This window comes from Micropterus salmoides, unplaced genomic scaffold (assembly GCF_014851395.1).
Source record: "Micropterus salmoides isolate LMB-PRFRI ecotype aquatic unplaced genomic scaffold, ASM1485139v1 Ms_hic_scaffold_19, whole genome shotgun sequence".
NCBI classification, from domain to species: domain Eukaryota; kingdom Metazoa; phylum Chordata; class Actinopteri; order Centrarchiformes; family Centrarchidae; genus Micropterus; species Micropterus salmoides.
Window position 1 is genome coordinate 16,367,468 of NW_024041039.1, and position 144,179 is coordinate 16,511,646.

General features: G+C 39.9%; 5 protein-coding genes across 17 annotated transcripts in view; 4 read left to right on the forward strand and 1 right to left on the reverse strand.

Moving 5' to 3' along the window:
• The window catches only part of htr1b (5-hydroxytryptamine (serotonin) receptor 1B), a 2,527-nt gene extending 2,333 nt beyond the window's left edge, over nucleotides 1–194 (forward strand). The window contains exon 1 of the mRNA XM_038729939.1: nucleotides 1–194. This exon is cut by the window's left edge and continues 2,333 nt beyond it. The gene's annotated coding sequence lies outside the window, so the exon portion shown is untranslated.
• A 19,748-nt stretch (nucleotides 195–19,942) lies between these two features.
• impg1b (interphotoreceptor matrix proteoglycan 1b) lies at nucleotides 19,943–43,620 on the forward strand. The gene is made up of 18 exons (XM_038729623.1): nucleotides 19,943–20,907; nucleotides 25,110–25,325; nucleotides 26,488–26,654; nucleotides 26,771–26,799; nucleotides 27,128–27,162; nucleotides 27,271–27,317; nucleotides 27,401–27,410; nucleotides 27,443–27,582; nucleotides 29,858–29,916; nucleotides 30,213–30,412; nucleotides 30,515–30,925; nucleotides 32,750–33,405; nucleotides 33,837–33,926; nucleotides 40,497–40,716; nucleotides 41,269–41,479; nucleotides 42,448–42,633; nucleotides 42,758–42,941; nucleotides 43,519–43,620. Exons 1-18 carry the CDS (start codon nucleotides 20,841–20,843, stop codon nucleotides 43,618–43,620), a joined length of 3,030 nt encoding a protein of 1,009 aa, XP_038585551.1. The 5' UTR covers nucleotides 19,943–20,840.
• A 1,489-nt stretch (nucleotides 43,621–45,109) lies between these two features.
• On the reverse strand, nucleotides 45,110–99,878 carry myo6b (myosin VIb). Of its 4 annotated transcripts, none has more exons than XM_038728835.1 (33): nucleotides 99,816–99,878; nucleotides 84,650–84,797; nucleotides 82,946–83,015; nucleotides 82,742–82,815; nucleotides 82,159–82,288; nucleotides 81,516–81,621; nucleotides 80,832–80,887; nucleotides 80,621–80,718; nucleotides 80,347–80,511; nucleotides 79,673–79,753; nucleotides 78,756–78,764; nucleotides 77,472–77,652; nucleotides 76,178–76,322; nucleotides 74,567–74,724; nucleotides 74,083–74,174; nucleotides 73,580–73,652; nucleotides 72,112–72,239; nucleotides 71,096–71,191; nucleotides 70,561–70,731; nucleotides 65,953–65,991; nucleotides 65,646–65,739; nucleotides 64,951–65,081; nucleotides 64,658–64,735; nucleotides 64,402–64,531; nucleotides 63,081–63,171; nucleotides 61,844–61,994; nucleotides 60,305–60,513; nucleotides 60,112–60,190; nucleotides 55,949–56,109; nucleotides 51,484–51,587; nucleotides 48,948–49,082; nucleotides 47,746–47,964; nucleotides 46,757–46,956 (listed from the first exon to the last, which is right to left on the reverse strand). In XM_038728835.1, exons 2-33 carry the CDS (start codon nucleotides 84,764–84,766, stop codon nucleotides 46,757–46,759), a joined length of 3,771 nt encoding a protein of 1,256 aa, XP_038584763.1. In that variant the 5' UTR covers nucleotides 84,767–84,797; nucleotides 99,816–99,878. The 4 variants fall into 4 exon arrangements, with proteins under 4 accessions (XP_038584764.1, XP_038584763.1, XP_038584762.1 ...); XM_038728834.1 differs by lacking the exon at nucleotides 99,816–99,878 and adding an exon at nucleotides 88,603–89,878; XM_038728836.1 differs by lacking the exon at nucleotides 99,816–99,878 and having other exon boundaries at nucleotides 45,110–46,956; nucleotides 84,650–84,766.
• colec11 (collectin sub-family member 11) lies at nucleotides 90,473–93,484 on the forward strand. Of its 2 annotated transcripts, none has more exons than XM_038728842.1 (7): nucleotides 90,473–90,632; nucleotides 91,146–91,307; nucleotides 91,398–91,469; nucleotides 91,942–92,013; nucleotides 92,123–92,176; nucleotides 92,306–92,401; nucleotides 92,535–93,484. In XM_038728842.1, exons 2-7 carry the CDS (start codon nucleotides 91,175–91,177, stop codon nucleotides 92,942–92,944), a joined length of 837 nt encoding a protein of 278 aa, XP_038584770.1. In that variant the 5' UTR covers nucleotides 90,473–90,632; nucleotides 91,146–91,174; the 3' UTR covers nucleotides 92,945–93,484. The 2 variants fall into 2 exon arrangements, with proteins under 2 accessions (XP_038584770.1, XP_038584771.1); XM_038728843.1 differs by having other exon boundaries at nucleotides 90,476–90,632; nucleotides 92,553–93,484.
• Nucleotides 99,879–99,956: 78 nt separating the features above from the next.
• LOC119910314 (doublecortin domain-containing protein 2) lies at nucleotides 99,957–115,112 on the forward strand. 9 transcript variants are annotated; one of them, XR_005445611.1, is made up of 13 exons: nucleotides 99,957–100,250; nucleotides 100,467–100,515; nucleotides 101,157–101,233; nucleotides 101,390–101,521; nucleotides 102,014–102,169; nucleotides 102,293–102,341; nucleotides 105,891–106,023; nucleotides 107,765–107,865; nucleotides 108,822–108,950; nucleotides 109,052–109,082; nucleotides 109,211–109,306; nucleotides 113,879–113,922; nucleotides 114,966–115,112. XR_005445611.1 is itself a non-coding variant. In XM_038728838.1 (12 exons), the coding sequence occupies exons 1-11, from the start codon at nucleotides 99,967–99,969 to the stop codon at nucleotides 113,887–113,889; spliced, it is 1,191 nt and encodes a 396-aa protein (XP_038584766.1). In that variant the 5' UTR covers nucleotides 99,957–99,966; the 3' UTR covers nucleotides 113,890–113,922; nucleotides 114,966–115,112. The 9 variants fall into 9 exon arrangements, 3 of the variants coding, with proteins under 3 accessions (XP_038584766.1, XP_038584767.1, XP_038584769.1); XR_005445612.1 differs by having other exon boundaries at nucleotides 109,214–109,306; XR_005445608.1 differs by lacking the exon at nucleotides 109,052–109,082.
• Nucleotides 115,113–144,179: the final 29,067 nt, after the last annotated feature.

Consider the following 144,179-nt stretch of genomic DNA (forward strand, 5'->3'; position numbering starts at 1 on the left):
AAATTCAATTTTGCAGAACAGGCACCACCTTGTTTTACTCTGTGTGTATGTGTGGAGGGGGTCTGTTTGCTGTTTGCGTCTGGCCTGTGGATATATAAAAATAAGGCTGAGGATTTGTCAGCATTATGTGAAGTGAAGGTATGTTGTTCTAGGAATGTATCTGTTCACATTCAGAGACGCTGTGCAATAAAGGCTTTAAAGTATTTGTTTGTCACAAATTGTTTTGCAAGTGAGAGTTTTAATGCACTTCAAAACCTCTTACAAATCAACAGTAAATCCTTTTACACGTTGAAAGCAGCACATATATTCTCACAGACGACACGTCCTTTTATCACTGTTGTAAATTGTTACCTTGGAATGTAATGAGAGATCAGCGTAATGGCTCCAGCGTATTACGACGCTGTCAAAATGAAATCCAACAATCTCTTGAGGCAATCACAAATTTTGCAGAGCATCAAACAATATGGATCAATTTAGACGAATGTGCGTCATTCTGCATCAGTTCCTCCTGACGTTTCTCTCTTGTGACATCAGGGTGAGATTCTGTTGTGGCTGAGATTCCCACCAAGGTATGAACTCTCCACTATCTTCCTGCCCCTTTCTGTCTCTCTGCCACCTTCCTGCAGGCAGAGGAGGGCAAGATCTGTGTAGTGAACGGCTGTCACAGTTCACTAGGTCGTGGGGGGTGGTGGTGGGGGTGTCAGTGGGTGATTCTAGTATAGGCCTACTTCATGCACGCACACACAGACACACAGCAAGGACCACTAATGTTATCAACACACATGCAAAAACACACAAACGCCCTTTGGCTTTCCATATATACATTTTCAAATGGCTTCCACATGGCATCATGCATGAAAGATGACTGCACCTGAGCAGTCAGACATCCAAAACACAGCATTTCCAGGATTTTCCGTGGCAGCTACAGTGTCTTGAAACACACTGAGACACGTTAATTATCAGCCCAAAGAAAGGTTTATTTTTGAAAAAGTCTTGGTATAGACTCATAAGAAACATTTTTCCTCAATCACACCACACAATAAGAAAACAATATAAAAGTATTAAAACACTTAAAATTACAGTCAACTGTCAAAGGCTCACAAGACAAAACTAAATCAACAAATTCAAGGTTTGTACCCGATTTATAGCTGTGGTTGACCCTCATAAGAAGTAACTTTTTTTTTCTCCACTCAAACAAGGTAGAGAGGGTGCACATCCAGGTGCAAGACAAAAGGAACCTGAGAGGTGTTCTGCACACTGAAAGTTTCACACTCCCAAAATTTTAATGTAATGTTTTGACCTACAAACGTCACAAACATCCATGTGAAAATAAACCAGACTCAAAGGCTTGTAATACATAATGTACTAGAGAATAGACATTTTAAAATGTACAATTGTGGGAGCTTGAATATTTTATTCCATGTATTTACACATACAGAATAGCACAGGGGATCATGGTGTAGATGTCACACAGTCTCCCTGAATGCATGCAGAGGATGATAGAGAGCAGAGTTCATCCATGATGGACCAGATAAATATTTCATGCTGAGAGATTGTTGATGTTTAACAAACAGGGTTTATGATTTTGTGTATCTGAAGTAGAATTGCATGGGTCATGTAGGTAACACTGCTGTACCTCTAGATGCAGAGCAGTACACATTATCATTTTGTTGACACAGGATAATTGCATCGTGCAAACAAATATAAATAAATATACAACCTATTTTTTTCCCTATTAACTTAATTTGTGGCTTTGCTGGTTTGCCACAGGTCTGCTGTGGAGTGAAGGACGTTGCTGATGTAACAGCTAGTGAGGCTGAACACATGGATAATGAACCTACAAAATATTCTTCTGATGAATGTAGTTTGGGTTAACAGTTTTATTGTTTCATCTTTTCTGGTCAAAGACGGTTCACCCAATTCATCGCCTGAATAATGGAGGCACAAGGGACCATCTGCTATTAATAAATTATCTTACCAAGGTGATAACAATTGACCTCGACAGGAAGGAAAACAAGTCATCTATAAGGCAACACGGGAAGGCAAGGAGTTTGAGGGTGAGTAACAATTAGAGGATTCTGATATCAGCGATCCTCATTCTGATGATTTTGTAAGAAATCCTGTTACATACAGCACATGGGCTGGTGTGACAAGGTGTAGCTTTTTATCATTTACATCTACCCGTAAAATGTTTTTGGCATAATAAATAGGCCAGTATGGTTCACTGGCAAAATTGTACCCTTTGTGATTTATCTCCTTATAGATAGTTTTACATATTACATATGCTTCTTACATGCTGATCACTGAATTACTATTGTTGTTATTAGGTCTCTCAGGAATGGCCATGTGTGGTTAAACCCCTTCACTTACACTGTAGACATGTTAAGGTATAATAACACATCTGCATTAAAGTGTTTAAAAATGACTAAACCTATGCTACATATTGTGTTGAGTTGTGTGTACCTCCATTATCCCAATTGTTTCCAACAATGTTCAAACCCAGAGAAATCCGTGTTCATTCAAGGTAAGGGTGAGTTTCATTTGGTCGCCTGTTCCTATGATGAGAAAAGATGAGTAAATACAGGGAAACACCCTGGAATAAGGGATCAATAACCAAACGTGACAACAGTCTAAAAAAGTGGTTTGCCCACCTATAAATGCTCAAGTTACCCAGGATTTAGACTTTTAAGTGGAGATTGTGATTTAAGTAATGGACTTTCTTTGAGCCAACAATGTTTTCCTAAACTTAACCAATAGTTTTGTTGCCTAAACCTAACTAAACTGTGATCGTTTCACAGCATTAAACACGTGTTTAATACCATGTGATTAAGCTCTGATATGCCTGTCGCTGGACTGGTACGGGAAACACTCATATGTGTCATTTTGGGAGGATTGGACAACCTATTTTGTCTTTTCAGTATGAGAACAGTTGTGGGTTCGAGATGTAACAATAGTCAACTCTTTTTTTGGGCGATTTTGCATTTATTAAGAATAGTACAGCTGAAGATAGACAGAAATGCAGGAGAGAGAGAGGGGAAGACATGCAGCAAATGAGCTGCAGGTCAGGTTCAAACCCACCTTGCACGGTAAGTACATGGTGCGTATGCTCTCCTAAGTGAGCTAACTGATGCCCCAGGTGGATTCCAGATGTGTATGTGTGTGGATGTGCATAAAGCGTGTGTGTGTGGAGGTTAATATAGGGAAAAATGAGAAGAGAAAAGGCACACAAAACAAGGTCTACAAGATCCTGGTTTCCGCGGCTAGATCCAATATAAACAGCACTCCATCACACAGCACCCTGCAGTGAATTTGCATTCAGTTAGCAGGTACCGGAAATAGTCTTGATAGAGTGTCACTATTGTCTCTGCATGCAGTAGCAGGAGCTAGCACAAGCAAAATTGTAACTACTGACGTAAAGCATAATAACTGCCAACACTTATCACACAGGAACTGACAGCGAACTTTCATTCGACAGTTGAGTTAGTACAGTTGAGTTGAGTTATGGAGTGGACTTGTTACAGTGCCGTTATTGGCTTCACACAGGAACAAAGCAAGTAACGGCGCAGCAGCATGGCACTGATAGAAACACACAGCAATAAGCAGGACCCAGCTGTCCATATATCCCACAGAAAATTCAACCATAATGAAGCTTGTAAGGTTACAATAACACAGTTACAAACTTCTGCGTAGTGGTTATGGAGCGTCAGTCTGTTTAGAAAATCTGATAGTCTTCTCGGGTCAGATTCTGACAATCGCCGGGAAGCTGCACTGTTGGGAGTTTCAATACCACAGCTGATCCTTTGGGTGGCAGGTATCCTCCTCACAACAAGAACAGTGTGGTCTGTATCTTATTCTTCTTCTTCCTCGGGGTATGGGACCGTTATGTTGTGCATAATGGCTTCCTTCTGATCCAAAAATGTGTTTGGTTTCAACTTAACATTCACACATAAGTGAGGTTTTGGCGCATTTTCTCTTGTTTGCAGGCTTTTTGTGTTACCTGCAGGCCGCATCGTTAGGCTTTTGGCTTGCATATAGGTCACTTCTTTGTCTCCATCAAGTGAGGCTCAAAAACTGTTTTGATGTAAGGGACCCCTAGCGGCAGAAATTCCATACCGTTTGTTTAATGGCACAGACACAAAATTTTATATGGTGTGGAATTCATCATATAATAATAATTTTAATCAATACCTATTGGCAGAACCATACATCTATGTTCTACCTTCATCAATACAACAAGATGATATGGAGCTAAAATTGGACAGTGGAGTCAAAGGTGAGGCAATTCACTACTTTATTTATATATATAACACTAAACAAGCACCTTAGCTCATGTGCGGACAAAGAAGTGCAAATTATTATGTTATTGTTAAATCACAGCCTTCAGTCATGCGTGTTCTTTCCATGCTTCACAGCAGATGCAGATTCAGATTCTTATTTTAGGCTCACAGCACTTTGTGTTGACTACAGCTCACATTATGTGGAATGTGGTTCTCTGCCATTCTTTGCCTTAAGTCGAAATTAGAAGACACACTGTATTTGGCTGCCGTTAAAATCATAATAATTGAATATAACTATCTCACCATACTGGTGATCCGACTGACATCACTATGGACCATCAGGATCTTGGTAAATCTATCACCCACTCTGGCCTGAGAAGCAATACAAGGTATCACTAAATTAGGCGGTTACTGTACATGTAGTGGTGATAGAGGAAGTGTGCATAGTGCTGATCCATCCATCTATACTGTATGTGCACCACTGGTAATTGTCGCTCAATTACCAGTGTTTGGAGGATGTCTTCTGCTTACCTGCATATTTGTCATGGATCAGGGGTGTCGTATTTTGATGTTTAATGATCCACCGATAGATTAAATGGGGCTGAGAAAATTGGATCACTTGGATTTGTTAAACCCCATTAAAGTTTCTTACAGTATTTCCTACCCAGCTGACATTTTTCACCACACCGAGATGAAGTGTTGTTTAATTATAGCATGAAGTATCGCAAATCCTTTGCCAGCTGCAGGAATTATTCATTTTTTAATGGAGGATTTGCTGAGACATTATACTATATACTGTGGTAAAATACATAGACATACTGTATTTCTGGAATTCTATATGCAACATGTGTATCCTTAAGGTGAAGATTAATTTAAATGTTTGATATCAAAATGCATACATTGAGGAGGAAACAACTAGCCTGGCTCTCTTCAAAGTTCAAAAATACATTTATCAATGCCTCTAAATTTTCTTAGTAATACCATATATTAGTGAACTTTAGAGGTGCTGGTAGGTGGATTTTGTGACTTTTGGACAGAGCTTGCGTTTTCCTCTTGTTTCCTGTCTTTTTGCTAAGCTAAGCTAACCCGCTGCTAGTTTCAGTTTAACATTTAATAGGAAGATGTAATAATAATAATAATAATAATAATAGCTTCATTTATATAGCAAATTTCAATACAGGTAAGTGCTTCACAGCAATCAATATAAAACATAGACAAGACAAATAAAATCCCACACAGTGGGTGCAATGAATAAAACATAGCAGTTTGAACTCAATTAAATAAATAGAAAGATATGAGAGTGGTATCAATCTTTTAGTGTAACCATCAGCAAGAAAGCAAATAAGCATGTTTCCATAAATGTGAAACTAATCCCTTGAAGGTAAATTCCAGTATTTGTTAACCTGGGTCTTATCTTCATAATTGTGTCCATACAGACTACAGGTAACGTTAATTTTGCTCTCACCAAACAGATTCAGGAAATGTGACTCAAAAATTTATAGAGGGGCAAGCCTTCAAAATCTTTCCAAAATAATCTTCAGTTTTGCGTAAATAATTTAAAACGCTTGTCATTAAGTCTGACCAGTAGAAAACACAGACATTAGCCCAAATAAAGTCCTGATAAAGTCCAAACTAACCAAAATTAAGGCTTGATGTGCGCACTATAATCTGCACATCTGTTTTCTGAGCTTAATATGCTTAATCTGTCTCCTGTTGAACCTTCTCATTACAGAGACTTTCAAGGCACACAAAGTTAAAAGCAAGAGAGAAAACAAAACTGTTGTCTAATAAAAGAGCTGGTGGGAGTTGGATGTCTTGGCTGACACTTGTGCTGAACTTGAGATGCCCCTGCTCAGAGGTCACGCTCACTAAACTTTATTCCGTCCTCGTTAAAAAGCAGTGCAGAGACCACTACAACATAGGAAATGGCAGTTCAAAACAGAGGTCATTTTATTTCACTGTATATCTCTCCCTCCCCTTCTCCAGCACTAAGTCTCAAATATTTTTGCATCTGGTGATGTTGTTGCAAACATTTAAAATTCTGGCTATTCTTCTATTTTTTTTATAACTATTTGGCTGCACAAATGGGCCATTTAGTCAGAGGTACAATTCCTGCAATTGTAAAGCAATATATTACTGAATAGAAAACATCACACATAGATGGATTTATGTTTCATCAAGAGCCTTGAAGAATATAAATGAGGGTTTTCCCTCACCTCGGGGATAATTTACATATTGTCTATTAACCTTTTCACATTAAGCATGAGAGGGTGCACTGAGATGGAAACTTGACTAGCATGTTTGTAATTTTCCATTTTCACAAGCAACAACACAAAATGTCACTGAAGCTATTAGCATGAAATTTGCCTGACACAACCTAATTCGGCCTTTTTCCCCCACTCGTCCACACACCCCCAAGCTTCTTGTCACTCTAATAAGCAACTTTCTTTTCACATACTCCCTTCCACTACACTGACCTCGCTTTAAAACATGCTTTCTTGCTTATGACACACAGTTTAACACAAGTTTGGTATTTGAGTTCAGGATCAAGAGTCATTTACCTTGAATAATAGGCTAATCTTAACATTAAACATCCACCACCAACCTTTTAGTTTCTTTCTCGGCTTTCCTAATAGGACAAAGTGGGACACAGAGATCTTGTGCTCTAAAGCAGTCACACAATTTTTGGGATGAAAGGGGAAGAGTGAGATCACATACATACATACATACATACATACACACACACAGCCCCACAAACCAAGAATGCACATATTTCATCAACATTGAGTTATGGACAGAATCTGACTGGTTGACATTTGGTTTACCATAGGCCTATACATTTTTTCCCCATGCCATAGATTTGTGCAATTTCAAAGAACTGCAAGCTAAATGTGCAGGTGCAAAAAAACACAAAATACAAACTAAACATTCAGCTACATACAGTAGTTAAAGCAACATAGACAACCTTAAAGCTAGCTAGAGAAAGCCACAGCTAACCTTGACTAAAGCTAAATCTAGTCACTTTTCCCCGAAATAGAAATATAAAGGTGCATCTCAGAAAATTAGAAAATCGTGAAAAAGTTTGATGAATTACTGCCTCAATGCGGCGTGGTATGGATGCTATCAGCCTATGGGACTGCTGAGGTGTTATGGAAGATCAGGATGCTTCAATAGCGGCCTTCAGCTCTTCTGCATTGTTCAGTCTCATGTCTTTCATCTTTATGTCCCATAGAGAATCTCAGGTCAGGCGAGTTTGCTGGCCAATCAAGCACAGTAATCCCATGGTCACTGAACCAGGTTTTGGTACTTTTGGCAGTGTGGGCAGGTGCCAAGTCCTGCTGGAAAATGAAGTCAGCATCTCCATAAAGCTCGTCTGCTGAAGGAAGCATAAAGTGCTCTAAAATGTCCTGGTAGACGGCTGCGCTGACTCTGGACTTAAAGCACAGTGGACCAACACCAGCAGATGACATGGCTCCTCAAACCAACACAGACTGTGGAAACTTCACACTGGACTTCAAGCATCTTGGATTTTGTGATCTTCCTCCAGACTCTGAGACCTTGGTTTCCAAATTTGCTCTCATCAGAAAAGAGGACTTTGGACCACTGAGAAACAGACCAGTTAAGACGCTTCTGACGTTGTTTGTTGTTCAGGAGCGGCTTGACAAGAGGAATACGACATTTGAAGCCCATGTCCAGGACCCGTCTGTGTGCGGTGGCTCTTGATGCAGTAACTCCAGCCTCAGTCCACTCCTTGTGAAGCTCCCCCACACATTTGAATGGCCTTTTCCTGACAATCCTCTCCAGGCTACGGTCATCCCTGCTGCTTGTGCACCTTTTTCTTCCACACTTTTCCTATTAATGTGTCTTGATACAGCACTTTGAGAAGGAGGGTGTCAGTGATGGTTTTCTGCACAACTGTTAGTTCAGCAGTCTTCCCCATGATTGTGAATTCCACTGAACCAGACTGAGAGACCAATTAAAGGCTCAGGAACCCTTTGCAGGTGTTTTGGATTAATTAGCTGATTAGAGTGTGACACTTTGAGCCTACAATACTGAACCTTTTCACAATATTATAATTTTCTGAGATTTTCAATTTGGGGTTTTCATAAGCTGTAAGCCATAATCATTGAAATTATATCAAATAAAGGCTTGAAATATCTCACTTTGCATGTAGTCTATATAATATATTAGTTTCACCTTTTAAGTTGAATTACTTAAATAAATGAACTTTTTCACGATATTCTAATTTTCTGAGATGCACCTGTATACATTTTGCTGAACTAACATCTTGGTAATTTATTTTTTCCCTCCAACATATCCACTACAAGGCAGCAGGAAAATAAGAACAGCTTAATTAGTTCTGCTAAAAATGCAAGTATACATTTGTTACAGTTTACCTAGTTGGCCTGAAAGCTTTTAACTTCTTTTTCCTCAACGTCAGCTTACTGCTGTCTCCCTATTAACTATTTGATCAACCAGTGAAGTTGCAAGAGGGTTTGGCTAACACACATTGTCTTTGTATAATAACTTTGGAATGGCTTGCTTGCAAGCAATGCCATAAAAACAGAAGGGAAATTTAAATGAAGCATGAATTATATCTGTCAGCGTGAGATCATAAGTAAAACTGCATCTATTGAGGCAAGTGCAGCTGCATGGACTCACAGCTCCAATAAATATGCAGTTCATGCAGTGGTGACTGTGGAGACTTCACCATCCACCATCACCACACACCAAGCAACCACACCAACATGTCCGACTTTCGTGATCAACTTTTTCGTCATTGTAATAGCAAGAAATCTCAGCATCTTTGGAGTGGATAAAACACAGTTTGGTTTATGTACCAAATGCCCACTCATCTATCTGCTCCTTATCCAGGTCATTGTCCTCTCATTACAGAGGTCCACAAGTTCATCCTTACCAGATGCCAAGCCATCTTAAATTGCTTGTCTCAGTTTGGAGGTGCAGGTCATCCCTGATTACAGTGAGGCCATCTCACCCTGCAGAGAAAACTCATTCCAGCCCAATTTACCTGCAGTGGTGGTGTCCTGGGGGGTCGGAGGTGTTACTGGCCTCACTGCAATCAGGCCAACCCAGATCCTCCTCCATAACACATTTTCTTACTGGGACGTAGGTAACTGATTTGCCATTACTAGAGAAGAAAGCGGGAACATGCAGACCAATAAGAAATGAGGAAAGTTTGAGATCAACATGTCACTCCTTCTGATGCCTGATTGAGTGGTTCTAGTCGTTATCCAAACCTCATGACTGCCAGGTCAGGGTTGTACATTGCTCGACCGCTACAGCCAATAGCTTTGACAACTGCAAATGCACATGACTTGATCCAAAGGTCAACTTAGCCCAAAAATTATTTTAAAAAGATCTTTTTTTGTTACAATGCTCAAGTCTCTCGGGGGATAATCAGCATGCTGTGATTTAATGTAAATGTTCAGTGAGAGGTTAAGATATCGGGCACCCTTATTTATGTATTCTGATGGGTAACTGTCTTACTTACGTGAAAATATCCATAAATAAATAATAGGAATGCTGTGTTGGCCATTTCACCATTCAGAATTCAAATGCAATGAGAAAGCTGATCATCTTCAGACAAAGCGAGAGCTCTCTACTCCCAGCGAAGCCACGCTGACATGATTAAAAATGTCTGATCCACTTAATCTCAAAGTAAACACACAGACACACAAACAGGCAAATGCACACATGAAAAGATAACCTTCATGGCATCCTTAGATTAGGTATAGTATGCTTCTAAATTGTCTAATTTGACTGGCGTAGAAATATGATGGCATCACATCAGTCTCTAAATTTGTTTTATGTTTTCATTACTTTTCATGGTTGCTGTAATCAAGCTTGTCAAAAACCACAACAGCCCTGCAGTAATACACATGTTGGTCTGTAGCTGATGCCGTTTTGACAGGTTTATATTCTGCGCTGGATTTAGTCGTGGTTTCGGCTCTGCCTCTGTCATGCTGCCGTGGGCTGTAAGCAGGTGTGGATTAATATGCCAGGGCAGAAATGCATCCCTGATGGGCTGTCAACTGACCTGACCTCCTTCTCTGCTTCTCACTCTTTCCCCCTCTTTGTTCCCCTGCCACACAGCACTGTTTCTCCAGGTTCATCCATATACATTTTTCCATCTCTTTCCTCCCTCCATGTCTACCTCTCACTCTGGCTCCCTTGCATCATCATGCCTTACTTTTTTCCTCCTCATCCTCTTTCTCTCTTGTGTCTTCCTCTCCTTCATTCCCCATTCTTCCCACAATTGCTTTATGTCACCTGCCTCCCTATGCCTCCTTCCCACCACGCCCTATATCACTGTCTTCCCTGCTGCTTTACTCCCTTCCTGCTATTTAAAATGAAGCTTGCCCATGGGGAACATGATAAACAGGCTTCATTTCACTGGATTCCAGGAGTCGTGGTTCCATCTTACGTCTACCAGCATGGGAACGCAGCCTTTTAACTCCCCTTCAGCTGGGACAGCCAGAGGAAACCCTCCTGGGCATCTACACTGGCGTCGCTTACGGAGAACAAAGACACGAGCGATTAATCTCTAGACTTCCACCTGTCAACTATAGAGAGCTTTGGATGTAATTCCTCACAAAGCCATGAGCCTTTTAAGCTCTCATTGCATGTGACATATTTAATAGGTCATTTAAAACTGATCTTCAAGCTACCTCAATCTGATACTCCGTCACGTCTCATGCAGATGTCTCAAGCATTTCTCTCTGTAAGAGAGAGGCACCTTTCTTTTCAGAACTGCAGCATGATTGCTATTCTCTACCTGCAGGATTGAAGTGTCTTTGTATATGAATCTTCCTTCTGTAACATTACCATACACGCGCTTATCTCAACATCCTGGGTGTTTTGAAATTTGGTCTGTAAGGCTGATACAGTATGTCTCTTGAAAAGTTTTATGTGATTTTGAGGTCTATGTGTGATTTTAGGGTCAACCTGTCATATGCACGTGGATCTTTCTACAGTTTAGTGAGACAAATTCAAATTGACTTGAAAATTGGGATAAAATTACATTACTGTTTTCTGTTTTTCTGTGTGGAGTTTGCATATTCTCCCTGTGTCTGTGTGGGTTCTCTCTAGGTGCTCTGGCTTCCTCCCACTGTCCAAAGATATTCAGCCTAGGTTGATTGGTGACCCTAAATTGTCCTTAGGCGTGAGGTTGTTTGTCTATGTGTGGCCCTGCAATGGACAGGTGACCTGTCCAGGGTGTACCCTGCCTTTTGCCCGATGTCAGCTGGGGTTGGCTCCAGCCCCACGCAACTCTGTACACAGGTTAAGCGGTTGACAATAGATGGATTAATGAGTGAAAAAGTATATATCCAACTAAAATTGAGAAAAAAATATAGAAAAACAATTATTATTTATTGAAACATGCTATGTGAATGTTAAGTGCAAGTTTTTGCTATGAAAATGCTTTACTGTGATTTGTATTTCGCTATGTATCAGTGACTTTAATGGAAAACCATGGTTCATTACAACTTTGGTTTTATTTTTGTAGCTTGGTCCATTGGTTCTATTCGTTATGAGTCTCTAATACTCATTCCCATGTTAATTTTTACAGTTAAATAAAGTTTAGGCAATCAATTTACCATTTGGCTTTGTTTTCTCTACTAAATACATTTGACTATCCTGTTGGCTTATTTACAACATGTATGATCGTTTGGCTGTTTCCCTGTTTCTAGTGATGACACTGCTGTCAAACAACCTCTGTATTTACATGAGCACAGTGTTATCATTACAGATAGAACCTATGGCCTGAGCCACAAAAATAAAACCCAAGTTGTAATGAACCACAGTACTCCTTTAAGAATGAACATTTCTAAACAAATCAGAAAAACCTTATTCAACTGCATTTACTTCACTTGTGAGTTGTAATGACAACAAAACAACAAAAAGTTTATTGTTTTCCAATTTGCAATACAGTGGATGATGATTTCAAGTTGGTAAGTTTGAAAAGGTAGATGGTGGTGATGTCATGATAGTGGAACTTTATTCTATTCTCTTGTTGTAAAAACACTAACGTGAATATGTTATGTTTTTACATATATATATATTGGTGGCTCACAGGGATAGCCTTTTCTTTTCTGTTCTATTCTGTTCCTTTCTTGTGTAAAATAACTCTAAATAACTATGTGGAGCTGTGAACAAAATGTGGAAGACAAATGATTGAGAGGATGTGTTGTAAATGGCAGTACTCTCACAGTTTGAGGTTGTTAGCTCCCCACCGGACAGAATATATTGCACTCATAATTCACACTGTGACTACCACAACCCAGAGTCATTTTCAGCTACTTTCCATTTAAGTCTGAGCATTTAGAGTGCATTTTAGGAGGGAATTATTAACTACTATTACCATTAACTGAGTCGTTTAAAGGGCAGGTAAATACTCTTATGTTATTGTTGATAATTTTTCAAATCAAAGCATGGTGTATCGTAGATATGCCAGAGAGCATTTGGTTTCCATTAATTTATGTTTGGTATGAAAATCAGCTATTAGACTTTAAAGTTGCACATTTGGTAATCCATCACAATCACCATTGTGTCAGCATTTTTCTCAAATGTGTTGCCATGGTAGCTGTAGGTGCAGAATGACTTGAAGTCCATTCTGCATTACCTCCTGACAAAAATTTAACACTGACAAAATATTTACTTGAAACTCAAACATGTTGGTTGGTTGGTCCGTTGGTTTCTTCTCAAAGAAATAAACGGAAGAAGCTCAGAGGCTAGGGAAAAATATATTTTGAATTTGAAATGCTGCAGTTTGCCTTGGTCCATTGAGTTTGAATCAGACTGAATCAAACACATGTGACCACCAGAAGTGATGCATATTTAGGCGTCCTACTCAGCAGCGTAACATCATTTTGACTGGCCTTGGTGCAAATATTTTTCTTGTGCCGCTCCCCCCAAAAAGCACCAAAGGTACAGACGCACAATGACTCCACGCAATTGCAAACCTGCAGCTTTTGATCAGCACCACGGACAGCAGCCAAAGTGCCAGTCTGTCTCTGACTATCAAACAATCAAAATAGCTTTAGCCAGCCTATAGTAACAAATCCACACAAAGTAGCTGACACAGTATGTCAATAACCACAGAACAAACAGCAATCAAGAAAAGCACAGTGACTCATTATGCAAAGACAGTATGAATAAATAGATGATACCATCTGATCACAATCCACATGGCCATTGTCACAGTCCCTCATGGGCTCTTGTAATCAGCTGGGCTGGTTGCACTGTCGGTACTTAGGCCACTGGTCATGGCCACTGGGTTTAAAGCACTGAAAATTTTAAGGGTAAATGGATTGTATTTATATGGTGCTTTACAATACATGTCACATTCACTCTCATCCACTGATGACAGTGGCTGACATGCAAGGTGCCAACTGCACATCAGATTAGAGAGGTCAGCACAGTCTTCTCAAGCAATTTCAGGTTCAGTATCTTGCCCAAGGACACTTCGACAGGTTGAGCTGGGGATCAATCCACCAACCTTCCGATTAGTGGGTGACCATTCCTACCTCCTGAGCCACAGCTGAACCACGATCGCCAGTTGAAACATGGACCTTAGTTGGATGTTGTTCACTTTCTGTCTCCTCATTTTCTGTCAGCTCTCCTTTACCAACTCTAAGGAAGGCAAAAATGCAGGGAATAAAAGGACTGATGCTTTTCATATTGCACACACACTCATATGTGCATCATTAACCACCAAATTTCTATAAGTAATCTACTGTAGAGAGAGAAGGAAGTACTGAAATGCATTTCTGTAGGTTCTTGACAACTTCATCCTTTCAGCATGTACTTTCAGATTTTCACTTCCCATAATCTAAATGAAATGTCTAAATTAATTTATTCATCAGAAATAATTGATTTCCTCATTTTCCTAAAACATGTCCTTTATCGAGTGTTTATGAAAGAGAGTAGGTCATGAGTTTTAGGCAAAACTAGGGAAATAAGTAGTTACGAGTTATTTGTGTGTCTACAGAGCCTCAACATACTTTTGCTTCTCAAAGTTCAACATGGTGCCCTCTGTTGGTGTTTTTGCAAACTGGGACACACTGGTGCACAACATGAATGGGAAGCACAAACCCTCTTTGATACACTGTAGAGTAGGCTACTACTGACTTGACAGGCTTATGGTCACAGCAACAATCTCTCAGCATGAGTGGGGCTGCAGGCAGGACTTTAAAAGTACTGAGGTCGTGAATCCTAATCACTCAAATTCACCCTCATTCCTGTAATTATTTTAATGTATTTTATTTGCTCAGATAAATCAAATGTATTCTCTTTTAATTTCATTTTTTTTGCCCAAAGTATATAAATACCCTGCCTGGTCCTTTATGTATATTTTTTTGGCCACCATGTTTGCCCACCCCAACGACAACACATGCCGATGGTTATCCATGAATACATTTAGCCCGAGTTGACCTTTAGCATTCACATGTCGACACAGCAATTAATAGGTGTCTACATGAGTGTTAACAGTTCAAGGGTGTCACAAGTTCAGTGGCATTAATCTCAAGGCTACTACACTTATGAACAGATCTTCATCACAGATTATGGAAGAATAAGATCATTCTCACGTATGAACTCTAGTACCAGGTCACAGAGTTGATGCTGGCACAAGCATTTAGACCTCACACTGGCAACGTTCACCGCTGGAGGTCTAGTAGAGTGGATCACACTGATAATCAGCCCAGAGTGGATTTTCCTGTAGAGGAACGTTACGATAAACATGCCTCTAATATTAGACATATAGCCTTGAGGCACTCTCAGCTCTCCAAAGGAAGGTTAAAAGCTGGAACTTCACCGGAAATGAATCACACATGTTCTTATATGTTGTATTCAAATCTGTTAAGGTTATATTGTGCCTCACTGCTCTCCAAAGGCAAAGAGCATTCACAAACAGTAAAACTGAGAAGAAATATTTGAACTTTAGGTTTAGGAACCTAAATAAGATCTAAAATATGCAGATACTGTACTCTTTTGGACAATCTTCCGAGGAAAACAGTAGAATATAAATTCACTAGCAAGGACCACACAATCAACAGATACGATTAAGTGATTTATTAATGATCAAAACAGAAAGATGTACAAGGCCTGCAGTTGCTGAATAGACATTCAAAAGCGTTGTGGGGAAGCTGCGATAGGGACTCGATGTTTGATTTTAAAGTAGTAATCACCAACATTCAAAGAATCATGCTTTTTTATATTTATTTACACCTTTATTAGCAAGATGTCTATGAAGATTCTCAGTCATCCAGGTCATAGTTATCCAACGAATCTGTCAGATGCTACTGTCCTGACAGTAGCATCTGGACAGTAGCATCTGATGTTACTGTCCTGTGGACAGTAACATCAGGTTCACACGAGAAGATGTTCACAACAACAGTTTGGCCTTCCTGGACTGCGCTGTTCACATTGAAGAGGACAGGAGCCTGCAGATTGGTGTTTACAGAAAACCCACACACACAGACCAATACCTACTCTTCGATTCACACCACCCACTGGAGCACAAGCTAGGGGTCATGAGAACACTGCACCACAGAGCGGAAAACATACCAACAAGCGCCCAAGCCAGAGAGAAGGAACAGAACCACCTGAAGGGGGCACTTACAGCCTGTGGATACCCTAAATGGACCTTTGTGAAGACAGCCACAAAATCCAAGAAGAACAAAACTACAGGGGAGGAGGAAAAGAAGGTCAAACGCAACAACATTGTGATTCCATACGTGTCTGGAGTATCAGAGAAACTCAGGAGGATTTTTAACAAACATAACATCCCTGTGTTTTTTTAAACCCAAGAACACACTAAGACAGATGCTGGTACACCCCAAAGACCGCACACCCAAACACAAGAAAAGCAATCTAGTGTATGCGGTCCAATGCAGTGAGGAATGCACAGACCTGTATATTGGGGAGACTAAACAACCACTACACAAACGCATGGCTCAACACAGAAGGGCCAACTCCTCAGGTCAAGACTCTGCTGTCTACTTACATCTGAAGGACAGAGGACACTCGTTTGAGGACCACCAGGTGCACATTTAAGACAGAGAAGATGGATGGTTTGAAAGAGGTGTCAAGGAAGCCATCTACACCAGGGTTGAGAAGCCGTCATTGAACAGGGGAGGGGGTCTACACCACCACTTATCCCCCACTTACAATGCTGTCCTTTCATCACTTCCCGGGAAACTCAACAAACGTAACCTATTGACCTCAGGTGAAGATACCAACAATGGTTGTTCAGTCTTGGCCACAGGTAGTCTCAACGACTGTAACGACTGTCGTCACAGCAACAAGGAACACTAACGAACCAGCGGTATCGATGACCCGAGATAACGACCCCACTGAGGTTAAATAGCTGAGTTTCCCTGCCAGTCAGTCAGAACTGAAGAAGTCCTTTGGATAAGGGACGAAACGTCTTCCAGTAGCTTCAACCAAGTCCAGTTGCCCTTCATTTTAACCTTCGTTGGATACCTTTATTAGCAGTGGCAGTGGTAACGGTGGTAGTTTTCCAAAGACTTTTCTACTCACCAGTTCACAATCAAGTATTGCAGGTAGTAATCCAATGGATTTGCTGTTGCTAGAGTGCTTTTTTGTCTGTTCAGTCAAATAGGCCATCACTGTTTGAAAAAGCAAATGTTATGAAGTGTGTTGCATTATATCACTAATATCAAAATGGACAATTATCTGTATAGAGGTAGATTAAAACATTACACAAAACAATGACAGTGTAATGGGGCAACACATCACGCACACTTAGATACTGTAATAGCTATAGATGATGGATGTAATGGCAAATGTGTCTTTTGCTGTGCCAGACTCTGCCAGCCATAGACACCCTGGCTCTCTCCCTAATGAAATAACCCCTTCTGACAGATGGCAAGTACCACTTTCCCTCTGTTGCATAATTTAAACTGACCTCTCTAATTGGACAATGATTCAAGTCCTCAGTGAGAGAAGGTCAAGCTTGTCTGAATAAAATCCTGGTTGAGATTGGGAAGGATTTGTTTGTCTTGGGAAAAAGTGAATACACAGTAAAGCTAAAAATACATTATTAATCTACAAGACTCAGCTACAAGGTAGCTTTCATGCATAAATTATGTTTAAATTCAACAATGATGTTGCATTAATGTCCTCATCTTAATTTAGGCTTAAACTTGATAATAATACTAAGGGATGAATGTCACATTTGTTCTTGATCCTCACCCTGAACCAAAAGTATTTGACTTAACCTTGACCGAGACCTGATCTGTCACCCTAATCCTGAAGGTTTGAGGTCAGGGTCACATACTGAAAAGATCAGGGTTGATTATAGAACACATGCAAAGTGGATTCAGCATTCTAAATGTGGTTGAAACATGTATAGTTAAATATAACTTTTTAGTTAAATTTAAAAAATGTAAATTAAAGCAAAATGTATCCCTCAGTAATCAACACAGCATCACAAAAACATATGAAACATATGATATGATTAAGTGAAATATAACTATAGAATTTTAAACTCAATGCAATTACAGCCTGTCTCATTGAAAAATTAATTGTAATAATCTTAACTGTAATAATAAAATCAGCAGGTCAGCTTGAACACTTATCAGAAAAGAAGGAAGTTGCTTCGCAGGGGCGTTGCCTGGATCTTGAAACACTGGGGGCTTAGCCCCCCCCCCAACACACAGCAGCACAGCCCAAGATAGCCTGCTTAACCAAAGTTAAGTCTGTAAATCAACAGTTAACGACCTCTACATTTATCTACCCACAAAAAAACTCACAACAACTCTATCAACTGTCTCATTTGCTATTGCTAACTGGTTATGCCATGTTTAATTGAATCATCACCTTGTCTTTTACACCTTCCCTTTCAATCTTTTTTTCCTCCTATAAGCCATTGAGCTACACTTTATTTATTAAATAAGACTTGCTCCACCACCGCAATCCCTCCCGCAACCTCCGCTTCTCTGACACTAATCTTCTCTCACCACAAATCAGGACCAAACACCCTACCTAGGGCGACAGAGCTTTCACCATCGCAGCCCCCTCCCTCTGAAACTCCTTACCCATACACATCTGAGATTGAGTGACATGGAATCTTTCAAATCACTTATCAAAACACGCCTTTTTAGACTAGCTTTTAACATCAAATAATGTTATATTACACCTGCTGGGGTTTGTTATTTTGTTATTTATATGGTTGCCGCTTTGCTCTTATGTATTTCCGCACCACATGTTTTTATCTACTGTTCATATATATTATATTATGCTATTTATATTTTATGTTTTTAATCTGTTTTAAATGTACATTACTTCTGCTTTTACTGTAAAGTGTCTATGAGTGTCCTGAAAAGCACTATAGAAATAAATGTATTATTATTATTATTAAATGTGATATATAAATGTCTATAAATAAATGTATCATCATCATCATTATTATACTACTCATAATAATAACATATTAATAACATAATAATAACAATAATAATTAATTGGGGTATCCCCCATCTCACTACAGAGGGTTTTAGCATGTCTCAGCATTTTTAGTATTTTCTTTCACTCTCACAGCTCCAGCGGCGTGCAACCTCTGACAAATATAGCATATTTAGCAGTCAAAAAGCCAGATATTTTCCTGAAGAGTTAGTAAAGACTTATTAGAGCTAAAAGGCAGACAGTCCTCACCAGAACAAGGGTCGTATTGGTTGATTATGCAGCAGCTTATTATGACCCATATTTAAATTTTTTGTTAGGCTGTGAACTCTAGTAGTGGAAGAAGTCAGGTGATGTAGTATAAAGAGCAACAAAGTCTGCATAAGGAGATGGTGGGTTTGATAGAAATACATATTCAAAGTTGTAAGTTGAATAACATTTTGTCACGTGACTACGTAACCCAAACCATGATCTTTTCCTAAACTTAACCAAGTAGTTTGGTTGCCTAAATCTAACCAAACTATGATCGTTTCACAACGTTTACCACATGTTAAACGTCACATGACATACGTAATGTACTAAAGGTCAGGTAAGCCTGTCGATGGACTGGTACTTGCCAGTGCTTTACATGTAGTTTTTGGCAAAGGTCATATATGTCGTAATTTCCAGCGGACATAGGCTATGTATGTTTTTTTCGAAAATGGTCATATTTGTTGTTTTGGGACACTTGACAATCAACCTATTTTGTCGTTTAGGTATGGGGATGTGTTGCTAAAGGGATGTTCAGGTTGTTGTTATGTTTTGTCTCCAAATGGACAAAGAACTGCTGTTTTATAATGTGTCACTTAAGGGAGCTACAATCATTTGTTCAAATCATTACTTCAAAGTTCATATTACTGTGTCAGAAAACTGCCTAGGAAGATTAATTTGCTCTTGGAGAGGCTTATTTACTGCAGGAAATTGTTAACACCTTACAAGGGTGGCTAATCCTCTTCACAGAAAGAGGTGAGGGTGGAGACTAACAACATGGAACCTTCCCACACTGACACACCATAACAGGAGAGGCAACACATGCTTCCCATGCTTGTCTCTGCCCACTTCTTTCAGCACAGCCACCATCACCCTCTGTACCCAAACCTGCGGAGAGAAGAAAGGACAGGTCCTGCTTTTTTTCTGTGAAGCCCATGTCAAAATATCTTTGGTCGGGACAAGAGAGCTGTGAATAAGGGATAAGTTATTGGGAAAAAGACACCTTAGGGAGTGGAGTTGGGCTCATTTGTCCTCCATATCATGGGCAGCAGTGCAGATAACTGAGGAGGATCAAACAGCTGCATCGCCAAAACACAGCAGAAGAAAAGGAGAAGGTTTGATGTAGACACAGCACTGACTACAGTCAGAAAAGAGGCCTGAACTTGGCTGTGAGGCACGAAGCACATTGGTTGACTGGAAGCTGGGTGTACTTGACTGAACAAATTTGCAATCCTGACCTCACTTGGCACCAAATATTGCTGGCCTGACAGGCTGGGTGTCAGTGATCAACTTGGGGGTGACTGTGGGGAGTAGTTATCTAGTCTAGGCTGGTTGGCAGATCCCCAAGTTTGTTCAGCTGACAGATGAGGGTCCAGAAGGTGGCTAACAGGATGAGGCTGGGTGGCCACGTGGCCCCGCAGGGATTACAAGCAGCAAAGAAGAAGGTAAAGAGATTAGACTCAAAACGGAGCCTGCTTTTTTAACCTCGTCACTATTGTCACACTGACAGAGTAGAAGGAAATTCCTGAGCCAAAAATCCAGCCGTTCACCGTCTCTCCTTCCTCTATCTCTCCTTGCTCCCTTGCTCCCTTGCTCCCTCTGCTCATCCATCCATGCAGCCACCTCTGTTGTCTACGGGGATTCAACTGCATCCAAGAACTAACTGCTGCTGAAGAACTGAGCTGGAGCACACATATGAGTGGACTGGACTAACGAGCTGAAGACCTTGTCAGCACCGATGAGGAGACTTTTGCGTACTATGTTAATGGACTGCAAATAAAGAGATTCTGGATTTTAACTGTTGTTTGCAACAGTCTCTTTACAAATGACAACTTCAGGCTCGAAAACTACATAAATTAGCTCATCATGCTTTTGAAGTCAGGACTATTCTTCACTTTGTGTCTGTTTACCCTCCAAGCAAGTCGAATCAAAGGTAAGAGTCCTGTGTCGAGGCTTCCCGTTAACATATTTGAGATTTTTCTTTTATATTATGATTGGAGAAAGACATAGTTTTCACACAGCAGGTTTTAGTAGTTGCATGCATGGTTTCTGGAAAACTCTCTTTCTGAACAAAGTTACAGCAATCTAACTCTTTAAGACTGCTTTAGCAAGTACAGATGTAAGTCTGTCAATTAAATAGTAAGCCAATGATGTATCTCTACACACCTGTTTTACACACCTGGCACAAGACAGATTGTAAAGGTCGCTGTCCACATTGCTTTAAGTTTAGTTGATGACAGATCACCGTGTGGTGTAAATACCCTCCTGTAGGTTTTCTGTCAGTGGTGATCTACTTTTTCCAGCTACAAGTGTGTTTCTGTGTGTGTGTGTGTGAGATTCTGCTATTTCAAGAACTCTCTCTGCAAACTACAAAATGCTGGCTCATCCTCAAACAGACCTTTGATTTTCCGAAAAATGTCAAGCAGCCAGCGAGCCACTTGGTCATGAATATTCACTATAAATTAAATGGGCAGAGACCTATAATACATGCAGACTGAGAAAGATAGCATCATTTCACCAGTGATAACATTTGTGTCCGCTCCCTGGTTGTCTTGTTCGGTGTGATGTGCCCGGGTGAGCTCATTATCCCGAAGGAAACAAAAGCCATTCTGTTCCCAGTGTCGCAGGACGCTAATCTTTTCTGGCTTGTAATTCTGCTGTGAGGCCTTTTTGCGGCTGCACTGGGCATTAAGGCCCACTCAAACACTCCCTCCTCTCGCCCAGGCCCTCGTGTCTCTGCATGTGCAAATCAGGCTTCAAGCTTACCAATTCCCCAAATCCCATTCAAATGGTGTCTTGGTGGCGTGACTATGAATGAAAACACTCATGATTTGGCTAAATTTCAGGCCTGCTTCTGACCTGCTGAAATATTTGGAAGTGGAAGGTTTGTCGGGTAAATGGGTCTGACAGACTGGGAGATATCTGCCTGCAAAGCTACAGACTACACTGTCAGAGCGCACACATTCTTTGCATGTTCTTGGTGTTGGGCCAAATTTGGGTTAGAGGAAAACAATAGTGTTTATTGTAGAGGTTATTATTTATGTGTAATACTGTGATTGACATTTTTTTTTCTTTTCTTGCCCTGTCAAGCAAACCATCAGTGCGTTTCAAACCTTTTTTGTGCTCAAACTTTAATTGCTGAAATGCAGATTCTAAACAATGACTAGTAGCACAGCTACACTTTACTACTTCAGCTACATCTATACTATGACAGTATGTAGAAGGTGTACACAATATCAACGACACATACCTATATAATGCAATGCAACAGCGACCATAAACAATGATTTATAAAGCGGCTGTCGGGTTGAACACACATCTCTGACAGTCTCAACAAAACGTCACATTATGAACTTCCCAAAAGGTAGTTTGTTTATTACCAACTCATTATTATGGTCACAGCTAATGATTACTTAAATCATTTGTGAATCTCTCATTATTTTATGTTTGAAGGAGTCCATCACAAAGTGATGACTTTTGGACCAACAGTTCAAAATCCTGATGGTATTAACAGCACTTTACAATGATGTATAACAGAAAGAAGAAAACAATCCTCCTCCAAATTCAGCATGTTTGCGAAATTTGTACCAATCAACTTATCCATGAATCAACTAAGATTATTTTCAGTGTACGATCAGTGTAAACAGAATAACAATTCAGTACTACTCTTTCACTGTTGTTTTACACTATTACACTATGGTGTAATGCTGTAAGTATTAGTTGACGTTGCAGGTCTCATGTGTTGCATTGCATTAGCTTGTACACCTGTGTATGACATTGCGTCCACTCAAGCAAATGCAAAAGCACACACTTGCAACATGCTCTTGCTCAACACTCTCTGGATTCTTCCTGTATTGTTCTTCCTCTGCTTGTGGTCCAGTGTTGGTCCACCATACTGGACCACGTTCAGTTAGCACAACTTAATGTCTGTTGTAGAGATGCAGAATTAATGTACGAAGATTTCCCTCTTGTCTTGTTTATCTTCACAAAAAATTGCAGCATCTCTACAAACATCTCTTACATACAGTGATTGTATTATTTACGCTGACTTGATCTTTTTATTTTTCTGTAACTTCCGTAATTTAGAGGAGGCACAGTTTGTTATTTGGGTCCAATGACTTTGAGTCTGGGGCTCATAAATCCTGGCTTATTGTATTAAAAAGTCCTCAGAGGTTTGCCACCTGGCACCACAATGAATGTCTTTCTTCTAAAATAGCTTTATTCAATGGGGTGACTGTGTTAGAGAGTGTTGACTGGCACGCTGGATTGTGTAATGGTGTGGAATTACCTTCCTGTAATGCCTCACCAGGGCAACTTAGCTTGTTTTCTTTACTAAGGTGATCAAAAAACTGGGGCATTTCTCCTCATCATGTGTGCAGCATCTCAGTGATATCATTTATGGAAATATACCTGTCTGTGTCTGCATCTGAGCAGCTTCAGTGATGCACTGTGGGTCAAGTCACCCAAAGGCATCTCCTTAGTGAGAGCAGTGTGTTACTCACTCGCTCTCTCCACACATCTTTGCACTTTCCATCCATCCATCGTCAACCGCTTATCCTGCGTACAGGGTCGCAGGTGGCTGGAGCCAATTCCAGCTGACATTGGGCGAAAAGCAGGCCACACACAGACAACCACTCACACTCACATCCACACCCAAGGACAATCTGGGAGACACCAATTAACCTAGCCTGCATGTCTTTGGATGGTGGGAGGAAGCTGGAGCACCCGGAGAGAACCCATGCAGACACGGGAAGAACATACAAACTCCACCTTTCTGTGTGGAGTTTGCATGTTCTTCCCGTGTTCCCATGTTCATGCAGGGTTTGATCCCATGACCTTCTTGCTGTGAGGCAACAGTGCTAACCACTGCACCACCGTGCCGCCTCTTTGCACTTTCCCAGTATTCAAATTGATATTCCTCCAGTCACAAACCTGCACCTCAAAGCTTCAGGACCACAACAGCTCAAAACACTCAATGCACCTTTAAGAGATCACACAAAGAAAGAGTTTTGTTTCTGCTAAATTGTCTCAAAATAGTCTCTCAGGAACCCTCCACGTACAGTATACTTTCACTGCCAGGTGCTATTTTGAGGCAATGGCAGTGCAAACAACAGTGAGATGGTTGGACAGATGCCATTAGGTCATTTGTTGGATTAAATATCTGTCAAATGAAATACTCCTTAGTGGTAGTTGGTGCTGACTGCCTGATTCCTGGATATACACTACAAGGCTAAAAATGGTAGATATTTAAAGGCGAGTCCAGTGATTTAGTATTGCGCTTCTTGCACAATATGGGGGACTAGCAAGACAAGGGTGTAAAAAAATATGTATCAAAATGTATGCAGCAGAGGCCACATCAATTGTACAATGATGCACTGTAGCAATGGGTGCTAAACACATTGGATCCTACACTTCCTACAATGCAACATGATAGCGTGTTTCATCTGACCCACCTTGCCTGGTCTTTCAAACTCCACAAACCCAGTTCATAAAACAGGTTTTCTGTTAATAGTCCAGTCTGAGATAATCCTGATGACATCACTATGACATCATCAGGGTTGTTGCTATTTTCACAGGATGAATGGTAGCCTATTCTTGTGATAATTAAACAAACTTTTGTGTGTAAAATTGGTGGAGTGCCCCTCAAAGACGACTTTCCTGTGATAAAGCAAACCTAAAGAATGTTTTGTTGCCAGTAAATACCATTTGCAATTTTGGTTTTGCTTTTATTCACGAGGGCAAAGGCAACATGTTATTTTTTAAATGTATTTACGCGTATGTGAGATGAGCAAGATTTTTTCAAGACTTTTGCCAAAGAAACAAATCTCAAATGAATACAAACAATTCAACTCACTTTAAGTTTAATATCTCACAAATTACAGTGCAGTTACTACAATCAGTGCTTTGACTTTGTGTTGTCACCCCTCCGTTGTTAATTGTAACAAATCATCCACAGAAACACTACACCACTGAGTGAGAAATATCACACTTTCATGATAGTCAACAAAATTTCATCTACTTCTCAGTGCTCAAATGTATTATGTTTACTAAACTTTCATGTGCTGAATTCTGTAAAAAAAAAAAAAATTAGGCCACATTATCCTAAACTTATAACTCCACTGACTGCTCTTACAGACATTCATGACCACGGCTTTTCTGGACTCAGGGATGTGAAGTACCGACACTTTCTTGAAGCCTCCAGACCGATCAGACACACCACAAATGTCAGAGCAGAGCAGGACGCACATCGGATAAAGAGGTCAGCAGTCTTCAGCACAGGGGTCAAAGTGTGTCCCCAGGAGACGATGAAAGCAGTCATCGGCAGCCATCGGACCTATTACAAACTCCGAGGTAAAATGATATGTCCACTGTTAGACTTTGATGTGCGCTTACACTTCACATGAACTTTTTGAACTTTGACTTTATGCATAATTATGATTGAACATCTTACAGTGGAATGAATGAGCCTTTCCTAAAACATTGACTCTGTATCAAAAGAGAGGAAAGCGCTTCATCACACATAGATGTCTTAGCAGGTGGATAAATAGCTAGTCTGCTTTGATGTTTTGTTTTGTAGTTGGAGCTTTTTGGGAAGAGGATTAAAAAGATATTTTGATCCTCTCAGATGTGTATGATTCTATCAATTCAAGTACATACATATAGTATAGATGTTTGTTATTTGTTAATTGTTTACAGCCTGGTGATGTTGACATGATATCACTAAAGCTATTTTACTGACTTTAGGGATACACATAGTGAAGCACCTGATAATGAAGTTATATGCAAATATCCCTCGTCTGAGAGAGATGGATTGTGGATGACTTCAGAGGCAAAGATTGCTTACCAAATTGTTCCACGACAGCTGCAGTGGCGTGTGATTTTAAAATGAAGCATATTAATTTGGTGTATTGGAGGTAATCGCATCGCTCCAGAAATGAGTTTGTCTGAGGATAAATTTCCCACAGGCATCAAGATATTAGACAATGTGAAGCTTGTTTCTCCCACAGAGACAGAAAAAACCCACTGTAGCGTCTTTGTGCTCACAATTTTAATATTCACAAAATGTCACAGACATGTAACAACTTAATTATACAGTTTGACATTTTCTTAAACAGGCATTACTACCTTTTTGTGCTGTCCCAATCATGTCACATTTTGTGATTTATTGTAGCATTGTGGCATTGTAGACTGTTATGTGCTGTGTATTCACATGTAAAACTGCTCTGAAATGAAAGGAAAACTAAGCTAATCTTATAAATAAATCGTTAATTCACAGCAAGTTCTTCACATGCAGAGATGCCAAAATCAATACCAACAATCCTCTTTATCCTCAAATTTGATTCCACCATGCTGTCATTTCTATCCCATGTGCCCTTGTTGCAAATATATGAAATGCCATGTCTGATGTGTTTTGTTTAAAAACATAAATGTCACATATGAGTGTGTGAGTTTGATGTATTTTCTTAGAAAGGTCAGAAGAAAACTTCCACAAAATTATGTCATATCTCTTCAGTTTGTCAGGAAGCGATTTGGGAAGCCTTTCGGATCTTCTTGGACAGAGTCCCGAGCTCAGAGGAGTACAGAGCCTGGGTTTATATCTGCCAGCATGAAAACCTCTGCATGGACGACCTGGCCCAGAACTTTAGCAGCTCTCAGGAGCATCGGGACATGGTGGCCAGAGTGAGTCCAACACAACCAAATACCTTCATTGACCACTTTTTTTGACAATATGTTTCATACTGCAAGGCTGTTTTCATGTCAGTCTTCAGTGTAAGCATGTTGTTTCTTATTTCCAGAGAGTAGCTGAGCAAACTGAACTCGAAGGGTATGTGCAAACTCCCATCTTAAATTTTGTGTTGAATGTGAGTTTCTTTTGTGTGTCTGCAGTCATTTCATCTAGAATACACATTTAAACCAATATATGTCCATTTTAGTCTGTTTTAACAGTGCAAAGTGGTAAATATTATATTCTATTACATCCAACCAACTAAATATTTGCCACCCTAGCCACAAAAAGGAACATTGGCGATATTAAGCAAAATTAAATATTGATTTTTAAGCTTAAGAATTCCAGACTAATTTGCATATTTAGAGCAGTAAACGTTCACTGTCGTCTAACTAGATTCCTAACAATTATGTTCTTTTATTTCCAGAGTTGTCACTGGAACCCCCGAGCCAGGAAGGGAATGTGAGTTGGACACTAATGCATCAACACTGTTCAATGGAAGCATCTGAATTATTGTATGATTGTAACAGCTATCAATAAATGAACTGGTAAGTTGCTGTTTTGTCTCAGGTAACTGGACACCCCCACTGATTTTGCTACCAACTGAGGCTGACGTGGTATGTTAACCCACAAGGTTTAAGAATCATATTTGACTGTTGTGACTTAATCTAAGCACACACCGAATCTAGCGGCACTGTAGTCTAATAACAGTGTCATTTGGCTTTTCTTTGTCAGGTCCAAGACCCTAACGTGATAAAAGAGAACTATGAGGAGTACATTGTTGAGTTCAGCATCACAATCATGGACCCGGCATACAGCAAGCTGCTCAGTGACCCAGAGTCTCCACAGTACAATGACATCACACAAGAGCTCACAGACACGGTGAGAGCCAAGTGTGAGTTTACAGACCCACAGCAAATATTAGCAGGCCTCTGAGCTGTCTGCTTTAAATTTCTACAAACACAGAAAGCCCCTTGATAGCAGAGCTGTGCAAAAAAATCTTACTGAGGGATACAAAACCTTGAAATTCTATAGGCAAAGAAGCATCAATTGTGGTTGAAGTGTATTATTACACCTCTTTGTCGAGAAAATATCCTCCTCTGTCTTGGCTTATATTCTTCATACAATGGGATTAATGTGATAACCATCTTCTAAAGCATTGTATTGTTACGAGTAAAACTCACCCTGATTGATTTAACAGCTTTAAGCAACCGATGGACTTTAGATAAGACTCCTAAATGACCACAAGCCTAAAATAGTTAAGATCTAATCATATAGATTATCTTCGACTAAGAAGGCATTGACTGAAAGTCTAAACAAAGCTCTTAAGAATCACTTCTACTGGTGAAAAGTTGTTATGATATATATATTTTTAAAGAACTAATGTTAATCAGGTTCATTCTTCAAACTGAATCTCAAGTGTATGAACATAGTAGATATTATTGCCCTTTTTAACAACAATCGTTTTGTTGTTATTGTTTATCCACTGAGAAACCAGGCTAATGGCTACTGCCACTTCTTGATATTATTATTATACCTCATTTCAGGGCCTGCTTGCTCCCCCCGCCCTGTAGTAGTCCTCATTGTCTCCACCTTCCTTCCACACACCTGCTCCCAATCCCCTAATCCTGATCCCTGGCATATACTGTATACAGGCTTCTCTTCACTTTCTTTCTGTTCCTTGCTATAGTTTAACTGATCAGCAATATTGTTACCTATTTGCCTGCTTGTTATGACCATGTATCTACCTTTCCCCTTTTGCTTAGTTTTACTGTTTGGATTAACCACCTATTGGCGAACCCTTTTGTGTATTTCGGACACAGTAATCCTTTTAATATAAACTGTGCTCCTCTAAGTCATGCGTTTAGGTCCATTACCTGCAACACAGGTACAGTAGCACGTGTACAGCAATGAATCATTTAATCATTTTGTCTATAAACTATAAAATAATGAAAAATACCCGTTACAATTCTCCACAGTCTAAGGTGATGTCTTTTATTCTCCAAATCTGAAATATATTTACTTTACTATGGTTTGTGACAAAAAGAAGCATCAAAATCTCTCTTTGAAACATCAGTGGAACAAGGGAAAGTTTCATTTCATTTTTGCTTAAAATAGTTACCTATTAATTTTATGATGATCGACTAATTAGTCAACCAATCACTGCAGCTCTAGTGTACAGTAAATAATGCAGCAAATGTATTATATTGTTTTTATTGGCTTGTTACTGTCTAATGAAAACACATCTCCAAGTTGTCAACTTCTTGTGAAATAAGTTGGACGGTCTGTGAAAATGCATTTTTTAAAGAGGTGGCATTATGCTTTTTGGCTTTGCACCTTTTTGTGCATGTAATAGGTTTGCGTTCATCCCTGTGACATCACAGGAATAAAAGCTAAATGCACCTCATATAACGCTGGCCAAGCGGCTACTGCGACACGCCCTCAAAAACACCGATGGAAAAACACTGAGCTGCAGCACACACCTCCTCTCCCTTCCAAACACTAGCTACGCGACATAAAGTTGTTACTGTGATGTGGAGACAGGGCTCAGGTAAAACTTTATGGATGAAAGATACTTTGATACAGATTAATGACTCACCACTCTGAAAGTCTTGCTTCAGTACATGTTGCCAAGCTGGTCGGCAACATGTAGCCTACAGCTGAATCGAAGCTGTTTACGGGCTTTCTGCTGACCCGCACTTCTCTTCTTCGGATTGGCTAGAAGTCCTTAACCAGGAACTGCGCATGTGCAACTCCCAACAAAGATCATTTTGAAACAAGATGTATCACTCCATTGCTAAAAACAAAGACTTCAACACAGGGTGAAAAGAGGAGCTGCAGCAATGTGCAGTATGAAAAGTATGGTGGTTTTTTTTTTAAATTAAACCATGCAAACCTGTTCTGGTACAACCCCTAAATAAGATTTTGAACCTGAAAATGACCATAATACCACCTCTTTAAATAATTCAATGACTTTTATAAGTCTACAATGTAGGAATGATGTAGCAGTTTCTAAAACCATAAAGTGGCATCAATCCTTCAGTTATAAAATCACTAAATGTTGACATATATGTCTGCAAAACAGAATGATTGGAGAGACGATGCCTTTTTCTTTCATATCTATTTCATTCTGACTCTCTTGTTTTTCTTTGTATAGATGCTTCATGTGTTTGAAAAAGTTGCAGGATTCAAAGAGATTCGTGTTCTGGGATTTCGGTGGGTTGAATCAAGTTTTATTAGAGGTTTGGCACTATAATTGTGCTTTGTAATAATGACTGATTTTGACAAAACAACACAGTAAATAAGATAAGAGACTCAAAACATAAATTTCTTATACTTTTCCCCTGAAGTGACTTTTATTGAAGCATTTTATTGCTCAAGTCTCAAGAGAAACTATTACATTCCCCGAAATATCCTCTTTTGGGATATGACTCAGAAATTTCTGCCTTAGCAGACATCCATTACCAGCGAGGTCTGTCTGGGTTTCTGACATGATTTGTTGTGTTGATCAGCTCAGAGGACGTGTCTGTGCGTTACGCTGTGGTCTTTAATGGAGAAACAGAGCTCAGCAATGAACCTGAGAGTCTGGAGGATCTTGGCACAGAGACACACAAGGACGTAAACTCGCCTAAACTGAAGCACATCATCGTAAAGGCCTTAAAACAGGAGCCGTCACTACTACTGGACATACAGACACTAAGCTTTGAGGCTGGTAAGAATAATATTATACTCATATTTCACTGATTAAAATATTAGTTTAGAGGTCAGAATAGGATTTTAAAGCTGTATAAATGTTTTAACTCTTCCTTTTCAGTAACCACAGTTTATCCAGTTGCGGAACTCGGCGTTAACCCCATTGAAAGCGTTGCATCTGAGTATGACACCACACAGGCGGGCCCAGAGGGCAATACCCCCACAGTGCCAGTGATTGAAAACTCTTTGGAAGTTTCTACAATCAAAGCAGAAAGACACACTTTTGTGCCTTTCATCCCAAACATCTTCCCAGAAGCCACTTTTGCTGTCACAGATGAGACTCCTTTAATGGCAGCAGCAGAGGAGGACTCCACAGAAGATACTGCTGAGGAGCCTGGTGACATTATAACACCCGATACAAAACTCGAAACTATCACAGAGCAGGAAGAGGAACCAGAGCCCGAGGTGGAGGAGATACCACCGACTGAACATGATGACGGAGGTGAGGTGGAACCTGTAGAACATGTGACAGGCTACATCAGGCTGAATCTTGTTTTTAAAGCAGGATGTTGAAATTCAGACAGGAGATGAAAGTTTAACAATTTGAAGCTTTATTGATTAACCAACCATTAGATTGTGGTGTAAACTCCATTTAGAGCTACTGAGAGAAAACAGGAAGAACCTCGGGACAAACCCCATCTTAACCCACACTTCTCCATCAAGTCTCTGTTCCACTGATGGTGGGAAAGTGGTGGGAGGATGAGCTCATTGTTGTTATGGTCAGGATACACAAAATGCAGGAACAGCTGATGGGGTATATAAAAACACATCCCAAACATTACAAAACATCTCAAAGTAATTAGATTAAAGCAGGAAAACATAAAAGAGCCAGAGAGTAACCTATTTAAAGCGGAAATGGAGAATGAGATAGTAGATGGAAAACATGCTTTTCCTGTTTTGTGTATATCTACACATTATGCACCAACACTAATCCCAATTTTAATATTAACCTCAACCCTAAGAGTAACTTTAACTGGGTAATGCATGTTTGTCAGCTTCATTTTACACATGAAACTCCACTAGACTCAATAGTGACAATCAGCAGTGGACTGTCAAAAAAAAGAGTGACCTATTTCTTTTTGTCTTTTACCCACGCATAACTGCACAGAACACTCACCTCTCATAGGAAATGGAAATGGCAGTGCAATTAGACTTGGTGGTTTGGTTTTGCACATGGAGATGCTCCCTGCTGAAGCAATACATCATATTAGAACCCATTAACAAGCAGAGGCCTGCTGGTGGCTGAGTCATTACAAACTCATGCTGCGTAGCCTAATTTTGTTCAAACCTGGAAAACTTAATTTTAAAGTTTCCAAATACACCAGATGTGTCAGGCTGGTCAAGTTGAATTTTGGTGTAACATGTATAAAATGATGCTCAAGACATCTACTGTATTTTAAATAAATACTATATTTTTTATATATAAAAACAAGGAGTCTTAATATTAAGTATTTTAATATTTTATAATGAAGGTGAAATGAGTTAGATAAGAAGATCAATGCCACTCTCATGCCTGTGTGTTTAATATGGAGCTGTTAAGAAATCCACCTACTAGGTCCTCGAAAGCTACTAATTTTCCCAAAATAATTTTCCCATCTGTAATTTGTAGTAACAGTAATGTAAAAAGGGAGAGTTACGTGGTGTAACTGTGTAACTAGCAGAGATCCTAGTTGCCTTGCGACCTCACTGTTACGGCAAGACTTTGCAAAGTAACCGCACTCGGATATTGTTCACACAAATTGTTTTTTTTCCCCACATTCCTTTTTGTGTGTGGATGGGACAGATGAAGAGAGACAGGAGAAGTGGGGAGAGTAAGGGGATGACGTGTGGCAAAGAGGCCCGGGCTGGAAACAAACCCAACAACAAACAAGATTAAAACATGCTAATGATTGACCTTTAGAGGTCTAAAGAGATAGGAGTTATTTTGAACACTGGTGAGAGTCAGGCTAGCTGTTTGCCTCTGCTTCCTGTCTTCATGCTATGCTAGGATAATGGCTTCCTGACTCTGGCTCTATACTTATCTCTCAAACATGAGAGTGGTTTCAATCTTCTAATTTGACTATTGGAAAAATGTCTATCTATATTTTTAAAGAGAAACAACAGGTGGAACCGGTGTGTCAAGGGGTTAACATGGAATACATAGCACACTGGCTGCATTGGAGGTGGCTTTGTCCAACAGCAGCAACAGCAAAAAGCAGTCAAATCATCAAAGCAGCGAACTATAATGGGTACTGGTACCTATCAGATGAAACAGCATAAACATAAAAACTCTTTTCTGATATGTTTTATTTTAAAGAACTTGAATCAGCTGATGGGGCCCCTGAGGAACCTCCAGAGCAACAAAATGAAGATCTTCCTGAGGCAACTCCTGACTCCAAACCAGAAGAAGAAATTACTGAAACACCTCCTGAGGTTAACCTTGTGCTGCCAGAGTCTACATACCCCACGGTTACTGAGATATCTGTCAAGGAAGCTTCAGTCCCAGTCTCCAAATCATCATCTCATGAGGATGCTGTCCAAGGCATTGAACCAGACACAGATGTGGAGCCTTTGCCATCCCCCGCTGAGAGCGGCGAAGCCCTTGAGGACAGAGATGAAGCTAGTGGAGGGCACAGTGGAGTGACCCTGGTCTCAGCAGACCTGCCTCCTGAGAACTCAAACACTCAAGATGATGTAGGGTCAAGTCAGAATGGGATGGAGGTGGAAGTGACCGAACCTCTGGAAGAAGGGAGTGGTAGTGGATTCCCCTCAGAGTCTGACGAACGCCCATACGAATCCACGGCTGCGCCGGCCATGAGACAAGCCAGCACCCCTCTGATGACCGCAATGGATAAGAACAAAGAGTTAGTGGTTTTCTTTAGCTTGAGGGTCACTAACATGATGTTTTCTGATGACCTGTTCAACAAGAGCTCCCCAGAGTATAAATCACTGGAGAATACCTTTCTTGAGCTGGTAGGTACACAAGCTTTTGTGCTGGATATTATGTTTTTGCATGCTTCATTCTCATATTTGCTTTGGTAGTCCAAGCTGAAATGTGTGATGGAAGTACATTTGTGCAAAACGTACTGTTAAACTTTGGTTTTAATTTATACTTTAGTAAGAATAAAAATGTTTTAGAGTAGTCCCAGATTGGTGCTTAGTCTAAATTTTGTTGTCTTGCACAGTTGAGGATGCACTTCACACTAAGCCTTATCCTCTCTGCTGTTTTTTTCTAAATCTGAAATTTACAGTCACAAAATGTATATTTTTTCTTCAATAAATTATTTTTTTATAAAAACATTATAAAGTGTGACGTGGCGTTAAGCAATCGCCAAATTCTTGATCAAATCTGCAGTATGCTAATGCTTTAATTTCAGTTTAAAGAATTATTCTGTTTCACTCAGACACAGCACTCTAGGTCCAGAAACTCACCAAACCCTGGAGCTTCCAGTAAATCTGGGCTTGGGAGACAGACGACTTTAGCTTCCATACCGGTATTTTTTTTTCTTCCATATTGGAACTACATCTCCAATGCCTCAGAGAGAGCATATGACCTTTCTTAACTAACCTTTCCGAAATGCAGTATCTAACAATCTAAAAGCACCTAACATTTCTGAAACACTCAGCTTTAGTTTTCAGCTTTGCTTTTGTCCTTACATTAGACATTAGACCTTCATGCTGCAGCTGTTCATGTCCATTGGTTTTATATGCGAATCTGGTTCTAATATTGCTTGCTATGGTGTGTTTTGCCTTAATTTTTTAAATAGTTTTGGCTTTTTCAGGGACTGTTTAGATTCTTTTTGACTCATATTTCAGCAAGTTATTTTGTAAAATTTGTGTCTGAAAGGGGTTTGACCAATGACTGTGGACTATGAAAACAGACAGAAAGCAACGCAAATTTTTGCCTCATGTTATTAGCGCAAATTTGACCAATGGAGCGTTTTGAAGTCTATATTTTTTGGCCATAAAAAGCTAATGCACCAACAGTACAGATACTAGCTCCAGAGGTAGCTCAAGTAGCATCTGACTATGTGTGCGGTTGGTGCTGTCTTGTGAACTCACCAGGAACTCTGTTTCTTTCTGTTACTTTCCAACAGTCCTTGTCCTTTTCCCTCTCTGTGCATTTGTGAGGTAGCACTATTCATACTGGGATAAGTTTTTTTTTTTTTTCTCAGGTTGAAATTTTCAACTCGCACGGACGCCTGAGTTTGTGCCACCTCAGGTGAATTGGTGCCTATTGGTACCCACCCACGTTTTGCGATCGTGCGTTTAAAATTCGCCTCGCATTCTGTCTGGACACCCACTTAGGTAAGAATATTGATACCACTCTCATATCTATCCATTTAAAATGTAGCTTGAGCCAGCAGCCGGTTAAGTTAGCTTAGCATAAAGACTGTAAACAAGGTGCTCTGTTCGAAGGTAACAAAATCAATACTGCTAAAGCATCGCTGCTGGTTGCCAGGCCGAGAAACAGTTCAGCTCATAACTCCCAGTTAAATCACTAATTGTAGGGTTACCATACGTTCTCTTTTTCACGGACATGTCCTCGTTTTGGGTGTCTGGGATTCAGCTTTATTCCTTTCTACAGTGGGCATTCATTGTGTGCATTTTTTCCATTGCTTTGACCTTTTTCTGTAGGTCCTGCCTTCTTGCTGTACCGGGACTTTTTCTTGCCAACCATCACTTATCACAAGCTGCTGGTACTTTTTTCTTCCCGCTCCACCAGCTGAGAATGAGTAGGCAAAAGATGGGGTGCTTTTTATCCAAGCGTGTGCACAAAGTTTATAAAATACACTTTTCATTAACCTACCAATCACAGCCTGGATGGGGCGGGACATTAAAAAAAGGTTGACCTGGTGCTGCAGCAAACTGTTGAAATGTTGAACTCGTTCTGCATGAATGGTTTTGTTTAATGACAAGTTAGCAGTTAGCATTAACGCATTAGAGACTAAAAACAGTGTAGAGCAATTTTCTTAAATTAGATTTAATGAATGAGAATAACGTATCACAATGAAACTGCTGACTGGAGTTAATATTATACTGGTGCATGGTTTACCCCCACAACCCCTTACAAATAACCAATTACTTGAATCCCCAACCCCAACTTTCCACCCACTGCTGGTGTCCGTCTGCCTCCTGCCCCAACTGTCCTCAAAACCAAAATATGGTCACCCTAACTCATTGATTTTTTTAATCGTTAATTTGTATGGATTTATTAAATGAGAATAACTTGTTTTTAGTGAGCATTATATGCGCTGGTAAGCACTCTTTGTTGTATTTGGACAAAACGAGGTTGGTGGTGGCCCAAAGGTTAGAGAAGCGAGCTTGTGAGCGAGAGGTCGCCAGATAAAATCTGGGTGTGGTAAGTAAACCACACAGTGCTTGCCTTCCCTCATTTACCACCACTGAGGTGCCCTTAAGCAAGGCCCCTAACCCCAAAATCTCAAGAGGAGCTGCTTAGTGGCCAGCAGACCAGGCTGTGGTTGTACTGGTCAGCTTCCAGGTGTGAATGTGTAACAGTGTGAATGTGATCAGGGCCGTCCTGCAAAAGAGAGGCTTCCTCTCAGTGAAGCTCCCCTGAATAAAAAAAGGTTAAAAAAATAGCAAGGTGCGCTGTTTCCCCTTGTTTCAACCCTTTATGCTAAACTATGCTAACCGGCTGCTGGATTTAGCCTCATATTAAGTGGACAAACATGAGAGTGGGATCAGTCTTCTTATGTAACTCTTGGTGAGAAAGCAAATAAGCGTATTTCCTGAACTATTCCTTTAAAGAAAAACATTGTGAGCAAAACATCTGTCATTCCTTTGTACAGACAAGCTCTCTGGTGTGATAAACTAGAGAGATGCTGCTTGTTGAAGTTGCTCTGTATCATACTGTAGCATGCACTGATTATTGTTACCGGTTACATATTGTTTGAAGCCTTAAAGATAAACTTGCAGAGTGAATGAATGAATAAAAAAATGAATGCGGAACAGAATAATGTGATAATAATGTGTGAATTGGTAAACCTAATAGGAAAGTCATTCAGCTTAATGCATTTTTTATTGCTAAAACTGTATTGCTTTGTACGTGGTAGAGCACAATCTAGCCCAGGGTAGTCTGAATCATGAGACCTGGGTCTGTCTTAGTCATTGTAGGTTGTGACTTGTGGTAAGAAGCTTTAAGTAATTCTGGTCTGTCCCGGCACTACACACATTGTGCTAATAATGGTTCCAATCTGCTTAGTGCGACATCAGTCAGATTTGTGTGGACATCTGTATGCATGTTGCAGTAGTGTTCTGTGTTGGTTACCTGGTATTATAGACATACTATCTGTATTTCTTACTATTATACAAAACAATGAAATAAAATAGCTTCCAGATTGGGCGAGGTTATTTTGTTTTGGAGCATTTATGTATAAATGCACATACTTAGTTTTTTTTCTCTAAATAAGAGTTTTTGGCAGGAACCGCTGGCAAGCAGGCGAGGACTGTGTCTCTTTAAACCTGCACCTATTAGAGTACATCAAAGCAAGAAGCATCACTTGACATCCCTATTTAGTTTCAAAGCTTACCCTGAGGTTGATGGAAGGGACATATTTTTAGGCCTGCTCAGAGGTGCCCTGCACTCTGTGTTACGTAAAGGCCTCAGCCTCCAACTGAGGAGGTGCATTGATACAAATTGGATTGTGTGTTTGCAGCAATGCCAAGGAGCAGGGGGAATGTGAGGTACTGGGGCACGTGGGCTAAATAGTTAAGATTGTTATATTTGAAAAAGTTCTCAATCATTTTCAATTATTTATTACAGTAATATACAAGACTGTGAAAAGTATGGAAGGCCTCTCCGTTACTCCGTTTTCCCTTGATAACGGGATAATGTTCTTGTGATCTTACAATAACAAACAGTAGTTTAACACAGTGGTTTAATGATAATTTCAGTCAACGCTATGGTGTCATTGGTTAGCTCAGATGGTAGAGCACTGGATTCATACTCTTGGAGTTGTGGGTTTGATCCTCCCCAAAGATCAACTTTTTAAAATCTTTTTCAAAATCCTCTTCAACAAAGTTCTTATGAAGAGAGTGTCTCACATGCTCACAATAAAGCATGTGCTAGACTGTGTGAATCCCGGCGATAGGTCCACATCCATCAACCAATGGACTTTTCATTTCCCCATCATTCGCAGGTAGAGGAAATTCCTGCGCTTCTCAGTCAGGGGAATCCATTTAACGTGACACATTTCCTGATTTCCTTTCAAAACCATTGAAATAGCTGTCCGGAAATGTGTGATTGGATTCCCCTGAATCTCTTCATAACAACTTTGTTGGAGGGGATAATAAAAAGAAAAAGAAGGGAAAAAAAGGGCAAGAGCAAGGATCAAACACACAGTCCATGGATTACAAGCTCTACCAACTGAGTTAACCACACTGATAAATTGTCTGAAATTATCCTAAAGAAAGGCACCGGCTGACCCCTGTATTCAGCTATGGTTTGTTATCTTGTTATCCTGTTATCACGGGAAAACAGAGTAAAAAAACTATTTGAATGGATCGCCACTTAGGGCTTCCGTAGAAAAGTTTAGGCTTGATGATTCATATTTCATGATTTGTGAATTGGATCCGTTTGATTTTGTATTCAGTACAGAATTTTCTTTTATGTGTCACATTTTAGACTATTTTCATGGCAGAAATAGAAATATTTAACACTGTATCAGTGAATTCAAGATGAAGTAGTAGGGATACATGGACACAAATGACATACACAGATACATATTACAGACAAAAATCCAAAGCAATAATGAAAATAACACTCCATCTCCAATCTTTAATGGTTGCCCAAACCGTGGTTTCTGCAGTTCTCATCATTAATCAATGTAATTAGCTTCCTGGCAAAACTAATGTGGTCAGATGTTTGAGCTGGTAAGTATTTACCGTATACAGTCTATTGTCACTATTACATTAGGAATGTCAATATATCTTCCTTTAAATGGGCTATTTAGGCAAAGAAGGGACACACTGAGACAAATATTTCAAACTGGTCCACGCTGGTTTATAAATCACTGAAAAATAGCAGGGACAATAATGAAGAAATGTCAAATAATATACATTCTGCAGCCCATTTAAATGATTATGATGTAATGTTTTAGTGAATATTGGACCTCATTTGTGACACTCCCCATTTGGGTCTCATATATAAACATACATATATATGAACCATTAGCCTTCAGTGGCTTGCAGTTCCCTGTTTGCCTCTGCCACATGCCTCCATTACTCCTGTACCTACTGGTTTGTGAAGCAACCAATAAAATTGGACATGGAGGTTGGAATGACTTTATTTTATTTAACATTTTCACGGCAACCTAATTTTCCTTGTGACTTTTCTTTTCTTTTTTTTATTCTTTTTTTTTTTTTACATCAGTGACGGGATTTTTCATTAGGTTTTCCAAAACAAGAACCAGTAGATACATGTGTAACCTCAGAGAAGCATATGTGATTGTGTCAAAAATATTTATTATGGCTGTGTATGTGCCATGCTGTCTACATTTCTTTACAAAAGTCTAGTGTATATAGGTATAGAAATCTACAGTATCTCTATTGTTCCTTAGTACACAATACAGACTGCACTGAGGTTTGTTGTGAAAGAACCTTGACCTTGTGTGGAAGGCAGTAGAGCTGCATATAAGTTTCTAATCTGCAGTATAGTACATACTTGACATTCTGCATTGAGACAAATGGATGATCATACAGCAAGCTTTGTGTCCAGTTGTACTGCAAGCTGTTGCCCATTTGTTCAAAATGTTGGACCCTCTTATATTCCCATCTTTTCTCAGAGACTATTAGCTATAGGGAACTAGCCCTCAGTAAACTGTCTGCCAGTGATAAGTGAAGTAACCCGATCAGAGCAGAGCTCCTTAAGGCCTCTTATCTCCCCCTCGACAGCCAGGCCAGCTAAAGCATCGTAATCTCTGCCTCTCACACTGCTGCAGTTTGATGTTTGCCTCGTCTGTAGTGAACGTCAAGTGGCTGGAGGGAGAGCGGTTCAGATCAATGAACATTGATGCAGGTCCATTACTTGAGCAGGTTGACTTCCCCTCCCTGCCTAAATATCACCACCATCAACAGTCCATAGTTTTAATAGATTAGTTTATCAGTTATAAACTGCAAGTCTGAGTCTGTGGGAATATTTCTAAATAAAGCGATGTAGAAACTGGTAAAATATGAGGTCAAATGCTACGTACTGCCTTACAAAAGCAGGCAGCGCCTGCAGTATATAATGAAAAACCTTAATTTTATGCCTTTTTAGGCTGATTGAAAAGTTCTTAATTACCACCTATGTAGTTACTACGTTTTGGCTTTGTAGGGCAGTGTAGTGGGGATAATGCAATAATAATCACCCAACAATAAAGCATGCACATGTTACTGTTGAAAGCCATCAAACAAAAAATGTATTATAGATTTCTCTTGGACTTGAGATAGCTTTCACGTTATGCAAGTCTTTGCAAGTATCTGATCTTTTATCATGTGTTCTCAGGCTTTAGTGTGACTAGAATGATCATGTTCTGTGTTCTTATACTAATGCTCAAAACCCTACTTTTGTTCTGGATGTAATTACACAGTCAACGCAGTAATGGAAGGATTTCATGCTTGCATCAAAATTTAATTATGAACTATTCATAGCATTCACACTGTAAAATGTGACCTGAATCCTTCAAAATCAGCTGTGCTATGACAACCTCAGTCCTGTCATTGTGGAAGTAAAAACCACAGGTAAATGTGGGCTCTGTTGCCCCGGTCTTCCTCTCAGAAGGACACAGATCTTTACTGACGCTTGACACTGACATGAATTTGACATAATTTCATTTACCTAAACATCCAAGTGGAAATCTTTGTCCTCCTAGGATCAAGAATGATTGCCTTTTTACCCTGTAAGATTAAATCAATCTTGCTTGAGTGTGTGAACATGTAGTTTTTCTCACTGATCACTAACTGCACAGAAAACGAATCTTCTGAAAAATTAAAAGAGAATAGTTTAACAAACTGAATGAACTGACTAAATTAACTTTGCTTTCCTTTTCCTTCCCCCACAGCTTCTGCCATATCTACAATCCAATTTGACTGGATTTAAGCAGCTGGAAATTCTCAACTTCAGGAATGGCAGTGTTGTGGTAAACAGCAGGATGAAACTGGACAAACCGGTACCATATAACGTCACAGAAGCTGTTCACTGTGTGCTTGAAGACTTCTGCAGCGCAGCATCGAAACGGCTTGACATCGAAATTGACAGTCGCTCCTTGGAAGTAGAACCAGGTGAAATGTCCAGCTTGTACAGTATAATCACAGCTGTGTCCTAAAAAACACTCTACCAACTCCCCATCCCTGTAAAATAGCTTCAACCTAAAGCAAAAGTACAATCGCAATTGCTCTTGCGTGAGTGAAATATGGCAGTGGGATTACAGGATGCAGACGCCTCATGCATAAAAAATGAAATAAGATCCCTAATCTGTTCATGCAGTGACATGCTCATTCATGCTACAAAGTCAGAGTGCCTGTCCATAACACTCATCCTCACACTGTTGTCTTTTGCAATATATAATCGCATGCGTCGTTATGTTTGGAAGAGTTCATGACTGTGTGTGACCTCATTAAAGACACCTAACGGAAAGCACGAAAGAGCACACCTTTATTCGCATCAATCAAAACGCTCTTTAATTTCTCCTCTGAATCTGCGGACAGTGAGAGACACAGCATTAATGCTAATGAGCTATCACCTCTCTGGTCTGTATTTCTCCTACGCCTCTTCCCGCCTGCTTCTCCCCTCCTACCTTTCCTCTCCCCTCCTCTCCTCTCTGTTGGTTTCAGCTGACCAAGCAGACCCCTGTAAATTCCTGGCTTGCAATGAGTTTTCACGCTGCGTGGTGAACAGTTGGACCGAAGAGGCAGAGTGTCTGTGTGATCCGGGTTACAGCACCGTGGATGGCCTGCCTTGTCAGAGCACCTGCGCTGTGCAGCCAAACTACTGCCTGAATGGAGGCCAGTGTGAAATAATCCCAGGGCATGGAGCCACCTGCAGGTACACAAAAGCTTCAATCGCGAACATGACCTGAGCTTGTTTGAAGGTGTATTTACTGTATATTCAAAAGCATAGTCATTACTTAGAATTCATGTAAGTATTCTTAAAAAACAAATAAATCTCTTTTCTCATTGTGTTGCACCACAGTTTCAAGCGGGGATTGCGTTTAAAACCCTTCCTTGATGGTGCATTCAAAGAACATTCAACATTTGAAAGCTGACTGCCGAAAAACATTTCATTCTAAACTTTGTTATCACACCCAAAAGATAAACGTTAAGCAAATCTCAATGCTGTGGAGAGGATAATGTGTATCTATTAGTTTCTCGCAATTAAGCCTATTATTGCCTTACACCAGTACACCAGTAAGAATTAAACAGCGAGGTCAACTAGTCTGGCAATTGTATTGACTCAGCATATAGTCCCGGGAAATGACATCTGAATCTAACTAATGAAAACAGCTCCTTATGTGCTGATTCAATGTAATCTGTTTTTCCATTTCAGTTTAAATAGGCAGGCGACATGTGCATACCGTTCGGGAACCAATCAAAACTCAAAAGTAATAGTATGCATTAGTCAGACTAGCTTGCAACTGCAATGTTTATTTAAAATCATGATCTAAGGATCATCTTGCTTTCCTAGTTTGATATATTCCTGTTGAAACAGGATGTTGCAGCCAGACTTAATGCAGGGTTCATTCAGTTATTTAATTAGAAAAGTGGATTTATTTGAATTGGAATGATGAAAAACAAAATCTGTGATGATTTAATTGGCTGGCAATTTTATGTATATTTACGACTTCATCATGGAGTATTTATTAAAATTACACTATTTTCCAGAACGTAGAAGTAATAATTAAGTACATTTCATGGCAATTCTTTTGTGCCTGGCAATCAAAGGGAAAAGGGTTTCTTGTGGTGTATAGAGGGTTCTATTTACATCTATTTATATATATATTTTTTCTCTTTCAGATGTCCTGTAGGTAAATACTGGCACTACCATGGAGAACGCTGCAATGAGCTGGTGTCTATGCCAATAGACCCTCCCTTAATTGTAACCTGCCTCGTGGGAAGCCTCTGCCTTGTTTGTGCCATCATTGGCATCTTGATTTTCATCAACAAGAAATGTATAAACACCAGAAAGGCCGTGACATTGGTGTAAGTATGAGCTCTTTTGTTGTTCATATTTTGAACCATTTTTTTGTTGCAGGGTGTTATCTGCAATGATTTGTGATGTTTTGCATTGTGTTGTATTCACCACCTCATCTCCTTTACGTTGTAGGCACACACTTGCTCCCTATGCCTTTGAGCATACTTTGAGGGTGAACCCAGTGTTTGAGAATGATGATGGTGTCTTAACTCAAGTGTCCACATTGCCATGTCCTTCAAGTTCTGCTTCTTCCCAATCCCAACAGTCTGAACAAGAACATTATGCCTCTATTGAAAATATACACCTGAGTATTGAGGTACACTGTGCAGCGCAGCACATACGACTAAGCTGACTAAACTACTAAGATCAATCCTTCAGCCTCAGTGTCATAAACTAATATGCTCTAACAAACTCTCGGCAAATGCTTGTCTTGGTTTCCTTGCAGCAGATGTTGCTCTCATCCTCCATACGTTTCATCTTAGCTTTGTCCTTAGAACTTTATGTTCACCATCAATGTTGAAAAACTGTCTGATGTATCTTTTAGTATTGTTTTAAAGTGTTCAGTGTGGCTTTAATGGTAGTTAAATGTAGATCAAGGTCCTCTGATACCTTCAGGAGTTTCTCAAGGGCCTTGATCCACAGAATCAAACATAGTTTAGACTTTTTAAGGTACACACAATCCACAACTTTGAAGAGGATTTGTTTTAACAACTCTGCAGTAGCAGCTCTAGGTATAATCCCCTGTAGTGGAACCTTTTTTTCCTGGTTTTGGTATATTGTGTGCTTTTATTCACATTGGATCTGTGTTGAAGTGCATCTAGCTCTATAACATATTAATGAAGCACAGTGTAAACACTGAGCCTCTCTCTCTCTCTCTCTCTCTCTCCCCACAGATCCCCAGACAACTCTACACAACAAGATCAGAAAGGCTAGTCTCAGAAATGGTGGACTTCCATCACAGTATACCCCAAAATGAGGTGAGGGCCGCTGAGTAAAGTCTGACTGTTGATTTTGCAGATTTTAAAGATTCACAAAAATCCCCAAACCTCCTACCAGAAAAGCTTAAAGGAGAAAATATTGGGAGTTTTTTTGTGCTATGATGAGACATAATCAGAAAATGTACAAGAATAGTATCATCAGAGGCCGCACACTTTAGACATTCAATATGAATTATATACTGTATATGAATATGGATGATGGTCTGAGAGAGTTGCTGATATTCAATAACAATAACCTTTATGTCAAATATTTCACAGCTCTATGATGTGTGCAAAGGTAAAACATCTGTGCATGTGTTGTAGTCCTTGCTGATTATTCACTCACAAACCAAATCACTGTTGACCTACATTTACATGCAAATTATCAAATATTAACCTTAAAATGATTTCCATGTAGAAGAGTCTCAGTGCTGATCTTCTGCAATGTACTTGGAGCAATGAAAAAAATTCCCTTTCTTGAGTTTAAGTACATTTTTGATTGATTAATCCAAAGCAAATATCTTGTGCTGATGTAGTTACAAGGGTATTTGGTCATTTGTTGTATTATTGCATCTGAAGTGAGCTATTTTTCATTCATCCCTCTTGTCTCTTTCTAGACGTGGCGACTGCCAAATGAATACAGAACATGCTGTGTTTTAAGGGCATCAGATAACGAATGTTTTGAAGTAACCGTTCTTTGATGACACCTTGTTCGTTTGAGGAGCAGCAAACACGTTGACACAGTGCAAAACACGAGGTAGCCAAGACTGATGTTGCTGTTTGAGCTGTATATGGGATGCGTGGTACAGTAGACCAGTCAAATGGTGTTAAAGTGTTGAGAATAATTGTTCATAGTGATGAGAGTGTCTTGTTAGACAGAGAGCTATGGATATTAAGGTGGACTTAGGTTGTCTTAAAGTGAAACCTAATATTTATTTTATATATTGAAGGTAGGAACATTTCCTGTATACCCTTGGCAAAGGTTGTTGTTTCCTCACAATGAGGTATTTATTATTTACAAACTGATACACACGGTGTAGTTTGTTGTTTATTTCAATGCTTGACCATTGTTTTGTCTCAAAAAGAGAAGAATTGACTTGATGTTGACTTGGGTCATGACATATTGTTTATAGAAATATTGGCTGTGGAGCTGTATTTCCACCAGTCCTATTCAAAAGAGCTCTTCCCACTAATCATCGATTTGGTATTATAATAATTTTCTTTTTTTTTTTTTTTTTTTTTACACATTTTGCATTTCAAAGCAAAAAATAAAGTTTTTTGCATTAAAAGTATGTTTTGTTTGTCTTTGAATGCTCAAATATGGTTAGGTCTGTCAAATTGAGCCAGTTGTGAAGAAAAAACCAGAAAAATGTATCTGTGTGGGATGAAAGTACTTTTTAGTACTGGTTACTGATACATACTACCACTACTGTGTATTATCTTGTGTATTATCAAGAAAATATACTTAAGTACAAAACATTTGCAGTCAAATCAAGGTCAGGTTATGGTTCATTAATGTGTTTATTATATGTTGTTAGAATTATCAATTGATGTTTGTCGGTGACGTAAATACAGAAAAACCTAAAATATAAAGAAAACATCTACAAAAGAGAACGATAAATCTGTTTTAATCCAGTTGATCACTTACTGGGAGCGAGCCTCAGCTCAGTGATGACATCAGCAGCACATTAGCCTTTGTTGTTTAATTAATCTACACTCTAATCTTATTAGCTGCTGTTACCGTCCGGAGGTCAGATCCATTAACAGAACACTGACCACTAACAGCTATTTTACCAAGTCTGTGAATTGACTCATTCTCACTTAGTGACTTAGCAACAAAATGGATTTGAAAACATGGGGGCACACATTTATTTTCTACAGTAAACCAGTGCAAAGGCCAACATACAACCAGATCCAAGAGGGAACACTTGAAAGTGAATCATTAGTTACAACAGTCTACTTTATCTTTCAGTAAATAAGTGTGAGCTTAAATTAAGGTATTGCATGATTGTCCAATGAGATGACTGAAATCTTCCTGACCTAACCGTCAGAGAAGTCAAGTAATCAGCTTAATAAAATATCACATGAGCACACACACACCACACGCACAAAAGTTACATTATTGTCTGTAAAACCCACAAAACTGCAAACATGAAAACAGACTTCCACATTTCCCTCTTGAATAAGAAATAAACAACAATACAAAAAAAGTAAAAGTTGTGTATACGAAGCAAGAAAATAATGGATGGATACATTTTTGTAGTAAACCCATCACTTTCATCTTTCTTAAAAAGTACATCTTAGAACAAAAATACATTCTATGATTACATTTGGGATGTTATATTGTGTGCATGATTTTGACCCATTATTTCTCATGTGTCAAATTCGTAGTGGATGGAGGATTGAAATATAATAATTTTAATATTGAACTTGAAAACTGTATAACATAATTACATAAACATGTATAGAAATATAACTTGTTCGTTGTAGTTGTGATATTCTATCTATGATTACAGTCATCTTTCGGTACTTTCAACAAAACCGAGTAGGAGAAGCTTTTTCTTCCTTTTTAAGCCGAATGTTTGAAAATTTTAATATTTAATATTATATATAAATTATATAAACTTAATATTCAGATGACCATAAAGCATGACTTGAAAGACAATATTGCTATTAAAAGCACCTCTACATATTTTCTCTAAAAGTCTTAATCTTTTGTCCTTATTGCAGACCGTTAAGGTTTCAGGTTAAGAGGCTGTTACAGTTACTAGATCGGCTCTGCATCAGTTAAGACTTCCTCGGCGTAGTGCAGTGATATTGCAGTTTAAGGCCTCTCAGTGGGATATTCCATTCAAGCATAGATTGAGAGTAAGACTGAACATGAATGCTAACGCTACACCAATAAGGTGTTTCACTCCAAAATATAGATATAAAAAGTGAAAATAAACATTATTTAAAAAGGAGATGAGTGAGTGAGTGCCTACACTGAGCTTGTATAGGGAGCATCTTTCTCTGTGGTTACTCCTTTTCATCCCACAAACCACAGGTGCACTGTGCTGCCCTTGAACGTGCGTGTTTGTGTTTGAGAGTCTGTGTATCAGTGTCATGTTTCAGGACCAAACTCGGGGCTGTGCTCTTCTCTTGCTGCTGGGGTTCACTTGAGGAGACTCTGCAGCATGGCGGTGGCGTGCGTGGGGCGGGCCTGCTTGTTCTCAATGGCTTTCTTGAGGTACTGAATTCCATCACAGCGTTCCCAGATTTCTTCAAACTGCCTGGGCAGGATCTCAGCGCCCCTCTTCCTGGTCAGACCCGTCTCCTCTAGACTCAGTTCGCACATCTCCATGTCGTCTTTCCCTGAGTGGTGGACGTGTAGGGGCAGAAGTTTACTAAAAAGGACATGTACTTGTGCATATTGATCACAAACACTGGGTCATCCATTTACTAAACATTTACTCACTACACCTGCATATAAAGCAGGGCTAAAACAATTATTTGACTAATATCATCTCAAATGTAAAGGCTTTGACAATTTCTTTTGATTTATGTATCTTTATAAACTAATGTATATTTTAGGTTAGGGACAGTTTGTCAGACAAAACAAGTGATTGGAAGACTTCACCTACACCCACACCCACAGGCATTTATTTTTTTACTCTTTTCCGACATTTTATAGACTAAACCAGCGGTGTCTGAGGATTGGGAACCTCACAAGATGATTAAAGAGATACGAAAAGTATTTCTGTTACACAAAAGTATGTTTTATGTCAAATTATTTTCTCAAATTTTTCTGACTTTTGCATTTTTCTTGTCAATTACTAGATACTTTTCCAAAAATTCTTCAAATTAAACAATTTTAGGAGGGAAAGCCTTGTTTAGTTGTAACTGCTCGCAACTCTTTTCTGCACAATAGAAAAATCAATCACAGTTAAAAGTTCTCAGGGTAGTTCACAGGTAGATATTTCTTTGTTTTAAAAGGAGTCACGAGCCAAAAAGGTTAGGAACCACTGAACTAAACTGAATACTCCCACAAATAATGAGCATTTTAATCAATTATAAAAAATGATCATATGTTGCAGCCCTAATATAAAGCAATGCATTTATGGGATTCTTTGTTATCATATGATGCAAAAGCTGTTGACTCACCTGCAACCAACACAATAGGTTGCTTGTCTGGGTGAAGCTCCATCTGTCTGGCTATCCAGGGCCCATCGAAGTGGGCGTACCACCAGCCCTTCTTTTTATTCTGGGGGTCTTTGTACTGGTCGGCCGGCCGGATGAAAGGTATGCGGAAATATCGCTGCTGGCGGTTCATGGCCACTTCCTGATGCTGGGCTGTCATTGGAGGAGCGGGGTTCTGTTCCGCTGCAGTGGGATAGAGCGTGATCGTTAAAACATTTGATTTGTATTAAAAGTGGAGACTGTTATATCCGTTGTTAGGAGGAGTACAACAAAGCATCTGTCATTTGGTCTTAAAGAAATGTAACCCTATAATCATGTTTTTGCATGTGTTGCTAACACACTGAATGAGGCAGAAAACAAAGTATAAAGCTTTCAAAACATATGGGATCAAAGAGGACCCAGGAAATGCCCAAGTAAACATCACATGGAAAGGCCAGGTAAAGCAGCTTTTAGCCTCTTATGAAATGGCCTCGATAAGACCCGTGCTCCATCAGCAGAGGCCAAGAACAGGATCCAAATATAATACAAACAAAGCACAGCCAGTATGGCTTTCAGGAGCTATCATATCAAAAGAGAAAGGCGAGTAAATATAGTGAAAGTAGAAGAAACATTTTCCCATTCCCCATCAAACTTAATGTTTGTTTTTAAGATGAAAAAGAAGGAAAATGCAGAGCACCAGTAAGCTCTCAAGCAGCTAAATTACATGTATTTGTGTGTGTTTGTGGCACAGCCCCATGCTTGGTTGAGTTGAGAATGAAATGAACAAAGCAGTGGGCTGTCACACTAGCAGCCGCTGAACCTGACAAGGCATGGCTGGCAGTTATTTGCTAATTAGAACAAATATTTCTGACAGAGCCAGACGGAAGGTGGCTGCATTTTTAGGCCCTGGCGTTTCATCGGCTAATTGAATGTTAGGAAACACAGGCAGGTTATTTTTGTGCAGGTAATTAATTCCTGCCAATGACAGTGAGAGGCGAAAGTGGAGAAACGAAACACTTGTCACCTATAACTTAATGCGCCTGGGTTGAGGTATGCATGTGTGAAATGTTCATTATGTTTATTTGCCGTATTTGTGAATTTACAGATGTGTGCTCATATCTGTGAAGTATTAATGAAAGTAATTTAGAGCAAGAGGAGAAGATACAAGAAATAATATCTCTACTAACCATAGTCGGTGATAGATTTAGGAGCCCTCTGATCACTTCCATCATCATTACGTTTCTTGTTCTTGGACTTCCATGCATGATAGACCTTCAGACGACGGTGGAACTCCTCTCTGCAGGCTGCCAGCAGCTCAATGTCTGTCCACACAACAGGGCACCAGTGAGTAAACAAATGCAGCAAGCAAAGACTGGTGGCAACATGGTGAAATACTAAGTTAGACATGGAACATACAAGTGTGACTTCCATCCCAAGTATTATATCAGTGACAACAGATGACAATTAGCCTGTTCAGCTAAGCCTGGCTCATTTAGAGTTACTTACAGAGTCCTCAAATGTAGACTCAATCGTTTTAAAAACTCATTTGTGCCTTTCTTCACCATCCTTCTGATACAGACCCAAAAATAGTAAAATGTTTAAAAATGTCTGTTTGATGTTTGATTGATTAAATGTACGTAGCATCACAGAGCCCAAAAAGAATTTCCCATGGGGACAATGAAGTATATCGTATTGTATCGTATCGTACTTTGCTGTTGATTAATAAGCATTGCCTCAGCCAAATAAACAAATAAATTAAATTAAACAAAGTCTTCACTTTCATCCTGTATTGACTGGTATCAAGAGATTTTCTACAAGTTCAATTTCTGGAAGTAAAATGTGATAGTCCGAGCTTAAAATGAACAATTCCATATGCATCAAGAGAAATTGTATTTTCCCCCCATCTATTAAATGTGTTGAAGGGCTACTTGATTTTGCATTGAACTTTCATACATTTCTGTGACTTGAAAGAGACAGATCAAAAAAATCATCGGAATTGAAGCATCAGAAGCATCTAAACTGTATCTTGTATGGGGGTCAAGTTTCCAAAAGCATGGATGCTACATTTCCCATAATACCGGATTGCAGCTTTCAATAGAACCTTCCTACTTCGTAAATACGCATCCTGATGACTTTTGAAAGCTCCCTCAATTAAGCCAAATATTACTATTTTCACAAGCTGAGTAGTACTTCTTAGTGACGTGTAAACTGAACTTTATGTATAATATTGGTGGAGTGACCCCTTAATAATATATTTCTAATTGTTTGTAATTGTTTCAAACTTTCAACAAATATTTAAGACATGTCTATCATCAGGATGAAGTATAACAGTGGACAGCTTGAAATATACAACTGTTCTTTTCAGAAAACAGGATTTTCTGAACCACCTGTTTGCTCATTGATGGGTTAAAGCAATTGTTCTATGTTTTGAAAAACACGCTTATTGGCTTTCTTTTTGAGAGTTTGGTAAGAAGCTCGATACCACTCTCATGTTTATCCATTTGATATTAAGCTGGACTCAGAGAGCCCAGCAGAGATTAAACAACAAGATAACAAGATACGTGTTAATTAATGAGCTTGTAGCTGGTAGACGGATTTTCTTACCTTTAGACAGAGCCCTGTTTTCACTCTTTATGCTAAGCTAAGCTAACCGGCCGTTGGCTATAGCCTTATATTGAATGGACGGATATGAGAGTGGTATCAATCTTCCCATCTAACTCTCTGTGAAACCTATTTTAAAAGGATTGTAATATTGTTTATAATATCTGATGTTGTGGTGACTTGGAAGTCACTGTGAAGTGATGGATTGTGTATAAAGAAACTGGAAACAACCCAATATACCACTCTAATCAAGGCAAAATAGCTGAAAACATTTAGGGAATAAAGCAAAATATATTGGAGACAAGATGTGCAACATGTTTAACTTTGATGAGCATGTACTTAAACTTAAAACGTAAAGTATAATGAGGAGTTACGGGGCACACACTGTGTTTTCGTCCCTATGATGACACACATCATACAGTCCTTTTAGTGAACAAAAGTTTTGGCTTCAAACACAGATTTTTGGTATCACCACTAGTACCACCAAAGTACATTGGTTCCACAAATTAGCCAGATGTCCTTGGAATCCCACAGGGGATATCAGAGTCCCTAACACTGATCAGAGTACTGTATACAGTGTAAATTACAAAGGCATCGACAAGTGTGCCAGCAGAGGAGAGGGTTGGCTGGGAATGACTAGGAAGGGCAGAAGTCTGCCATCCTCCATAATGGTGATAATTTCCTCTCTCCACCACTAAAACGCATGAGATGAGCCGGAGCAGCTGTGGGAACATCCTCAGATCGGTCTTTTGAATTTTCAGGCAAGACATCTTATGTCCACACTGTGTACAGCTGCAGCTTCAGCTTTTTAAACATTCACTCTGGCTACTCAAAAAATGACGGAGAAAAAAATGCTACAGAGTGCAAATGGAAAACATGCATGGCGATGGTGCTACATGTTTTTGGTTAACAAAATTGCCAGAACATGAGCTGCTGCTGAATTATAAAATGTAAATACACTTTGAATGAAGGAGGGAAAAGAGCTGGATTATGCATTTCACAAAGAGCTCTTCCACCTTGATCTGTCTGTAAAGGCTGGGTCTGTGCACACACACACACACACACAGGTTAGTTGATCATGGTGGCATCAAGCTGAACTTGGGTGTGTTCGGGATTTCTCACCACAGGAAGTGTTGATGACATCTCGCAGTTCAGCATACTTCCACTTGCTGAGGTCATACTTCTTCACACCAGCAGCGGCTTTGGTTGCCTGTACCAGAGGACCCCTGTAGCACGGAACAGACGCACGTGGGTGTGTGTGACAGAGAAAAAAGACAAAGTAGGTGAGTGCAGACAGGTGAGAGTGTGACAAGGTGGGTGTAACAGAGATTAAGGCCTTGAGGTTTCTTATTTTTCAACACTGAATATGATTCAAGTTTCACAATCAGAGAGGTGTTAATTTCTAAAAGAACAGGAGAAACAGCACCTTACTTGAAAACAAAACCCAGCATTTACACAGTAAACAACTGGCAGTGAAGCAACATTTTATGTGTAATTATACTGGATGTCATCATTTCCAAGCATAGTGTTATGTAGAATTTCTATGACAGACAAAATTCATAAATATTAAAAGGAAAACAGGATTTATTAAGTATACCGCCTTGAGTGAGAAATTAAAACAGATGCCTCACTTCTTTCAAGCCCTCCTCATTGTCTCAGCCGATTAGATCCACATTATAGGCCGCTCAGCATGGGAGCTGAAGAGCAGTTTGTCCATATCCTTACAGCCCACTGTTTCAACTCCCCTTGAAATGATGCAAAGCTCTTCTAATGTTACAACTTGCCAGATGCCAGTTTACATCTGATGGCTTTTGTAGTGTTTTCCCCCTTGGCTTATTTTAACAGGAATGAGAGATGACGAAAAATAAAGGTGAATTAATGCACTTTAATATACAGTGAGGAAAATAAGTATTTGAACACCCTGCTATTTTGCAAGTTCTCCCACTTAGAAATCATGGAGGGGTCTGAAATTGTCATCATAGGTGCATGTCCACTGTGAGAGACATAATCTAAAAAAAAAAAAATCCTGAAATCACAATGTATGATTTTTTAACTATTTATTTGTATGATACAGCTGGCTAATACCCTAAAGGGTGCCCTCTTTGCTTGCGCGCTCCCGGGTACATTATCAAATCCGGGTTTGTTATTTTCCAAACTACAATGTAAACAAAAATGGCACATTCTCATATCCAACCTTCCATGGTCTAGTCAGACCCCTCCATGATTTCTAAGTGGGAGAACTTGCAAAATAGCAGGGTGTTCAAATACTTATTTTCCTCACTGTATAGATCAAACTGATGGCACAGAGTTTCAGCTACTTAAATGAATGCTGCAGCAAGTCTGAGCTCATGTCAGCCATGTCTCCAGCTTCCCTGCTGAGTTGAGGCTGCTAATTCAATAATACGAAGGATTTAGCTCCTCTATTTGGAATAGCTGCTAATATATCAGAGTAGAGTACTGATCTATGAATCATTAGCCAGATTAGATTACCATAACTATTTGTAATTCATACTGACTGGAACGATGAATGTGATGAACCAGGGCTGAGGCTTTACTTTTGCTGCTTCAAGGGGAAAAAAAAGGAAGCGAAGCAATGGCCAGGCTCTGCTTTTGGCAGTATAGTGAATAGGAAATGGATGGTTGTAAAAAGACGGAGGTGGTGCTCTAGCTACTTCGCCAGCAATCTTAGCCAGTGTGTATACTTCTACTGCACACATGCTTTCATCTGCTTAATCTCTGTGGGGGCACATGTAAGACACGTGGCCTGTGGAGCTTCTTTCTTGCAACAGAGCTGCTTTTGGTTTCCAGGGATCAGCTGACTCACAGGGATTGTAGGAGACATGCAACCCTGGATGCCTGAGTCGATATGGACAAGATTACAGGCTATTGGATCAAATGTAAATTTGTGCTCACTGGACTTGAAGATAAGGCCCATGCAGGCTTTGAGAGAACTTACCCTGGCTTTAAACACAAATTTGGGTTGTGGAAAATGTAGAGTTTAAATTAAAGATATGATAATCAAACCTATTGGGTTGTGAAACCAGTTTCAGTGGATGTAGCTAATGGTGACGAGGTAGCTGCACCAAGCAGAGGCGTCCTGATGTAACCTCTGTGGATGTGGATTTTCTTGCTGTCCAGCATTATCGAACATGGAAGGTTGGATATGAGAATGTGCCATTTTTGTTTACATTGTAGTTTGGAAAATAACAAACCCGGATTTGATAATGTACCCGGGAGCGCGCAAGCAAAGATGGCACCCTTTAGGGTATTAGCCAAATAGAAGACAGAAGGCTTTTGGGGAGGAGTGGGCTTAAAAGAGAGAGGAGCATCTACAGCTTGTTTCAGACAGAGGCTGAAATGAGGGCCTGCATGAAGGGCCAGTATAAGATATATAATATCTAATATTTATTTGAACTTTGACTCATGCAAAGCTACCATACAGGAGTCACACAACCACAATACAGGGCTGGAAATGCAGTATAATTGGTCACTCTTAAACACTGTTCAATGGCTGTGTCTGAAATTACTCCCTAATCACTGAATAGGATGTCTGAACTAATGAGTGTCTATTATATAGGGAATAGTGAATGAGTGGACAAGGGAGTGATTTCAAACACAGCTAGTGTGCAAGGTATGTGAAACTGCAGGTAACCATGGAAACTACGTATTATGTTCCTGTACATAACCTACAATGGCGTCACCTCACTCATGACACAAACATGTGGTTTCCAACCTACAAGAAGTAAAGGAAAACCCACAAGGAGTCCCAAGATATATCTGATAGCTCAACAGATGATTAAAAGGATAAACAAAACATGTATATTAAAGAAATAAATCTATTATTATGTTTATTTTTGTCTGTTTTTGTTTTATTCTTGTGAAATACTTTCACCTCTTCAGGCCTCTAAAAGTCCATTATGAGAAGTAAAAACTTTACTATGCAGGTCCACATTGAGGCCATAACATTACTTTGTGCTTTCTCATCCCGGTCCTTCTGGCACTTTTTGCAGGTATTTCTGCCTCCGGAGCTGTGGAGTCCGGATTAGATTTTGATTGCCCCGTTGTTCATGCTCAACAACCGCAACCACAATTATTATTTATAGTCTTGTTACTATTATTGTTATTGCTATCATTGTCATTATTAATATCAGTAATTTAATCAATATTATTAACACTGACATTACCATAATTTTAAATCTTTTTAAAAACTTTCATAGTGCTACTGTGTGTTCTCAATGAAGCATTATTTTCCTTTTTGTCAGTTATTTTCTCCTTGTCTTGCATACACTTGCACAAGACTAGTGTTGAGCTAACTCAACACTAGTGGATAAATATAGTACAATCCAGACTAACAACGAAAGGTGACAGAGCATTTGCTGTCAGTGGCCCGAGGAATGACCTGCCTGAGGAAATTAGGCTGGCGGGGTCTGCTTCTTCTTTTAAGTCTCTTTTAAAAACTTATTTTAACCAGAAAGCATATCCTGATTTTATCTGAGCGGCCAGTAATTTTAATATTGTTGCCTGTCATTCTGTATTTTACCCTTATGTATCTTAGTCCTCATTGTTCGTTTTCTTTGTATTTTATGTGTGCTTTGTTGTGAAGCACTTTGTACACTGTTTTGATATGTGCTATATAAATAAAGATTATTATTAATACAATTTATACCATTTGTACCATTATAAATATTGTAGATAGCATATTTTAATGGTATGAAAGAAAAGTGTGAGTTGCCAGGAAATAAATATTGGCTATCTTCACTAATAGCTAAGACTCTAAGCACCTGGTACTTAAAGGCAGCTGATATCATTAATAAGATTTAAGCTAGATGTACAGTAAAGTAGGTGAGTTAAGATGTAATGTGTCATAAAATATACATGTATCCAGAGGACACAAATACTGAACAAATTTAGAAAAACTACATTTTTGAGTCATGGGAAGCACATATTATAGTCAAGCTCATGAGCTTTTGCTGTCCACCAGCACTAAAAAGGACAGACAAGCTTTAACCACCACAGACTCATACGGCGCCAATTAAGATCACGGTAACAAAACAGTCACATACTGCACATTCTGATCGACCTCTCATTTACGATTAGGTGTCCCATCTTCAATTCTGAGTAACCTGTGATCACACATAATTATCCTCTAAATGGCTTATCTTGATGATTCATGCCACATACACATACTACATTTGACTGGTGATTTCTTAAAGTCAAAGGCGTTTTCTGTTGGCTTGGCATTGCTGATATTATCCTGCATCTATATTAGGTTCTGAGATATTTAGAACTATGACAGAGATTAAGACAGACAGTGAGGAGGTGAGTGACTGATTACTGTTGGTGTTAGCTACACAGGGCAGTAATAGAAACCTAAGCTGATATCTTACATGGCTCTGGCTGAGGATGAAGAGATAGGAAGATCTGAAAAAGACTCATCACTGAGAGAAACACAGCAACAGGAAATATGCAGTTACACATGCATGCTGAGGTTATTGTTCACACTGCTTATTCACTGTGCACTGCATAGTATACTGCACAAAAGCCATATATAATGGAAAGGTGTGCATTGCAGTCACATATACAATACCTGCGCAGGCTTGCATCCAACTGCCCCTCCTCAGTGATGAGCTCCGCTTCATTTTGAGCAATTCTCATGGCTAACTCCCTGTCTCTTCTCTCCTGCTCCAGCATGGTGGCATGCTGGACCTGCTCCTCACGCTTCAGAGCCAGCTCAAACTCCAGCTCTGCCTGTAAACACAAACACACAACACTTCATAAATAATCTACATAAACCTAGCTCTTGTCCAAATACTAAGGCTGCCCTTTGTGCCAGACAATCTGCTGTGTGCCCAAGCCCGATTAGACCCATTAATCCAGATTGAAGGGCTGCTAATAAAGCTTTCAATTCATTTGTCTAGACACAGACAACAGAAATACATTCAACATCAATCAGTAGGGAAACTGTTTATAGACTTGACCCAGATTCATATATATATATACACACACACACACACACACACACACATCCAGGTTTGCCTGTTGATATGGTTGTCATGATAAATTCTGTACTATATCATGTACATTTACATGGTATACATGGTGTACAGCTTCAGTCAGTCAGTCGGACAGGCAGGCAAACAGTTACAGAAGTTGCAGAATTGTTCATGTTCACAAATATTCATTACACTATTGTGAATGATATCGAAACATATCGAAAGTCTTCAACTGAGTTGTGCAGAGTGTCAACTGCAGAGTTGAGGACATTTTAAAGGGAGCAGGATACAATGCTATATTAACCTTTGACACAGCAGAAAATAGCAAAGAAATCACAAGTCACAGCAGACACCCAAAAAAGTGTACTGCTGCAGCTTTCAGAGCAGTGGGTAAACAAACTTTGTTGAGAGCCTCCTGAGACATGTGGCTTATGACAGCCTGGTGTCAACGGTCTCGCAACCAGAAAGAAAAAAAATGACTGGTCTTGGGTGAATAAAAAAGGGCGTTAGATGTACAGAAGGTGGGATGTATGTGTAACAGATGGACGAAGTGATGGTTAGGAAAGGTGACACATAATAGCAAAACAGAGGAGGAGCAGGTGTATGTAGTGATCAGGCCAGAGGAGAAAAGTGAAGTGAAAGAAATAGCAATGAAACTAAAAAGTGAGACATTTAAATGTGAGAGAAAGAGACGGATAACGGGGACAAAGTGTAGATGAGAGTAATAAAACACAGGAGAGCACACAGAAGGATAAAGTAGAGAGAGAAACTCGGCAAGAAGTGGAATGATCAATCAGGACCCTGTGGACAACCCTCTGGGAATCTGACCAATGTCATGACACAACTGTTGCTGTGGGAGACCAAAGAGCTAATGGATGTTTCACTCAGAGGGGAGAGCAGGCAGACACTGAGCCATACCGGTGGTTTTTTTTTTACCCTGCCAATTAAATACAACACACATACTTTACACTACATCCTCGGAAGCCTTGGGATTCATTTGTAAGGTCAGCCTCGTATTGTACGAAAATCAACCTCAAGAGACATGAAATTAGTTGTTACTGGTATGCTGCTTAAAGTAGGGACTGTTTTGAAAGCACTCTCGTGGTTTAAAATGTAAAACGTACAGTCAGCGTTTGCTCATTGTATGACCCCTAGCTTCTAAATGTAATGCTTTTCAGCAAATTATTTTGAGTCTCACATGTCGGAGCCTCCTTTAAAGCCCCACTCCAACTGCTTTGTTTGTTGCCATTTAGTCTGCAACAAATGGTTATATTTTTTTTCACTGTCAGTTAACATGCAGATTATTTTCTCGAATAATCAAAATCAATTAACCTTTTGATTTATAAAAAGAAAATGCACATCAAACAACTGATGAGTTGTATGTGGGTTCAACAGTGTCCAAAACCTAAAGAGATTCAGACAAAACAAGCAAGTGTTCTAGAAGCTGGAGAAAGGGAAATGTTTTTCAAACCATTAAATCAATTTTCAAAATTGTTACAGATTACCCTTCTATTGATTTACTAATCCATTATTGACTAGTTGTTTTAGCTTAATGGCCATTATGTACACAATCACAAACTCTACAAAACACTTTGACATAAATATTTCATAAATTGACTGACTTATTTCCAATCCAGTCCCTATCCACTTAAAATAGGTTTCTGCTGTAAACTTAGTACATCGTTCAGTTTATTTTATGGGTTTAACCTGGAAATAGGGGGAGAAACCATAATAATTTAATGACAGTGTTCAGTTTTCACATTATACTCTACAAATTGACCGTGTGAAGATCCTGCTCAGTCTAGGAAACCATCTTGCTTAAATGTGATTATAATGGCAGGGTATGAGCACTGCAGGGGTATAGGGGTCAGTTACCTCACTGCGTGTAAACATGAAGCTCAGAAAGAGACTGCAGGGAGCCATGAGTTCATGAACATGTGCACCTAAAATAAATTAAATCTAACACCAGGAAAAAGTTTAAAAAGATGTATAAGAGTACACAACTTAATATTTAAACTAATATATGGCCGGTTTCATTGATTTAGAGTAGAAGTAAAAATGCAGGTGCTGGTCATGTATGCAGGTAAACAGCTCATGTGGAGAGCAAAAGAGGCAGAAAGCATTGGCCATAAGCTTTCTAATAATCTGAGAACCCTACAGGTGCTGGTCATATAATTAGAATATCATCAAAAAGTTGATTTATTTCAGTAATTCCATTCAAAAAGTGAAACTTGCATAATGTATAGATTCATTCCACACAGACTGATATATTTCAAGTGTTCATTCCTTTTAATTTTGATGATTATAAATGACAACTAATGAAAATCCCAAAATCAGTATCTCAGAAAATTTGAATATTGTGAAAAGGTTCAATATTGAAGACACCTGGTGCCACACTCTAATCAGCCAATTAACTCAAAACACCTGCAAAGGCCTTTAAATGGTCTCTCAGTCTAGTTCTGTAGGCTACACAATTATGGGGAAGACTGCTGACTTGACAGCTGTCCAAAAGACGACCATTGACACCTTGCACAAGGAGGGCAAGACACAAAAGGTCATTGCTAAAGAGGCTGGCTGTTCACAGAGCTCTGTGTCCAAGTACATTAATAGCGAGGCGAAGGGAAGGAAAAGATGTGGTAGAAAAAAGTGTACAAGCAATAGGGATAACCACACCCTGGAGAGGATTGTGAAACAAAAGCCATTCAAAAATGTGGAGATTCACAAAGAGTGGACTGCAGCTGGAGTCAATGCTTCAAGAACCACCACGCACAGACGTATGCAAGACATGGGTTTCAGCTGTCGCATTCCTTGTGTCAAGCCACTCTTGAACAAGACACAGCGACAAGGACTGGACTGCTACTGAGTGGTCCAAAGTTATGTTCTCTAATGAAAGAAAATTTTGCATTTCCTTTGGAAATCAAGGTCCCAGAGTCTGGAGGAAGAGAGGAGAGGCACAGAATCCACGTTGCTTGAAGTCCAGTGTAAAGTTTCCACAGTCAGTGATGGTTTGGGGTGTCATGTCATCTGCTGGTGTTGGTCCACTGTGTTTTCTGAGGTCCAAGGTCAACACAGCCGTCTACCAGGAAGTTTTAGAGCACTTCATGCTTCCTGCTGCTGACCAACTTTATGGATATTTCATTTTCCTACAGGACTTGGCACCTGCACACAGTGCCAAAGCTACCAGTACCTGGTTTAAGGACCATGGTATCCCTGTTCTTAATTGGCCAGCAAACTCGCCTGACCTTAACCCTATGGAAAATCTAAGGTGTATTGTGAAGAGGAAGATGCAATACGCCAGACCCAACAATGCAGAAGAGCTGGAGGCCACTATCAGAGCAACCTGGGCTCTCATAACACCTGAGCAGTGCCACAGACTGATCGACTCCATGCCACGCAGCATTGCTGCAGTAATTCAGGCAAAAGGAGCCCCAACTAAGTATTGAGTGCTGTACATGCTCATACTTTTCATGTTCATACTTTTCAGTTGGCCAACATTTCTAAAAATCCTTTTTTTGTATTGGTCTTCAGTAATATTCAAATTTTCAGAGATACTGAAATTTGGGATTTTCATTAGTTGTCAGTTTTAATCATCACAATTAAATGAAATAAACATTTGAAATATATCAGTCTGTGTGTAATGAATGAATATAATATCCAAGTTTCACTTTTTGAATGGAATTACTGAAATACATCACCTTTTTGATGATATTCTAATTATATGACCAGCACCTGTATAACCTTTGAGGGGGGTACAAACCTGTATTACTTTCTCTTCCTCCTCTCTCTTTTTTCTATCCTCCTCCTCCTGCTTCCTCTTTAGCTCCATCTCTGCTTTCCTAAAATGTTTGAGGAAAAAAAAATCTTTACAGAGAGAACACAAAACTTATAGTTTCAAACATTTATCATTTATTAACATTTCTACTGATATTCTCCCCCCCGCCCTCACTTACAGTCTTCTGTCCTCTTCCTCCTGTTTGCGTCGTTGTTCTTCCTTCTCCCTCCCCTTCCTCTCTTTCTCCATCTCCTCCTCGATGCATTTCAGCCTCTCGCTCTCTTCCTCCTCCTGCTTCTTCTTTTGCATTGAAGAGAGCAGCTGCTCTGAGCGTTTCACCAGCCCCTGGTACTCTATGTCTATCTCTTTCCAGGTCATCACTGTGGCCTAGAGGTCAAAGGAAAGAAGAGAATGGCAGGTCATGTTCACAAAATGATGAAACACTTTTCATTTCTATATCTAATTGTTCAATTAATAATTTTCAGTCTTAAGCATCAGTGGAGTTCAAAGCCATAGGGTTTGAACTCCAATACTACAAGGTGTTTATTGATAATAAAAATTAAGGAGATTCCCTCAGGATGGTTAACATGCTATTGTGAATTTGTCTGAATAAAACTTTGCCCTGTGCCAAATTTCAATCAGGGGAAGGGAACATTTGAGAAGCAACACCGAGGGCACTTATACCCTGACTTGGCAAACACACAACTGTTACCATGGCACACTCTTTCCATGTGGCGACAAGGGAAGACACTGACTGACAGACACTGTGCCTGTCACTTACACACCACAGCGCTCAGTTTCCCACTTTACTTGTCAGACAATAAGTAGGGGGAGAGGAGGTCACCGTATTGTGAAGGTTTATTAGAGGCAGTCTCAGTGACACAGGGAGGGAAGATGACAAGGTCTTGTCCCCAATGTATAGCGGTCTGAATGACAACCATTGGCATCTCATGCATTATTCACTCAGAGACACCATGCCAGGAGCAATTTCTAAGCACTCAGAACGCCATAAGTGTTGACAGTGGGGCTGCTAAAAGGCTAACAGAGGAAAATAGGGGAAGCGGTGAGGCTGATTGGGGTAGAGGGGATTGAAAGGGTCAGGAGTCACAGGTGCATCAGCTTTAATCAGGAAACCTCAAAGAACTTATGAGCACTCTAATCATACCTGTTGATAGCATACACTACTGGGGAATTCAGGGTCTGGATGCGTTTGTGGTGATTTGCTGTACCTACAGGGTCCAATAAGACAGGCGCTTATTGCACAGGGAGAGCTGGGATTTCACTAAACAAGTTTGATAATTTAGCAAAGCAGCCTCACTAAATTATATTATTGGAGAGGATTTGTTCTTCACCCAGCTCTTCTTTTTATCCTGAGGTGATTGAAAATATAGATTCTGAGAGAAGGAATGAGAAAACGGCACAGCACACTTGTGAAAGGGCATAGTGTACAACAGGAGAAGACTGGTTGTGCCGGGGAGTTGCACATGTGAATGTAGAGAACCATATATGTGAGAGGCAGTCATGCTTAAAACAAGGTATGTGCTCTGGAAAATGTTCCCTGGATGAGCACGTATAAAAGAAGAACAACGTGTTTGCTGTACACCCTTTTACTCACGCTGTATCAGGCTCAAAGCACCTGAAAAACTGTTGACATGAACAGCTTTAAAATCACCAGAGCAATAATCCTCGGGCTTTATGAAAGAGGTCATTGTCTCACCTTTATCTTTGCTAACAGAGCATCTATAGCGGTGGCCAGCTCCTGAACCTGTTTGGTCATCTCCTGCTTGCCCTCCTTCAGCCCGTTCACCACCTCGTTGAACCTCTCCATGTGTTTCTTCAGGTTTCGAACCTTCACCATACCATCAATGCTATGAGAAAGGTGAAAAATGCAAACATGTCACAAATTAGAGAGTACTATGAAGAGTTCCATTTAAATGGCCACTGCTTAAAAAAGGTAACAAACTTATAAAAGAAGTGATCAAGTGCAACTGAAGCATTGGTTGAAGTCACCTGTGAAATAAGCTTCATTTTCCAAGCTGTAAATCATGTGTCCTTGTGTTAATGATATAGTTATATAGAGAGAGTTATATATAGTTGTATAGTATGTAACATTAAAGCATGTTTGAGGGCTTATCTTGACCTCAGGATAAACATAAATTATTTCAATCAAACATGATTTGGGACGACAAACTAACTCCACTCCATCGTAAAAAAATCGCACTTGACTGTTGTAGTTGGGTTATAGTGGCTAGAAGAGCAATTTCATGGGTCAGAGGTGCGTGTTTGGATCTCTCAGTTGGCGAAAACTTTGTTTATAATTCAAACAGAGCGTGGTTGTCTTCTGATTTATTCATTTCCCCCTCATCTTCCACCTCCTGACCTCATTTACAGCTTTTTTTGCCAAGTCATGCCCGCTATCGAGTGTTGTGACTTTGAAATGTATGAAGTCCCTACAAAGACCAAAATGTTTTTTTAAAGACACATTACATACCTTTTTCCCTTTCTTAGTTTTCACCAAAAACAGATATATTACTGTTAGGAATAACACCCTTTCATATTTGACCAGATATGTGTATGCTGGTATAAAGTATTTCCTCATGCATCCATACATATACTGTCACAATCAAAATCTGAAAACCCATCATCTGGATGGCTGCTTTCACCAGTGCCATTTTTCCAAATACAACCCAATATAGCGAAACATGCAGTATTTCCCAAAACAGTACAGTGGGGACATCATGACTTTCTAGATTGATTTGAACTCCTAAATTCCCAATATGGGAAAGTCATCAAAACCCACCAAGCGTGAATCCCTTTTAATAAAAACATACAGGTTAAAAGAAAAAAATAGGAGGGCTAACAGACAAACAGAAAGATGTTAAAATAATGTATGTGTGTAAGTCTGTGTGAGTCTGTGTGTGTATATTGGGTACAAGAACTAGCATGAGACTCACCGTGGCTTATGCTTCCTCTTACACAACCACATCCGGACAGTTTTCTGAATCTTAATGCAGGCTAAAGCTCTGTAACTCATCTTGTTCCTAACTGTTGAAGATGGGGATGAAAAAGAACAGGATTCAAACAAAAATGTATGAAAATTCTTATAGCAGAGGCCTAAGGGTTAAGGTGCTGACCATGAACCGCCATGTCCCCAGTTTACAGTTACAGGACCTTTGTTGCTTGTCGATCCCCATCTCTCTACTATGTCTCTCTATTAAAGGCATAAAGATGCCCAAAAATACTTAAAAGTAGAGACACATATGCATCTGCACAACTTCTACATTTGAAATCACTGCAGTTCTCAGCTCTTACAAATAGATCTGGAATGGCCTCTTTAGATTCAAATATCATAAAAAACATTATAGTAAAACTTCATTTTTAAAGATAAATATCAGAAAGGCATAATATAGCTATGTATAAACTGCTATAATGGGTACTACTGATCAGGCATGCACAAAAACAAATGCAGGTGCAGGTGAAATAAATGACCAGAAACACATTTCCTCAGGTCACTTATTCAAGAAATGTGTCGTCAAGCAGAGGCAGTGTTCTGTTATAACTTTAATGTAATTTCATATGATGCTTTTGCAGAAATAAGTAGAAGTCAGCCTGCACTTTGCTATAAGGTGTAAATCAATAACTTGGCACAGAGTGTAATGGTTCAAAGAAATGCTTCTAGAGTACTATTCCATACGGCTAGAGGCTGCTGCTTTCAATATTCAGAATGAATGGAAAAGTAAAATGTGATTTAATACAGCTATCAGCGCTGTATAATAAACCATGAGGAAATGACAAAGCATCTTACAGTCAACCACTTGAAAGTGATGTGGCTGATTTTCTAATATGGGGGCATATTGGAGACTTTTTTCAGAAATGGTTTTATTACTAGTTTCGCCTCTCTATTAGAAACGACTCACTCAGGCCATTGTGTCATATTGCAGTATGGTGACAGGCATACAAATACTGCATCGGGCTGCATATTGTCTAAATGTTCACACACAGAAATTGAAGTTAAATCATGACTTTATACGCAGGGTCTCTGTCTGAAACAGACATAACCCAGGCAAAGGCAATGGTAAATAATGATTACATATTTTCTTCAATGTCCAGACTAAGTGTGTTAAATTACTACTTAGACTAATGTTTGAAAAATAATTCCCATTACAGAAATGACAAAACAGAAAGATAATGTAAATAATTACTAATCTATATAATTCCTATCTGTATTGAGGCTGCTTGAGATACACATCAAAAGTTCTGTTGTTCATAACCCACGTTTGATGACAGACAAGCTGCACCACTGGACCTTCTTCCAGCGGCTGCACACCAACCACGTGTTGACTTTCTTAAGCAGCTCTGCGAGGTGGTCCGGATCAGACTTCATAATCTGGTCAAACTCAGCAAACTGATGCATGCACACAGACACAAAAACACAAATTGTGTTTGGTGATCCTTGGCATATTGAAGGCATATTTATGTTCTGCGTAATGACCTGCAAACCTTAATGGTTAATCTGTTGACTTTTCTGTACCTTTCCAGGGCGGAAGAACACTCTGGTCAATCCAAACTTGAAGTCACTGTCATTTAGCCCCAGAGCTTTGAATAATGCCTACAGAGGAACAAAGTCTCAGCAACATTGCATATATGGTAAGAACGCTTATGCTAGTAAATCAGTTCCCAAATGGGTCAGTGTTGCTATAGGCTTTTTTTACACAACTACTTAAGCTTTGTTTTAAACAGACTAGCTAATTATATAAACCCAGTAACAGTACATTCTGTATTAATCCAGTTAAGGAGAAAACTATTTAATTCATATAATCCCACCTTGCAGAAGAGTCGTGGATTCAGGCGTGTGAGCTTGTCAGGCATATACTGTTTATACATGTTGTAGAGCTCATGGAAGGGGGCCCTGGAGGGGAAGCCCCCCTGCATCAGGTCCAACACTGACACCATTCCTAATCAACAGAAAAATGGACCTGACATTTAAAGCACTATTAAAAAGAAACAGAATTGCCTGAGGAATTGCAGTATACTGTAAAATGTGCACTACTGATCGTCTACCAAATAAACATTATGAACTTGAACTCCAAGCAAGCTGAAAACTGTTCACATACAGCATGCACTATTCTGCTTAATCCCCGACAAGCACAATGTCAATGTCTATCTCTATATCAATATAGGATAGGAAAAACTGCACTGAAAAGTAGTGTAGTCAAATGCCTGACAAGCTTTTTCCAGTCGCTACAGTTTAACATAATTTAACCTTTGTGGGAAGCAGTTGGAAGAATGTAATATTTACATGTTTTGCATTCTTTAAAAACTGGAGACCTTTATTTTTGAAGAAAGGTCCAATATTCAATGCCAGTTCTGGACATATGTGTAAATTGCTCAACTAACAGTAGAGCTACATTGGGTGCATCCTTATATATATTCACTCATCCTAATTAAATTATAAATTATGAATATAAAAACTTTTTTTATTCTATAGTACATATTGTACACACTGTTTTTGGTCCTACCTGAACACTGCAGCTGTGAGAGAATCAGAGCTCCTTCAAACTGGTGGCTGACCATCTTAAGGTTGGGTTTTACACAGCGGATAAAACTTGAGCCCTATGACACAAAGATTAATCAGGAAAACCCAGTGCAGTACTACAGTCTTTACCTGCCATCTATATAATTGGCATCTGAAGCAGTAATAAGTTGCTCCAGTACATACTGTATATTGTAAAGGGACATTTATTTCATGCTGATTTTGAGCAGAAAGCACAAACCTTTTCTAGAAAATACAGAATGAATCTGACGCATAACTGACATATTACTCACAGTACTCCGAAGCTTTTCTAGTAGCAGGTTAAGTTGGGTCTGTGTGTACAAGCAGACAAAAGGAAATGTTTAATAATTTGATTTTAATGTTCATGATGAAGCTAGCCCCCGTGACCCTGTACACAGGATAGGCGGTTGATGATGGATGGATGGATGGGTGGATGTAGCCCAGGCAGACATTTCAAATGAGGCAGCAGTGACACACATCCTCATCACAGGTAAGGGAAGGGAGCAACCAGAGATAACAGTCATGCAAGGACAAAGGCAACGCTAGGAAAATTTAGTTGCATAGCACCTGGAAAAAACAAGGCAATTCTACTCCGACGCATTAGGGTCATTGTAGATAAAAAAAATTACCAAGGCCGTAAATTTGCAAGAAAAAAACGTGGAAAAATAGTGTCTGCTGTCATTACTAACACAAGACAAGAGTCAGTACAGACATAACAGAAGAGGTGGAGCTTTCAGACAGTTAGGCAGATATAAGGGACTTCAACAAAGCCACTTTAAAGCATGTGTCACATCTTAGACATTTATAAATGTCTGCAGTTCTTTCCCATTTTTTTATGCTTTTGGCCTTCGAACAGAAGGAAATATCTCATAATACTGGTTAGTGAAAGTAGCTTAGATGTGACAGCTGTTGTTATTAACATTTGCATACCCTGCTTTTAACTGAGTAGACTACAGAGCCTTTAATAACACAAGCACATCTGAAGTTTTGTTCTCGTAAATTTATTACTTTAATCTCATTGAATATTCAAGTTTTTTCCTCCTAAATGTACCTCTTTAATCTCAGAGTTTTTTCTTCCCTATCCCTCTGTAATTTATTTTTAACCTACTATAGCCCTAATACGCTGTCAAACAATTCAGAGTGCTTTCCATTAGATAATCTCTACAAACATCTCTGTTTTTTAGTCCAAGTTGTAACTAAACCATCACGTCTGAGCTGGATTTGGTTGTATGCAGGTAAACAGCTCATGTGGAGAGCAAAAGAGGCAGAAAGCATTGGCCATAAGCTTTCTAATAATCTCAGAACCCTACAGGTGCTGGTCATATAATTATGTTCATTCCTTTTAATTTTGATGATTATAAATGACAACTAATGAAAACCCCAAAATCAGTATCTCAGAAAATTAGAATATTGTAAAAAAAGTTAAATATTGAAGACAGCTGGTGCCACACTCTAATCAGCCAATTAACTCAAAACACCTGCAAAGGCCTTTAAATGGTCTCTCAGTCTAGTTCTGTAGGCTACACAATCATGGGGAAGACTGCTGACATGACAGGTGTCCAAAAGACGACCAATGACACCTTGCACAAGGAGGGCAAGACACAAAAGGTCATTGCTAAAGAGGCTGGCTGTTCACAGAGCTCTGTGTCCAAGCACATTAATAGAGAGGCGAAGGGAAGGAAAAGATGTGGTAGAAAAAAGTGTGCAAGCAATAGGGATAACCGCACCCTGGAGAGGATTGTGAAACAAAAGCCATTCAAAAATGTGGGGGAGATTCACAAAGAGTGGACTGCAGCTGGAGTCAGTGCTTCAAGAACCACCACGCACAGACGTATGCAAGACATGGGTTTCAGCTGTCGCATTCCTTGTGTCAAGCCACTCTTCAACGAGACACAGCGTCAGAAGCGTCTCGCCTACGCTAAAGACAAAAAGGATCGGACTGCTGCTGAGTGGTCCAAAGTTATGTTCTCTAATGAAAGTAAATTTTGCATTTCCTTTGGAAATCAAGGTCCCAGAGTCTGAAGGTAGAGAGGAGAGGCACAGAATCCACGTTGCTTGAAGTCCAGTGTAAAGTTGCCACAGTCAGTGATGGCCATCACTCAGCCATGTCATCTGCTGGTGTTGATCCACTGTATTTTCTGAGGTCCAAGGTCAACGCAGCCGTCTACCAGGAAGTTTTAGAGCACTTCATGCTTCCTGCTGCTGGCCAACTTTATGGAGATGCAGATTTCATTTTCCAACAGGACTTGGCACCTGCACACAGTGACAAAGCTACCAGTACCTGGTTTAAGGACCATGGTATCCCTGTTCTTAATTGGCCAGCAAACTCGCCTGACCTTAACCCTATAGAAAATCTAAGGGGTATTGTGAAGAGGAAGATGCGATACGCCAGACCCAACAATGCAGAAGAGCTGAAGGCCACTATCAGAGCAACCTGGGCTCTGATAACACCTGAGCAGTGCCACAGACTGATCGACTCCATGCCACGCCGCATTGCTGCAGTAATTCAGGCAAAAGAAGCCCCAACTAAGTATTGAGTGCTGTACATGCTCATACTTTTCATGTTCATACTTTTCAGTTGGCCAACATTTCTAAAAATCCTTTTTTTTGTATTGGTCTTCAGTAATATTCAAATTTTCGGAGATACTGAATTTGGGATTTTCATTAGTTGTCAGTTTTAATCATCACAATTAAATGAAATAAACATTTGAAATATATCAGTCTGTGTGTAATGAATGAATATAATATCCAAGTTTCACTTTTTGAATGGAATTACTGAAATAAATCACCTTTTTGATGATATTCTAATTATATGACCAGCACCTGTACATATTAGCTTTTTATTAGCTTTTCAAAATGTATCCACATTCAAATCGACGTCAGATGAGAGCAGACTGTAAACAATGATGGTGAAGAGGAAGTCTTGGCCTGGATGTCCGCTATCTGGATATCACCTGGCTATACTTAGCCAAACACTGGCCGTTGCCCCCAACAGCTCAATTGATTCCGAGATTACACAACACATAAAAGGCATTAAGATGATATAAAAGAAACAAGGCGATATAAAAAGAAAACATAATAGATACACATAAATAGGATTTAAAGGATTAAAACAAAGAAGAGGATTGAAATAAGATGCATGTAAAACAGAATAAAACATATTAAACAGTAGAATACATTAAGATTATTAAGATATTAATTAATAGTCCCAATTTTAAATAAATAAAAAAAAAAAAATAACAAAATGCAGTAACAAACATAAAAGTATTAAGCCCTGACCTAAAAGAATGATTTTCTGAGAGTTTGTTGCAGAAATGCGGTACATAAAAACAGTGTGCAGCTTCTCCATGATTAGTTCTGACTCTAGGGACAGTGAGCTGACCTGTCCCAGACCCTCTGAAATGCTGCAGCTGTCTGATCAAATAAATCAAGCTTATTGAAGAAAATCATTCTAAATCCAGCTGAAACACAAGTCCTTTAATTCTTGATTTATTCCTACAGTTAGTCTATGCTGATACTGTAATTGCCTTAATGTGGATGTTAGAATGTTGGTTGATGAGTCCATGACTACACTGGCTTCTGACTTGGTTAACGTTAGCGACTGATGCTGAGTGCTGACTTTAAATCGTTCTTCTATGAGTCAAAAGACAAACATTTCAGTTTTTTTCTCCCTTTGTTTAACTAGAGAAAAATTTGGCACATCCAAACTATTGATTTGTTTGATGCACTATGGGACCTTAGTTACATGGTGATATTGTTACATAAATCAGTGTGTCGTCACAAAAGGCACGTGCATTATTATAGTTTTTTGGCAATTACCTCAGAGAAGGAGGACTGCCTTGCATTTTTCGCAACCTGCATTAAGTTTTTCCTTACCAGAGATCGCCTTTACCATTAGTAATTTCAGAAATGTACAAGACCATTGAGCATGGGCATACTGTGGATGACTTATAAATAAATGAATAAACAATGTTGCTTTAAAAATACAAGTAAGGAGTGCTCATTTTGATACATTTATCTTATCTTGAGTCCATATCTTATGCATTAGTGATGCAAGCAAAGAAGGTACATTAATAATAAAGAAACCTCGAGTCAAAATAAGACTGCCGTTGAGTTTTTTGATTGCTGTTGAGACATGTGGCTGGAAGTTCTGTACTTCTGGCTCGCTCAACAAACGTCTATGAGAAAGAGTTCTTTCTTTCTTTTATTCTTTCTCTATCTTATTTCTTTCACTCTCCCTGTTTTCTAACTCCTCTCTATTATACCTCAGGCTGACTTTATCCAGCTTTATCCACAAAGGAAGGTTTTCTCAGAGTAAAGAGATGGAAGAGAGGAGGAAATCTAAAAGACGGGAACCTTGAATAAGGAGGAGAAAGAGGGTTGGGAAGAAGAGTGGAAAGGTGAAAAGTTACTGAACATGTCTAGAGATTAGAGTTAAAAACGAGTGTTATGAAATATTCAACAACATTTTACATGTTTAAATAGGAAAGCAGCACATTTAATAAAGCATGTTCAGCAAATTCATGTATTGCAAATATTACATCTAAATAATTGCATTTTTACAGAATTACTAGACAACCAAATATCAAATTTAATATGAATTATTTTAATGTATTCTTTAATTTGGACTACATACTATGCAGTTAGTCTCTCCCCAATCCAGTTGGTCAAAATATATAAAATTAAATAATGCTATTCTAATTCTAATTGTATCGGACAATAAAAGATATGATCTACCATCCCACAAAGTATTGTAGCAAGTGTTTAGATTCAGATTCATAATTCAATAGAAAAAAATACATTTGATTTCCTTATTATTTGCGATAGTTAAGTATTATGATAAACTAAAAATGAGTTTATTTATGTTCAGCCACTCTGACCTTGAACTTGTTGCCAACGCTGATGAAGCTGAGTTTTCCCGCTTTCTGTTTGGAGTCCTTGGTGGTGCTGGAGTTCTCAAACAGCTCTCGAACAAATTTGTCTTTTGATTCACACACTAAGCTCTCCAAGGACATGTGGAGGGCATCATTATTCTTCTCCACAAACCGAGTCTATGGACACAAACACACGCAAATCCATACATTTATGTAGTGGCAGACTTTTATACAGATGTACAAAATACAAAGACAAATGAGGAAAGCCTTAATCCCTGCAGCATACAACACACAAGTATAAGTGATGTATTGTGACTACTCAACAGTGAAAATAATCATTAGCTGGAGACTTAAAATGTGACATTGACTTCATTGACTACTGAGTTTTACTTAGCTTTAACCTTAGCTAGTAACTCCATTGTCTTATGGAACTGGTAGACACATAATAAGTAGAGTTGTTTGGTAAAAATATGATATTACTGGATTTTGTGAATATCACACATACCCAACAGTCCTACATAAGATATATGTTAAGAATTACTGTTTCATAGCAGACAGCTCCAGCAAAGTGCCTGATGATAAAGCCCTCGTCATCCCGGAGATTCCTATGAATGGTCAACTTTGACTTCCTGGGAACCTAAGTGGGGGAGGAAGAAAGCAAATCAAATTTAATGACAGTGCTAAAACACATAATCTATCCATCACCATCTCTGCAGCAGAATCTCATTCATCCACACCCTTATTGAATGGAGAGGGCAGCTTTGGAGAATGAAGCATTTGGATCAGTGAAGTGCAGCAAAAAAAATGTATTTATATTTTTTTGTTATTTAACATGTTTACTTGCATTGATATTAAAAAGGGATATAACAACTGTACACAGTTGAGATATATATTTTTAAATGCCACATTATTTTTATCTGGCTCACGTATTATAATCGACCCAAAAAATCCATTACCAATATTATTCAAGGATAATAAATAAAATGTAGCACCCAGCTTTTTAAAGCTCCATTAGCTTCATCAGTGAGGGAAAGCATTATAAATTATCCTCAATGTGAACACTGTACAGCAAAAATGTGACATTCCAGCACTTTAGATTAAGATCAATGTGTTTCATCCTATTAAATGTAAAGAATAGTCTTCATTTGAGTAATAACTCTCCATGCACTATGTGGCTGCAGCCAGCCACCTCTAATCTTAAATTTGAATTGGTGTCAAGGCTACAGTTTTAAAAGGATTTCATGCTTGAAGAGATACAGGCAGAGTGACGAACTAAGGGGACAATAACAGAGACAGAGGGAGGGACTGGGACTGTGCATCATTCACAAAACTGCTGTTACAAACAGGCAGAGTAAAAATGACCACAATGAGAAAAAACACTATGTGCAGTTACATCGCTGCCTGCTCTCACAAAAGAACTTAGGACACAAAGGAAGAGAACAATAGCAGATTACTGGACAAAAACCAAGGACAGAAGGAGAGGGAGAAAATAAGAAAGATAATAAAAGAAGAGAGAGGGAGGGAGAGGGAAGAGAGAACACAGCTAAGAGATCTGACCGTCAGTCTGAAGTGGTCTTTATGCTTGCTATGAACAGCCAGTGCAAAGTGTTGGTCGCTGGGCTGAGGAAGACGGTTCTCTTCATCCAAAATGTCCAGGACTCCCACCAGCTTTGCTTCTACTAGGTCTGGAACAACAGTTATGTGCATCAGCAACAGTATGTTTCATTCATGTTTAAGCCCAGCTCTACAACATACAATGAAGCATCAGTATGAAAAGTAATACCCTAATGCTTACTGTTAACACTTTCCAAACTGATAATATTTCATCAAATGCTTATAGAGATTTTAGGGTAAACAATAAAACACGTGAATCCCTGTGAAGGTATTTAGGAAGCGTGAGGTGGGACTCATCATTATGATACAGAAGTTATAAAATCACTAAACATTCAGTTTATGAAAATGACATTTATTGGAAATTTCCACTGTTTACTGCTTCTGGGTGTGAATATTCAAAGCACAAAACATGTTCATCAGGATGCTCATTTAGCCATATATCTGAATTATTCATACGGCATGCTGTGTTTGGAATATAATCTAATAGCCAAGGACCTCTGAAAAAATTTGCATGAACAAGCACCTGTGCATAAATCCTGAAGATTGATGAGTGAATTAATGGCCAACCCAAACGGTCATTTGCAAGTCATAAATGTTATTTGCGGCTGTCAGTTAACCTCGCACCTGAATAATCACAGCCTTTGAAATACAAATCAAACTGCTTCACCTTGATACACTGACTACTTCATCCCATAATTCGAGAATTCATTCGAGGACAGAGACAACAAAAACAAGGGGGCATTATTTCTCCGGCTTCTCATTGCACAAAAAGGGGCCATAAAACCCACAAATCCTCATTACGCTTGCTCCCTTCAGACAAATGGATATGCCAGCTTCTTCAATAATGAGAAGTTGGTATTTTTGTCCCCCTGACAGGTGTATTCTTGCTACTCTGACGTGCAGGCCAGAGCACAAGGAATGGCCCCAATCAATGCAATGTGAGTGAGCTGATGAAGCTCATGAACCAGCCTAAGTACATTTGTGGTGTGTGGGCTCAACAGGCAGCCACGTCTTGATCAGTCATTTTGCGTATTGAAGTACAAGCCCTCAAAAGACAACACTTCTTCACTTAATGTTGTCCCTAACTGTCGGCCCTCTCTTCATTTCTGAATATCACCCAAGGTACAGATCCATGAAGTCATCAAAACACATACTTCTACACATGAATATCTTTGATTCTAGTCATTTGAAACCAGCTCAAGTCAGACATCGGATCAGCTTTACAAGGAAATATCATTACAAGGTTATTAGCCCTGAATTATTTTTTTTTATTTTGCAATGCAATGCTGCAAATTTTTAATATGCAGCTGTTACATTTTTCAGGGAACTTTTGAGAAGTGACTGAGCACACGGGGGAGGAGTAATGTTTTGAAAGCTGCAGAGTTGGAGGGAAGCTGACATAGAGACTTACCTATGCAGTCCTGGTTGTCAACATAGTGCACTTCATTCACTCCCAGCCCTTCCCTTTGATACAGCTCTTGCTCCTGCACAGACATGGTCAAAAATCAAAACCTGTGAGTGGCTTCAGAACTCAATCCACCTGATATAACAAACAAAAACAAACGCATCAAAACGACAACACACGATTCAGATAATGAGAAAGAGGATTCAACAAGAATTGTGGCACATTAATTGCAGACCTTGGAAGAGAATAACGCTAAAAGATCACAGGAGAGAAACAAGCCTCATCATTTCCCTTGAGAAATTAGCATTCTAATGAGAGAGCGCAGGAGGGAAAATCTAAGCGTGGAATCAGAGAAGAGAAGGACAGAGAAGCTTAGTGTGCCAAACACTTCCTCCTGGCTCATGAAAGAGTCAGTAAGTTCGGCTTGGGAGCGACATGACATGGCCAGTTTCCTAGGATGAAGAAGTAAACCACACCAAATCACCTTAATCCACATGCCGTTCACCCACCTCTTTCAGAATGCGCTCGTTGAAGAACTGCTGCAGTTTCTCATTGCAGTAATTGATACAGAACTGCTCAAAGCTGTTGTGTTCAAAATACTCTAAGAGGAGGAAAAAACAGAAAGAAGCAGAAAAAGTACATATTTCAATTAATTTTCAAAAATGAAAATTTGTGCAAAGCCTGTATTAATCATGGCAGTCGGGGGAAATGAATTCTCAAGCAAGAGCTCTGGTAATAAAGTGTGTTTATGCATTAGGGTACTTATATTAAAAAACAAGCTGCACAGACAAGTGTCTCTTTAGTAGACTGAATTCTTAACAAACCAAGGAAAAAACATGACAGTTAAATAGCAGCAAAATGCTGTCAAGTTGCAGAAAATCATGGTTTAAGTTTGTCCGTTATGTTGTCAGTGATGTAGGGCTAAATCTACACATTATATTAAGTTTAAGTGAAACTTCCACATTTTATTGAACACTAACTGCATTTTATTACCAAACCCAGCGATGTCCAGCACCCCGATGAAGTTGGAGGACGACTCGAAGGGGAAACACTGGTTTACTCGTTTGACCACATGATCAAAGAGGCGGCTGTACACTGCCTTTGCCAGGGCATCGCGGGCATTGTTAGCTTGTTCCACCTTTAGAGGCACCCTGGAGGGAAACACAAAGTGGGGCAGTGAGAGACAGTCTGAAAGTGGGACATGCTAGTCTCTGATTAAACTTTTTTTTCGCTAATCAACCCAATTTTCACAAGGCAGCAAAGTTTTAGATCTGTTGATGTGCTGCATAATGCCATTCTACTTCTGATCTCTACAGTCAAGCAAGGTAATCATTAAAGAAAAAGCCAAAGATGAGGTATTAATACTAAAATACGAACCTTGAACTCTACTAGACTTTCTAATGGTGCTTTACCACAATTTATTTTTAAATTATTTAAAGGGGTTGAGTGTATGGAAAGTGCAGTCCATAGTGACCCCAAGTTCAACTCAGCAGTCCCAGCTGAGAAGAAGGTGAATTTAAATTGAAAAGATCTGTCTTTTGCTATGATAGATCATTGCCCATTTTTTTTCTTTAGATTTTCTACCCACCCAGTCGGAAAAAGAAATAAAACCCTCATCCATTACAAATCGGAATAGTCCACCTATGCTAAGGCAAAGGCAGCCTATTCAGGCAGAGAATAGGTCACATTTTCTCCATTTGACTATTACATGAGTTAAAGGCAGTAAGTCTTTGAAAACACATGAAATTCTTACAATTCATCTCAGTGGCATTTTTATCCATTGCAATGTTTCATCTGAGCACTAGTTAGAGATTCAGTCATCCCTGATGCGATCACGTCGCACTATCCCCTCTGTAACCCTCAACCTCCCAGGGATTGGGTGGATCCCTCTGGGGCTTAATGACAAAGCCAGGCCCCCTCTGCTCCACCTGCTCCCCAGACACCAGGCCTGCACTGTACTGCAGCCATGCTCGCCTGCCTCCTAAGATACAGGCTGCATTATTTATGTGGAGAAAACTCTTCCAGGCCAGGCCAGCATCTGGTACTTCTGCAATATTAATCTATCAAACACCACATCACCACCAAAGTACAGAGGGACAGTGCCAATACTGCACCATGTGCAATCATGTAGAAGTATGGTTAACCTAAGCAAGACCACTCTATATTTGTGTTACTGCGTCCTTTCCACTTTTAGCAGTGGTGTTTGAGTCTTGTCTGCAAAGAATAAGATCCATTATATATTCTGCTAATACCATATTTAAGACCATAAAATAAATGCTTAATTCAGTGTCAGGATTTCAAGTCATCGTCATGCACAATAAAGTATCTTAATACTAATCCTACAGGATAGTATCAATAAGTACTGCAACATCTGCCTGGCCACTGCCTGGGTCAATAACATTCTAGTGGGTTAATCTGTAGTCTAGGATTATCAGCTATTTTCAGACCTATCATGAACCATCACTGAGAGAGTTCAGTTGTCTGTAAATATTGACGGTGACTGCTGAGGGCACTAAGAGGATCATTTTTTTCCTCTACAAAAACATTTTCAAAAGAAGTTGCAAAGAGTCATAGACCTTTGGAGCAGAGTGCTGTTGTTCTTACTTGATAACTGTTCCTTTGGCGCCCCCTGCTGTAGTGAGCATGACCCTGGTTGTGAGGCTGACACGCAGATCATCCTGGTCCAGACCCAGCAGATCAGCACAGTACTCTAGAGTCTGGCCTGACTGATTCTTCAGGACACAGCCACCTGAAACATACAGCAAGTTTCTGAAAATGTGCAAGATAATTCCTTCCCTTTGTATCAGCCGTACTTTCTGAATTCTTGCCAATGGATTTTAAGGGAAATCATTACAAACAGTTTTTATATCAAAACAACAATGCGATCACACGATTAATGGATTGTAATTTAAGATGAGGTGAATCCATTTTAGCACTAATTTGACTTAGTAGAGATTAGAACTCTGGGTCTTGTAGTAATACATGAAATTTTTACAAACCATTGTAAAATCATCAGAGTTTTGTAGCTATGCCCCAACATGAAACATGCACAGTCAACTTTTTATTGGCAGGATAATGAAGGACTCAACAGCCTGATACAAAACTGGTATTCAGGTTCAGTGGGTATAAGATACACTAAGGGAGATCCTTCTGAAAATTGCCCTCAAGAGAAGTTGAAAGTTGACTTATTTAATTCACAGACTCTTTGGTTGTAGAATCAGAAAGAGAAAGAATGAACCAGAAAATTAGACGAACATGGATCTTGGTTACCAGGGAAACAGAGATTTTCTTTATCAACGTTTGAGACTAAATGATGGTGACATCCAAGGACAGCAGATCTATTCTTCAGTATTTTTATACTGATCTAATACTGTAACTGTAATTGTATGCGATCGCATTTATTGAAAAAGCGAACTGACACCTACTTGTTATGGTGATTTCAATGGGCTGCATCTCATTAAAGATTCTACATACCTGTAGCCCTGTTAGTTTTAGGATTGATTTTAACATCTTATTGATTACTTATAAGGCTCTTCATGACCTGGCTCCAGATTATATTTTGGACCTTTTAATTAATCTCTTAGGAACCTTTGCGTAATATGAGATTTTTGGGCAGTGATCTTCTGTTTCATGGCTGAAAACAAAAGAGGTTTTTATTTTCTTGTTATTTCTTATTTAAATTTTACCCCTCATTTATTTTATCATTCACTGCGGTATTTCAATTCATGTTTCTCTCCGTTTCTGTGAAGCACTTTATTGTTTGTGCTCTATAAATAAAATGTATTATAATTATTATAATTAATGTAAAGACCTTTTCAGCGAAAAATCCCACATAGCGACACAGTCAAATTAATGCAATGACAAGTTCTCAAGAAAGAGCTTATCTGATCTGTCTAACCTGAGGAGCTCCCTGTCTCTTCAAAGTCAATGTTGCCGAGATGCAGAACGCCGGCAACCACCCTGAACAGGTCCAGCTTCTCTGTGTCGTCCAGACCGATCTTCTTCATGGCCACACACATCCTATTGAAGTCACCCAGGTCATCAAGAAGGGGGTCCTTCAGAGAACCGACGTTCAAATGCTACAAAACACATGAGTGAGTCAGAAAAAGCTGAGATCACAAGAGAAACAGACACTGAGTGAGAATTCAATTCAAATCATGATTTACTCAAACAAGATGCAATTCCCGAACGACAATCTGTTCTATATTTTAGCAGTTTCATAAATTTTTCTTTTAATATTGAGTAAATCTGACTCTAAATTGAATTAAAGGGGCTCCAACGCTGCAACTATGAAAGCCACATGTTTAACATGGACTTTTAACAAACCAAAATATTTTACATAAATGTGTTGAAAGAGCCTCCACCAACGGCACACAGCAAGCACACCATCCTATGAACTACTATAAGGTCGCTCCGCTACAGTAGCCTTGTCTCCAAATGTCTTGACAAGCACTGTATTTATACAATTAAAGAAAAAACATAGCCAATGTAACATCTAGCAATATCTCAGGGATGATGAAATCAGAAAAAACAGACATGCAGTGTAAAATGTCACTGGAACAGAGCACTTCAAGATTCATTAGGAGTCAAGATCGTAGATAAATCATACAGTTATAATTAACAAGGGCTGCACGATTATCAGTAAACGTATACAACTGATTATAATGTAAGATAAGACACCATTAACAGTTCTTGTATAAATGAGACCAAAATGCTTTATTTGCACCTTTTCCATGTTTTACTGAAGTGTTGCATTTTTAAAAATAATGAGCCTTCAAACTAAAATGTCAATCTTACAAACGAACCTCTAACAAATATTGGTTATTAACTATGGAAAATATACATATATATATATATATATATATATATATATATATATATATATATATATATATATATATATATATATATATATATATTTTAATTGTGCAGCCCTGCATTGTATGACTGAAAAAGCGGAATAAGCAAACAGTCTTTGTATTGTTCTATCTAAACACCAGCCAACCCCAACCAAACCTGGCAGACACATGCAGACAAAGAGGAAGCATGCACTCTTATTTCCTGTTTGCACTACAGACAGCAGCACATAAAACCTGAGAGTCTCAGTGTTTACTTCAGGAAAAAGACTAATAAATAAAGGGATAAAGGGAGCACAAAGCCCTTATAAAAAAGGAAACATCACCTTATTGTCCTATATAACATGTGGAAAGACAGATGTACAATGACTTAATTAGCATTAACACACAGGTACTTACAATAACAATTACACAGTGCTATAATGTCTCTTACAAATGTAAGAAGGGGAAGGTGAGAACATTTTAATCTACACCAAGGATCCAATATTTCAAGAGAAAACTAGAAATTACATATTGTTTTGAAAGATTAATAAACAGAGAATAGCTAAAAGCTGGACCAGTATGGCTAATCTAACACCAGCTGCCTGTGAACTTGTAGAAATCTATCAGTATTTTTACAATATGTCAATGCAAAAATCACATGTACATAAACTCATCATGAGCAAATTAATAGAGAACTGAAAGCACCTCCTTCGTCTACCACTATCTCACCTGATTTTCCTGAAACACTGATTAACATACAAGTAGATATTATTCTATCTTAGCAAACATGAAATGAACATGTGTAATTAGTCCCTGAGAGCGCACCGTGTCACACTTACTCTTCTAATTGTTTCATGATATTAATTACACATCTCCTTCAGGCTTTGTGGGCACTGATTCTTTTTCATGTCGTACATAATTCATCAAATATACAGAACTGAACTAATTTCTCAGCATGAAATATTCCTATTGAGGAGTTTCACGCATATCATTCCACATCTGCAGCTGATTTCCTTGAATATGGTCTGGGATTTGCTTTCTGTCCAGTGCTTACGTCATTACTGAAAAAAGAATCGTGTTCATCTGTCTGAATGATTGATTGCACAGGAAAGAATTCAAAAGTGTTGCACTATAATACACTATTCGCCTTTGCTCATTGACATAAAATATGTTGCCATACAGTAGGCTTATGTAAGACAAGTGTCCAAACTGATCATGTGTTGGGTTAGAGTGATTAAGCCAGAACTGAACGTGACCTTACCTCAGGACTCTTGCGGTTTTGCATTATTTGTTTATCAGAGTCCTTGCCGGCAAAATATCTGGTGCATCCTCGGTTGAGGTACTGCAATGGAGAAAAATCATCTTTTCATTTAAACATAATTAGTGTTTTTATAAATAACACAGACACTGTATAAATGTATTTCCCTCGTGGCTGGCAAACCTACTGGGGATATTTGTATTGATTTCCATCATCTAAAAGATTTACTCTGCTGTCTTCCAATAATCCTCCACAGCTGACTAGTAGCGAATCACATTAAGTAATTGCCTCTGTTGATGTGGGTGTCACCTCAGGGATCTAATATAATGACACTATGATAAAACATCCATAAGGAACAGCTTGAGCTGCGTGTTGTTTTGTTAGACATTGCTTTGTAGCGCATGTAGAAGAAAATAAAGGCTGGGGTAAACACCTTCAAGCTCTCTGACTTTGCCCCTGCTGAGTTGATAACTGCATTTAAAAGGAGATATAATTAAAATGTGAAATATTCTGTTTCTGAGGGATTTTGATTTTGCTTGGGAGGACCTCTTGACGTCACTAAAAATAAGTTAATGTGACATCTAGTGGGCTTCAATAGAACTGCCAACCAATGTCTATTTCAAAATTATGAGAAATATTGACACCGCAGACCCTGGTGTCTGTCTAAGCCCACTGACCCTGAAGCTGTCTGGAGAATCCAGGTGCAGTTTCTTCTTTATGTCCTCGGATGCCCCGGCACACAGCCTGTAGAAGATGTGGTAGTTCCTCTCATCGTTACTTTGCATGCAAATCCTCGACTTCTCTAGCAAGTAATGAGAGACGAATCCACCCACAACCGCGTTCTGGTGACACAAGACAAGAATCAGGTCTTAAAATCAGATTTTAAAATTCATGGTCCACACAGAGAAAATGATCGACCAACCTAGAACGTAATCAATGATCATCTATTACCTTCTCACTGAAGTGGATTTCCACAAACTTCCCAAAGCGACTGCTGTTATTATTCCGGGCTGTCTTCGCATTTCCAAAGGCCTCGAGGAGGGGATTTGCTGAGATTTGAAATAGAGATTTGACAAAAAAGAATCAGGATCACACTGTACCCATACAGTGCAAACAGTATCAATAGTTAATCATAGTTGTTTTAGATTTGTTATTATATTACCTTCTACAATTCTCTCATCAATATCTTGACCACTTCCATATGTTGTGGTGAGATATCTACAGGATGGGGATGAAACTGATGTCAACAATGATGAATATTTTTAATAAAGAATTTTTAAAAAGACAAAAAGACACTCAGCTTACACAGTTTACTACAACAGCTTTCCCTTTCAAAGCAGCTATGACTACTAGACATAACAGTAAAAAAAATATTTTTAACTACTTATTACCCCTTATCTGATCACTCATTTCTGTATTGTTTGGAGTGGCCCTCTAAAAACAGAGCTCTGAAAGCTAGTTGGAAAATAACAACAATTAACAACACTACGGAATGGGACGCCACATGCAACTTGTATAAAAACTGATACCAAGGGTCTGAAAGGCCATCATTTTTGCAAGTTTATTTGGCAATTGTGTCCAGCTTCAATTTGTATTACTACCTACACTGTTCACTATTTTCTGTTCACTATTTTCATGAGATATTTGCAAAGTATTATCAGTAACTCTCATTGTGGTGCAGTCAAAGTGCAGCGGGCAAATGTCTTCGTTTGGAAAGAGAGTGGAAAGTTTTAATTTGCAACACTACTTTGTATCTCATGAACACACAATCAGGAGGGAAAGGACCAGAGGTGAGTGTGAAGGGAAGATGAAGATGGGATGTAGGATGATTCACGTGGACTCATACCTGAGAACAAACTTGGTGTTTTCAGTCTTGCCAGCGCCAGATTCACCGGAAACGATGATGGACTGGCTCATCTTGAGAACCTTCATGTCCCTGTAGGCTTTGTCAGCTAAAAACAAACAAAATCCCTTAACTTTCTAATATAATAGATATCAAGGATCAAATAATGCAAGAATAAGAATGTAACAAGTGTTGAGGAGGTGAAACACTTGATGTATATTTCATTTAGACTGTACATTGTTTTAATTATGCTAATTTGTGCTATTTCATATTTTGTTTCTAGTATGTTAACAAGAAGGTCACTTATTTCCTTTTTTTGTACTGTATTATTTCCACCTCTGACCAAATGAATTTCCCCTTTTGATTACAAAGTTACATTTGAATTGGGAAGCCTGGCAATAAAATAATATATAATGTAAAGATGCAATCCCCTTAATAAAAAAAAAAATCCATTCAATTCAGATAAACTAGAGTTCACACCAAAGCCTTTTCAGAAAGTGCCATTACAATATCTTGTCAATATTATTTAAGCAACGCTTTTCAAATACAACTCTGTTACTCTTTTAGTGAGAGTAATATAACTTCAGTTTGTAGTTATGTATGTTATGTCCTCAGTTAACAGTGATTAGATCGCATGAGCCCTCACCTATAGCATAGACGTGAGGTGGCAGAGTTCCCAGTGACTTCCCCTGGTACGACTTGATGGAGTCGGGCCCATACAGTTTGGGGATGTCATAGTAAGGATTCACAGCTATCAATATATTGGCCACATATGTCTGTAAGAGATGTACATACAGGTATGAGTGTAGTCACTGTATTTAGATGACGTTAATAAACAGCAAAACAACATATATATGATTGAATAATGAGAGACAACTGAGGTGAAAATAAGCCCAGTGAAGGCTGCTCGGACTTACATTTTTTCCCTGTCTTGCTTTCCCCATCTACCAGCTGTCCCTCATTTCCTAAGTGAGTGACTGGGATCAGGTTGGGTTTGCCAGTCTGACTTGGTGACCCCTTTCTAGCCTCCCTTTCCTCTTTACCACCTGGTGCTTTCCCCCCAGGGAAACAAGGATAGGGATCCTTTCTCCATCTATCTTCCAACCCGTTACTGTATCTCCTTATGATGCAACTGAATAGTAGTGACTTTAAGCCATTGCAGGAGAACACATATGAAGGATTTATGCGTGTGCTAATGCAAGCTAGAAAAGGAGAAGAAGAAAACATACATAGATGTGGTCTTTATTGTACCGCACTCTGACATTGTTGAGAAGAGTGGCTTCATTCAAGTACATAAGGGAACCTGAAAACAACAGGAGACAAATACAATGATAATATATTATTTCTTGGAATACAGACCTTGTTAAGAATAACAACATTCTTAAAAGATGGTTGTAAAAAATAAATTAACAGCCAACTGTGTGTTGACTTACAGTTGTCATCTACAAGTTTGTTGACATCATCCTCTGCTGGGAAGACTTGGCTGATCAGAGCAAGAAAGGTCTGTAACACAAACAGTTTTCCATATCCAATCCATATGATATAATTTCCAGGATGGATGGACATGCTACAAACAGCACTGTCTCTACGTATCATTGCTTTATGTACAAGTTTTATGTACAAGATTATTCATTGTTTACTTGTTGTTCTTTGAAAAGCTTATGACACAAAACAAATGTTTGTTAGCACCCCCCCCCCACACACACACACCACCACCACCACCACCACCACAAAAAAGGGAGGCATATTAGACATCATAAAAAGCTAAGCAAGCATGCATAAACATGAATCATTCTTCATGGGTAAAGATCACAGTAATGATGTTTGGTGCGACATGTTCCCAGGCTAAATTAGTTACTGATATTCTCGCTCTATTGTTTAAGAGTCTGAGTTAATGGAAATAAACTCAATAGAACAAGCCGGCTGTGAGAGAAACAAGGGGGAGACATGGCAGGGTAATGAATTATTTGGTGGGAGTGCTACCGGATCTGAACACCTGAGTGAGTATGTGAGTGTATGTGGTGTATGTGTGTGGTAGAAAAGACACGATGGTGGTGCTCTGTGCTCATCTTGTAAGACTTCATCAAATGAAATTATCAAAGAAGAACAATGACTGTTTCTGGTTATTCCCTACAATATCTATCTATCTGATTCTTTTGTCTTTACATTTACATTAAACTCCCTATGTCAATGCCACTGATTGTGACTGTGTGACCCAGTCTGTGTTATAATGCATGGTTTATTATCACAAATAGGCTGTAAGCATAAACAGAAATCAGCTTTGTGTGCCAGTACCTTGGCTAAATCTGGGCTTACCCATCTACAATAATAACCATGTGAGAAATAAAAATGACAAAGAAGAGGCAGCCAGGCTGTGGGTTGTGTACTGAGTTGAGGCACTAATGAGCGCACTGCAGTAAACCCCCACCCCAAAAATACTCAATGGGCCTTTTATTCCCTCACTGAATGGGACAGAGTTTATGCCTTGCAATAAGAAACAAACTTCAAAGTTCACAGCTATTCCAAAAGAGATTCACTTCCAACTCTTTCAAATCTTTTCCAGCTGCTTACTCAAACACCTAAACACCCTTTTTCACAGAAGATATTTTGTCCCAAAGGAAAATGATGCACAGATGTAAATAATAAAATTAATGATGGCTGAATACCATTTAGCTGCTTTAGTTTCAGGGTCCTGGTACTGTGCAGAGACACTTTAGAGACACTGTTAATGTTTTAGATAACACCTGTGCGTTTCCTACTATAACAAGCCAAAATGACTGCAGTTAGCTGTGATTAGCTGAGGTTAGCTGTCATTAACCGTGGTGAGAACACATCAGACAAAACAAATGCAGAGGAAATTGCTAAGAGTGCATGACTGTTGTAAACATCAGAGGCCTGCCTGCTGGGGACACGTGACGGCTCAGGTGTAAGAGGTGGCTTTTACCTCCTAATGAGCAGCTCGGCCTCCAGGCAACTCTATCAGCGCACCTGCTGCTGCTCTCTTTATTTATTCATGCCTCTGGACATGGGGTCTCATGTTTCTCACATTTTACGCATTGTTGTGCTAACGCCTTTCTACCTGAAATCGCACTTTTGACCGAGAACATATGCATGTGTGTTTGTGTGTGATGACCCACCTTGCCCTTCTGGTTCAATGGCTCTATGGTGAGCGTGTCGGCTCCTATGTCAACGATCATGCCCAGCTGGAACCCGTCGGTGGGGTGGGGCGCCCATACTGGCTTCCCATCATCCATGGCTTACCTCCAAGTCAGCACAACAACACACCTGGGAGAGGGGGAGGCAACAGAAAGGAGAGGAGTTGCAACATAAATACAGGAAAGAACATATGTAGTTTAAAACAGAAATTCAAAGCACACAGTTTCGCATTTTGCTTCTAAGATTTTAACATTAATCCCGTGTGAGGGTGATTTCCCAGTGTCATTGTTCTGTGTTCTGTTTTTTTGATCACCTGATCCCGATTCGTACAGCATAGCATTTCCCTGCACCCTTCATTATCATAACAGTCTGAACTCGACATGTCTACATGAAAATCCTTTTAGCACATTAATATTTTGTCAGTAAACATTATCTTTTACTTGACATAGAGACTACGATTAAAATAGTTAGGTATGACTGATAGAACCTTAAGTGAAATCACACAAAAGCAAAGTTGGAAATCATTTTATTGTCTGATCTAAAGTGGCATTCCTCAGTCATTTGCATGATGTGACTGGGACCTGACCCACTGCCGCTGATGTCTGCTTCGCTTCCATTAACCTGTTTTTCCTCCTACTAATCTTGTCAGAGAGGATTTCCCACTGGAATGCGACTGGAGTTGTCTCCTGAGGGATTCCTGCGATCTTTAGTGAGGATGACACAACCCCAAGTGACCTGACATAAACTGCCATCCCATATAAGACCCATGTAAGACTTTATTCTGTGAAATTGATAGCAGTAGTTAGACCACAGCAAATGGAGAGTACCAAATGGATAGTTTCTAATAATTTGCCTTAATCTTGTCTGAGAGCATCTTTAGTCAATGTGAAAGGTGTTCCATGTCATTTTAACAGTTCTTGACAGTTAATTCTACAACCGCAGAGTTCTTCAAAGCAAAAGTGCTGACATTTTGACTATCCTATTAGCTTCAAGGATTGGGGTTAAATGTCAGAGAGGATAGGCACTGGAAACTGCTGATGCAGCCTCCAACACGGACTCAAAGATCAACAGGTACATTGACTCAGCATAATGGTGAATCCAACTTAGGGAGAGAATGGATGAATGAATTTCTTTTGGACCTAGATGAGGCAAGACAACAATGCTGTTGCATTATTTAAAATGTTAGATAGCATTCGTGATATTACTTCTACAGCTCAGTCGACAAAAAACAAGAAACTGAAAGACATTTGATTTCTCTGTGTTACATAAAAATGTCAATCATTTCTTTCTTACTAAACAGCAATCACATGGTGACTGCACTCAGACTTTTATTGCTTCGTTATCAAGCACATGTTCTGTCTGGTCAATACACCTACCTGGCTTTTGTCAATAAGCTACAGCAATTTCTAGTCACTCACTCACTTTGATTTGTAATGCGAGGCTCACATGGTAAACCCTTAAAATGGAGAGATAAGTTACGTTGTTGGAAATCTATTGTCTCAGCAACCCCATTAGACTGTACATTCTAAATAACATTTGGCCAGATGCTTTACTTATAGACATAATGCAGATATGTCGGAATTTGAACAGAAATTAGAGGATTTGGGGAACACCTCTGTACATATGCTAATGCAAAATAACCAAATATGAGAATGTATAAAAGATTTAACATCTTATTTATACAAGCATGAATGTATGAAAACCTGGTTTTAGTGAATGATCTTTAATGCAGTAAGGACTGAATGTTATCACTGCTTCCGCTAAAAGTGAATGTAAGATGAAACAAATGGCTTGCTGCTTTGTCAATTTATTATCATTATATGGCTCATCTATTGTTGGAGCAATAATCTTTGTTTACAACATTTTTTGCCCAGTGGGGAAACAGCTGAGCAAGAGGATGCCAAGGCCAAAACTAGCACAGAACAAAAATTAGAGAGAGGCAAACTTCATGGCTGCTTATAAAAGTTTGATTCAATGATATACTTGGCTGTAGAAAGCAGAGTCAATGAATTGTCTTCAGACTGACAGGATGAAAACTAGAGCCACTTAACGCCAATACAGAAATCTGACTCTACAACATTCACTAGAGCTGGCTGAAACATGTGCAAAGTAGCGGGTGACACAGAAGTGGATTTTGACTCCTATCCTATCCCGCTCCCACAAAAATAATCCTGTTGTGTCCCACTCCCTAAAGAATCATCCCATCCCGTTTAAAATAGCTTTTATTCATATTAGAAATGCATATTTATATTGACCATCCCAGTCCTATGATGAATAGACTCCCATCCCGCGGGAATCCTACAGGAATCCCGTGACCCACCGGTTTCCCAAATAAATGTCAGCCTCAAGCCTACAAAGGCTGGATCTGTAACTTTCATAAGCTGCGTGTACACTACATGGATGCCAGATGGAAATTTGCAGTGGTGACCATTTGATTACCAAACTTGAAAACCGTAGAATTGTTAAAGGTGAATTGACACAGCATTCAAACCACATTCAAACATATAATCGGGAAATGCACCAGAAGGAGGGAGAATGAGATTACTTTCCCAGTCTGTTATCTTCAACCTTCAAGTGTGAGATCAAGGCTGGGGGGGGGATCATCAAGACTGTCTGTGTTAGATGACTGATAGCCATGAAGCTTTCCCACAGATCCCTACTTCAGTCCAAGTTTAATTACATTATGTTCAAACAGGAAATATGCTCAGTTCAAAAGTATAAAACCAGAAAAGGCCTAAATATCTACAAACATTCTGTACAATAACACAAAATTCATGTGAATCTGTCATTCACCAAGAACAGTCTAAGTCTGCTGCAAACTCAGTTCCACACACGTCCTGTATGTCTTCATAAGAGCACTGCACAATATACCAAGAGCTTTGGGATTCTCCTGCTACTTTCTGGTATTTCATTTAGGGAGATGGCCTTTACCCTAAACGTCTACGTCAGAAAGCAAAGGCATCACTGACTCCTCTCAACAAAACAATCCTCTTAGTGTTTGACCCTAATCCAGACAGGGAGGTGAGACGCTTCAAGTGAGCTCTAAGCCCAACAAAATAAAAGCAAGTGATCAGTTGCGATACAATGCAAATCAGAAGGCCGTCACATTACTCGTAAAACACAGAGACACATAAAGTACAGAGAGAAAGAAAAATAAATAGACACACACACACACACACACGAATGGACACTGGCTCCCAGTTAAAGCAGGACACACAAGCACGCCTCTTGTTTCCTGCCTCTTGTTTCCTGTTCTCCACCAGGCAAAAGGGACATGGAAAATGCACTGGATTTCGACAACAGGCCAACAGGATAAAGACAGATGTACAGACACATCAAACTGTCATAGGTGTGATCTTCAGACAAGATAGATTTTTGGTTTAAGAAGGGTTGTCTTGACAACCTTTTATATACAGTCTATGGAGGCAACAAGTCAGAAATTGTAGACTGAAACACAGAGAGGAGATTAGACAGTGAAATGAAAAAATTAAATAAATAAACCTTATGTTACCATGTTATCAAGTATCAGGTATCAGCAAAACTATGAGTTTGTAACAGTGATACTTTTAGGATGTCATGCAGGTAAAATGAGGCAACATGGTTTACTGTCTCACTGTGATCTTTCAAGTCAGTTCAAGACAACTTCATCACTGAATGACTTTAAACATATCAAGACTAATGGTAGCCTACTATGCCCCTTGTACTGTCAATAATTCCTTACCGCAGGAGTTTGTCAACAAACTAACACCATAGTAATGCAGACATGGCGTGATATTCATTAAATTACGTTATAGGTAGTTAGCATACACAGTAGACAACGGTACTCACGCCATTCGTGTCACTGTAAAGGTGGAAAGTAACGTTACCTCAAGCTGTCTCTGACCCTGACTATTCGCTAAAAAAGTATAAAAGTTAGACAAACGCGGGGACTTACGCCTTGTTTACTTCAGACAGTCAAATTTAAGTCCCTCATACGGATGTGCAGTTGTAGCACTACTCCTACTTTCCTCCCGGCGCAGGACAAGACGGACGGAGCTGCAGGATAGCAGGATGACAGACTATGTGCTCGCGCTCCGGTGAGCACAGGTGACGTCACTCTGACTGTACGCTACTGAAGGTGCATTGAGGTGCTCCTCGTAAGATCCTGTGTCAGGTACGATTTTGGTTTTTTTGCTGGCTGTTTTTGCGTCTAAAAATCCAGAGGCAGCACTGAATCCCATCGTGCAACAGAGAAGAAAATAAGCATTGGGAAAGTAGACTACGGTATGTTATTTTTTAATATCGCAGACATATTTCCTAATTTGGCTTATCCCCCTCACAGCAACAGAGAACAGTGATGTGCACCTTTTCAAGTATGCTGTAAGTCACTTTGTAGTAAATTCCAATTTTAAAACTCGGGTCAGACAGATATGTTTTATTTTTATTAACTTTCTGGAAACTGTGTACTTGGACCCATATATTACTACATTTAGCCAACTTTATGCACTGTATGTCATTATGTGGAATATATTACTATACTGTATTTTTGTGTCATTATAAAACTGAAGTTAGAGTATAAGGTGAGCGAGCACGCACACACACACACACACACACACACACACACACACACACACACACACACACACACACACACACACACACAGCTACTTCACTGGCTGCATTGAAAAGACAGCAAATGTTGCCTTGAGAGTCATGAATATTTGAGAGGCAGGTAATCTAAAACTTTTGGGGGGATTTTAGAAGGAGACACCCAATCCACCATTGAAAGCCACCACTCGGTTTGTAAATCTAATTAGGATATCTGACACTCCAGTACTGAACAATATCCAATTACTGACTCTAGATGACAGCATTTAAACATTAACATGAAATATTTTGTTCACAAGCTAAAAGTCTGGAAGTTAGTAGGCTAATTGCATGGTATCCTAAATAATGCAACAAAGACCAGCATCACTTACATATTTTATATTGGGATCCTACAGTAGGCTATCCTAGTCTCCAAACAACAACAAGGTCTATTGTAGCCCACAATTAGCCTATGAGTGGGGATTATGCACCAGCCACCATTTTATTATTGTTCTTTTCACTTCACTGTGGTTAAGAAAATACACACCGGCGAATATTGGGATTTCAGTATATTTAAAGTCTGTAATTATATTTATTTTATAATTTTGACTATGTGTTACGTTAGTCGCAGTAATTGTAACTGATGCAAAAAGTAATTGTACATTTAGATCCAGACCAGTCGTTTTTGTGGGGGGGGGGGGGGGGGGGGCACAAGACTGTGCTATTGTACTTGTATGGACAATGGCTCCGTCAGGTGGCCACAAAGGGGATGAGCATGTCTGTGAAGCCCGAAGCCAAATCCCAAACCAGAGGCAGACAAGAGTGAAGAGAAGAGAGGGGAGAGTTTATCATCACAAGGAACCACAGCACTCTTGGGAAATGATAGTGGCAGAAATGCTATTCAAGTGAGTTATCATATTCACGGAAAATCCTAAATGCTTAACTAGTACACTCATTACACTCATTATACTCACATACATTATTTAGCATCTGCAGTGAAATGCATTAGCCAGTGTCACACAACCCATTATAAACCCCAAACTAACTGAAGCACAGGTAAACCAGAACTACAGCTACATAGTTCTGTGAAATGATTTAAAATGTTCTGTAGATTAACTTGCTTTTAAAATATCTGAGAGAGTCTGAAGTTGTGTCAGTGTATTTATCAGGCCCATTCACTGTCAATCACTCCACTACTTTCCCAGCCAATTATCTGAGGGGCCCCAGCTGCTTTGGACTTTATCTGTGAACTGTTTATGAAACAGCCTATCACACACATTCTGTGGTGCCTGTGGAAGAACATGAAATGTTTCTGTAGGACCACCAGTGTTCAAAGCTCCTGCAAGTCTTTGCAAGTTGGCAACACTTCTCTACTTCTGTCTGGAAATACCTCTACAGGTAGGCCATCCAGATTTTGATATGCACTATGCTGTTAAACCCGTGATGAACAAAAAAAGGTTCTCTCTGGGGTTATATATTTATTCCTGACAGGTGTTGCAAAGTTTATAATAAAAAAACAGAACATGTCCATCCTTAGCAATTTACATTAAGCATTTATTTAGGATATGTATGGATTGGTATTGTATCTATGGCTTCAAACGTGCGGTTTTCGCAACAACCAAATATTTCTCAGGATAAAGAAATCAAGCTTTTTGCAAAGCTCACTTTGATTTGTGAAAGAAATGCTGCATTTATAGGTTCTGATCAAAATGGGCTGTTCACTTATCACAATAAGGCGTGTTCTCTCAGAAATTCAGTAGCCTGTAATCTGGATGTAATGGATAATGTCTTTAGTAATATATTATAGAAGTCACTGTCTTCTGTTACTTCTGATTCCAGCTCTGAAGTAAGGTATTTTAGATACTTAGTCACTCATTATATATTTTGTTTAATGATTTGTATTTTCTCTAGTGAAGCCCACCAACCAGCCCATGTAAAGCATGATAGGAGAGAAGCGGTTATTGCCCTTGATGCTAATGTCTGTGCTGAGTTTACTAACACTACAGACATCATATGGAGAGCCCTTGGCAGAGGAGTCCTGCACGGTTCAGATCCTTGTCCCTGGACTCAAAGGCATGTCGTTCTACATACTTTCTTATGCACACCATACAAAGTACACAGAATCAGCATTCATATTTACTTATTCTGCTTTTTCTGCAAAAGGAGAACCAGGGGAGAAAGGACAAAAAGGTGCACCAGGGAGACCAGGAAGAGTTGGCCCTCCTGGAGAGATCGGTATAGTTTTTGCACTTGCAACAAAGTGAGATGACTGTAGAATAATTTTTGTTTTCAGTGCAGGGAAACAACATTTACCACACACCCAAACTTAATTTTTTTCACACTACTACTAAGCCGAAAGAAAAAGAACTGGGGTAAAGATCACATTGCTTGGGCTGATAATGCGCTGTTACATCACTACCAGGCCATCCAGAGATGGCCATGTGTTTACATTTGGGTGAGAGGCTGGAGGAAAAATGATTTGCAGAATCCACTGCTGTGGACAAGTGTTTACTGAAGCCCTTAACGAGGAGTGGAGGGTGTTTACAATATTACACAGACTCAGCATTTTAATAAATATACCTTAGTGGAAGGACATAGTGGTTTGAGAATTTGAAGTTATTTTTTTCATCAATTCATTTGTAGTCTTTTAAGGTAGCACAAGAGATAGCAGGGCCTTTTAAGAGAGACAAAATGTTTTTCTTTTCAGGTCAACCTGGGCTTAAAGGTCAGAAAGGCATAATGGGACGTTATGGAAAAGTGGGCCCAAGTGGGATGAAAGGTAATTAGAAAATGCCAAAAAGTACTTCTCATGTAGTTATTTAGGGATGAATTAATATTAAAGTATAATATCTTTATGTTTTTATGAATAATTACATTTCATATCTCAGGGGTAAAGGGAGACATGGGGGATCCAGGTCCAAGGGGCCCTAATGGAGATCCTGGTGAGATATTATACTGTGTTGTTCAGTTTGTCAAACAGATTATTCCAGGATTAGACAGACGCATGTTGTGGAATTTGAGAACTAAATAATACAACCGTGTGGTAATCCCCTACATTTTTGCCTTATCAGGTGTTCCATGCGAGTGCGCACCAATGAGAAAGATGATTGGAGAAATGGACATACTTGTGGCCCAGCTCTCCTCTGAATTGAAATTCATTAAAAATGGTATGATCTGAGCATTACTTAAAAAAAAACAAATGTATTTGTGTGCTATTGCTTCACTTGCTATCCTCACAGAACTGCAAATGCTGGGCATGTCAATGTGAAATGTATAGAAATACAAGTGCTCATTTTTCAGCACTGCCCTCCCCTGCAGCTGTTGCTGGCATAAAAGAGACAGACAGTAAGGTCTATCTGTTGGTGAAGGAGGAGAAACGCTACTCCGAAGCTGAGGTCTACTGTCAGACGAGGGGAGGGCACCTGGCCATGCCCAAGGATGAGGGAGCCAACACGGCTATCGCAGGTTACATAACCGAAGCGGGCCTGAATAGAGTCTACATTGGCATTCATGACCTGCACCGTGAGGGTGTTTTCACCTACGTGGATCTCTCCCCTATGACCACTTTTAGCAAATGGAGAAAAGGAGAGCCCAACAACGCCTATGATGATGAGGACTGTGTTGAGATGATGGCCTCTGGGGAGTGGACTGATGTGGCGTGCCACCCTACCATGTATTTTGTTTGTGAATTTGACAAGGACAGCGTGTGAGCTCAGTCTACGCTAAAGGGACTGCTTTAAGAAAGGCTGCATAAAATGGAACAAAAGTTAGATGTATTGTTCGTGATATAGTCTGTCTTTTATCTGTATATAGGATGACAAAATTACATGCAAGTTGTGCAAACTGGTATATGTCCTACTTTCTCTGTTCCTCATAAGTTTATAAGGTATTTATTTTCGAGTTTTTGTTCTTTTGTGAGAATTTAGTAGTACACCCTTAATCTCACGCTCCGTGATTCACTTGTGTTTCTAACAGCATGCCAGGCAATGTATTGAGTCTTTATGTTATGCAAACTATCCACTGAGCAATATTTGCAACAGTACCATCAACAAACAAGACAAATAAGCAATTGTAGAAGGCTGTTTGTGCATAAAATATGAAATTAAAAGGTTTTGGTTCCAGTTAGGTGCTTTTAATCAGAGAAATGGAGTACAATATTCATTCTATATACATATTCATATAATAAGTTATGTGGTGGTTGGTGTCAAATAAAGATTCACTGATAATAAAAGAAAAAAAACCTAGAGAAACAGTGTCTATTATTTTCTGCCTGTGGGCCAACTACAGTTGAACAGCAGCTGAACCAAATCCAGCAGCATAAGACAGCCTCCACCCAGTGGAAGGAAACTGTACTGCATTGTAGCACTCTGGGATGTCTTTTTTGACTTGCCACAGTGGGAAAAGCACAGGTGTTACTGATAACATTAATGATAGCTCCGCTTTTTTCACATGCCAGTGTGACAGTATGCACTATATCAAGAGCCTGTAATGAAGCTGTAAAAAAATCAGCCATCATTCACTGTATTATGTACACCTGTGCCTTCCTTATGGTGAAAAGGTGTACTGTAGCTATCTACAGTAGGTGCAGACACTTAACTGATTTTGTAACTTTAAATTATTTGGTGTTCATTTGGATCTTACAAGTTGTATCTTATTGACTTTTATTACTGTTTTTATAGTAAAGCATTTTGTAACATTGTTTTTAAAAGTGCTATATACATAAAGTTATTATTACTGTTATATAAAAAGATATAAAAAAAACCCACAGTCAATAGAAAAGACCCTCTGGAGTATGCTAAAGTCCTTTGAGTGCAATAACTCAGGCAAAGAAAATCCTATGGGTGAACAAAGTCTGCGTCTCATGTATTATCTAGAGAGCAATGCATTTACAAGTGTTCGCACATCAAAGCATCCACTTTCCAGTGTACAGCTTTAAACAGTACATGCTCACAAGTATTGACTTAACGGTTTCCTGTGGAGTTTTTGACCTTGACTAGTGCTATGGAGCTGTTTTTCTATGAGTGGGTCCCTGTTTAGTTGTGACGTGATACAGCCAGGGTTGGGACGATTACTTTAAAAATGTATCCGGGAAAATTTGTAATTACATGTTTAAAAATGTAATCAGTAAAGCAATCAAAATACCACAAAATTAAAGTAATGTAATCTGATTAATTTTAGTTACTTTTGGATTACTTTAATCCCAAATAGGCAAGTGTATGCTCAGTGTATTTTTTGAGAAACAGAATAACAAAATCTCCCATTCCCAAAATCCATGTTTAAATGTTTTTTTACGATATGCTTTTCACTATGTCACCACTATGGCAGTAGCCTATCTTTCCCATCAATGACAAAGAAACGTTGTTTTGTATGTATTCTTGATGATTTAAGTTTGTCATTTGGAAAACAATTTTAAATTGTGACTCATGCTCATTGTGCACTTGTATTAATTTAACGTCCAATGAAAAGATTTCTCAATGTCAAGCTGCTGAAGCATAATGTTTCTGGGACCGGGCCCCACTGATTACTGTACAAAAACACAAGTTTTTTTCACTGATTTTGGTCAAACTGGATCAAATTTGGAGAAATATTAGAAATATGGAAAAAATATTTTTTTTATAGTTTTCTCTCTGATGTCCCCCTGCTGCTCTGCCTCTTTGATTCACAGAGTTTCCTGATGGACAGATAGCTTTACTTGCTAAAGTTAGTTAACAGCTAATTAGCTGCTGTTATTAGCTCAGTTAGGTGTGCAACTACTGGTGAGATTAGCTCTGCCCCTACTGGGAGCTCGGAGCACGGGGGGAATGTTAGTTAGTGTTAGTTTTTACCATAGACTGTATAAAGGTGTTTAAGTTACAAGGGATAACGTTACGGTGTAACTTTACTGGGAGTGGGCAAGCAGGTAACGAAAACTCACTCAGCAGCTTACCAGTGAACACGGCATGAACATGACCGAACACAGCCTCAAAGACCAACAGGGAATCCAGTATTGAGATGATTTACACCAGAGCTTCTTGGTGGGTGGCTTTACTTTTTCTAAACCACTAACGTTAACTATAGCCAATTTGCCTGTCTCTTGCCAAACCCGGCAAGAAAACCACATCTGTACTGTAGTCCCAGTGGTCAAACTGGCCTCTGTCGGTCTCCATCTACAGTCTATGGCTCGGTCCCGGTCTAGCTGCCGTGTTCACTCACTGAGAGCTGGAACCAGTCCTCGCAGAGTCTGGATGACGGGGTAGGGGAGTAAACACACATTTGCCTCTATATACAGTCTATGGCTCTACTGGCTACTGTAAACGCCACGTCCATTTCTAGCTTTGTGTTTTTACAGAAACACGTACATATACAATAGTCTGTATATTAAAACATATATAGAGGCAAATAACACTGCGTTTTCTGTTTCATGGAAACGTTCTGCTTAAAGTAATCCCTATGAGTAATCCCTGACTTTTTCAAAATGTACCTGTAATCTGATTACCTCTTTATTTTCTGTACTGTAACGGAATAGTTACTTTTTTGTGTCCTGATTACGAAACGCTGTTACGTGTAATCCGTTACTCCCCGGAGTAAGCCAATGGTGTCACACTGCTCCACTGATCAAAAGATAATGTGCAGAGATATGCAGGAATGGCGGGCAAAGGCAGGAAAGAAGAATACTTGATGAAAATAGTGGAGGATTAAAGCTTTTAAGAAAAGTGTTTTTTGAGGAAGGAAAATGCATTCGTAACATCTGTTAGACCCTCAAAGATGCACACAATGTGTTTTGGTGAATAACGCTGAATGAGAACGGGAGTTACGTTCTGTAACCTGGATTCTATGAGTATAGGCGCAGCCCTCTAAGGCTATCGCTATTGGTTTACCCCTTCCGCGCACTTGCGCGTCACTGATAATTTTAGTCTACGCCCACCCACAGCGTGGGCCTCTCCTACATCTGCACCTTGTATATATACACACAACGGTGGGACCCAGCCTTCGGCTCCCAAATGCCTTTTCTTCAGCACTGAGAACCAAGGTCCAGTGAGGCCTACAACTTAAGAGGGCTGCAGCTATACTCAGAGAATCTGGGTTACAGTACGCAACCCCCATTCTATTTCGTATAGGCTTCGCCCTCTAAGGCTATCGCTATTGGGTTAAAGATGAAGCAGAGAGTCAACGCCTCACTGGCCCATACGGTACCACCAAGCACAACTCACCTGCCCAGAGCCATAATGAGCCACCGCTGATGCCGCTGACCGCGGCATTGGTCTCAGCGTGCGCGCGAGCACCGATGACCGGGGGCCGACCCATGCGTAAATCGGGAAACTGGGTGGGGCCCCGCAGCCGTACAGACGCAGGAGGGGTCACGACAGCAACCACATCAGCTGCACCCAAGGCAGGGCCACGTAAGCAGCGGCTGCCCCCCCACACTGTCCCGTGGGAGAGGGCACACCGCACACGCACAAGGAGGATCACTCAGCCAAAACAATCAGTACTGATTGAGTCAGAGAGAGATGGGAGACATCCCGCAGATAGAAATGGACGAAAGAGCATGGGGACGACCAGGAGGCCACCGTGCAGATGTAAGCCCCGGCAGACACGTAAGCCTGGGAAATTGCATCACACAGCCAGTGAGACAGGCGTTGCACCGACAGGGGAAGTCCCTTGGGCCGCTCCCTGTAGTGCACAAACAGACGCTGCGAACGGCGCCAGGCGGCCATGCGCGCCACATAGCAGGACAGCGCTCGCACTGGGCAGAGGAGGTGGGACGTGGCGTCCTCCGCCAACCCATGGGGGGGAGGGAAAAAGCCGCGACCGAAAGGAGCTTGTAATGCTTTTAGGCATTAATGCCGGGTTAGGCCGCAGGATAGCCGAGCTAACATCGCCCTGAATCCTGAGGCACAACGGAGCCACAGAGAGGGCAGCTACATATCTGACCCTCTTGGCCCATGTCAGAGCCAGGAGCAAGACGACCTTAGCCGAAAGGAATCTCAGGTCCGCCGTCTCCAAGGGCTATAACGGGGCTTGGGTTAGCGCGCATAAAACCAGCGGCAAATCCCACTGTGGGGCAACAGGCCGCATCACCGGCCTGCGCCTTCGCACCCCTCTAAGAAAGCACTTCACCAGGGGGTAGGAGAACACAGTCCTGTCCCCGAAGCCCTTGTGACAGGACGATATGGCGGCAGGTGTGCTCTGTCGGTGATGCGGCCCAACCACTGTGCTGCCTGGGAGGCCTGGACAGGGCACCAGATCTCGCTTAGCCTGCTGGCTAAGGTTGAGAACACCGGCCATTTCATCCGGTGGGGCGAACTCCTGGGCCGGGGGGACGAGCAGGTGGCAGGGGACGGAGGCCCACTGTATGATGGCGGGGAGCTCTCTGACGAGGCCGCTGATGGATGGTGGTAGCGGAGAGCAGGATGGAAACATTGCTGGAGGGAGCCCCCTCGAGTCTGGGATCACCCTTGTGAAGGCCAGGGTCGATGTTCTCTGAAGGTTGGAACGGGGGAAGAGGACAGCGGCTGGGGGACCCGTGGGGGGAGAGGGGGGAGTCGTCTGACTCCTGCTCCTCCGGCAACAGCATCTCAATCACTTCGTCCAGCGAGTGTGGGCCACACTTCCTTGTCGAGGACGGCTTGCCGGGCCGAGGCAAGCCTCACATCGGGGATGAAGATTCCCCGGCAGGATGAAGCCCGAATACATTGTTCTTCTCGCTGTACGCAGATTACTCTTTTTCTTCTTCTTCTGTCTTCTATGCTCTTAGACTTCAAGCTCAGTGCTGAAGAAAATAGGAAGCCGAAGGCTGGGTCTCACCGTTGTATATATACAAGGTGCAGACGTAGGAGAGGCCCAGGGGGGTAAACCAATAGCGATAGCCTTAGAGGGCGAAGCCTATACGAAATAGAACAACTCCACAGGTAAACTTTAGCCACTGGTGCACAGAGATTAAGAGAGTATGTGACAAAGTAAATGTCCCGCTGCTACCCACTGATTTTCCACTTGACAAGACACAGGAGTCTTTTCTTTGAATAATCAACACATTTTATTGTGTCATATGGAAGCACATCACTAAGAAATAAAATGCGACCACTTGAGCTAAACACCATATACTACACTTATGTTATTTCATGAGTTGTTTATTTGGTGTTGATGGAGAATTTTCTATATTAATATTGCTTTGGGGAAAATGTTGAAATGTATCTTAAGCAGTGATTTAAATCCGATGGTGTGGACTAAACACAGTGTGTTGAGCTAAATTAACACAGACAGTTTTGCTGTGACATGACTATTATTTAAATGTATTGTCTAAACACAAGGGTTTAAAATAATAATACATTAATTAAACTTAGTAACAATATGACAGCATGATGACAAAAACAAGACATCACGTACCTTAGGTTTATACAGCATTTTCATCTTTGTAAATCCTCTATGGTTTAGTTGTGTGATTAATAGAAGTTGTCTTGCAGCCCTGGCTGCTATTGTTTTTTTGGGTGGGCATCCCAGCTGAGATGATATCCTATTGAGCCCCTTTAAGGAAAGGAATTTGAATATGCATGATGCCGTTCTCTAATAAAGCACAGCACCATTCCCTTAAGAAATGAATATTTAATGCTGAGATGAATTATGCATTTAATTGACCAGGAGTTGTCTGGCATAAACCAATTAGGTGCCATTATTGGTGCAATCTCTGGTTACCTTTGTGGTAAACAATTTGGACAGCACTGTCTAAAAGTGGACTGGCAAGTAATGAAAAAGGTGGTGAAAAAGTGGGCTGCAAATGGGAGACATGGCTACTGTGCAGAAAAATGAGGAAAAACACATCCTGCATCAGATGACAAATCCAATTCTGTGTCCACAATGGACATTTTCATTTCCGTACTGTAATAGTGATGTTTTCACTTGTGCTCGTAATAAATGGACTAAAGTTTCATCATCATCATCATCAGTGAACAGCCTCCTGCACATATACAGCATAAAGTTGCTTAGAGAGACAGATGAAACAAATGGTGAAGAAATTTTAAATTAAGACAAAAAGACATATATACATCTGAAAGAGATGGTGGACCAAATCTAGGTGTGCCAGTAGCCTATTGGACTTCAACACAAAGTCCCTCAATTTGTTTATGCATGACGGTCAATGGTAGGTTTGCTTAAGGCAATACATCATATGTCTAAGCTTGTTGCTGTCTTTCTGGTCAAAATATATTATTTATAGCAATTTTAAAACAATAATAAGGTTTTCTTGATTCCAAAGTCAGTAGGCCAAGGACTGGAGCAGAATCTGAATTTCTGAGGTCACAGAAATATGGGGCCATTGACAAAATGAATAAATAAAATACAATTTCACAGCATGTAACATATAATTAAAATAAATAAGAAATTTCCATATGGGTTAAAAAAGCCAGCTTGTTGGACATTGGATGTACTGTAACGTTCCGGTCTTATTTTGAATTGTGACTTATTATGACTTGTAGTATGATTAATTTTCACCCTGCTGGTTACCTTGGAAACACTTTTGGAATCAAACACTAAATCAGCGTTTACTCGTGTTACATACCAAAGGAAGAATCGAGTAAACAACAACACAGCAGTTGATAGGTTTCTCACCTCTCATGTGGAAGAAGTGGTTTCCATATCAGATGCTATCTCCAGTTACGTCTAAGGAGGCTCAACACACCTGCGAGTGACACATTTACTTTTGACACCAAGCGCCATCGTTGCTGAAACGGTTGAAACTGCTTCTGTTAGCTTAGTAAATATGCCGGGAACTGCAGGTGCAGCTGACCTGCCGCCGACAAAAACAATAATTGTCTACAGGAACGGAGACGCTTTCTTCCCCGGAAGGAAAGTAGTCGTGAATCCGCGGCAGGTGTCAACCTTTGACAACTTGCTGACCTATTTGACCAGAGGGATTGAGGCTCCGTTTGGCGCCGTGAGGAAGCTGTACACTCCCACAGAGGGACACAAAGTTCAGCATATGGACGATTTGAAGCATGGGAGTGCATATGTTGCAGGCGGAAATGAACAGTTTAAAAAGCTGGAGTAGGTATCATGATGTTTGGTGTGTCTCTGTGTGTGGAGGGGTTATAGCAGGGAGGTCATATCACTTTGACCGAGAAGGTGCATTTTTCAGGTCTAGAGATGTCTTCCATTTATCTTGATAGATATTCCACTAGTAACTGTATAGGGTTCACATGTAAGTTAGCACCTGAAGCCTTTGGTTTTGAGTCATTTACATGATTTTTTAATGCCTTCCAGCTATTGTGAGATTACACACAAGAAGCCACAGAATAAGGAAAAAGAACCGGTAAGACCACCTTTTGTGTTTATCAGTTATACTGAAAACGATTAAACTGGGCTGGGTGATAAGGCCAAAAATGTTATCACAATGAAAACATTTCATACCATTCGATATTGATAATTATCACAATAAATCATCAAATCATTTCTTCTTTCAAGTTTAAAGGCTTGATCTTTGCTCCTAGGTGAAAAGTTAAAGAAATCAGATGGTTAATTGCATGGTTAAACTTTTCTTTATAGTCAAAACTGGACAAACACTTGATGCCAAACAGTGGATCACTTCAATAATCTGAGGTAGAATCTTCAAGATGATTCTGTTAAAATCATTTTTTTTTTTTTACAAATATGATTAGTAAATCTTTTTTTTTCAGTCCCTTTTCCTCAACAAAATAAATATTTTAGTAGAAAAATTAAGTGCAAATTCGTTATTGATTCAGATGAATTAAATCAAACATTTATTGAACATTTGTTGTGTTTGTTATTGAGGAAAATTATATTACGATAATTATCATTATTGTTTTATTGCACAGCCCTGTGATAAAGTCCTGTCACACTTAACATTAGTTTGAGTCAGAGATTTAAAATGCCTCATTCCTTGTTTACCACTTGTCTATTTAGATTTCCGACCCCTGTTTTTGACAATTTCAGATCCTACCTGTTGTTCACAGCAGATTAGTAGTTTCTGCTCGCTGGAGGAGAACTTCTGATGAGTCTTGTACGATAAAGTGAGTGCTGATTTTAAGCTGGATACAAAGTTATCCAAAAAAAGACGAAAACATTTAAATAACACAGCAAATCTTTGCTGTGTTATTTAAATGTTTTCTTCTTGTTTCCTTTTCAACAATTGAAATTTGTGTCTCATCTTTTGTTGCATTTCATAGTGTCTTCACCAACGGAGATGTCTTGGTTCCTCCAGCTCGAATACGGATCCCAAAGTATACTCTTAGAAGCTGGGAAAATGTTTTAGCAATGGTGACAAAGAGAGTGGGTCTTCGCACTGGGGCTGTGTACAGGTAATACCCCTTGTCATGTGCCAGTGGTGGCAAGAAAAAGTATAACCTGCAGGTTTTCTCTATTAAGAAAATAGGACCTGACTAGGTTAGGAATAGGAAAGGTTTTTGTATTTTTTGTTTCAAATATACTATGAATCATGAAACAACTGATTTTTCTCCATGTTTTGAAATGAAATCAACACACATCAATAATCGTCACAATATTGAATCTCAATTCTCTGTGGTATATCAGATTCTCTAAAATAGGTTAGGGTAATATGATTAGTTTCCAATCAGTTTAAATACAGCATGGAAGGATGTTTCTAGTTAATTTGTGAGTCTTGTTGTGCTCAGTGTTCATAAGAAAACAGCTTGTGGGTTTAAAATATGTGCTAACATTAAATAAAACCGCTCAAACAATATTTGAGACATCTATGTCGCTTCAAAATCCCCACTGATATTCATAGTTCAGTCAGAAAACATTGCTCCAATTTGTGGCATTTTTTATCCCAGGCTTTGCAGATTAGATGGACGTCCTGTCTGTGGTCCCACTGAACTTCAGAATAACCAGCACTATGTTGCAGTTGGTGCAGAAAAGTTTAAAGCTCTCCCATATGAGCACCGCACCCCCTGCAGGGATTTAATCCGGGAAAACAAGATGTTTGAAGGGTACCTATGATCTATGAGACCTATGATTTTGAATCAGTTAAATACATTTTTAGTTATGTATTTTAAATAAACATGGATCACTATTTTGATGTAGAAAAAAGAGAAAATATGTTTTTCTTGCAGCCAAGACACCCTGCCTGCCATTAGAAAGACAAGACATGCAAAGGATGTGGTGAGTACTATTGCCTCAGAGTTGGCCGCAGTTTGCCATCTGGTTGTTCACTTTATCACGACATGCTAAAGTCCCTCTAGTTTACTGCTGTAACACCTTGGTAGTATTGTTGTTGAAAAGCGTGTCTTTGCACACACAGCATTTCAATTAAAATTTCCCATGTGTGAGACTTGTTGTGGGGGTGCAATTCGTTATGAAACAGGGCTATCATCAATCACTGTCTGCAGGAGGCATTGAGTTACCTTGGCTTTCCACTTTGATGGGTAATCCCCACAGAGACAGGCTGGCCCACTTGATCAAGTGCAGTGAGCCTCATAGACAGATCATATCCACCAGGGGGACTTCACTGACTGAAAACAAAAAAAAAATTCTCTTATTCAAACTAGAACCCGGTATTGTGATTAAGTAGACAGTGAAGTGCTTTGAATTCACGTGAGGATTGCGCTGCTGTGGGCCCGAAATGAACACCAAATCACACTGTGAAGATGAGAACTTGCCCACTCAGCAGGTTGAGGTGGTGATGGGGGGCCCTCCTGTGAGAGAGGCGTCTGACATCTGATTTTTCTAACCATGAAAGATGACAATGCTGTGGCAGATGCCAATTTTTTTTCAGATGGAGAAAAATGCCCCATGTCTTATCTCCAGCTGTACCTGTGGTAGAGTACTGTTAAATTCAGAATTATGCTGAATTATTAATATATTAGAATCTTTCTAAATGTTGTGGCTTATTTATAAGATGTCTTTATCTCATTAAAATCTATCCAACCATGAAATAATATATGGAAACCACACTGGTATATCAAACTTTGCTTAAATGAGGTCCAGTCTTTATGTAGTAAAATCTGAATCAACACTGCTAAGACCAAAGCCTTTGCCATTTCACACAGTACCATGAGGTGGAGACAGAGACAGAGCTATGCTGGGTTTTTCTATCCACCATCTCATTGTAGTATTAGCCATTCAATGGACATGATGCTGCCGCATTTCACTCCCTTCGCATCCACGTCTGATCCCTCATGAATTTGTAAACATGATTTGACCAGTTAATAAGGACCTTTAAGAGGGGAAAGATACATGTGACAAAAATCGCCCACTCCGTCTTGATCTGTCAGCTGTTTAGCTTACTGATTACACATACATTTATAGGGTCATGTCCGTCATTAATTTCTGTTTGACCTCACAAAGCTACAGCAGTCTGGTTTGAAATGCCTGTAAAAGGATCCTTTAAACATGCCCACTGAGGCTGTGTAAAAATGTAACCTTGTAATGTAATCTTGCAACCTCGCTGTATGGGAACAGTGTCTGTCCCATCCTGTCCTGTCTGCAGCGGTGGCAGAGCGTTTCTGCGCTGCTGAATGGGACATCTGGTCTGGAGCAACCACTGAAGTCTAAACTGACAGCTCTGCACAGTGTAATATTGAAACTCTCCAGCACACCATGTTCCCACTGGAAGCATGCATTTATGCTGAGTTTGGTGTTCACAGACATGATGAGGTAGAAACTTTTTGAGGTAGACATTGTATAAAGAAAAGATTAATAGGAGGGAGAGGAATGCAAAGAGAATAACGGTGTGCATCAAAGCTGACTACTGTCATGTTACAGTAATAATAATAATGAGCAGTGCAATTGAGTTTCACATGTACATGAAAGCAGCCCAGAATGGCTGACTAAACCTTAAATAGCTGCTCTCCCTGACATCAGCCATGACTGGCTGCTGCTCCCCATTTCGCCGCTGTTTCTGGATGATCTCATTGGTGAGGGGAAGTAGCAATGCCCCATGGAAAACTCTACCCCCTCACTGCTGCCAGCATGTCTGCTTGCTGAGGACCCTGCCATGGGAATGGCTGCTGCTGATACCACAGCCAGCATGGCTGGATGCTGGTCGGTCCAATTGGTTGGGACCCATGTTTTCCCCTGGCTATCATATCACGGGTGTCCTCTTGTTGACTCCTGTTCACTGCCACTTGAGAGGGCCGCAGATTATTTGCCGCTCGGTCCCCCCTGAGCCCCCTTCACACTAACTCTAGCTCTCTCTCTCTCTTGGTTACTCTCTCTCTCTCAGGGGCCTCCTCATACACACAGTTGTCTGCTCCCACAGGACATGGTACTGTAGATATGTTATGCCGAACGAGGGGAGAGATGACCTCAGCTTTTCCACTGCCGTGTTTGTAGTTGGGCTGCTACTTATACTGTACTCTCCTGCCTCTGAGGCGCCCCTCGTCCTCCGCTTTCTCCTCCCCGAGTGAGACAGTCTTGATTTGACTTTGTTGATTTTAAATAAGATCTGTTTACATCTCACCACCGGGCTGCAAACAGGGAAAACAAGCTGTTAAATTTTTGATTGCCCAGATGTATTTTGATTCTGCTCTTTATCACGGAGTCATTTCACATCACTCACAGACGAATTGAGGTTATGAAACTGAATTAACAGCTTACCGCTGCGACAGTGCCACTGCTCTTCTGTCTTTGATCTCGTGTGGTTATGTGGACACTACGGCGCTAGAGTGTGAACTCTGTTTCAACTCTCCTTTTGCCGAACATACCAGGCAAACTTCACTCTTCTTTTGTTGTTGTATCTTTCTCCCTCGGCCCACCAACGGCTGTAGAAATTCAAAAGAATATCAACAGACTTTGCCTCTGCATTAAAGAAAGCAAACAAGTGAAGAAACAATGCTGCTGTTCCCCAGAGTCCATGTTAGTGAGCTTGCAAACACCATTGCCAGTAGTGTATTCTGCTGGAAGCCTGAGATCACTACGCTATCCCCCGAGCCAGCCCAGGGATCCAGCCAGGCAGCTGCAGTAAAGAGTGCCGTAGCTGAAAAGAAACATTAAGTCTGCTCTCTCCTGCTCTGTGACTGTGTCTCTCATTCTCTGTAAGGGAGACATACCTCACCTTGCTACCTACAGAAGGGATGAGGAGCCTGTGAGGGGAAAATTGCCTTTTGTGGAAGCATTAATTCAGATGTGTACCCTGCTGTCTGAACATCACTCTGAACTCTCCCCACTGTTCTCGCTCTTCCTCTCTCGCTCCTTCACTCTCACCCACCATGCAACTCAAGTCCCCCCCCCCCATCAATAACCTTCTGCTGTCTACTGCTGAAGAATAAGTTATTCCCTGCAACTCCCTCCCTTTCCCTTTAAGCTTGTTTGGATTTTCGTTGTTTGATCTGGCTTGATAAATAAGACAAATGCAGTTAGAAATTCATGGCTGCCCATTTCATCAATAAATGATTAGTTTGCCACACTCCCTAGTGATTGATAGGTTGAGCACAGGATGTATTGGAACCAGATGAATTCAATACAGTAGGAGTCACCGGGGAGCTACAAAGCATATCAGCTCATGAAGAATTGAGGTCAATGGAAAATGTAAAATGTTGAAAAAGAGAGGAGAAACAAGTTTTGCCCCGATGTATTTTGTCTTTTTTCCCCCTCTTATTTCCTCTTTGCAAAACAACAGCAAAAAAATCGATGATGAATCACAGAGAAATCTGAGAAAATATGCTTTAATCTCTGCCTCTGTTTTCCTCTCTCTTTTGTCTTGTCATGTAGTTTGCTCACACAGGCTTTAGAGAGGACCTTGAGCCCGCAGCCAGGGGCCAGATGCAGAAACCCACAGCCAAGCTGCAGAGAACCAAACAACAGAGGCAGGTGTCCAGAAACCCAGTTCTCCTCTCAACAGGGGGTAAGTAGAGCAATTCTATAGAAATATCTCTTTCTCCTCATCTCTCTCTCCAGAACCCCCTGCCCTCGTGTTTTTTCCCTCCAACACATGCTTTCTCACTATGACAATATGAAGAAACCTGTTGGCTTTTGAAGACGAATGTATATGCGGGTGGGTACAGTATGTGTGTGCACGTACGTGAAAGTCTGCATGTGTAGGGCTACATTTGGGCACATATGTAGGCATGTGTATGTGAGGACATGTGAGTTTAGCGTGTGTTGGCAACATAGAGGAAAAACCAACATTTGGCAGGTGAAGGAGCTTTATTTTTGACTATCAACCTGTTCTTTTAAGTCCAAACAGAACACAGCTCCCTGCTCTTTGAAGTCTTGTTCTGTTTAACATTCACAGAAAAGACTGGGGTTTCTTTCAAACACCGTCAAAGGGCCTTAAATCATAGATGAATTAAATCAGGTTTTGTTGAATATGTATACAGAAAGCCTTCTTAACTGTGTGGGGGGAAAACAGAACGCTCTGTTTTTCTCCTGATGCGCAGATCAAAATGGTAATAACTTATTAATCACAAATGATGCTGACAAAAGAGCATAAGAGTGACAAAATACTCCTTTAGATCGATAGTAGTGCTGTTTAAAAGTGACTGTTTATCATAATACACAGTAATTGTGTGTTTGCTTCCTCTCTTCAGTACCACATATGACATGACATGATGTAGTAGCATAGATGGGCTAATTGCCGCAGTCTGAAACCTGCCATCCTTTCATATGTTGCAACTAAGACAGCTGACATTATTAAATAGAAGTGGCTGTCTTTCTCCTCTTTGGCTACAAACAACAGCATCATCCTCATAAGCCAGAATGCGGTTCCCTGGCCATATTTTGGACAATTGATCATATCTAGTGTGGTTTCCTCGCACAAAGCACAGTACTAAGACCCAAGGGTTAAAGATGAAATTCACAAGTTTTCTTTGAAACTAAATCACCTCTTACAACCCTTCATACAGGCAGTAGTTCTGTGTAGTGTTTACAGGCGTCATCTGGTATAGGATCAAAGCTTTTGGCACCAGATTCCTTCTATCATTTAGCCTTTTTTTTACTGGAGTGAGTCTAGAAAGAGATCCAAAAGTAATGGCTTGACAGAAAAACATAATGAAGTCTACATGTTTTGTCGTTGATTAATTGCCTCTTTCAGCTGAACTTACTAACCGCATACTTTTTTCTATACATTATTCCTTTGTCTTATCACTGATTAATCTAACATGCTTTGCTATTTATTATTTACTTGAAATTACTTAAGGTTATTGAAGTAGATTCAAGCCAAATAGTGTGTTTAATTATTCACATTGCACCTCATATCAGATTCAGCAGCCACAGACAGAAAGGAGTTTGTTTACAAGGAAAAACAGTGTGACGTTACCGTATAAGCTATTCCCCACATGCATCAAGAGCAGCCTGTCACTGTCAGCGGCTAACCCTGGGCCGAAAGTTCACGCTGGCTGGCCATATTTGTGGCAGGGCAGCTGTGGCTTTCTGTGGCCCTTTCCTCTGTGTTACCACTCTAAATAAATAAATGGCATGACAGCAACATTGATCTCTTGAGAAGTTGAACAGGAAAAGCAAAGGGAGAGGACGGCAGGGCAGTGAGGGATGGAGGGGGTATAGAGAGAGGGAGCGAACGAGTGTGCAGAAGAATGAGACGGTGACTGCCAGCAGATGAGGTAATTGTGATTAATCACTTTTCTCAGAGGGCAGCGTGTTCCATGCACAAAACAAAAGAAGTGAGGTGGCAGGAGCAGCCGAGGTGCAGGAAGAGCGCCAGTTGAAGGTGGACCTGCCAATTGATCAGGTAAAGCACCCCCCCCCCCCCCCCCACACACACACACACACACACACACACACACACACACAGCACTGCAGCCTGATGAGGTCTTTAGCATACAATCTCTGAGCAGCTTGGTCCTGTTTATCTGACAGGAAGTAAGACTTGATTCCAGTCTAAAAACACTATTATCACTATAGAAAACATAGACCATAGGGGTGGGAATCACCAAGGGCCCCACGATACGATATTATCATGATACTTATGTTGCGATTCGATTTTATTGCGATTTTAAATATTGATATAATATTGAGATATACTTTGTCAACATCTTTTTATCTTAAAAGATCAATTTCTCTGTTTGTTCATTTCACTTTTTCAGTCCTCTATATGGTCCTGTTAAGTTTTATAGTGGACTGAAAAAGCAATAGATCTTATTATTCTAGTAATAAAACATTAAACTCTCATGTGTAATTTATATAATAAAAGACTGATACTTGGCGTCCGTGTATCGATACAGTATTGCCATGACAAATATCACGATACTATGCTGTATCAATTTTTTCCCCCCACCCCTAATAGACCACATGTGCTCATTCCATTTAACTTGAATATATGATTCTAACTGTACGCTTCAGTTCTCATAATTTTAGAGTGTTTTGTCAGTGAAGACAAACAGAAGTCTAAAAGTTGATGAACATCACAACAAGCTTTTTACATTTGATGTAAAATGTACGGTGTCTGCCTGCTTTAGCTTTCTCTCCCCATTTTCCTCCATTTAAGCTTTACCTTTGGCTGTGTTTTTCTGCTTCAAAAAGAATTGGAGAATATACTTCCAGTAGAGTATAATCTCAGCTTGGAAAAAAGACTCATGAATGCTCAGTAGAACAAGTTACATAAATATATAAATATTTTTGCTAAATCAATACAGCAGCACAGTACACTGTAAGCCAAGGGGGATCTTGTTTTCTCAATCCCTGCAGGTTGAGGCCAAGATAGTTGACGAGGAGTATGAGGATAGGAGTTGTTGTGCGAGCCCCTGCAAGGCCTCCCTCCATGATTCAGACGGCTTGTATCTGCAGAGGTCTTTTTCGGCAGGTTCTGGGAAGGATGTAAGTACCCTTATTATGAGTATTATGTAGTTACTATTTTACCTTTAGTTCATTTCTACTTTATTATTATGTCCAATTTTTTCATTTGCTTTTTGGATTAGGTCACATAAAATGGTCTAACCAGCAATTATGGTAATCACCATTTCCATAAATGCAATATTGTCACGTAGACCTGCTTTGGCAACTGTACTTGTATATCTTATGTGTGTGTAACCTGTTTTTCTGTCTCCATGGCTTGTCTCTGTGTACTGTGTATTTAGCAGCGCAGCCTTTCTTTAGGGCAATGAGAGTCTGTAAAGACCCCAGGGCACAATTCTAATACTGGAGACACAGGATTAAAACCACCTGAGCACCAGGTACAACTTTATTGTATGACTTTATAAAGCTTAGCTGTAGCCAGAGATACTCTATGTATTGCAGCAGCTTAAAAATTACATAGAAGTGTGTATTTGTGATCAGAGTAGAGCCCCATAACAGTATGTGGTTGTATTTGATGTCTGTCCTTTTACTCTGGTATTTGTGTACGTTTACAGTGATGAAGTAGGGCTGATATGTGTATACCGATGTTTTTGCATGGAACCGTAGTTCCTAGAAATGACACTCATTTAAATACACTTATTTTGCTCTAATAATCCTCGAGGGACAGCGGTGTGAAGCGGTGTAACTGTGATGAATGCACACAATAGTTGGGTGATATTACTATTCCAAGCAATTTCATTCGGCTTTGAAATGAGAAGATATTGAGTCTTATTTAAGCAATCAATAACCTTGAACATTTTGTTTTAATGAAAACTATAATTTCAAGCAGCGGCAATTACCCCATAGGGGAATGTTTTGGTGTGGTGATGATTTTGCTGCCGTGTGCACTTTTGCAATAAAGATATTCTTATCGGGGTAATTATTGACTTCTGGGGGCCAGTTATGACCCTGGCTAAAGACCTCATCAATAGCTTAATTCATTACTTATCGCTTTTAGTCATACATGAATGTTGCTGATTCAGATTGGCTATGGATCGCAGGGAAAGACCATTAGATAATGGAAAATAATAATAATAATCCCTAGTACAGACTCAGCTACTTTTTGCAATAACCATCTCGCCAAGCAGTTTTTGATTTGTCAGCTAAGGAAGACTGACTTTCGAAGAAGGTAGGATTTTTGCTGCACGTTTACCACTTGAAAATGTCATTCAACCCTAAATTATGGCAAGTTACATCATAAAGGAAAGCAACTTGTTTTCCCCAATACACCTTATACCTTACTAATATTTTGCTTTGCAGCAATTTTTAACTTCATGTTTTATCGAGGATTCCACTATAGTTGTAAACGTTTTCATCAGACCAGAAATAATGATGCTGCAGGTGACACTTAAAAACTTAAAAGTCTAACCATCATTCATGCATACTCGCCTCTTTTCCCTCTGAGGCCAAACAGACTGTCGCTGTCTCGTTGTCGGCAACCTCATCATTTAGAGGGCTGTGAATAATAATGAGGGATAACTGCACTGCTATGACTCATACTTTGAGCTGAGTTGGGACAGATTTCCTCCCACTCTAGTGCTCGTATGTGCTTGTGAAATGCCACTCTGTATATGTGCACGTATATAGTAGATATTGATGACCAAATTCAATTACATGATTACATTTTCACCCGAAGCTTTAAATGATTTATTGCATTGAATTTAAATAGTGAATACATTTACAGACAGCAGACCGGTGAGGCTGTTGTGTGTGCATGTGATATTGACCTGTGTGGTCCAGGCCAAATAAAGAATAACGAGATTCAGCATCTCTGCCAAGTGGAGATGTCCGCTGGGAGTGAAGGCAGGCTATCTCGGTGGAAGAGAGCGAAGGATGGCGGACTAGAGCCTGATGCACATTTATCAAAGCTTTTCTTATAATCAGTTGACTGACTTTTGTTGGGCTTTCTGAAGGTTGAGTTTTCCTTTAGAGTGCACTCTGTTAAGGAGCTGATTGATTTCATGAGGGGGGGACTCTGTCTATGCTGTAGATGTCATACACTTTGAGGAAATGTGGACAAGGGTAGATTCGTACTCACTGGTCTGGTGTTGTGTTTACATCTATCATTTGTTTTGATTTAACAATATTGGCTGATTTATCAACCAGTCAGCTAAGCATTTTTTCTTAATTAATATTGTTAGAAATGCCAATGCAACGAGGGATGCTTGATCAATTGTCTTCCTCTTTTGTAAGAATTTTGTGATAAAAAATCGAATGGTTATTGGCCGCTGCATCGATCCATTCCTTTCCTTTTCCAATGCAAGTCCATTTCATTTGTCTTTTAGTTGTTTTTCCGTGCTCCTATTCCCTGAAGCTTGGGTTAGCCATTTCAAAGGCCTTATTCTCTTCATGCAAGGTCAACTATAATCAACTCTTGACAATGTCACCGCCTTGCATTTCCAGAGAGCTAGGCAGGGGAAGACGACTCCTCTGGGCTTTTAAGGACCTACTGCATTATACCATTCAATTACTGTTCATTAGACAGTGTACAGCCATTAATCAGACGGAGATGTTCTGCTAGTCCTCAGCGGGGACAGTGAACTGGGGAAATTTATTCTGGCTTCCTGTCCGGGCTGCTGTTTAGTGGTAAGAAGAGAGATGACACTTTGGAATGCACTGAAGCTGTCAGTACAGAGACATCCTAAACTGAACTGCTACTCCACTCTCTGTATCTGTTTTTAAGTGAAGTTCTCTGCTCCATGCAGCCCCTGTCTTTGAATTTTAAGAAACATAGGCTTTGTCAGAGATTTACTGCATATGTGGGAGAGTATTACGAATCTGATATATCACTAAACGGGGAGAAAGCTGACAGATTTACAGATTAGAGCTGCATATGCATTGAATATGACTAGGTGATGATATGGGGAACTGATTTATGTTTTCCAGGAGGCTAAAGAGAGGGAGGTGTCTTCCAGGCTTTGCAGAATACGGTCACGGATGTCCTGGTTTTTCAAGGGTAGGTTCATCAAAGCATTAAGCCTGGTAGTACCTCACTGGCAGCGGCAGCCCCTGTGTTCCCCTCCACAGCACCTAATGTACCCATAAAGAGACCGCTAATACACTCTGCAATACCAGTTCCTCCCTCACATTGCATGTCACCGGATCCGCAACCACCTCTCAACATCTGGGAGAGCTTTACTTCATGCTTTATGGAGACCATCTGGTTGAGTGGGGTTTTTTTGCCTCCCCAATCTCAGATGACTTATTCTAGTATTAAAGGCACCTGCACATCAAGGTGTGCCATGCTGAGAGGCTGGGATTATTCACCGCTCTTTATATTTCCCCTGTAGTTTGTAATTCGGAACCACTCAGACAGAATGAGAGGGATATGTACCTTGTTACTATGAAAGTCCATATTTTTCTCGGTGACTTCTTATTCTAAGTGGAATTGCATGGTCTGACTTTTATTTGATCGATCTAGAGAAGAACACATCTGAAAAACAACAACAAAATAAATGCTACACACGTTTGATTATGGGGCGAAAAAAAAGATAACGGTGTTAAAACACAAAGCAATGATGTAAACCTCACATTCTCCTTTGTTGGGGGAATGTGCCTCACACTGATTCAGGCAATTGTATTGTAATTGCCTGCAAAACATAGGCTTTGGGAGTGAAGCCTATTCACCGGTTTTCCAGCATCTTCAATTTTGTCTTATGAAAATTCCAAAGTTGACTAAATGGAGCGGGATGTGAATCCCTGCACGTGGTTATCACTGTCTGCCCTTCAATCTGAGGTTTGCCCTGTCAGTGTGTCACCGGGAAAATTGCTGCATCCTGCGCTAACAGCAGGCTCCCTACCGCACTCACATGTCGTGCTTTTTTCTCCCACACATGTGCATGAATTTTACATATATACATGTATTCTCTTTCAATGATGCTTTTATTGATAGCACTAGAGGTCTAGATGCAGCCTGATGTACACTCTAGAGCTGGCTATGATTTCCCTGCAGAATATCAATGGACACTGCAGGGGCCATTTGAAATGAATCACAGCACATTATTGCTTACAGACTCCAGACCCACGTACTCACTTTTCTGTCCCTATCACATTAGATTGTTGTTGCTGTTTATGAATGGTTTCTGCATCATTCATGCATCCATATTCCCTAGCTACCACAGTGGATCTGCAGATGACACAGATGCAAAGCTAAACAGGAGAGGAAGTGGGATGTGAAAGGAAATTCAAGTGATCTCTAACAGAATCAAACCCACCTGCCACCTGCTTTGCATCAAAATGTCAATATCTGGGCCAGTTTTTCTCCTTGAAAGGAATTTGTCAGTTGAGTGAAAATAGGAAGCCTTTTTCTAAAAGCAAATCTACCATCAAAGTACTTCCTCCTTCATATACTTTACCAGGGGTATTCCATCTTGACTTCCATGTATAAAAGAGATACTACTGGGTTCTGTTTGGCTGAGATTCTCCTTCAAAAGTTATTGGCACCATGTACAATGGCCTTGTAATTTATGAGAACTGTTAGGGCCTATGACAGAAGTTGTAAAGCATCTTGACTGATTGGGGAGATATGAGATGTGTGCAGTCATGGCATATTGTCGCCTGTATGTGCGCACGACATGCAGATAGTTGCCTGGCATGCTCTGTCACAGATAAATTACTTCACACAGTCAAATTAAGTTGTTGTAAATCACCTTGCGGACCCGAGACTAGTCCTGAGTGACGACCTTTACGCCTATTTGACTTTAAGTCTTATTTATGTTAATCACATCTGTATTATACTGACAGTAAAATTGTGTCATATACTAAAAGGTCATTGTTTTGCAGTACAGCATATGACGGGGACAGAAAAACACACTGTTTATTACTAAGTGTAAGAAGTCTTGAAAGGAAGATGTGACTCTCTGAATGTTTGTATGTTAACAGTTTTCTTTTGTATACTGCCTTTCTTGCAGAAAAAATTTAACCGTAACCTTCATTGCTGTGATGGCAGGACAAGGTATGTACTATACAAATAATACAATCCAGTGTCTCATTGATCCAACTTGTAATCTCACATAAAACACAATGCTGAGTGTAGTAGCGCTCCATATAGAGCACAGCAGTGTTCATCAACAATATGGTGATACAGCATTTTCCATGTTATTGTAACAAATAAATGACTTGTGAGCGTTACAGATATTGCTGCGGATATTAAATGCTTATGAAATCCACAAAGACCTTCATGATATTTACAACACTAAATAATCACATGTGCTTTGGATGTTAGTCCAGCGCAATACATCTTATGATACAGAATATATATTGGAGTTTTCATTCAGGCAAAGAGCAAATGAAATCCTTGGGGATGACTTCACTGAGGGAGAATGAGAGCCTTTGTTAACTACAGTGAAGTTGGAGAAAATGCAATTCTTCTCATTCATCATATACGTGTCATGAAAGGCCTTCAAAAGGCAGCAGGCTCCCAACAGCAGTAAGTTTGTCCTGCGTTTATATGGTGAACAATAAGTTTCAAAAGCCGTGTGTGTCGAAAATCAGCCGTTGTGATGTGAGAGAGGCGTTCGTGTGTGATCTACGCTGCACTCGAGACGACAGGCTCTGCGAAGTGCACCGCTGCCCAGTTGCACATTAGCTTTGATTGCCAGTTTGTTCTGTGCGTAGCCCTTAGCTTTGAACTGCGTCTCAAGATGAAAGCCAGCCTTGTCCACAGTGTGTCCACTGTAGAACCGCTGCTGTTGCTTATTTGCTTCAGGCACCATCAAGGGCTTCGGGACTGTTTTTTTTCTATAGTTCTGTACCATGCTGAGATGAGCGTCATGTATAATTTATCATACAATACATCCTGAGACAGCACCCTGTCTTGACTCCATTTTAATTTAACGCCTTCTCTTTCTCTCTGCATGTTGTGTTGAGTGTGGTCAATGTATGATGTATGGTATATACTTTGATAGTAGTAGTTCCCAATGTGAGCATCACAGATATTTATCTCTCTCTCTGTCTCTCTCCCCTTTTCTCCCCCTCTTTCTTTCTCTTTCCTCTAAGCCAGAGCCATAGAATACAATGTCAGACTGCTACGGACCAGACATCCTTGTTCTCTTCTGTCTCCAAATGCCAGCTGCTCATGTATAAGTTGAAACCGTGTTAAAAACCAAATAAAAATGTCTTGCCTCTTGACAGCCCCACCGTGAATATATGGCCTCTTATTTCAGTGAATATATTGCATAATTATGTATGGTTATGAATATTACATGGAGCCTCACACTGAGTGCATGGTAAGATGCCTAATTGCAGAGTTTAATTATTAAGAAGCAAAGGTCCTGAGCGGGTTTTGTGAGAAGCACTTTTGATAAATTATTTTTTGCAGTTTTCTGATGAATTATTTTGGGGGCTTGTGTCTAATCAGCGGGCGTAGTGGACGGCATAACTGCTCTTGAGAGAGACTTATCTTCCCGTGGAGAGGAATTACTATGCTGATTAAATCCACTGAAATCAACTAATAACTTAATGATATTGGAGTGGATCAAAAGAATGAATCACTGTCTCTCATAGTGGTGGCTATGAAGAACACAAGGGCACAGTGATGGGTAGAATGATGTCTGTTGCCGTTGACCTCTGAGCTTTAATATTTCTCCGTGACATGAGGGAGGGGAACGGGGAAAGAGAGCGTGTGATGGCATGTACTAAAGCAAACCAAAGCACCTCATATTAAACACGGGGTAGTAGAGCTTTACTTTATACTTCATATGAAGCCTTTCAAGAAGAAAGTCCAGAGAGGCTGACTAAACAAGGAATAATGAACTAGATCTCCCTCAAGTACTGCCAAAGCCACTAGACACAGCTGCTTGGATAACTGCAGTACTATTGCTACTGCTTTTCTTTCTCTCTAGCATATACTATAACTGAAGCATCCACACACATCTTTAGTTATGCATTCAGTTCAAGTGCACTTAGTATGCAGAAAAGTTTAAGGCTTGGCCTCAGTTTTGCGTCAGAAGGAAATGGAAAATGAGTAAAACAAGCTTCTCTGCATGTAACTTCAAATATAGAACTGCCGCACATGATATATTCTTCCATAAAAGCTAATGGCTGTAATGCAGACAATAAGAATCATTGACCCACTTAATCGCAGTTATATGTCACGCTGTGACCGTGTGAAAGTTAGTTCACCACAACAGCAGGATCAAACGTAGGGTAATAGCCGGGCTCCCTCCGTTCCCCTTCCTACAATATGCATGTCGGTCTAGCACTTATGAAATGCAGTCGAGCTGCTTTCCACGAGCCAACACAAATATGTGAATAATTGATTGTTATTGATGTGAGGATCACCTGGGTGTATCCAGTAGTTGTTTGGTTTAGAAGTCTCCCGTGGTGGGCAGGAGCCTGGCCATCTGTCAATAACACTTCGGTCGTCACACACGGCGGGCACTCTGACCAGCTCATACGCTTCAGTAAGCATCTGAACAATTGTTCCCAATGTGATGTTAAATCAGCTGTTCTGCTCTGAAAGGAACGCTTGAAGCTGAAGTGTTTCAGGTCTGTTTCAGTCAGGGGTCCACAAAGTTGTCTAATAATAGGTATATACTAAGTCTATTCTCTTGCTGTGATATAATAATATATACTAATAGTTGATGCTTGGTATATACATAGTACACGTTTCCTGTTTAACCTTTACCCAGGTAAATTAACTACACAACACCTCATTTATAGCAAACGTCTGGAGAAATACTTTAGATTTAGGATGCGGGAGCTGCCCTAATCATATAGCAGTCCTGTATCACAAGCTATTGGGCAGCTTTTGTGCAGTTGAGGTTCAGTGTATTGCTCAAAAGGCACATAGAGGCTGTTATAGAAGTTTTATAGTCAGAGGCTGAATAGGACAATAGTGTCTATGAACTTTTGTATGTTGTGTGAGTGAAATGAAAATTGCCGAAGGTCATTTTATACAGACGCTCCACATGCCTTGAGACCTGTATTGAGCCTCCTCGCGGACAAGAGGGGCAGGTGGTGTTATAAAAAGACCTTTTCGTCGCTGACATCATCCAGAGCCACTGGGAGGCCACTTTTCCCCCTCTCTCTCTCTCTCTCTCTCTCTCTCTCTCTCTCTCTCTCTTTCTGTTCCAGCCTGGTAGCTACCCACTGTCTGAAGCAAATGGCTGGAAGCACAGCTAAAAGCTCTCAGTGTGATAAGGTAATGTGGAGTCAGAGAGAGAGAGAGTGAGCGAAAGAGTGCTATATCAGTGGGACCATATATACTGATTATACAATGATGAGGAAATGGTCTAAAAATAAAAACAAATGGAGAATGCGAGATGATATCACTTCACCCAGATTGCTGACTGCAGTGTTTGGAGTCATATCCAGATGGTTATGAAGCAGGGATGACGGTAGGAGCCGAGACTTACTGCTGTCCTCTCAACTGACCTTCCTGATGTCACGCTTGATAATAATAAAAGAGTATCGCAATCTGTTATATATAATGAATTATTAACAAAAGTGGGAATATTAAATTGAAAACAACATTCTCATAAGGTTCCTACTGTGCTTTGTATTTGGCAAAATTAAGCTTTTAAGGTAACGTTGGCTCATTTGTTTAGACACATTTCAGCTTTTCACTTACTACCTACTGTTGTTTCGTATGGTAGGTGTTAATGTTCACTCCAAGCATTTGTGTGCCTGTAAATGACAGCAATAGAGAGAAAAAAGCTTGCATATTGTGCTGGTGTAATTAGTTCAGCCTTCACTGTTGGTGGCATGGTGCCAATGGTCTAGATTACTGTTATACCAACCGCTCCCTTCTCACCTTGTCTTCACTCCTTTTGCCCCTCTACCACCAACAACATTGCGCACACATACAAATGTGTCATTTTCTCTCCGTTTCTTCCCTACTGCTTCCTTTTCTGTCCTTCTCTTATTTCCCTTCTCCCTCTCATTCTCTCTCTCTCTCTCTCTCTCTCTCTCTCTCTCCCCCTCCCCTTGTTTTCCTTTTATCTGTTCCCAGACTGGCTGTCCTTAGTAAGATGGATGTGTGCATTCCCAGGGCAGATGGCCCTGTTGTTACTCTGTGTACCCAACTCACACTTTAACACCCGGCCTCCTTGTCTGGCCTGACGGGCCATTGCCTGGGGAAAGGGCTCTACTTCTACACCATGCACAAACGTGTGTGTTGTGCAGCTAACCGCATGGGTGCTCACACCTTTTTTGCAAGGGAGTAGACTCCAGCAGACTGTGTGCCAAGTACACAGATGGGTTCTTTAAGGATCACAGATTTTTTTTATTGGAAAACTACAATATACGTTCATTTACACAGTGTGTAATTTATTTTGTTGACATTTTTGTTATGGATACATAAAACATGATATTCATTTTAATAAAATATATTTTCAGGACTTGACTCTGGACTGTACTTCACTTTAGTAACTACATTAGATAAGTGACACCTGCTGGAACTTCACATGTAGCAGCCTTTTTTTGTTTCCTTTCCTGTCAGAAAAGTCCTCAAAGATGTAACTTGAACCCAGACAGTATCTTAATGGTGTAGACAAGAAATTAGACCAAATTAATTATAAAACAACCAACAAGGTCAGTCTCATTTCAAAGAGTCCTTCAGGTATGGAGGACTCCTCCAATACAGGACCCCCAAATTAGTTTTGTTTTTGACAAACTGCTGGCCATCCTCAGCAACTCCTGAATTCAGACATACATGAGCAGGTCATACTGTACTTACCATGCATTTTCTTTCATATGGTCTTCACTCAGTGGTAAACATATCACTTTTGGTTGCACAGAAATTTTATAGTAAATCTCATGTCACAGTGAAAAAATCACAACACATAATAACAATTAATGAATTTGTCACAGTTTCCCCACATAGACTTTGTTGGCCACTTTAAGAACAATGCCTTTCTTACATACAGTCTATGAACAACGCTCTCAAAATATTTGACAAGTATTAGGATGGCTTCCTGAATGCATGTAAGTATTTATGTTATCTGACATCATTTTATGACTTGAGTGACTTTTCAGAAAGAATAAGTGAATATGATGTACGTGTTTGAAATAAATTAATACTCACCTACAATGTATTTACTAGAAACCTCTGCTAAACAGTAATTAATTAAAGATTTATGCTTTTTTTTGAATATCCAATGCTAATACTGCTGATGCTTGATATTTTAAATTCCCATTTTAACTGCCTTTTACTGCTTAACCTGAAATAACCATATTTAACCTTCCATGATTATAAAAGTACACTTACAGTAGGACATAGTGTCCCACATAATTTCCATGATCTGCGTCTCCTTGTGTTGTAGTGTATGTATGTACAGTTTCACATGTGTAGTTCAGTAAAGTACCTAAACAGCTTATCTCTACTGTTTAGTTTGCTGTTTAGCTTCGTGGACAGCTGTGTGTAGACATCTTTTGATGTCAGTACATGCACCTTGTAGTTAATTATCAGCACATCTGGGATGCTTCTTTGAAACTTTCTGTTTAATAAAATTACACACCACTTTTTCAATTACCGTATGCAAGTATTCAGATCGTCTTTTAACGAAGACCAGTGTTGCTGCATGTTCTTTTTTTTTACCTCCTACCAAATAACTGCCTCTGATTGGGCACCGTTTTGCATGACGGCAACCTGTGCCTTTTTGATTGATTCATTCCATTTCATTGCCATGATAAACTTTTATAACAGCTACCATTTACTGGCAGCATGTGTAGACCTCTTTAGGAGATCTGTGCTTGATTTCTACTCAGTGATCTAAGGATGATAAATCACTGGGTACACATAAATTATATCAGTGAAATCACATGCGGTATAGGACTTCTGTGTGCCAATGTGTAAATCCAGCTAGGGATGTTCAGCTGTGCAAAACTGCAGTCTTTGTCTACCCTCTAACCATACAATTTCTTTCATTTCAATCTCAGCACGCAACTGGAATAATGTCCCTTAGCTGCTCCTTTCATATGTAATGAATGTGCTGCCCCAAAGGTGAGAGTCATAATTGATTAAAAACCATAATGTTTTTCCATGCCTCAGTGTAGTCAGTGATAAGGATATCTGTGATGTGTGAGTGTGTGTGTGTGTATGAGTGTGTCTATATGTCTGCTGGTCTGTGTGGACAGGACAGGACATCAAAGTCGCGTGGCTCTATTTCATCCTGGCTAATGAAGAAGCTGTGAGTGTGCTTCTGGGTCACAGTGGGAACATGCACAGCGAGGTCACTTCAAAGGCGGGATAATGACGGATTAAGTCTAAATCATGGCTGCGCTTTAGTCGCTGTCTCACATCAAGCCTGTCGCTTTGCATTTTATTAACAAATCATCGCAATATGATCTGGTAAAATGTGCCTGCCTTAATTTCCCTTGTCCATCTTACTCGCCGCAAATCCTCTACATCCAGATTAGTGGATCGTGGTGGGCAGAGTGCTGGGCCTTTTTATAAACCCTTGATGGTGATGAAATATTCTTTCATTAGTGTCCATGTACCTCACCATGTATTCATGTTTTAATACACTGCTCTCTCTGCAGTTCCTTTATTGCTTTGTGTTGTGTCCTTGACAGTGATGCAGTTTTTCATTTATGGTAGCCCTACAGCTTGCAAGAAAGATATTATATCCTAGTTATGTTCTGCATTCAAAATTAACCTACACACCCACAGGCCTTAGCTTTTAGTCGATGAACAGGTAAAGCAGAAAAATCTGCATCATAAAGCAGGAGTCATACTGCTCCAACCCTTGGAACTGTACGTGAACTAGAAATGGTGTAGAAGGGAAGACACTCCCGAGATTATTGGACTCGTAGTACCCTTATGTGTAAGAGGATGGCACATGAATATACTGCGTCACCGCCATTCATCTTGTTCAGTGTGTAACCCTCAAGATCTTTGACCTCAGGCCTGCTGTGCCTGTGGAGTTACAGGTATGTAGGAAGCACTTAGGGAAGTCTAATTGCTGCTGCAGTGATTTATCCTCTGTAGACCCTAACCCTAATCCCCTCCCCTCCCAAGAGCACCCAAACACTCAGATACTCTCATCAACACATCCCTGCAGTTATAATCAAGAGGACCCACTGTAGGGTGGCCACCAATAATGAAATGATTAACACTCGTCCTGAACGTTGTCAACGATGATTAAAAATTATTACTAAATATTTGAATAATTGATTTTGTTTTATTGAATTTACTTGATAACCTTAAATAAGCGTGACTAAATAGGCAACGACAAAGTTTTTGGTATTATTTAACGCTCAAAATACACAGCTCATATACTTCATCGGGACTGTGTGGGTGTGGTATGATCGGACCAACAGACATATGACATACACACAAGAAAACAATTCAGTTTTGATTCAAATATTTCTGGTTGGTGTAGAGAAGTGTGTTACATCACCTTGTCCTGAACATGTATGCTCACTTTAAACTGGTTAGTCCACCAACAAAAATAAAAAGCACAGGAATCTCTTTAACCATAACAGTGCTGACTTTGCCAGATTATTTTGTGTTCATGTAGGACCCTTTTACTCATGGAAAGAAACTAATTGAAAATAAAATAGGTTTTCAGAGACTTTAAGTCATTCATCAAGCAAAACTGCACCCCTTTCACCTCTTAAATGTGAGGATTTTTTGCTTTTCTCTGTTTTATATCATAGAATTGAATATCGTGTTTTGGACTGTTGGTCAGAAAAAAACAGTAATTTCAAGGCATAAACATGGACTCTGGGAAAATGCAGCGGGCATTTTTCATTATTTTGTGTTTTTATGCAGTGTATATATGCTCAATTACTTGCAAAAATAATCTACATGTTAATGGATAATGAAAAGTCGCAGGAAGTCAACATACACATTTGTGCTAAATGAATTTACCCAGTGCAGACACATAATCCAGCACACTGTACATACATTAGTAAGATGCACTGTATAAATGTTGAAGTGACTACTTAGTAGGGGATTACTGGAGCTGAAAGTGGGTTGTCCAGGCCCTGTCCAGAGAGGGAATCAGCAGAGCCTCATTTGTTGGAGGCTCTGTGGCAGCTCCCATTTCACCTGGGTTCTCCCATGTTTAATTGGGCTCATTATGTGATTAACTTAGCAAATTTACCCCTTACCCTCAAGGCACAGCTTTATACACTGGCAGACCACAAACCCTGCCAAAGTCACTCCATCACCGAAACCACAATGTCAGCATTTAGGCTGGCCATCACATTCCACTGGGAAGTTCTCATTTTCCTGCTGGGATGCCTGTTTGCCTATATTAAACTCTACACCTTTGACTCACACACCGCTTTTAAATATGCAGCAATTCATTCTGGGATGATTATCAATATATCATTGTTTCCTTAGAAATGCTCACTATGCATATTATGTTGCTTATCACACTTTACATGCTTAGCATGATTTCTGCAAGCTCTGTAAATTGTTGTATTATGCGTGGCTTGTGTTTGCATTCAGACCTTAGCCCCACACTTTCAGACAGTGAGACATTTTATTAATGGAATATTTAAAAAAAAAAAAAGGTGCATGTTGCATTGCAGCAGTCTGTTCATCTCCAGGTGTTGCCTTCACCTCTTAATCAAGCACAGTGGAAAGAAACAGTAGATTGTCGAATCCAACACACAAAATCAAATATTTTGAAGCTCAGCTTGTGTGTTTGTGGGTTCAGAGATATTGGTTTCATTTTGTCGGTGTCCTTGGAGAATTGTATGGAAAAATGAAAGGAAGATGAAAAACAAAGTCCATGATGTTAATCTATCCTGCCATCACTGAAATCTCACAGGTCCTCTGTGGGCTTCTTGACAGTCAGATGAAATGGCCAGCAAAGTGCCAATTTTACCACACCGCTTGTTATTTGCCAGCAAAGTCATAGGTTTGCTTCCTTGTTTAATAACCAATGGCGGAGAAGGTGATGAAGCAGGCCAGTGTGTCCATGTGTGGGGGGGAGGGGGGTCAGTAGGATAGAAGAGAAGTTTACAAATGAGATCCATCATTTTTCATGCACAGAGGTGACATCCCTCTGTCAGCCAATTTCGCTCCGATAGCCCAGTCCCTTGGTTCATTGATATCTGCATTAGGGACCTTTGTTAAAGGTCTCATCTAAATGCATTGAAAAACGCCTTGCTCCCTCTGTGTTCCTCCTACTGTTAAAAGTGTGTGCGTTCATGCATGTTGCTTGTGCAAAGATTTGCCGACTTGGCTTTGTCTACATTAAGGTTAGTCTTTGTGGCACGGCAATGTGGTGTCACTGAACTTGAAAAGAAAAAAAAACAGCTAGTGAGAAAAACATCAATAAAGCCACAACAAAAGCCAGCTGCTCGGAGGGCTCTCGGAACAAGAGCTAAGAGTGTTTTCTTACTCCGTTGATACTGAGTAACTCTTTGCTGTCTGCTCATGTTAGTAATGTAAAAGATTTTTTTAAATCAATCCTAATTAACAGCAAAGAACAGAACACGACCTGTGAACTTGTTTCAAGAACAGGGCAGAAGTCATTGTGAAGGAGCTGGTTTGAGCTGGTGAATTGATATAAATATGACCGTGCCTTCTGTATGAAGTTGGTTGGAGTAGGTCCATTAACCAAAACACTTCATTGGCACTTCATTTTATCCAGTAAAAACACCACCCTTCATGTCCTACTCTTGTACAGTCCTGCAGTTCAAACCAACGTGTACATCCCTTGCTACTATTAAGAAGATTTAATTTGCTATTCCTGTCCATCTATTTTACAGAGCCATAGTGTGAAACAGCAGAGGTGCTGAGGGGCTAATGTCCCTGTCAATCCACCATTCCCCTCAGCTCCAATCTCAGGGCTTAATTTCCACACAGATCCGAGTACCCTTGAGCCTTGAGAGGTCTCATTCACACACTTGAATCAAAATTGCCCCAAACTCTCGTGTCCAGTAATTTCACAACACTTTGGTTATAAGCAATGTTGCTCAATTTTAGCAGGTGCGCTTTCATTTTGAACTTTCCAGTAAAGGGCGAGCTACACACACAATCTAGTATTTCATTAATATAGTTAATATATATGTATGTCGAGTATTTCATTTGCAGCTTTTAGGTATTTAGGCGATACCTCCTGGCACTCTCAAAAGATATATTAAGAATAGTAATTAATAAACTTGATAATCTGAAATTGACTAATAATTTGGTGCTTGAGGATATCTCCGCACTATGGTCCCATAGGGATCAAGTCCTACAGACTAGAATCTATAGTTGTGCTATATCTTTTGACCATGTTGCCAATTCACTTTCAAATGACTTTGAAATGAATAATTTATGTTAAGTTTATAGACCTTGTGGTACATCACAATAACAGAATGGTAGTGTGTCCCAGAATGTTTACAAAGAGAATTGCACTGGGACCATCTGTCACTGCCTGTCACTAGTTTGAAGAGAAAATATGAGTGTTTGACACATGCTATTACTGTTTTGTTGTTGTCCCATTTTCAGATATGGTCCAGGAGAGGACAGGGCCATGTTAATATTCTTTAGTCAGAGCTGTTTAGTTTTTCTTGCGATGAATTCAAGTGCGATTTACTTGAATAATACCATGTGAATCAAAGGGAGCACTACCAATTGTTAATGCTCATGGTGATGCACTCTCTTTAAAGAAATTTTAAAAAACACGTAGTGCTGGCACACTTTTATCATGTGGGGCGGAAATGTCAGCGCCGACTCAAACAGGCTCAGCCAAACCTACCAAACATGGTGAGATTGGATGTGAAATCAGTGCAAGGGTCACTGACAAAAGAAATTGGGTTTTATGCAGAGCGGGCCTCAATACACAACACTCCCAAACCAAAGGTAAAAGCAAAGCCCTCAACGGCTATTTTCAACCCATCATTATTTCTCATAAATCCCAAACTAGCCAAGACCAGTGCCTTTGACAGCATGACTGATGAGTTTGCCGTTGTGAATGTCAAGAGAAATGGTCTCCTGCACCTTATCTCCCCTATTTCTCATTGTGAGTGAGACTTGGGGTTTTTATGGAGAAAAGCCACGGCCGTTGTGATGAGCATTACCCGGTGATAATGAAGGGCACGCTGCTGTACTGTCAGCCTCTACAGACAGACAGGCAGGGGAACCAGGCAGGCAGAGATCTGGCTGGCTGCTGAGAGACGTCCATTCATGCGTTTATGTGCCCTTATGTCTTTATCTGGAGACCAGGATAAATGAGCATATTTATATATTTATACTATGTCAGCACAGTGATTGCCTTATCTACTGCTGCCTTCATTCATGGAGGGAAATGTCAAGAGGTAATCAAGTCAAATGTGCTTTTTGTCAATGCTATTCATGGATCTCAAATTGTATATTGAAAATATTTGGGTGATGGGCCTATAAAGTGTTCCTTTCTGACATATTTGATTTAGCTGGAGATGTTTCCATACTGTTTGATTATTCATTTGATCCACCTTTAAACCACATATAGTTCCACACATAATGGAAAAAATAGAAACCATACATACTTAATGTTTGGGTTTTCTCTGAAAGTCTTACTGCTCACTGAACAATTATGGTCTGTTTGAGTACATTCGAAGTTTAACCAAACCTCACAGAGCTTGCAGAAGTCATTTATAGAATTTTTACAACACAACTTGTGTTTTTAAAAAAAAAAAAAAAAAAAAAAAATATATATATATATATATATATATATATATAAAAACCAAACCCTCTAGAGTTGATAAGCCATCTTTCTAGTCCCAGAAGCGAGCCACATAACCCACTGAGGCTAGCGTTAAGGGGCTTTCAGTGCTCCTGCCTGTAACTTGGCATGAAAACCTGCCAGTACAGACGAAAGATAATGAGCTCGGACCCATGTCTGAGTGAGCAGTGACTGTGTGAAGCAGGAAGCTGCATATTTATGATGGCCTAAAGAAGCATTTATTGCCTAGTTTCCATCAAAACACTGTCTGCAGAGACCTGACAGCTTTCCTTAGAGATTAGTCTCAGATACCCCCTGTTAGGTGGCGGTCTGGCCAGATCGCTCTCCCTGCTGCTCTGCTCTCTCCCTCTCTTTCTCTGGTTTTCTTTCCCCCACCTTTATCTATTTTTTCTTCTCTCACTCACTTTTTCCCCCTCCTTCGTTGTATATCTTATACCTTTCTCTGTCTCTTTCTTCCACCCTCTTAGACGTTTTCCTCACTTTGCAGCGCTACATGTCCTCGGGTTCCACTGAGGGTTAAAACATTTGTTTACTGTGAAGAGAGAGAGGGAGAAACACCGCCATGCTAAATGTCAAGGATGATGAGGTGGGTCAGGCTGGAAGTGCTGTTGCAATTACGGCTGTCTTCGCACGGCATCATCACAAACTCTGACAACAACGCATTGACTGCGCAATTTATGCTCGGGAAGGCTAAGTCTTCCTGTCCCGCTGTTTCACCAAGAAATTAAATTCACATGTTATCTTTGAGAACATCCTTCCTCTTTTCCCTCCAACACCGGTGTCAAGAGTAAAGGAATGTCTGGTGTCAAACTGCACTGTTCAAACCAAAGAGTAATGGATTCTGGCGTACAAAATAATTTCTGTATTTCTGGGCAAAGCCACATCCACAAAAGCACATTTATTTGCCTGCTGTTGATGTCTCCTTCCTTCAATAGTTAACCAGACCATCAGAAATGTAGGTACTAATAGGCATTCATAATAGATAAGAAAAGTTTCATATCATTGTTTTATGACTTTCAACCACAGAAAGCCAAGCAGGTTGTCAGCTGTTCGGCCTGCGATATGACAAGCTTGAATGTGCTCACACCCACACTCCACCACGCCTGTATGTTTGCTGAGCGCCTTGTGTATGTGTATGATATATATATATATGATTCTTTCATGAGCTGTGTGGTGGCTGGCTTTTCATAGATGTGTTCTCATTGAGCGCTTAATCAATACCTGTCATCTTGAACTCATCCTCTAAAGTGGGCCCCTGTTCTTTGTCTGCCCCCTAATCCATCTCCATACAGCTATTTGAATTTGTATTACACACTAGGACCGTCTTCACTATCAGAAGACTTAACAGATTGTTAAAGGACCCTCAGTACGTATTTTCATAAGCACAAGAACTGGTTTATAAAAATCTATACAAGGGCCTGAGGACCTGGTGCACTGTGGCAAGCAGGGTAAGCCAGGAACGTGTGGAGAATTTTAGATCCGGAGGAAGGCAATTTCACTGTCTTGGTTTTTCTGATTGTTTTGTCAAAGCTGGTTTTATTGCTGTTGCAGCTCTTCTGTCGGCCTATTTGCTTTGGGTTTAAGGAGTCGCCAAAGGTAATTTATAGTATTTCCCCCCCCCAGGAGAGTATTTGATAAGGCACTTCTAAAGCTGCCCGGCTACAGGCTTGAAAAAGGGGAGACTCACTTTGGATTCCGCATGAGTACGGTTTCTAAATCACTGGCAGGTTCTTGTGATTGTACTTTTGTGAGTCTATCTGTAGTAAAGACTGAAGTAAACACTGATAGTATTGGAAGCACAAAGACTATGCATTTAAGTGTTTTTTTTCCCTTTCCTTTACTCAACTTCTATGTCCCAGTCCTGCATTTCACTCCTCTTTGAAACAAATGTGCAGCGATCCATGTTCTTAACACAGTTAAGAAAATAGTTTTCGAAAATTGGGCCTTGAAGAATTCAGAGTGGGTGAGTAATTGGAGGTCAATGGAAGGCAGTGCTCCACGAAAGAGCTGAACCCATAGAGAGAGAGAGAGAATTGGGGAGATAGAGAGAAAGAGCTAGGAGGAGGAGAGAGAGAAAGAGGAGCAGGCAGAGTGTCAATCAGTCTGCGTTTTGCCCGCATTGCCCCTTAATTTAATCACTGTTTAATTACTGCTGTCCCCTGAGGGGTGCTCTGTTAGGTTCAGTTACTGAGCTTTTTCCCTTCCTCTGCCTCCGTCTTTGGGTGTGTATTTAGCCCTTGGACACTCTCTCTAAAGCAGGCCACTCTCTCAGAAGCCTCAGCAGTATTTCAACCTTACCTCAGGGCCCCTAGCACAAATCTGCTGATGATAATGTCAAGGGCAGGCACATATGCATATGTGTGATGAAAACTGCCTGCAGAGGAGAGACACTGCAAACACACAACTTTATCCAGCAGAGCAAGGGCAGAAAAAGCTGGGAACGTCTTGAAAAACTACCCACTGCCCACATCTTCAGGTCTGTCCCTTTCCAATGGAAGTCTCTGCACGTAGAGGTGGAATATAATGTGAAATCCAAGAGCTGTGCATCTCATCATTAAAAATCACTGCTGGAAGGGGTGGTCAGGTTTACATAAATATATATTGTCATATCTATGGCAAAACACAGTGCACATGTTGTGGTTTCTCTGGATTAAAGGCAGCCCACCACCACAGATCCTGCACAGGGATCGCGTCGGGGGAATAACTCTCATTTAGCTCTTAAGCTACAGCAATCAATATAAATTTAGCATGGTAATGATCAGGTGCAGGGTGTTTAAGTCTCTCGTGCTTCTCTCTCACTCTTTTCCTGGTACATGCTGCGGCGCTCCAGATCCCAGAGGCCTGTGGGTAACACAGCTAAGGCTCCGCGCTGCACGTCAACCCTCAACTGAGGATTACAGCGGGGAAACAAACAAGGCTGTTTCAGAGTCTTAGCGACAGGCATGGCAATAGTGTGGCGCTAATGAAGCCACTGATGGCACACACTTGTGCTCATACACACACACACCTGAATAGCCCTCAACCCTCAACAGTTCCCTTCCTGGAGCAGCAGAGGTATTTTAGACCGTGTTAAGGATATAATGGCACAAATAGAGATGATGTGATGAGGGGGCTGTTTGTGTGTGTGTGTGTGTGTGTGTGTGTGTGTGTGTGTGAGAGAGAGAGAGAAAGCGACTGACTGATAGATGATGCTGCTGCACAGGAGAGTGTCTGTGATGATGACTATCGCCAGGGGAGGAGAGTTGAGACAGTTGTGGCTCCTGGGTATTCAGATCGGACTGTTGACAGGTTTATTATTCAAGTTTGTTTTTTTCCTCCCCATTCTTGCTTTCACTGGACGGGTAGTGTCAGGGTGTGATAGTCACTGTCTTCTTCTTTAGTTTCCTTCTTGACAGACAACAAGTCTTCTGTTCTACAGTACACCAGCTGGTCTCTTGCCACCCTGGCAGCCATTTCAAGACACCAGGAGGAGACTCATTGAAACAACAGTAATGTAGATTAATTAAAAGGCATAACACGTTGTGTTTTGCAGTCTATTTTTATTCTCAACATTGTAAAGAATTTTAAACTGTGAGATGCAGCATTAATGCCAAGATCAAATGGACAATTGGCTGGAGCATTGTGCCAAATGTGATCCCTTTTAAGCTAGCTCTCTGGCCTTGTTTGTGTCATGCAGGATACCTAGCCAGAGTACCATGGCCTGTAATGCAATTGATGACCTGCTGCTTCTGGTATTAATAAAGATGGAAAATGTACAGGAAATTAAACTCTCACTTCCCTGTTGTAATGAGATCTTATCCATCATGATACTGTTTACCTCACAATCAGATAAAATGATCAAATTGGAGCTCAATCAGGGCCTCACACAATGCCATCGCTGTAACCTGCTGGCATCACTCTTCTAAATGGATGGAAAAGTGAATGGGATTTAAATAAAGCCTCTATATGTTAATGGAAGGGTTTAGCTCCCCTGGTGATCCACTTTCTACAAGAGACGGGGGAGAAGAGGTGGGGGAGGGAGGAAAGGAGCATGGAGCCGGCACTGAAGATGAATGTCAGTGGAGTGTTGTTGTGTTATACACATTTCCAATCTGCTTCTTCTTGCTTTAAAAATGCAAGAAGGAGGAAAGTGAACATGTTGACCTCAGTAAGTTTCTCAGGCATCTCTGTGTCCTGGTTGGCCACAAGAGGGAAGTAGCTAGCTACTGAGACAGAAGACAGGCCACGGGTTCATAATCGCACTGGAGAGATGTGAAATATGTTAACTATAAGGTATTATCATCATCATTTTTTTGTCATTACATGAGCCTGTGATCTTTGATATGGAAGAAGGGGAATGTACTATGGACAAGGAGACGAGGCAATGCAAAACTTAATGGTGTTGGCTTTTATAGGTAATAAGGGGGCAATGATCAAAGGTTCACAATACTCAAAAGCAGCTAGGTTGCACACAGGAGGGGAACCAAGTGCTCTCCATCCAGGCTTAGTAAATTGCCAGATAAGCTAATCAGAATTCAACTGGAAGATGTAAGTTAGTGGAGACTAATTGAAGACAGATTTAAGGGGCATCCATCTGGATATGGCAACCCTCTCCCCCTAAAAAGCCTCAAATGTACAAGGTGAAATTACTCAAAGGATATCTCAAGCAGACTATCCATTTACTTGCCCTCTTCACTTCTCTTGAGTGTGGGGAGGGACGATGGTGGAGGGAGCCACGCACTTATGAAAAACAGTGCGTGTGGGATGATATCAGCACCTGCTCAACATGGGTATATGAGCCAATTAAAGTATGGGTGTATGTTGTCCTCCTTTACATGATTAGAATCACAATCCCCAGCTGGGTGGTCCTGCTTGACCTGGCTCACGTTATGATTGAATATTTCCTGGAAAAAGGTTCAGCTAATGAAGAGCCTGATCAAGAAGTAGGCCAGGATGTATGCAACTGCAGATTAATGAAGTTGCGGAGATAAGTGGATAGAGTGGATTTAATTTGCATTAGACGAGCAACAAGAATGAAGAGTATTATATATTTTAGGCAGTGTTAAATGCTGCAGAATAAATGGAGGTCTTACATGTGGACCATACAAGGAGGTGCACCCCTGCAACCCTCAATTGTAACAGGATACACTAAATAAACAAAAAATGCATTGTGTACTTGTTTTTACCTGGTTGTCACCTTAAAGTCACAGTTAGAGTATCTCATCTTCATGTGACGTGTTTCATAGTGCAAAAGCAGATGTGTGTGTAGGGTTTAGTTAGGAGAGAGATTTAAATCAAATCCTTGAAATTAGATTATTTTGTCAAACAAATCAGACATCAACCACATTTTTTGAAATGTAACCAACATATAATAATATTGGTAATAATATTAAAATAACATTTTACTATGCTATTACTATTACATTTTACTACATAGTACTATGAACACATACATTTAATTCTACTCTTCCATTTTGAGAGTAGTTGAGAAATAAAGATTAGTGTTCTGTGTCTAGTGTCATTTCCCCGGGTCACCTAACCACCCCCCAACTTCAAGATGAGTGATCAAAAATAGTTTTGCCTTTCACAGGAGGAGAAAGTGGAGTGATTTTGAACAAATATTTTTTGACACATATTTTGCATGTAACAAGAGATAAATGAATAACTAAAACAGTTCACACAGGATTAGAACTTGGAAAATCTATTTTTCATTTCAATGTGTCTTTAAGCCAGTTGGTTAAGCAATAAAGCTGTTCACATGATCTGTGTTTTCAGTTTCCATGGATTCAATTGTGTGACCCTATCATTTTTTCCCGCATGCTTTACAGCAGATCCCGATCTAACAGTGAAAACACTGGGGCAAGAACATCGTCAACATGGCATTCACACCTGCTGTTATTTCCCCCGGGACTTGGAATCACACATTTGAAACAATCCTCCAGGGGATATTTAGACCAATCAAACTGCTGGTAAGTCAAACCTCGCTGTCTCACCGCTGCTTTTAATAGACTTTAAAAAGGAAAAGGAAGGAAAAGAGAACAATCAAGTGACAGAAAAGGTAGACAGATGTATAGAACCTACCAATTGCCACAATCTGTGATTAGATTGGGCTTTTTTTGCACAAAACTGAATAGGTGAAAAACAATAGAATTTAAACAAACTACAATAATGTCCAATCCCTTAGGGTCACCAGAAAGTTCTGTTTTTATTATTTTTGAGATATGCATATTCCTTCATCACTATTCTACAGATGTGATCTGTACCTGATAGAAAAACTGAGTAATATACTTTAGAGGTAAAATGATAAATCCACAAAGCTGTCATCATCGTAGTGATTCCATTTAAGGTATGATTACTGTCCCATATGTCAGGGATGATGGAAGCAACAAGGAGGAGTGTTATATTAGTCCCCAGTGCCTGACAACCATAATACCTTTCCTATTTTACAACGTAACTTTCTCTTACTCCACAAGGAGACATTTTCACTCTGCTTCTTTGACATGCCTGGCTGCTTGGTAGCTGATGTAGAGAAGAAAAAAGTGTCTGATTTCTATTCCCACAGCAAACCCATGCCACAGCAAGATGCAGATTGCCTGTGGAGATCACCGTTTGTGCAAAATAATAGTGTATCCAGAAATACTGGCTGTGAGACAGTCTACAAGCCTTCAGATGAGATGTGTGTTTGAGAGGAAATGATACAACAGTGAGCGAGTGATTGCCGTAATGATAGATCCCTAACCAGACATTTTTCATAAATGGAAACCTGGGTTTGGGCCTGAAAAGAATCATGAATGGGTATGTCAAAGTGTGAGACAATTTAGAGAAAATGTTTCTGTGCTACATTGCTGCATCATGGATGCTTGCAAGTAATAGAGTTCACGTCTGGGTAGAATCAGTCAGTCCATGAAAGTTTGGAAAGACTGTTGTTGACAGAAGAAGTTTTTCATCTGGTTTGTCTTAAATAAGAATTTTTTTGATTGATGGGTTTACATTTGACATAATGCATTGCTAAAGCATGAATAAATGGAATAATTTTTGCATACATTTAACACTTACGGTATATCAAGGCTCTCTTTCAATGCCATTTTCTTCGCGTATGCAAAATGGAAGGTCTAACCTAAGGGTATGACAATATGATTAGAATGAAAACTCATTCGCCCTCCATCCTCATGGCCACTGTGATAAAAATATAAGAAAGTGATTAGCGGTGTAGAGAAATCTTTGGTTCATTTATATTTCATACCATTTGAAAATGTAATCTGACCTATAGACACTGGGGCTTATACTGGATATGGAAGTAAGGAAGCCAACATCTGTGTAAGGCTGCTTAATTTCAATGGAATTACTGCATTATTTACATCATTAAAAACCAAGACTGCTGTATAACCCATATTCAGAGGACAAATGCACTAATACAAGGTTGGAGATGAAAATAAGGTGACAGCATGGGCACTTTGCAAAGAGATATCTTAAATCAGCCTGATCAGTCTAGCATAATGTGATGGTCATTACATTAAAGCTGTATATATGGATATTGGTCAGGGAATATGGCATGCTTTTGAGAGTGAGATCACATCAGATATAGCTTGAGAGTTTGACTCTATACATTATTTGTGTGGGTATGTGTCACTTTCAATTTTCACTACATTGCAGTTAAAAATTAGTAATGTTTTGTGGGGAAAAGATTAAGTCAATAATAATAAATAAATATCTTCACCCAACAATTATCATGTCATTAAAGAATACGCAGTTTAAATTTTAATTTTAAAATCGGACTTACTTATACTGATACCATTATTGAGACTGCTTAACAATCCAAGTCTTTATCGATACCACTATCGATACTTTACTATTATTTGGTGACGGTAATTTGGTAAGACGAGACCCAACAGGCATGAGATAGGCCTCCACTGTATGAGGAAAATATTCAATGTGCTATAACATTGTTATATATTGAGATGACATATCACTAGCGATAAATTAACAAATATTGAAATGTGCATATTAGCTGCCTGGTTGTTTTTAAATTAATTATAGGATTAGAATTGACTATTTTAAATACAGCTAAATGTTGTTTCTAGAGAAGCAACATTAATGTTTACAACAGCAACGTCACTAAAGTCAATATGTGACAGTACAATACTCAGCGATGTTTAGAAAGAATGAAAAACTCCGACATCAGTCAACATCTTCTCACTGCCTGCAAGTAATGTTACCTGGAGGAGCAGCTGGTTTGTCTCAGCCAGCATCTGAGTTTGCAACAATACACCAAGTTTTAAGACTACAGACCAGTCTATGCTACAGATAATCAGCTTTCTATTTAGCTTGTTTGTAACATTTGGCTATCGCCAAGCTAACGTTAGCTGTATAAAACATACAGGATGACACCCTTTCTACATGTTTACCTTACAGACAGGTGTCTTGATAAAGTATTGTCTTTTTACTCATGAAGGTTTTATTGCACGTACTTACAGTAACGAGCATAGCTGTCGGCTATAGGAGGTAACTTAACTTCACCGTCTCCATCGCGACGAAGCGCCATCTCTCTCTGGTGGCCACTGTGTGTGTGTATGTAGGAGCCGACAGAGAGCAGCTGAGGCTGCAGTCTGATGATAAACAATCCCGGGCTGTTTGCTTATTCATCACGTTTCAAGTTAAATCAGATTTGATGCTTGAGACATATTGTCACATTATAGGACCCGCCACTCTCGATAGCAGTATCGATAAGCTTGAACGTTATTGATTTTTGGGTTTTGCAAAAGTTTGGAAACGGTCCTTTTAAATCTGGAGATAATCCTCTTGAGTATGCCTATGATCCATTGTTGATATGAAAATATTGATAATAGCTGAAGCTGAAGGCTTTTATTCAAACATTCTTATTTAACTTACATATATATATATATTTTTTTTTCAAATGTGTCAGTTGTTACTGAAAACCAATTGTTTCTAAGTGTTCAGTATGCAGTTTTAGTGGTGCTACCCCCCATACAAATTATGCTCTGCATCACCAAACCAAGGTGAAGCAGGATACTGACACGCATTAACTGTGACCCTGCCCAAACATTTACATACACAAAACACAAACCACGTCTGTTGATGTCCCCATAAACATGACACATACGTGACGTGCCTGTCATACACGGGCTGTGTTACTGTGACCGTGTGACATTGTGATAGAGTTTGTGTGCCTATGTGCAATTCCGTATGAGGACGGGTGTGTGGGAGGATTCGCCTTTTCGGGTTTTTGATGAGTGGGATTGCATGGGCGCATTAATGCTGCCTCACTTTGACAGCACGGGTCCAGCTCCATCCTGCAGGTCAGCTGAGGTTTAATTGTTAACCTTAAATATTCATGGGCACATTGAGTAGATAAATGAAGGTATAAGCACACTGTAAAATTTTCAATAGGTCAGGTGTCACTGACTTCGCCGGATACAATTTACTGTATGATCTGACATTCGCTGCGATGCCAATTAATATGTTAAGAGCATGAAAAGAAACCCTAATGGCAGTTTCCATTTATGCATTATGAAGTATTCTACTATGATATGGATACTTTTAAGACTAAAGGTGCACCACAATAAAAAGGAGCACTTTATGAGGGAGTTTTATATAGGAATGAATCTGAATAATTCTAATATAGACTCAAATCTTTGATGCTTCCAGTCATTACTTTTTACCTGAGCATGTCCCTTTGATAACATGTGCAAAATGGTCAAATTATTTTACAGTTTATCATTATACTCTTGGACAAAAGTGTTCAAAGCATCTGTACTGCAAACTCACCGGGACCCAGTTGCCCCAGCTCTTTATAAGTTCAAACCTAGCCTATAGTCATTTATAAACTTAAGAAATAAACTTGCCTTTAATGTGATTTATGTAATCACTAAATTACAACCAGTTGCACCACACAAACTCCTTCTTATGATAGATTTGTTGTGACTTAATATTTACACTCAGTAACTGTCATATGTGAGGTAGCAAACTGAAGTAATGGAATAAACTAACATTAGGTTGCTAATATTTGCAAACAGGTGCTCGTACGTGTGCTCGTATGCTTGCCCAGACTCATGAGCGAGCAGGTTTCGATACACAGAGACCGAAACACCGGAGACAGTCTTACACAACATGCTGGAAACTCAGGTAAACTCTTACTGCAATGTTATAGTGGTATTTTTATCAGCTTGATGTTGAACGAATGATCAACGAATGAATGATCGTTGCATGACGTTACATTGACGTTAGAGGACTCCAGGTCATTAGCTGCAGTGTTGTTGCTGTATTCATAGCTCAGAATCAGAAGGCAAGAGGCTTGGGAGCGCACATGCCGGAAAATCCGACTCGGAGTCTTCAAATAGGACAGGGTAACCAGACGTCCCTGTTTTCGGGGACAGTCCCTGGATTTGGTTGCCTGTCCCCGACTGGAGCTGTCTCCAGAAAAGTCCCAGTTTTTAACTGTTTGTTAATTGTAGACTGTATAAGGTGTTAACAGACCTGAAATCAGATTTTACGTGGCCAGAGAGACCGGACAGCAGAGCATACACGACAGGTGTCGTGCAGAAAAGTGATCCTCTGCCGAAAACTGATTGCCGTCCACGAGAGCGCGCGCAGCATGTTAAAGCTGTATCGCCCAGTCTCTTTACGTCTACAGCTGCTTTTATCTGGATCAAACAGACATAATGTGCAAATAAACATCACCTGGAAATGGAAATAGCAAAGGTATGTCTTTGTGTTACTTTAACGTTTCTTTTAACATAACATGTCTAATATCCTTGTTTATATTTCGAAAATGGACTGTTGTCTATAATTAATATGACTTACCGCTGAGTTATAGGCTATATAAAATAAAGACATGATCTCTTTTGCAATTATCCTTATGACTCTACATTATTTAACTTGCTGTGTACCAACCAATCCAGTCCCTTTTACCTGTTGAAATACCTTTAAATGGCTAATACACCCCATGTAATACAGCATTCCACTTGCCAAAAAATGATTGCAGCCTCTACTTATTGACTAAATGGTTATTTCTGCCCTGAAATGACTTGATTATATTCATTATAATCAAGTTATATTTGACAGATTATTACCCACCTAGTACTTTTCACCTCCTAAAATACCTTTAAATGGCCAAAACAACACATAAAATGCAGTAGGCATATTCTACTTGCCAGAAAATGATTGCAGCTTCTACTTATTAAAGGTATTAAAGGTAGTTTCTGCCTCATAATGACTTGATTTCATTCAGAAGTTATATTTGACAGATTGTAAAACCGAAATAATTTCCCCCTTTTTTATTTCATATATAATAGCTTTTTTTTTTTTTATGACATACTGACCACCAAACCAAAAATGTCCCCGGTTTTCAATTCAGAAATCTGGTCACCTTAACATAGGATTAGGCATACTGGCCATCAGAACTAACAGAAAAACCTGGCAAGTGGATCATTTTTATGTGACGTTACAACTCCTTCTCACACAGGCAAAAAAAGGTGATTTAAAACTACATGTCGCACCTTTAAATAAAGCATTATGCTAATGACGAGTAAGCGATATTAGTTAGTATATTGTTTGGCCACCCAAAACATTCATTCAGTAATTTTTGGCAGTTACGTTACTACCTGTGAGTCTGCAGTGACTTTCTGTTAGTTGCTTTTGAGGCACAAGAAATGTTTCCTTGCAACTGTTTTTCCTCATTACTAAAGTCATTACAAGGTAAGATATGTCTAGTTTTTATGATGCAACCTGATTTAGTAAATCACTAACTTAGCTTGGCTTGTACTTAATTAGAACTTAGAAAGGACTTTACACATGGAATTACCAATGGATGGAACTCCAATCCAGGTATTTTCACTTTTGGTTCACAGCCAGTCTCACTTACCAGCAGGGACAAATCACTACTGAAGAGTGAATGTAGAATGTAGTCCAATAATATAAGATAATTCGTTTAAATAATTTTGAATGTTTTTCTTCTGTTCTGGAATGACAATTTTACACCAACATGACCAAGTTAGCATCAGCACCTTAGCAACACACTTAACTTAACTCAGCCACCCAGCTGTCGCCCTCTTGCCAAGGTTAGCATCCACTCATCCTTTGTGCTTCCATCCTTCTCCTTAATGGCTTATTTGACGATAATTAACCCTGAATCCTACAGAGACAGGCCAGTGAGAGATTGATGGCCTCGTCGGCCTGCTACACCTGTTCTGCTGCAAGGCTCACAGTTACCAAACCATGGCCAAATATGACTGCCCTGCAGCCCTGCATGTTGCTGTCAAAGACAAACACAGGTCCTCCCCAGTGGCCTGGGTGTTCTGTATAGGGCAACATTGTGACCACAACCTCTGATTACCCTCATTATTCCACTCAAGGCTGGCTGCTGTAAGGGGGCATCCTGCGGTCCCTTTTGTCCCAATTAGCTACACTGTGCCTTAAAATGTCTATTCATCTGCAGCTACATGTCTTCTTGCATGCAGATGCTCTGACTTACTGGAAAGTATATTTCATCAGGCCAGTCCTTTCGTCAGTGAATCCATTTAAGGAAGGAAATAAGTGCACATTTGGGAATTTTGGAGCACATTGGGGCTGTATAATTGACAGTTAAAGGGAATAATGTTTGAGCATTATTTCATTTTAACAGTTGTTGCTGTTTTGCAGACCCCTCCGTTCTATATTGAGTTAATATGAAAATTCTTTTGCTCTTTTGTCATCCTGCTTTTTGACATGCATGTGAAACCACAGTTCAGAAAAGGATACCAACACATGTAGCACGCTTGATTTTTGTTGTCAGTGTTTATCAAACTGTTTTTTGTTGTGGTGAATTACTGCTGTAAAAGCAGATCACGATGCCAGTGCTGAATGGCATTTCCAGGCTTCACACATGTGCTTGCTATTACCATGAACAGATGTTAATTACTTCTTCTATTTTTTTTGTTACTTGAGATGTTCCTTACTCCCGTAGATGGAGGCCCTGGTCTTCTTCTCAGCCTGTTGGGGTGAAGCATGGGCCTCTGTCATGTTTGCTGCAGAGGGGCTTTCGGGAGTTGGGGAATAATCGAATGCAGAAAAGTGTTTAATTTTTCATAAACAGAGGAACCACCGAATGCACACAACTAACAATGTACCCCTAAGCAGATGTAGAGCGTTTTTAATTTATGGAGAACTGAGCGAAATGGGCAGATGGAGCAAGAGGAGGTGGAGGCATGCTGAGGGACTGCACTTTTCTCTCTTCTCACCTCACAAACAAGAGAAGCCTGTGAGCGTGTGCCACAGCACACACAAACACACTCCCACACACTGCTCAAAGACACGAGCACATGCACAAACGCAGACATGTACCACCCCCACCATTTATACGCACACTTCCCACCGCTGCCTACCACATGCAAACACACAATCACACACTCCCCCCTGCAACCCACAACAAGACACAAGGCACATACAACCAAAAATTTCCCTACCACCGTCAGCCCCTCACAGACACACACAGGCAAATCCTCAGGGTGGGACTGGACCCGATTGAGAACATTCAGTAATGAACTGCCTCATGTGCTTTACAGAGTCTGCAGCAAGCAGACAGGCTTCATTCTGGCAGGCCATATGTAGGTATGAATATGCATGGGAATCTGTCATACAGGCAACAAGCACTACATATATATGATGCCAAAGGTCACCAGTGTGAGGAGTGAAATCAGCGCTCTGTTGGGCATTTGGAGACATGTGTGGGTGGACTGTGAATCATGCTAATGTGTGATTGTAGTCCTTGGCTCACTTTTTAGAGGACAACATTGATTGATAAGTTTGGCCACTTAGAAATATCTGTTTTTAATAGAGGCCGAGGACAAAATGCTAAATTCAATTGGTGCATGTCGCAAATACACCAAGGTTTTGTTTTCCTTGCACAATCGTTGGTTCAGCCTTATTTGCTTTTTAAAAAGCCAAGGTGATGCTGAATGTAGAATGTTTATGTTGAATGCTTGCACTGAAAAAGTATTGATTGTATGAAAACCACAATTGCAGACCGACTGCAACTTTATGGTGAACAACACCAGAAGTCCCAAGGTCACAGGTAGATGTGTAATGACTGTCTGGGAGACAGTTTGAATGTAAGAACATAAGCATCATGAACTATGTGGAAAAGTACTTGCCAAAGTATTATTTAAATTGTAAATGTTTGAATTCATTTTTCTATTATAATCCGATAAGGCAAGTTGCCTTCTTCAAGAATGCTCCACCTCTGTTTAAGTACTTTATGTTGTACTTAATTTCTGCCAGAAGCCATTGTATTATTATTTTCTTTGTACTCCATACCATGATATCATGGTCTTTAGTTTAATAAAGTTAGTCAAGTATGTTTAGTTTAGTTAAATAATAGAACTATTTAAGTAATAGAACTAAACAACAAATGCTCATCTGTTAAAGAAGTGAACTTACCTTTTGGGGATTTGCTGACACTGGATACATTGGCATGGCGAATTCTGTCGAACATTATTACAGATCTATTACTGTAACAATAAGTCCTGCTGAAGGAGCTTTATCTCAGCATCTTTTTTGGTTTTATAGTATTGGCATTTGATTGAACAACTTCTCTCGCAGGCTCTGCTACTTGACATAGTTTTGCTAAGATTTGGCCTTTTGTAGTGTGTCTTCATCTCCCCCAGCTGACTTGTCACTTCATTTCTAAACCTCCGTTCTTCGGTGTAAAAAATAATGAAAGAATATATTTTTGTGAGCCAGGCTGGAGTTCGAACAAGTACAGCTATCTCTTGGTTGTTAACTATTTATTTGCAGTGACATTAGACGAGCATTATACCTCACCAAAACACATGTGTCCCCAGGCATGGCCCAGACGGCCTCACTGTCCCGCAGTCTTTCTGCTGTAAATTCCCCACTTAAAATTTCATGATCTCCGCTCGGCAGGATACCACTTCCATCATGAAAGAGTTCTCAAACCTAATAACCGTTACTACTCTGGCGGAGCCATCAAAAACCTATTTGTTTCAACAAAAGCCCTCTCCCCCATGCAATGCTGCTGGGTAATAATGCCAGATAGGTTTTAAGGGCAATGAATTGTGGAATTACCATTTTCTCCTCTCTCTTTCTTTCTTTTCTCTCTCTCTCTCTCTCTCTCAAGATCATTATATTAAACACTTAATTATTCATTGGTAATGCCTGTCATGGTGAAATATTGTCCTCTGCCAATCTGAATGCATCATACTGCCTGGGCCTGCCTCTCTTCTCGAGGTTAATGGCACAGCCCTCACTTGCATTAGCTTGGCTAAATGCAGTGCACCTCATAAGTCAAAGTTCCCTAAGTGAGTGGAGAAGTCATCACCTCGAGCGCTCTCTTTTTCTTTCTCCTTCAGCACGTGGGTCAGTGAGATCATTCTCACACAGGAACTAGCACTGAATGCACGCACACACACACACACACACACACACACACACACACACACACACACACACTCACTCACATAAATGCTCATCCACATTGGATCTTTATTGTTTTATCTGAAGGATGGTTTGGGCTTGATAGAGTGGTTGCAGCTAAAGGGGGGCTTGCCATCAGGGCTTTTAAAGGTGAGGGGTGAATGGATCACTATTCATGCAGTGCACTCATGGCCTGAGCATCCATAGATGGCCCCTAAAGGGTACAGAGTGTTATGACTAAATTATGAGACTTATATTACTCATTCCATACCACATGTTCAGTTTGGATGGACATAAACAGTATTAAACTGATTACGGGAGATAGCGGTGACAAGGATCTCTCAGGTCTGATGCGAAGATGCATGGCAGCCTCCTTGCGGTAATACACTCTGACATGCAATATTTCTCCAGCAAATATGCAGTGCTAACAAAAATGATAGTTTTGTGCACTTAAGCAAATTATGTGTTGATTACATCTTCCTGATATTGCTGAAATGAAATTCATTTTATCACTGGTTAACAGGGTATTACACCTAATAAGAAATCCTTCCGGGATTAAAAAAAAAAAAAAAGCATTTAGTTGTGTGTCAATAACAGGAAATGATGACATATGGGTAAACATTTTGCCAGCATTGCAGCTTTTCTCTGTGGCAAATAAAATGAATACCAAAAAACAATTAATTTCATCTGAAGGGAGGTCAATTTGTTTTAACCCTCGCTGAATGAAGTGGCAGAGAGAAGAGGCAAAAGGGATGCCGGAGGTTAATACCTTGTCTTGAAAGCCAACATGGATCATTATTTCACAGCCTTCTATTACCTGGTTACACATGTATGCTTTTATGTCAGCACATTATTAAAAGTGCCTGCTTTGCTGGCCTGATGCTTACCTCACCACGGGGCCATCTAGGAAAGATCGCACTTAGGGAAAAAAAGTTATTGGAAAAGCTTGCATTCTTTCTCTGCGGATTGTGTAACCTCTCAAAGGGCCATGATGAATGCAATGTGCTTACATTTGGGATTTGAATCTGGTTCTGAATCTGCAGAAAATATACAATTTACTTGTGCGTTTTTAATTTCAAGGTATAATTGAACATCTTGCCACTCATCAGACATCAACCCATTTTTTTGTAAAGCCAATAGAAAATCATTTGACATGCAAAATTAGATATGACATGTCACAAAATCAATTCCATTCATGAAGTGGAGCTACTCAGTCTGTTGCTTTTACTTTCATTCTCAGGGTGCTCATTAAAACAGAGAGAGGAGAGAGAAAGTCTCATGGGGGCAACAAAAATACCATAGCTGGTTCCTTTTTAAATCATTTGTTTGTTATTATTTAATATCTCCTGAAATCCAACAGCACATTTGGGTGATGAAACTTCTGACCTTCACTTTACAGTTGACTCTCCTCACTGTAGAGCTCATTAGTGAGCCATCTAATCTCATTAGACAATGCTGGGTTAAGGTGGCACCGCGACAAATAGCCAGCCTCTCTCTCTCTCTCTTTGCTTTGGACCAGGAGCAGAAACAGGTGTGGGAGCGGGCATGTGAGTCTGGGACAGGAGGAGTCCTTGCTAACCCTTCTCCTCTAATTGCTGTGAATGCCAGTATGCTTGCTATCTGCTGCCTTTCATAACAGTTGGTGTTTGGCAAGAGGCTTTTATGTTTGTTTTAGCTGATGATTTGCTGCTTATTGTGTCTCTGTCAAAGGAATACTTTTGCATCTTTAGTTAAACTGAAATGTGTCCGTCCCCCGTGGATGTAGATGCCAACTGCTCCAAGATGTGTTACAGTGAAACAGCCACTTTTGAAACTTCTAGCTACAATCTGATGTTGATTTATTTTTTCTTCAACTATTTACGTGAAACTTCTGCACACAGAGAAAGAGACGGAGGCACTGCAGCGCAGCTGTGGGGATTAAACAATGTATGAGAAGCTCTACCGGTTTCACCAACTCCTTAGGCTTTAAGCATATAGGACTAGTTATTTCCATGCTGACAACCAATATAATCATATTTTGGCTTGCTGTAACACCTTAAAGTCTTAAATCATTCATATCATTTCCTGTTATATTATACTTGAGCTTTTTTCTGAAGTCTAATCTGTATAACAATAAACTGGTTTTCTGATACACCTCATTGATATTTTTCACTCTCGACATCAGACAACCCCAGCTCCAAACTTTCACTCCTCTGTCTGCACATTTTCTCTGCAAGGCTCATATTCCAGATCATGTGGAGCCGTATTTATTGTTGCAGCTTATTTAAATAATCACCGGCATGTCAACGTACATTATGGCCCTCTGTCAAGGTAATAACACATTGTCATTGCTGTTGGGAGGCAAATATTAAACCATAGATCAATGTTTAACAATGATAATGGACTGGATCTGCATGTTCCCGTTTCCATTTCAGTTGGCCTTTGGCTATATTAGAATAATTTAATGCTCCAAATAATGTGAAAAAGGGCTGTTGTTATTATTGCTTTTTGATAAATAGTTAAGGGAATCTGTGTTACATGTATCACTGAATATGAGGTTGTTTGCATGTGACAGCCTCTCTCAGACTAAGATGTTAGTGTGACATTGCCTTTGTAGAAACAGAAACAAGGAAGGAAGCATATATAATACAGTGGTTTCATCAGAACGCTGCCTCAAACAGTGAAGCTATGAGAGCAGAGTGAACCAAAACAGTAAAGATGTTGCCAGGGACGTCATTAGGATTGAAAGACACGGGGGGGGGGTGCTTAGGTTGAGGGTATGCATAATTTGCGCTTGCGAAATCTTTGCTTGCATCTTTTGTTACTTTATTAGAACTACACTTATATTAACAACCAGTGAAGAAGCCAAGATGTTAACATGTAAAAAGCGACAGACATGTTCTCTTCTTCCATTTCTCCTCTGTTGAACAAAAGTAAATGTAATGTTAGCTGTAGAGACATCAAAGCTGCATGGGGAGAATTTACTTAGGCCAGACTGTGCTCCTGCTGAGTTCTTCTGTAGGATATGACCTAAATGCTATCCAGCTGCTCATGTAAATGTGTGATAAAGTAATACCATATCTAATTCCTCTCTCTATTGATAAGTAGCTGGTCCTAAAATGCTATTTCATTGCACTAATTACTGTTTCTGCCCTGTAGATTGGTTCAGTCAGAGAGATTTTGCTCTTTAGTTTTGCTTGCATACTGGCAT

Coding starts and splice junctions, on each gene's coding strand:
- colec11 (XM_038728842.1), top strand. CDS start 91,175: ATGATAGGAGAGAAGCGGTTATTGCCCTTGATGCTAATGTCTGTGCTG. Junction 91,470..91,941: donor TGGCCCTCCTGGAGAGATCG/GTATAGTTTTTG, acceptor TTTTCTTTTCAG/GTCAACCTGGGCTTAAAGGT. Junction 92,014..92,122: donor GGGCCCAAGTGGGATGAAAG/GTAATTAGAAAA, acceptor TTCATATCTCAG/GGGTAAAGGGAGACATGGGG.
- impg1b (XM_038729623.1), top strand. CDS start 20,841: ATGCTTTTGAAGTCAGGACTATTCTTCACTTTGTGTCTGTTTACCCTC. Junction 20,908..25,109: donor CCAAGCAAGTCGAATCAAAG/GTAAGAGTCCTG, acceptor CTGCTCTTACAG/ACATTCATGACCACGGCTTT. Junction 42,942..43,518: donor ATATACACCTGAGTATTGAG/GTACACTGTGCA, acceptor CTCTCCCCACAG/ATCCCCAGACAACTCTACAC.
- myo6b (XM_038728836.1), bottom strand. CDS start 84,766: ATGGATGATGGGAAGCCAGTATGGGCGCCCCACCCCACCGACGGGTTC. Junction 81,622..82,158: donor ACCTCACGTCTATGCTATAG/GTGAGGGCTCAT, acceptor GTTTGTTTTTAG/CTGACAAAGCCTACAGGGAC. Junction 46,957..47,745: donor ACCTATTGTGTTGGTTGCAG/GTGAGTCAACAG, acceptor TCCACCACTCAG/GGAAAGACGACATGGAGATG.
- LOC119910314 (XM_038728838.1), top strand. CDS start 99,967: ATGCCGGGAACTGCAGGTGCAGCTGACCTGCCGCCGACAAAAACAATA. Junction 100,251..100,466: donor GAACAGTTTAAAAAGCTGGA/GTAGGTATCATG, acceptor AATGCCTTCCAG/CTATTGTGAGATTACACACA. Junction 108,951..111,854: donor CGGCAGGTTCTGGGAAGGAT/GTAAGTACCCTT, acceptor TATGTTTTCCAG/GAGGCTAAAGAGAGGGAGGT.